We start from the raw sequence: 136,834 nt of genomic DNA, 5'->3' as shown, positions 1-136,834 counted from the left end.
ATCCTAGAGATGGTCCATTGGCAAGTTACTGCTGGTCTTAAGGAAAATCTTGCACTTTCTCCGAGTAGGTACAAGCATCTGGAGGAACATTAGGACTTCTTAGGAGAACTTATTTAACAGCATCCTGGATCACTCACATCATTCAAATCTCAGAAGAAAAAAAAAAGCTTTTTTAGTGTACTCAGCCCATAATATTACCCTTAGCCCCTAATACTACCCCTAAAAAAAGAAAGAAGAAAAACTCAAAGCCAAGATGAGTTCCAACGCCAGCTTTGCCATAACCAAGTGCAAGTTGGGGCTGGTTACTTAAATTTGGGGAATTTAATTTTCTCCTGAATAGGCTGGGCTAAAATATTTCTGGAATTTGAAGACTTTTTTCATTGACCTAACATTTTTGTCACCTTCAACTTCCTTAGTTCTTACCTTCAGATTTGTAGCTCATGCTCCTCATTAAGCTCCTTCCTCCCAGACCAAGTGTAACTTGCTAAGGCCTCTTCCTCTGTCTCTGCTTTTGCTAGAAAATGGATTGCCAACGTTGCATCTTTTGCACAAAATTAGAGATATTGAGACTTGCTGAAAGAGATGGGAATACCAGACCACCTGACCTGCCTCTTGAGAAACCTGTATGCAGGTCAGGAAGCAACAGTCAGAACTGTACATGGAGCAACAGACTGGTTCCAAATAGGAAAAGGAGTGCATCAAAGCTGTATATTGTCACCTTGCTTATTTAACTTATATGCAGAGTACATCATGAGGAACGCAGGCTGAAAGAAGCACAAGCTGGAATCAAGATTGCTGGGAGAAATATCAATAATCTCAGATATGCAGATGACACTACCCTTATGGCAGAAAGTGAAGAGGAACTCAAAAGCCTTTTGATGAAAATGAAAGAGGAGAGTGAAAAGGTTGGCTTGAAGCTCAACATTCAGAAAACAAAGATCATGGCATCTGGTCCCATCACTTCATGGGAAATAGATGGGAAAACCGTGGAAACAGTGTCAGACTTTATTTTTTTGGGCTCCAAAATCACTGCAGATGCTGATTGCAGCCATGAAATTAAAAGACGCTTACTCCTTGGAAGGAAAGTTATGACCAACCTTGATAATATTTTAAAAAGCAGAGACATTACTTTGCCAACAAAAGTCCACCTAGTCAAGGCTATGGTTTTTCCCGTGGTCATGTATGCATGTGAGAGTTGGACTGTGAAGAAAGCTGATCGCCGAAGAATTGATGCTTTTGAACTGTGGTGTTGGAGAAGACTCTTGAGAGTCCCTTGGACTGCAAGGAGATCCAACCAGTCCATTCTAAAGGAGATCAGTCCTGGGTGTTCATTGGAAGGACTGATGCTAAAGCTGAAACTGCAATACTTTGGCCACCTCATGCGACGAGTTGACTCACTGGAAAAGACTCTGATGCTGGGAAAGGTTGAGGGCGGGAGGAGAAGGGGACGACCGAGAGTGAGATGGCTGGATGGCATCACCGACTCTGTGGGCATGAGTTTGAGTGAACTCCGGGAGTTGGTGATGGACAGGGAGGCCTGGCGTGCTGTGATTCATGGGGTCGCGGAGAGTCGGACACGACTGAGCGACTGAACTGAACTGAACTGAAGTGGCACTGTTCAGAGTCGGGGGACCAGACGCAAGATAAAGATGGAAATGTTGGCTGGACGAGATGTTCCAGCATTCATCAGATAAGACAACTTGGGATTTCGAATTTAAACTTATTCTACATTATGGAATGGTATACTTTTCTATCTCTTTGACCCTTTATATCTAAACCTTGCTCAAGATTTATGGGTTTTTTTTGGGGGGGTGGGAATGTTGGTTATGATCACTCAACAATTTTATTGAAATAGAAAAGAAGAATCTGAGTACTTGGTCATAGTAGGGGCTCAGCAAGTGATTAATCAGATGACTTAAAGAAAGTAATTTGTTCTTAAATCTGTAACACAGGGCTTTCTTTTTATTCATGCAAGTCTGTCAAAGGTTCTTGAATCCAAGTTGCATCTGAATAGGGTCCCCACTACTTCCACATGTTATAAAGACAGAATTTTCAAGATAACAACGTGTGCCCAATTTTAGAACAATCACATCTCCACGTGGGCCTCAGGGTTCTTCAGTCTCCAGGGTCTAAGGACCTTCTTGGTGGGATCATTATTATGCCTGATGACCTCATTGTTGGTTTTCAAACACTGGAATTCTCTGGCCACAGCTCTTGTCCCAAGCCAGTGGTTTTGAATTGGGAAGAAAGCAGACTGTTGACTAGCACTGTACAGGAAGCACCATGGTGTTCTCAGCACTCTCCCTAACAGTCTAGCTGCTTTTCCTCTGGACACTGCCCCCAGGCAACAGAACACAACCCCTTCTCGTCCAAGAACGGAGCAGAGTGCAAAACAGGAAGATCTCACAGAGAAGTTCTTTCAGTAGTAAGTGATGATTGACGGACATGGCACAGAGCATCTAGGGTGGGAAACGAGGCTCCTCTAGTGGTTAATTTCCTAGCAGTTCTGCAATTGAACTGGTGCAAAGGCAGAACCTAGGAATAAAAACTCTCATGTGAGACTGTCAGCAACTTGGTCCTCACTATCAAGGGACACTCAGTATCAGCAAAATCGGGAGGATTAAGGAATATCTGAAATCTGAACTCATCCACCATGGAGAAAATTTTGTTTAAAACCATACTTATTTACAATTTTCAACAGTTCCTTTCGAGAGGTTGTTGCTGGCATCAGAACTTCTTACATAAAATTATGTTAACTTTAACTTCATGGTACAATGTGTACTCTTCATCCAATAGCATAGGTTCAGACATTCTCTTTTTATTCATTCAATAAGCAACGTTTGTACCTCTACTCCTCGTTAGGTCTGCTGCAGGTGCTGGGATGTATCAGAGGAAAAAACATAGTCCCTGATCTCCTGGATCTTACATTCTGGTAGAGGAAGAAATAATACATGAGTCAGATGGTGGTACTCCCAAAGAGGATTATAAAATGGGGCAAGAGTCATGGACTGTGTGGCTGAAGTAGGGTTGGGATTTAATTAGGAGATCAAAAGACATTTATGTCCAAAACAAAGCGAGGGATCTGGCCTGGTGGTTTTTTGGGGAAATAGCTTTTTCAGGTATCTGGACTAGCAGGAGCAAAGCCTGAAGGTGGATGCAGTGAGTGAGATGGAGAAGGGCTGAAACGGAGGTCAGAAGGGGAGTAGGGACCAGAACACATAGGACCTCAATGGCCACGGCAAGATCTTTGGATTTTATTCTTGAGATGGGAGTCAGTGGAAGATTTTGAACTGGGGAGTGATATGCACTGTGAAAGTCACTCAGTCGTGTCTGACTCTTTGCAACCCCACAGACTATACAGTCCATGGAATTCTTCAGACCAGAATACTGGAGTGGTAGCCGTTCCCTTCTCCAGGGGATCTTCCCAACTCAGGGATCGAACTCAGGTCTCCCACATTGCAGGTGGATTCTTTACCAGCTGAGCCACCAGGGACTGTGTTTTAAGTTTTTCAAGGCTCACTCTGATCATTGTATTGAGATTAAATTGTAAGGAAGCAAGAGAAAAAGCAGGGCGAGCAGGTAAGAGGCTGCTGCCGTGATCCTGGCAAGAGATGATGATGACTTAGGACTGATGGTGGGAAGTGTTGAGTTGTTAATATACAGGGTAACCAAAAAGTCTGGAATCATAAAAAGATTATTTTATTGTGTATTAGAACACGGCACTGATAAACCATTTATTACCTATGGAGCACACATAACCCAGTATCAGTAGCCACTCTGTGTCACAGGTGTCCTCATGGATATCACAGGCTGTATGAGAGACAAAGAGAGGCGTCAGTGGTGATCCCAAGGTTCCTGGCCTGAGAAACTAGAAGCAAGGATGTGTCATTCACTGAGACAGCAGAGACTGTGGCTGAGAAGGTCTGGAAGACCAGATGAGGAGTTTGCTTTTAAATGTATTAAATTTGAGATGTCTGAGACATACCAGTGGGAGTGTCAAGGGAGTTAGGTACCTGAGTCTGGAGGTTGACACAGGTTAGGGGTGATGATGAAATCTTGACAGTTATTGAGAGAGAGAAGGGTGTTGAAAACCATGATACTGGATAAAACCATCCCGGAAATGAACACAGACAGAGAACTGACCCCTCCAAAGTTGAGAGGTCAGAGAGATGAGAGGAAACCAGCCAAGGAGATGAGAAGGAGAAGTAATGTCTTGGAAGCCAAGTGAAGAAAGTTTTGTTCACTTTATAAAACTCTGAGTTCAGAAAATAAATTAAACCCACACCTAGTTATTGGGGTAAAATGATGTCTGTGTTCTTAATGCTACAGTATTGCAACTAAATTATGGTGCCCCCAAATGGAGGAAAGCAGACATCTCTTTGCACAAGTCACTTTCAGTTCAGTTCAGTTCAGTCGCTCAGTCGTGTCCGACTCTTTGCAACCCCATGAATCGCAGCACGCCAGGCCTCCCTGTCCATCACCACCTCGCGGAGTCCACCCAAACTGATGTCCGTTGAGTCAGTGATGCCATCCAACCATCTCTTCCTCTGTTGTCCCCTTCTCCTCCTGCCTTCAATCTTTCCCAGCATCAGGGTCTTTTCAAATGAGTCAGCTCTTTGCATCAGGTGGCCAAAGTATTTGAGTTTCAGCTTCAGCATCAGTCCCTCCAATGAACACCCAGGACTGATGTCCTTTAGGATGGACTGATTGGATCTCCTTGCAGTCCAAGGGACTCTCAAGAGTCTTCTCCAACACCACAGTTCAAAAGCATCAGTTCTTCCACGTTCAGGTTTCTTTATAGTCCAACTCTCACATCCATACATGACCACGGGAAAAACCATAGTCACTTTAGCAGAGTTAATCCCATAGGGGGTAGCATGTGAGCCTTTTGCCTGTCTGATCCACTCAGTGACTGCTACCAGCCCCTCCACCTGCAATGGGACTGTTGTCTTTGAGTTTGCGCCATTCTCTTTTTTCCATCTGCCTATTCAATCACCCAGAGAAGGCAATGCCACCCCACTCCAGTACTCTTGCCTAGAAAATCCCATGGATGGAGGAGCCTGGTAGGCTACAGTCCGTGGGGTCGCTAAGGGTCGGACACGACTGAGCGACTTCACCTTCACTTTTCACTTTCACACATTAGAGAAGGAAATGGCAACCCAATCCAGTGTTCTTGCCTGGAGAATCCCAGGGACAGGGGAGCCTGGTGGGCTTCCGTCTAAGGGGTCACACAGAGTCGGACACAACTGAAGTGACTTAGCAGCAGCATCATTCAATCACCACCTATGTACATACTGAATACTCTCAAGTTCATGAGCCCTGCCCAGAATGCTCTCCCTTTGTCCCAATTTTTTCTACTCACCTGTCTCTTGGGCATCTTCACCTGGTCACACCAGACACCTCACCTCACATTCAAAATGTCCAAAATAGAATTTATCACCTTTCCTGCCAAATCTGCTCCTCAGACTGGGTTCCTGTCTTAGTGAAACTAGCTACCACCATTCACAGAGTCACCCCAAAAAGAAACTTGAGTGTCACTGTAGACTCCCAGATATATCTGGAACCAAGTCCAACAGCTTTTATGCTGTAATCTCATACACAAACATCTCTGTGTCAAAGGAGAATGAGTGGAGTGGATTATGTGCCACGCCCATGGCTTCTGCTTTGGTTATGACTTTCATCACTTTATGTTTTAAGATTTTTTTTAATGTGAACCATTTTTAAAATCTTAATTGAATTTGTTACAGTATTGTTTCCATTTTTATGTTTAGGTTTCAGGGACTTGAGCTCCCCAGCCTGGCACCGAGCCTGCACTCCCTGAATTAAAAGGTGAAGTCCTAACCACTGGACTGTCAGGGAAGGCACCTTCATCACTTACTGCCAGAACTACTATAAAATTCTGTTCTTTTTCCAGTCCCTCTGTTCTGCTTCCAGTCTAATTTTCTGAACACACTCAGAGATTCGTTCTGAAAGAAGAAAATGAATAGGTTTAAAATTAAAAAATTGAGATCTCTGACCAAAATCACTGCGGATGCTGATTGCAGCCATGAAATTAAAAGACACCTTCTCCTTGGAAGGAAAGTTATGACCAACCTTGATAGTATATTAAAAAGCAGAGACATTACTTTGCCAACAAAGGTCCGTCTAGTTAAGGCTATGGTTTTTCCCGTGGTCATGTATGGATGTGAGAGTTGGACTGTGAAGAAAGCTGATCGCCGAAGAATTGATGCTTTTGAACTGTGGTGTTGGAGAAGACTCTTGAGAGTCCCTTGGACTGCAAGGAGATCCAACCAGTCCATTCTAAAGGAGATCAATCCTGGGTGTTCATTGGAAGGACTGATGCTAAAGCTGAAACTGCAATACTTTGGCCACCTCATGCGACGAGTTGACTCACTGGAAAAGACTCTGATGCTGGGAAAGGTTGGGGGAGGGAGGAGAAGGGGATGACAGAGAATGAGATGGCTGGATGGCATCACTGACTCTGTGGACATGAGTTTGAGTGAACTCCGGGAGTTAGTGATGGACAGGGAGGCCTGGCGAGCTGTGATTCATGGGGTCGCGGAGAGTCAGACACGACTGAGCGACTGAACTGAACTGACCTTCTCAAAATACGAAAGTTAAACTCATGACTGAGAAGGTCAATGGAGCTCAACATTAAGAACAAAAGATTGATTCTCAGCATAGGGGAAAAAGCATAGACGTGTATACAGGAGATTTGGGTTCAAGTTCCAGTTAAATCCTTGTTAGCTGAATATTTCTGGACAATGCATATAACTTATTTGTTCCTGCAAACTCAACGCAGTTTTAACTCCTCCAGAAAGCCTTTCCTAACCATGTGGTTTAGACAAATTCTTTTTATACTCTCAGATCAATCTATGTTTGCCTTTATCATAGTAATTTATCATAATTACTGATTTATTCCTGTCTCCCTTATTAGACTGTAACTTTCTTGTATTCCCATGGCTCATCATAGTGGCTGGCTCTAATGGAGAATGAATGCATGTTCCTCAAATTTAGCATTCTTTTCTATAAAATGGGATAATATCACCTACATTTCAGACTTCCTTTAAAATTTACATAAAATATGCATATGAAAATCTTCATAAACTATAACTCAATGTAAAAAAAAAAAGCACTTTTGGTTTATTTCTCACTATTTTATAAAGTCCAACACCTTATCATGGCCTTCAAGGTCCTGAACCACCCATTTCCAGACCATCTTTTCAACTTCCCTCTACCTTCTGCTCTCATTACTCTATATTCAGTTCAGTTCAGTTCAGTTCAGTTGCTCAGTCGTATCCGACTCTCCGTGACCCCATGAATCACAGCACGCCAGGCCTCCCTGTCCATCACCAACTCCCGGAGTTCACTCAAACTCATGTCCACAGAGCCGGTGATGCCATCCAGCCATCTCTCTCTCGGTCGTCCCCTTCTCCTCCCACCCCAACCTTTCCCAGCATCAGAGTCTTTTCCAGTGAGTCAACTCGTCGCATGAGGTGGCCAAAGTATTGCAGCTTCAGCTTTAGCATCAGCCCTTCCAATGAACACCCAGGATTGATCTCCCCTAGAATGGACTGGTTGGATCTCCTTGCAGTCCAAGGGACTCTCAAGAGTCTTCTCCAACACCACAGTTCAAAAGCATCAATTCTTTGGCGATCAGCTTTCTTCACAGTCCAACTCTCACATCCATACATGACCACGGGAAAAACCATAGCCTTGACTAGACGGACCTTGGTTGGCAAAGTAATGTCTCTGCTTTTCAATATATTATCAAGGTTGGTCATAACTTTCCTTCCAAGGAGTAAGCGTCTTTTAATTTCATGGCTGCAATCAGCATCTGCAGTGATTTTGGAGCCCAAAAAAATAAAGTCTGACACTGTTTCCACTGTTTTTCCATCTATTTCCCATGAAGTGATGGGACCAGATGCCATGATCTTTGTTTTCTGAATGTTGAGCTTCAAGCCAACCTTTTCACTCTCCTCTTTCACTTTCATCAAGAGGCTTTTGAGTTCCTCTTCACTTTCTGTCATAAGGGTAGTGTCATCTGCATATCTGAGATTATTGATATTTCTCCCAGCAATCTTGATGCCAGCTTGTGCTTCTTCCAGCCCAGCGTTCCTCATGATGTACTCTGCATATAAGTTAAATAAGCAAGGTGACAATATACAGCCTTGACGTACACCTTTTCCTATTTGGAACCAGTCTGTTATTCTATGTACAGTTCTGACTGTTGCTTCCTGACCTGCATACAGGTTTCTCAAGAGGCAGGTCAGGTGGTCTGGGATTCCCATCTCTTTCAGAATGTTCCACAGTTTATTGTGATCCACACAGTCAAAGGCTTTGGCATAGTCAATGAAGCAGAAATAGATGTTTTTCTGGAACTCTCTTGCTTTCTCCATGATCCAGAGGATGTTGGCAATTTGATCTCTGGTGCCTCTGCCTTTTCTAAAACCTGCTTGAACATCTGGGAGTTCACGGTTCACATATTGCTGAAGCCTGGCTTGGAGAATTTTGAGCATGACTTTACTAGCGTGTGAGACGAGTGCAATTGTGTGGTAGTTTGAGCATTCTTTGGCATTGCCTTTCTTTGGGATTGGAATGAAGACTGACCTTTTCCATTCCTGTGGCCACTGCTGAGTTTTCCAAATTTGCTGACATATTGAGTGCAGCACTTTCACAGCATCATCTTTCAAGATTTGAAATAGCTCAACTGGAATTCCATCACCTCCACTAGCTTTGTTCGTAGTGATGCTTTCTAAGGCCCACTTGACTTCACATTCCAAGATGTTTGGCTCTAGGTCAGTGATCACGTTATCGTGACTATCTTGGTTATGAAGATCTTTTTTGTACAGTTCTTCTGTGTATCTTCTGCTTCTGTTAGGTCCATACCATTTCTGTCCTTTATCGAGCCTATCTTTGCATGAACTGTTCCCTTGTACAGCCAGCTAAATTGGTTATAATGCATCAATTTCTTTCATATTTCTTATCATTTTATATTATACTTACCAGTATCAACAATGTAGGCTGTTATTATAGTAATTATGACTGAAACAGTAGGAACTAAAAACAAAGGTAACTTTCATTTACTAAGCATTTTCCTATTCTCTACATGTGTTTTCTTCCATTCTAGTCAGTATTCCACACAGCCACCACGGTTCTTTAAAACATAGGTTTGATTACATTTCCAGTGCCTACTGTTACTACCTGGTAGCACAGACAAAGCACTTCACGATCTGACTGTCCTCTGCCACTTCACCTCCCTCTGCTGTTTCACTAAAAGTCTTTGCGACTGCCATGGTTAACTACAGAGCTTGCAGTTTTACCAGGATTATAGGCTCTCTCAGCTGTCAAGCCTTTACACATGAAGTGTCCTTTGCCTTTAATGGCTTCCTCTGTCTATCCAGTGAACTCCTGTCATCCTTGAAGAATCAGTTCAGATATAAATTCCTCTCTGAAACTTGTCCTCAACTACTCCTTGATAGAATCAGATGGTCTCTCCTCTCTCACTATGCTATACATACCTTGTCACAATCTTCTGTGATGGTGCCTGTCACCTCCACTAACCTGTCAACTTAATCGAACTCGATCCTATCTGAGTCCTGCTGCTTTAGGTGCTTAGTGAAAGTCAGTTGACTATCTCAACGACTAGCCATCAGTGGTTCCCAAGGCCCTCACTGGAAGCACTCAGTCATTTCCCATCACTTTTCATTTCTAGAGACAACTACTAGAGATTACATTCTTTGTCCTTCAGATCAACTGGAAACTGTTTCCAGTCAGTTAAAATTAGACCAATAACACGGATTGTAAAATTTATTCTTTCATTGAAGGATTAGGCAGTGCCACAGCCCAACTGATCACAAAAGGAAGACATCTGCCTTCATGCCGCTGGATAGCCACAAGAAGGGGTTGTTTTAACCCGAGGCGTCTCCCTTCCTCGACGTCCCGGGAGTAGTGGGCATCAGCCGTAGGAAAGGCCGGAAGTGAAGGGCCGGAAGTGAGGAAGCGGAAGTGGGGGAGGGCGTGAACTCTCTGGCCTGGTTGGAGGAGGCGGATCAGCTTGCGGGGCCGGCCTTGTGTTTGGGAGGGAAAAGGCCCAGATGCCAGGCGGCTGGACATTCCCCTCAGGTAGTAGCCTCTCTTTTGGTGGTGAGGGTGGGGGTGGAGGGAGCCTGGAGGGGCCTGGAGGGGTGCTCTCCGACTGCCCGTACCATGCGGGTCCCTACGCCTTGTCAGGACAGGCAGGAAGAGGACAAGGCCGGCAGGTCTTCCTGAGGGAAGGTCACTGTTATGTGACGGCGTTACATCACTCCCTCCTTCTAGAAGCTTCTCCAATATCCAGCCTCCCACTCCCACTACATTGCACACTCTCTGAGGGCAGTCACTAGTCTGAGTCGTCTGTGTGACCCAGTGCCCGCCACACGGCCTGCATGGAACACAGTGGTCGTTCTGAATCCATTGTTGAATGAATTAAGTGATGCCAGGGAATGACCCTGGATACAGGAAGCTGATTCTCCCTCTGCTCTTTACCTTCAGTTCTTTGCGGAGCATGTTATGCTTTTCCCACCACCCATTATGTGGCGATTTTTTTCCCGCTTATGCTGCAGATGGAGAAACTGAGGCTCAGAGAAACCTTAATAGGAAATGGCAGACTAGGACCTCAAATTCATGCCTCTGGAGTCCTAATTGAAGTAATGAAGTGAGGTACTGAATGTCTAGTTGTGAGCACGTTGTGAGCCTACAGCGGAGAGTAGCACTTACACAGTACTTCCCTGATGGGACTCAGTGGTTAAGGATCCACCTGCTGTGCAGGAGATTCATTCCCTGGGCGGGGAACATCCCCTGGAGAAGGAAATGGCAATCCTCTCCAGTTTTATTGCCTGGGCAATCCCGTGGACAGAAGAAGCCTGTGAGCTATAGTCCATGGGGTCAGAAAGAGTAGGACACGACTTAGTGAGTAAACAACAGCCGCATGCCATTTACACCAGAGGGTGGAAACTGTGTCTTGTGCTCCTGTTTCTCTGTTTCTTAGAAATGGAGCCTATCACATGGTAAACTCTGGGAAATAATAGTTGAATGATTTAGTGAACACAAAGGCAGGACTCAAGTTAGTTTCTCTGCCTCTTGCAATGTGCTTTCCATCAAAACTGCTGCTGCTGCTGCTAAGTCACTTCAGTTGTGTCCGACTCTGTGCGACCCCATAGACGGAAGCCCACCAGGCTCCCCCGTCCCTGGGATTCTCCTGGCAAGAACACTGGAGTGGGTAGCCATTTCCTTCTCCATCAAAACAGCAACACCTGCTAATGCCCTGGTGATCTCTGTAATCCTTCTTCCAAAACAATCTTGGCCAGAGTTTATTTTCTCCTGAGTTGATCTCATGTCTACAGGCAGAATCCGTATAAACAGAAGAGCTGTTCTGTCTTCATAGCACTACCCTGAATGTGTCTTTCCAAAGATGCCTCTTGGTACTCAGCCTCTTAGATGCTGTTGTCGTTATTGTCCTAAATCTTTGGATAAAGTCAGTGTAGCTCCTCAATCTCTTATTCTCAGTTCTGACATCCAAGAAGTTTTGAAAACCACTTTTTTCCCCCCTAACTTGTCTAGCTACAAGATTTGAACTGAAACAGTCATTTGTCTTTACTTATTACAGATATTTGCAAATTTTTATTGCAGTCATGTTGATGTGTTTAATTGTTCAGACCTCTTTACTTACCCCAGACCTTTCTGTGGATATCATGTAATGTATAGTGTAGGCATGGCATTACTTTTCAAAAGTTTTTCTCGCCCACACCCCCAATTAAGTTTGAAGTCCGTAACTTATTTGGCCTCAAAAGATTCAGATAAGAGATTATAGACCTGTAGTTTAATGTCACTTGGCAACTTAAATAGTCTCCTGTTATTCAGGTAAAGTTGGGGGAGAAAACAGCCTTCAGAGTTGAGTAAGTGGGTAAATGGAGTAAGAAAATTAAGAGATGTTTTATATCTCATTATTTGTTTATCTTGGAAGCGTTGAAGGGAGAAAACTCCTTAACTAACTGATGTTTTTAAATGTATGCAGCATGTTATATCTTCCACAAAGCTATATAAAGATAAGTACTCAAGAAATACTTGTTGATTGATTTGAAAATGTTTGCTTAAAACTCTAAAGTTAAAACTAGATATCAACTCTAGTTTTAATTCTAGGTTCATAAGCAAACATTAGAACTTTACTTGACAATTGCAAGGGTTGGATTGTATTTTTAAATGTCATATTTATAACTCAAAGCTGTAGAATCAATTCATGTTTATTCCAAAGCAAAATCAGTCCACCACTTGGTCATTCATGCAACATATGTAATGCCTGCTAGGTTCCTGTTTATGCAGTAGAGTTTACTGATAGATAAGATGATCGTGGTTGCTGCTCTCAACGAGTTTCTAGTCTGGTGGTAGAGAAAGCCGAAGAGAAAATGACCAACACATAATTAAACATCCTGATAAGTGTCATGAAGGAAATAAACTGGATCTGAAAAGAGCATGATGGGAGGACCTGAGTAGTAAGTGTGGTGGGTGAAGGCCTCTCAGGAAAAAACCCAAATTTACAACATGAAATATCTTACTTCCCTCCATTTCTATATATTATAAGGACTTGGATAGCCAGACAGCCAAAATTCAGGTGTGAACATTTATCCTCTTGGGCACTACTTTCATCTCATGTCATATCACTATATTTACAATCTCAAACTTTTGAAGGACTGAGTAAACTGAGCGTTTGCATATAACCACGTGTCTAAAACACATAATATGTGTGGGGGCGGGAGGAGAAGGGGACGACAGAGAATGAGATGGCTGGATGGCATCACCGACTCAATGGACATGAGTTTGAGTGAACTCCGGGAGTTGGTGATGGACATGGAGGCCTGGCGTGCTGTGATTCATTGGGTCACAAAGAGTCTGACACGACTGAGTGACTGAACTGAACTGAACTGAATTTACAATGAACACAAATGAATTTCTTGTTAGCTTGAGAAGATTTCAAGATTTCAAGTAGTAGAATGGTGCGTTATGTATTCTGTGCTCATGTCACAATGTACTGTATGTTAGTAAATAATACTAATTCACTTATCCAAACATTTTTCTTTAGTTTTTTGAATGGTTAAGAATATATTTAATTTTGGTAAGTCCAGCACATCCCATTGTAAACTACTCTATTGGATGGAAGGCTATTATGTAGATAATTTTCTGTGACAGAAACTTCATTTAAGAAAACATTTTTTAAATTTAAAAATTCAGGTTAAGAATAGAGGAAAACCTAGATATTACAATTTTGTCCGACCAAAATATACATAGGTAGCTATTTGGAAAAGAAAAAAGTTTTAACAACTGTGTTCAATTCTAGCAAGTTATTCTAACAAGGCTTTTTTTTTTTTTAATAGACTTGTGAAGAAACAAATCAATATTTGTTGCTCCAAGCCAATGTCACAGTACATCGCTGCATTGAGTGAGCTTGGTAGAGGGCAAAAAAGGACAATAGAAAAAGAAAACCCTCATGATTGAAATTTTTAATAGCTTATTGAAACACATTATAAGTCGAGTTTTCACTGTAGGAGTGAGTCAGATAAAAATGTCTGTATTCAAAGTGCAAACAGGAGAGAAAATCAGAAAATTGTAAAAACACACAAGTTCTCTTTTTCTGTCTAGGGTTGATGATGGTCTCTTTAGGAGAAATCTTAATTAAACAGATACATTTTCTTTCTTGTTTATATGAGAATGTGTTGCAGTTTTACCAAAACCAAAAATGATTACTTATTCCCTGCTCTTATTTTTTTTAAAAGTGATAGTTTATTTAGGTTGCTTCTGAAAATTATGTCTTCCTTAAATACATATAGAGAAATTAATCAAGGCTGAGCTAAAAATTGAGGTCAAGGAAGAGAAACAAAGCTAAAAATAGCGAGCACATTTGTTATGGATTTTTAGCATTTTTCTTTAGTATGTGTGCAGTGTTGCTAGTAAAATCTGATTATAGATTGTTGAGCACTCATTGGGTCTGGATGCTCATCAGGGAATATTTTTCTAAAGCTAAGTAAAGAAAGTATTTAACCTTTCCTTCGACTTACCAGCCTTACCAGGACTAAAATACTGGTTTAGGGTGCCATGGGTTACATGTGGAGTCTACTGAGGACAATTTCTTAATAGTTGATAATCCTCCCTTCTTTTAGATTAACAAGAAAACAGACCATATTTAGATTTGATTCTAATGACTTGTAAGTTCTGAAAAGGATGCAACCAAAGGTCAGTTGATGATTGTGAGACTCAGCTTTCACTTGATTAGTCTCAGGACATAGCATATTTATATGTGACAACAAATCTTGAGATGTCACAGTGCAAGTTCCCTTTTCTTGTCCACCATTAATTTGTCCACTGTCCTTGTAATGCTTTATAATAATTTTATTTCTGGCCAAAGATGTTCAGGGATTTTTTTTTTTTTAATTTTTGAATGTGCTGGGTCTCTGTTGCTACATGGGCTTTCTCTAGTTTTGGTGAGTGGGGGCTATTCTCTAGTTGTGGTGCCTGCGCGTCTCATTGCAGTGGCTTCTCTTGTTGTGGAGCACGGGCTCTAGAGCATGCAGTCTTTAGTCAGTAGTTGTGATTCATGGGCTTACTTGCCTTTCGGAATGTGGAATCTTCCCAGACCAAGGATCGAATCCATGTCCCCATTGGCAGGCAAATTCTTAACTGCTGGACCACCAGGGAAGTCGCAGTGATACTTTCAATGGAAACTTTTAGGTCTCAAAAGACCACTTATGTTTCTTTAAATAACAAAGGCTAATCCCTTGTGAGATATTTTCCCGTATTGATCCTAGGAACATTTATTTATATGATCCCCTCAATTCTGACTGATGTATGTGAGGTGCTGATTTGGAAACTACAGCTAGATTTTTCAGACTGAATTGCTCTTCTGGAGACATTTTAAAAATATTTAACTTATTTTTTGTGTGTATTCCTTTGCAGAAAATTGATACCTTGTCAAGATGGAGATTAGTCATTTGTATTTGGGAGCAGCAGACTTGGGGACCAACTACCTCTCAAGGGTTCTATAAACCAATGACATAAACACCTATTCCATTGCTTTCATCTGCCATCTCACCTTCAAATTTGTCTTACCTATGGCATTCAGGAGGCAAGTGAAAAACTTCGTGAAAAATTACTCAGATGCTGAAATAAAAGTCAGGGAAGCAACTTCTAATGACCCTTGGGGTCCTTCCAGTTCTCTAATGTTAGATATCAGTGACCTGACTTTCAACACAATTTCTCTCTCTGAAATTATGAACATGCTATGGCGGAGACTCAACGACCACGGGAAGAACTGGCGCCATGTGTATAAATCCCTTACCCTAATGGATTATCTTATCAAGAATGGATCAAAGAAAGTTATTCAGCATTGCAGAGAGGGGTACTGTAACCTTCAAACGCTAAAAGATTTTCAGCACATAGATGAAGCTGGAAAAGATCAAGGTACCAGATGAAGAAGTTTATACAGTATGCTAGTAAAGAGAGTGTGGGAGGGGGTTATTTTAAAGCAGAAGCTGGGGAAAAGTAGTTCTTAAATGTACTAGCTACCTTTCCTTTGGCACAGTTTGGGTTTCCTGTTTAATCCTTTGTGTTGACTCTTCAGTGCCTTTGAAAACAATGTCTATATATTTTTCAAAATGATGTGTGAAACTAACACAGTTAGGTGCCTGATAAAAGGACACCTTGTAGACAATGAACATAAAAGAGAGATCATGTAGTGTTCGTCTTTCTCAACCTGACTTTTTTCACTTAGCATAATGCCCTCAAGGTCCATTCATGTTGTCACGCAAGGCAAGATTTCATTCTTTTGGACCTTGAGGGCATTATGCAAAGTGAAATAAGTCAGACAGAGAAAGACAAATATTGTATGATTTCTCTTACATGTGTAGTTAAAAAATAGAAAAGTTTATAGGTACAGAGAACAGATTAGCAGTTGTCAGAGGCAGAGGGAGGGAAGAAAATGTGTGAACTATTTTTGTTTTAGTCTACTAAATAAATTGATTTGAAAACTAAAGTGAAAAAACCAAAACAAGTACACCAAAAAGTTAAAAAGTGGAACTTGAGTTCCTGCTTAATTTACCTATGACAAAATAGCAATGAATAATTTTCCAGAGCAAGCGTCATGATTGAAGTCAAGGAACTATGTCCTTGGAGTAAATGTGTTATTTTAGGAAGTTAATCCAAACTATTACCCCGGTACCATTTTATAAAGATACAGGATATCATATTAAGATCTCTTTCATGAGTTAAAAGCTCAGAGTCTGTTATCAAATGGGGTTTTCTTTCAACCTGGGGTTGAATCCTGGCTTTGCTGCTGCCTAACTGTATATGCTAAGGTAATTTATCAGATTACCTGAGGCCTCAGCTTAGAGCTTTGTGCATTGGGATAATAACAACGTCTGTCTCATAGGATGGTTGTGAGGAGTGTAAATTTGTTTGCCTATTTCTCCCCAAAGGATATCAGCTCCATGAGGGCAGGGACTTTGTCTACCTTGCCCATTGCTGGTTCTCAGCAGAAGAGGCGCCATCAACATTTGTTGAGAGAGATAATAAATGGAAGAAAGAATATGCAATTGTCCCAATTTTGTTTAAAAAATTATGTTTATGTATATGAGATTTATTATATAAGAGTTTAACAAGTGGTCCTGGTAGGACTAGAGATGATTTTTTTTTTCAATTTTGCTGTCATGTTTTTTTGTTTGTTTTGGCTGCCCTGCACGGCCTGTGGGATCTTAGTTCTCATACTAAGGATCAATCCTGCACCTCCTGCAATGGAAGCTCGGAGCCTTAACTACTGGAGTGCCAGGGAAGTCCCTAGAGATGATTTTTATTTGGTTTTACATAAATTTGTATATTTTAAAACACAGTTTATAATTAGACCAAATAAAAGTAACATGGCCATGTGGAAAAAAAAAGAGCAAAGTGAATAAACTAGGAGGCATGACAACTTTATATAATAATGTCACTGTAATTTGTAACTATAATTAGACTGGAATTTAGTCATAAGTGTGATAAACTGTTTCCAAAGACTATGGACTCTTCATAAACTATGATGGGAATAGTTTTATGAATACAGAAATTTAGGTCATGAAGTAATATTGTCGGGGGTGGAAGAGAAGTAGGGAAAGGCTGCATAGGATATTGTACTGGGATGATTCAGTAGTGCCTGATATTGTTCTACAGTGGTAAAGAATCAGCACTTCCTCCCATCTAAAGTCAAATTATAATTTGTTAAAGTGAATAGCCTTATGAATCATGAGAAGAGGATAAAGTTCAGTGCAGTCTCTGTTAAGTATACCTTTTAAAAATAGAGTCTTTTTTAGAGTAGTTTTAGGGTTACAGAAGGCAATGGCAAGCCACTCCAGTACTATTGCCTAGAAAATCCCATGGATGGAGGAGCCTGGTAGGCTGCAGTCCGTGGGGTCGCTAAGGGTCGGACACGACTGAGCGACTTCATTTTCACTTTTCACTTTCACACATTGGAGAAGGAAATGGCAACCCACTCCAGTGTTCTTGCCTGGAGAATCCCAGGGACGGGGGAGCCTGGTGGGCTTCCGTCTATGAGGTCACACAGAGTCAGACATGACTGAAGTGACTTAGCAGCAGCCGCAGGGTTACAGAAAAATGATGCAACAAGTAGAGTCCCCGCACACCCTTCCCCACCCACACATGGTTTCTCCTGTTGACATCTTGCATTAGTGTTGTACATTTGTTACAATTAAACCAGTATTGATACATTGATATTAACTATGTTCGCGCTTTGTGTTCCGCAGTTCTATGGGTTTTGAAAAATGCATAATGTCATGTATCTACCATTCCAGTATTGTGCAGAATAGTTTCACTGCCTTCAAAGTGCCCTGTGTTCCACCTATCCATCCTTTCTCCCCTGCCTTGAGCCCTTGGCAGTCACTGGTCTTTTTATTGTTTCTGTAGTTTTGTTTTTTCCAGACTGTCATATAGTTGGAATCATTCCATACATAGCTTTTTCAGAATTTTTTTTTCTCTTAGCCATATGCTTTAAAGATTCTTCTATATCTTGTATAGCTTGAGAGCTGATTTCTTTTTTTTTAACTTTAAAAAACAGATTTATTGAGACAATTCATACATCATACAGTACATCCATTTAGAGGTCACAATCCTATGACTTTTGGTGTATAATTAATTTTTAAAATTGCGATAAATGTAACATAAAATTTGCCATTTTAAGTGTATGATTCAGTGGCATTCATTACATTCACACTGTGGCCCAACCATCACCACTGCCTGTTTCCAAACTTTTCATCACCCCAAACAGGAACTCTGTAACCATTCAGCAGCACTTCCCTTGCTAACCTGTAATCTGCTTCCTATCTCTATAGTTTTGCTTGTATTGGGTGCCTCATAAAGTGGAATCACGTAGTACTTGTTTTTTTGTGTGTCTGGCTTATGTCACTCACTCAAGTTCAGCCATGTTAGCGGATGTAGCAGAACTTTATTCTTATTATACTGAATTACTTGGCCACCTCATGTGAAGAGTTGACTCACTGGAAAAGACTCTGATGCTGGGAAGGATTGGGGGCAGGAGGAGAAGGGGATGACAGAGAATGAGATGGTTGGATGGCATCACCGACTCGATGGACATGAGTTTGAGTGAACTCCGGGAGTTGATGATAGACAGGGAGGCCTGGCGTGCTGTGATTCATGGGGTCGCAAAGAGTCGGGCACGCCTGTCGACTGAACTGAACTGAACTGAACTACATTTTATCTGGTCATGCTTGTTAATGGGTTCTTGGTTGTTTTCACCTTTTGGCTATTGTGAATAAAGCTACAGTGAACTCTAGTGTACAAGTTATCAGAGTCTTGCTTTCAGTTTCTTTCTTTCAGAAAGTATACTTAGGAGTGGAATTGCTGGGTCATGTGGTAGGTCAATATTTAGCTTTTTGAGGAACCACTTAGATTCCCACCAGCAGTGTATTAATAGGAGGATTGCTATTAACATCCTTGGTAATCCTGTTATTGTTTTATCTTTTTTATTATAGCCATTCTGCTGGATGTGAAGCAGTATTAATATCTTACTGTAGTTTTAATTTACAGTTTCCTGAAGACTAATGATGTTGAGCTTCTTCTCATGTCTTTGTTGGTCCATTTATATGTCTTCTTTAGAGAAATGTCTATCCAAATTCTTTGCCTATTAAAAAAATTTTTTTTTTGAGTTTTTAAAGAGTTCTTTATATATTTTGGATATAAGACCTTTATCCAGATAGGTGATTTGCAAGTATATTCTCCTATATAGGTTGTTTTTTTCCTTTCTTGATTAAATTTTGAAGAAGTCCATCTTATCTGTTTTTCCTTTGGTTGCTTGTACTTTGTGTCATAAGTAAGAACTCATTGCCTAGTCTAAAGTTGCAAAGATTTACACCTGTGTTTTCTTATAAGAGTTTTGTAGTTTTAGCTATTACATTTATCTTGGGTCCACTTTGAATTAGTTTTTCTATATAGTGGGAGGTAGAGATCCAAACTCATTCTTTTATACCCAGTTGTCCCACTACTATTTGGTGAAAAGAGTATTCTTTCCTCATTGAATTATATTGACATGCTTACAGAAATCAATCAAACATAGATATATGGGTTTATTTCTGTATTCTTAATTCTGTTCCATTGATCTATGCATCTGTTCTTATACCTGTGTCACACTGTTTTGATTATTGTAGCTTTGTAGTAAGTTTTGAAATAAAGGAATATGACTTTATTTCCATCTCCAACTTTGTTCTTTTCTGGTATTATTATGGCTGTTCTGGGTTCCTTACATATCCATAATATGACTTTATTTCCAACTCCAACTTTGTTCTTTTGTGGTATTGTTATGGTTGTTCTGGGTTCCTTGCATTTCCATATCCTTGAATCATATTGACATGCTTACAGGAATCAATCAAACATAGATATATGGGTTTATTTCTGTACTCTTAATTCTGTTCCATTGATCTATGCATCTATTCTTATACCTGTGCCACACTGTTTTGATTATTGTAGCTTTGTAGTAAGTTTTGAAATAAAGGAATATGACTTTATTTCCAACTCCAACTTTGTTCTTTTCTGGTATTATTATGGCTGTTCTGGGTTCCTTGCATATCCATAATATGACTTTATTTCCAACTCCAACTTTGTTCTTTTCTGGTATTGTTATGGCTGTTCTGGGTTCCTTGCATTTCCATATCAAGTTTAGCATCAGCTTGTCAATTTCTTCAAAAAAGACATCTAGAATTTTGTTTGACATTATGTTGAGTCTGAAGATCAATTTCAGGAATATTGCCATATAAATAATATTATTTGCTTAAATTCATAAACATAAGAAATCTTTCCTTTTATTAGGTCTTCTTTCATTTCTTTCAAACATGTTTTGTAGTATTCATTGTACAAGTTTCATTTCTTAAGATTTATTTCTAATTTTTTTTTTGGTACTACTATAAATGAAATGATGGGTACTTCCGTGGAGGTCCAGTGGTTAAGACTCCACACTTCTACTTCAGTAAGCATGGGAACTAAGATCTTGCACAGACCGAAAAAAAACCAAACACAAACATTGTTTTCTTAATTTCATTGTCAGATTTTTCATTGCTAATGTGTAGAAATTCAGCTGGTCATCTGATTTTTGTATATTAATCTTGTATTTTATTACTCTGCTATAATATTTTCTGTAATAACTATCAGCTATAATACTTTTGGGGTGTTTTGGTCTTTTTTTTAATATAGATTTCTTTGAATTTCCTACATACAAGATTATGTCATCTGCAAATAGAGATAATTTTACTTCTTCCTTTCCCCTCTGGATGCCTCTTATTTCTTTTTCTCTCTTAGTTGATCTGTCTAAAACCTCCTGTACAATGATGAATAGAAATGGTGAGAACAGACATTCTTGTCTTGTTTCTGATCTTAAGAGCTTTCAGTCTTTCACCATTAAGTATGATGTTCCATCCATCATGTGCTCAGTCGTGTCTGACTCTTTTTTCGATCCCATGGACTGTAGCCCATGAGGCTCCTCTGTCCATGGGATTTTCCAGGCAGAATACTGGAGGGGATTTCATTTCCTCCTCCAGGGGGTCTTCCCAACCCAGGGATTGAAACTGAATCTCCTGCATTGCAGGCAGATTCTTTCCCACTGAGCCATTGGGGAAGCCCCGAGTATGATATTAGGGATGGGTTTTTCATAGATACTCTTTATAAGGTTGCTGGAGTTCTCTCCTGTTCCTAGTCTGTTGAGTGACTTTCTCAGGATAAGGTGTTGACTTTCGTCAGATGCCGTTTCTGCATCAATTGATGTTATGTGTTTTTCCCTGTTTCCCTTGCATTTTTAGCAGAAATCCCACTTGGTCATGCAATGGCAAGCCACTCCAGTACTCTTGTCTAGAAAATCCCATGGATGGAGGAGCCTGGTAGGCTGCAGTCCGTGGGATCGCTAAGGGTCGGACACGACTGAGCGACTTCACTTTCACTTTTCACTTTCACACATTGGAGAAGGAAATGGCAACCCACTCCAGTGTTCTTGCCTGGAGAATCCCAGTGACGGGGGAGCCTGGTGGGCTTCTGTCTAAGGGGTCACACAGAGTCGGACACAACTGAAGTGACTCAGCAGCAGCAGCAGCACTTGGTCATGATGTATGTCCTCTTTTTTTAAGTGCTTATTTTAGGTCAGGTCGAGGGTTGATGATAAAACTGGAGAATATCTTCTTGGGTTTTGAGCATGCTGTACTACTTAATCCAGAAAGTACAAAGGCATCAGCTTCTATTAGGGTTAAATTTATTATTAAAATTAAATATTAATTAATATCTTGCAAGCCCAAGAGTTAAGTTTATTTTTTTCTATAAGGAGATGATTCAGAACTACAGACATTAACTCTTTCTTTTTTTTTAATTTTAAATTTATTTTTTAATTGAAGGATAATTGTTTTACAGAATTGTGTTAGTTTCTGCCAAACATCAACATGAATCAACCATAGGTATATATATGTCCCCTCCCTCTTGAACCTCCCACCCACCTCTCTCCCCATCCCACCCCTCTAGGTTGTTAGAGCCCTGGTTTGAGTTCCCTGAGTCACACAGCAAATTGGTTCTCTATTTTACATATGGTAATATAAGTTTCCATGTTTAGTTCAGTTCAGTACAGTTCAGTCGCTCAGTCATGTCCTACTCTTTGCGACCCCATGGACTGCAGCATACCAGGCCTCCCTGTCCATCACCAACTCCTGGATCTTTCTCAAATTCATGTCTATCGAGTCAGTGATGCTATCCAACCATTTCATCCTCTGACATCCCCTTCTCCTCCTGCTTTCAGTCTTTTCCTGCATCCGGGTCTTTTCCAGTGAGTCAGTTCTTCTCATCAGGTGGCCAAAATATTGGAGTTTCAGCTTCAACATCAGTCCTTCCAATGAATATTCAGGGTTGATTTCCTTTAGGACTGACTGGTTTGATCTCTGCAGTCCAAGGGACTCTGAAGAGTCTTCTCCAACACCATAGTTCAAAACCATCAATTCTTCTGTGCTCAGCTTTCTTATTAGTCCAGCTCTCACATCCATGCATGACTACTGAAAAGCCATAACTGTTACTCTCTGCATATATCCCACCCTCCTCCTTCCTTCTTTCCTACCCCCATGTCCATAAGTCTGTTTTCTATGTTTGTGTCTGCAGTGAAAGTGAAAGTCCCTCAGTCATGTCCGACTCTTTGTGACCCCATGGAATAGTCCGTGGAATTATCCAGGCCAGAATACTGGAGTGAGTAGACATTCTCTTCTCCAGGGGATTGTCCCAACCCAGGGATCGAACCTAGGTCTCCCATATTTCAGGTGGATTCTTTACCAGCTGAGCCACCAAGGAAGCCCAAGAATCCTGGAGTGGGTAGCCTATTCCTTCTCCAGCGTATCTTCCGAACCCAGGAATCGAACTGGGGTCTCCTGCATTGCAGGCTGATTCTTTACCAGTTGAGCTACCAGAGAAGCCCTGCTGCCCTGCAAATGATTTCATCAGTACCGTCTTTCTCGGTTCCATATATATGCGTTGCGTGTGTGCTAAATTGCTTCAGTCGTGTCCAACTCTTTGCGACCCTACAGAAAGGTTTCTCTGTCCATTGGATTATCCAGGCAAGAATACTGGAGTGGATTGCCATTCCCTTCTCCAGGGGAGCTTCCTGACCCAGGGGTCGAACTTTTATGTCTTTTATGTCTGCTACATCGGCAGGCGGGTTCTTTACCACTAGCGCCACCTGGAGTATATGATATTTATTTTTCCCCAAGAGTTAGGTTTTAAAAAGGCATAATTTTTTGGATAATGGTAAATGGGGTATAATCATTTTTGTACTTCACAAAACGGCTATGTTGTTACTGTATTTACCACTATGATAATATCTTTTTAAATGGAAAAAGAGGGTCAGCCATTACTTTAAAGAGTCTATGAGCTATTTTGAGAGGTAAAGTAGATAAGCATGCAATTAGCAATATACAGAAAGATCTATTTATTCATTTATGCCCTTTATGTGTACAAAGTATCAAATGTACGATTATGTTTGAATACACTGTCTTTCAGATTACCTAACGTTTGAGTTTAGTATTAAAGAAATACAACTGTGCTGTGTTGGACTTTATAAATACTTGCTTTGTTAGCATCAAGGAAAAAAAAAAAGGCAAGTTAGAACTGAATTGTCAGCAGAAGCATACTGTAGTTGACCCTTAAACAACTTGGGGGTTAGGGCGCTGACACTGTCTCCCTCCAATGAACAGTGAAAAATCTGCACATAACTTTATAGCCTATTTTAAGTTTCACATTCTCAGGTTCACCCAGCAATGGATTGTGTAGTATCATAGTACATATTTCTCGGAAAAAAAAAAATCTACATTTAAGTGAATGCACACAGTTCAAATCCATGTTGTTCAAGGATCAACTGCATATTCATTTGTTGACTATGGAAGGCATATTAGTTATCGATTGATAACTAGTGCACACTACTAATTTAATGAATATTAATGAAAAACTATTGCATTGGGGAAAATATTACTTATTTTATGTTTTATACACTTCTCTTTTTGTGTTTGTTCTCTAGTGAGTGTAACATATTAGAATAGTAGCTCTTGAGATAATTCATACATAAATAAATGTATACATATATTTAGGGGATGGATACATGTGTAAAACTTTGTTATTGACAAGATGTGCTGTTGAAATAGTTCAAAATGACTGGTTCTCATGATAATGTCAGGACCGTTAATGTGTTCCCAATCTACCTTTCTACTCATTTCTTTAATTTTCAATCTAGTGCACTGTATCGCCAGGCAATCCTGATATATTATTTGCTTATACACCTCTACTTGTACTTAAGATGTTTCTTCTTCCCTCTTATATTCTTTCCTTGATATCTGCTCTTTGAAATCCTATTTAGTCTTCAGATCCTAGCTCAGAAGCGTCTTCCTTTGTACCCCCCAACTCTCTTCCTTTCTTCACTGGGCAGAAATAATTGCTACAGCAGTTTATGCATAATATCAGAGTGGTATTTTTTATAGTGTATCTTATCTACTATGTATATCTGTCCTTATCTAAATTCTGAGGGTATATACCATATGTTAAATGATTAGTAAATTTTTATTGAATGAAAGTCATAAAATTAGCAGGAGACTTGAAGAAAGGAATGTGATCCTTAAAAAACTGCTTGGTAAGAATGATTTTGTTCAACCAGAGAAGAAAAAAAGCAGAGTGAAATCTGTAGGGAGAAATTAATCAAGGAGAAATTGTAGTGACCCAAGTAATCTACAGTTGGATCATACCCTAGATACAGGTTATCAAGAAGAGAACAGAGAAAAGATAAAAGTAGAAGATATTATAGAAGAAAGTCTTTTTTTTCCCTCCATGGTCCTTTTTCTTTTGGAGGCTAATTGCTTTAATATATTGGTTGGTTTTGCCATACATTGACATGAATCCGCCCTGGGTGTACATGTGTTCCCCTTCTTGAACCCCCCTCCCACCTCCCTCCTCCCCATATCCTCCCTTCAGGTCATCCCCGTGCACCAGCCCCGAGCATCCTGTATCACGCGTCGAACCTGGACTGGTGATTCGTTTCACATATAATATACATACTTCAATGCCATTCTCCCAAATCATCCCACCTTCACCCTCTCCCACAGAGTCCCAAAGACTGTTCTATACACCTATGTCTCTTTTGCTGTCTCGTATACAGGGTTAAGGTTACCATCTTTCTAAATTCCATATGTATGAGTTAGTATACTGTATTGATGTTTTTCTTTCTTTCTGTCTTACTTCACTCTGTATGCTGCTGCTAAGTCACTTCAGTCGTGTCCGACTCTGTGCGACCCCATAGACGGAAGCCCACCAGGCTCCCCCGTCCCTGGGATTCTCCAGGCAAGAACACTGGAGTGGGTTGCCATTTCCTTCTCCAATATGTGAAAGTGAAAAGTGAAAGTGAAGTCGCTCAGTCATGTCTGACTTGTAGCGACCCCATGGACTGCAGCCTACCAGGCTCCTCCATCCATGGGATTTTCTAGACAAGAGTACTGGAGTGGCTTGCCATTGCCTAGGCTCAAATTTCATCCCCCTCATTAGAACTGATTCAAATGCATTCTTTTTGATGGCTGAAAAATACTCCATTGTGTATATGTAGCAAAGCTTTCTTATCCATTCGTCTGCAGGTGGACATCTAGGTTGCTTCCATGTCCTCGCCATTATAAACAGTGCTGCAATGAACATTGGAGTACATGTATTTCTTTCAATTCTGGTTTCCTCGGTGTGTACGCCCAGGAGTGTGATTGCTGGATCATATGGCAGTTCTATTCCTCCATGGTCTTTATACTTGCTGTTCCCTTTGCCTGGAGTCCTCAGATACCTGCAGCGCTTTCTGCATCCTTCAGATCTCTGCTCAAAAAGTCATCTTATTAGTGCAGGCTTCTGTGCTGTGCTGTGCTGAGTCGCTCAGTCGTGTCTAACTCTTTGTGACCCCCATGGACTGTAGCCCACCAGGCACCTCTTGCCAGTATTCTCCAGGCAAGAATACTGATGTGGGTTGCCATACCCTCCTCCAGGGGATCTTCCTAACCTAGGGATTGAACCCAGGTCTCCTGCATTGTGGGCAGATTCTTTACCATTTGAGCCACCAGAGAAACCCAAGAATACTGGGGTGGGTAGCCTATCCTTCATCCAGGGGATCTTCACAACCCAGGAATCAAACCGGGGTCTCCTGCATTGCAGGTGGATTCTTTACCAGCTGAGCTACTAGGGAAGCCCATGCAGACTTCTAGATCTACCCTATTTACAAAAAAGCAGGCCTGCCCACTCTTTTCACTGATATGTTTTGCACCTTCTGTTTTTTCTTCATGATATTTCTTATCAGATGTTGGTATGTTTTATCTTATTATTTATGATATATCTTCTCCTACTAGAAAGTCAGTTTCATAAGGACAGGAACATTCTGTGTCTGTTTTGTCCAGGCTTCATCTCCAATGTTACAGCAGTGCTATCACAAAGAACATGCTCAATAGTTAATAATAGTGATACTACTGGGGGGAAAAAGTTGAGAAAACAGGTCAGAAAAGGTGGGAAATGAGAGAAACTTATTTGCAAATAGTATATTAACATTTTCAAATAATGTTCTCAATATGGTTTTCTTCCACCTCCAGACAGCTTTTCAGGTGAAGTAAATTTAAAGCAATGAATCAAATTGTTTGTCTCAAAACATTTAAAATAAATACATGACTTTTAAAATCTGTGCCTCAGGATTCAACAAACTCTTGGAAAGCGTTTTCTGCCCCTTGCTGGTTGTGGAAGCATTTTCCCTGCAAAAAGTTTTGAGATGCTTGAAGAAGTGTCAGTCAGTTGGCGAGAGGTCAGGTGAATATGGAGGATGAGGCAAAACTTTGTAGCCCAATTCATTCAACTTTTGAAGCATTGTTTGTGTGATGTGTGGTCGGGTGTTGTCGTGGAGAAGTGGACCCATTCTACTGACCAGTGCTGGCTGCAGGCATCGGAGTCTGCAGTGTATCTCATCGATTTATGAGCATGCTTCTCAGAGGTAATGGTTTCACTGGGATTCGGAAAGCTGTAGTGGATCAGACTGGCAGCACACCACCAAACAGTGACCTTGGCCTTTTTTTGGTGCAAATTTGGCTTTGGAAAGTGCTTTAGAGCTTCTTCTTGGTCCAGTCACTGAGCTGGTCGTTGCCGATTGTTGGATAAAATCCACTTTTCATTGAATGCTACAATCTGATTGGGAAATGGTTAGCTGTTGTTGCATAGAATAAAAGAAGATGCTTCAAAACGATTTTTTTTTCATTTTTGGTCAGCTCACGAGACACTCACTTATGGAGTTTTTTTCACCTTTCCAATTTGCCTCGAATTCCAAATGACTGTAGAATGGTCAGTGTTGAGTTCTTTGGCAGCTTCTCATGTAGTTGTAAGAGGATCAGGTTTGATGATTGCTCTCAGTTCATTGTTGTCAACTTCTGATGGCCAGCTACCACACACATCTTCAAGGCTCTCGTCTCCTTTGCAAAACTTTTCAAATCACCACTGTACTGTATGTTCATTAGCAGTTCCTGGTCCAAATGCGTTGCTCATGTTGCAGGTTGTCTCTTCTGCTTTACGACCCATTTTGAACTCGAATAAAAAAATTGCTCAAATTTGCTTTTTGTCTAACATCATTTTCATTGTCTAAAATATGTATAAAATACAGAGCAAGTAATAAGCAACATCAGCCAAAAATCATAAAACAAGAAATGCACATTAAAATACTGTAAACATAACCACATTTATTTAAGAATGTATTCCAATATCAGTAAATTTCAACAATGCAAAACCGCAATTACTTTTGCACCAACCTAATAGTTCACATGGCTAGTTAGTGACAGATTACAGAAAGTAAGTCTCATAAGGACAGGAACATTCTGTGTCTGTTTTGTTTACAATCTAGGTGTTTTGGTTTCAGAATCATTGTTTTAAAAAAAAAAAATTTCTTTCCTTATTTTTAGTGTGTTGGGTCTTAATTGTGGTTCTTGGGATCTTCGTTGCAGCATGTGGGCTCCAGTAATTGTGGCATGCGGGCTCAGTTGCCCCACGGCACGTGGGATCATAGTTCCCTGACCAGGGATCAAACCCACATACCCTGCATTGGAAGACAGATCCTTAACCACTGAGCCACCAGGGAAGTTCCCCAAACTTGAATTTCTTAAGAGCGGCAATAGTGTTCCTAGTACTTGGTACTATGCCTGGGTGTAGGGTCACCCAATAGGTATTTGGTGAATGGATGATTAATACCTTGATATATTTATACTCTCAGCAAATTTACAGCAATTGACTTTCTTTTAGGAATATCAGTTCAGTTCAGTTCAGTCGCTCAGTCGTGTCCGACTCTCCGCGACCCCATGAATCACAGCACGCCAGGCCTCCCTGTCCATCACCGACTCCCGGAGTTCACTCAAACTCATGTCCACAGAGTCGGTGATGCCATCCAGCCATCTCATTCTCCGTCGTCCCCTTCTCCTCCCGCCCCCAACCTTTCCCAGCATCAGAGTCTTTTCCAGTGAGTCAACTCGTTGCATGAGGTGGCCAAAGTATTGCAGTTTCAGCTTTAGCATCAGTCCCTCCAATGAACATCCAGGATTGATCTCCCTTAGAATGGACTGGTTGGATCTCCTTGCAGTATAAGGGACTCTCAAGAGTCTTCTCCAACACCACAGTTCAAAAGCATCGATTCTTCGGCGATCAGCCTTCTTCACAGTCCAACTCTCACAAACATAAAAGTGATAACTGACTCCTTTAATAACAATATTTTTCATTTATTTACTATAAATTATTTTTAAAGTATATTTTTAATGCTAACTGCTTTATTGAGATATAATTTATGTACTTTAAAACACGTAGATCTTAAGTATACAGTTTGGCAAATGTTGATAAACATAACAATCACCCACTCAAAGAACATTTCCATCATCCCAGAAAGTTCCTTTATTACCCTTTCCAGTCAAGCCTCCCTTTTTCCTAGAGGCAATGTCTATTTGATTTCTTTCACCGTATAAATTGGGCTTCCCTGTGACTCAGTGAGTAAAGTCTGGGGGAAGCCTGGCATGTTGCAGTCCATGGGGTTGTAAAGAGTTGGACACGACTGAGCGACTGAACAACATTTGCCATGAAGTGATGGGACTGGATACCATGATCTTAGTTTTTTGAATGTTGAGGTTCAAGCCAGCTTTTTCACTCTCCTCTTTCACCTTCATCAAGAGGCTCTTCAGTTCCTCTTCGATTTCTGCCATTTGGGTGGTGTCATCTGCATATCTGAGGTTTCTGATATTTCTCTGAGCAATCTTGAGTCCAGCTTGTGAAACATACAAACGTTTCTTAAGTTTCTTTTAAGAGAACAAGGATAGTTTTGGCCTTCGTGGATATTGTACTCTAATGGAGGAAAAAGACATTTATCACACAGACAGTTACAAACCGTGGAAGCCTCTGAAGTCTTGGTGCTGTGAGTGTGTGAAAGTGAAAGTGAGTGAAGTCGCTCAGTCGTTTCCGACTCTGAGACCCCATGGACTGCAGCCTACCAGGCTCCTCCATCCATGGAATTTTCCAGGCAAGAGTACTGGAGTGGGTTGCCATTGCCTTCTCCAGTGAGTGTGTGAAGGTAGGGCCTAATGTGACCAGTGAGACCCTGAGGTACATGCAGGGTGAGGCAGAAAGGGGTTGTTATCTCTCAGTAGGAGGCTTTCCTGGAGAAGCAAAATCTGGGCTGTTCCCTCTGCCAGGAGCTCTCCCCGTGCAGGTCTGCGCAGCTGGCTTTTTCTTGCTGTTTAAGCCTCAACTGATAACGTAACTTCCTCGGTAAGACTTTCCTTGACCGCACCCTGAATTGATGTTAGCACATCTCTTTTCTTCATTTCCTGTAAAACATGAATTTTTATCTGAAATTATCTTCATAAGGGACCTTGTCCGTCTTTTCCTCACCGGTGCCCCCACTACTTAGAGTATTTCCTGAAACTTAAAGTATACAGGAAACGGTTAAACGACTGCGTAAATTAACATCCTTGAGAATTACTTGTTGCATGGTTGATCTAGAGATTTGCATGTTCTCATCCTTTGAGTTTGGGAGGATTGTTCATACTGGCTTTTTCCTCATTCATTTTTCTATCGTGTTGATCCTCCTCTCACTCCACTGTCTTTTTTTAAATTTTTTTTCTTCTAGTTTTATTGAGATGTATTTGACATGTGGGACTTCCAAGGTGGCACTCGTGGTAAATAAGTAGCCTGCCAGTAGCACTGTTTAAGATACACAGCATACTTACATACATCATTAAATGATTACCACAAGTTTAGTGAACGTCCATCATTTCGTATGGGTACAAAATTTAAGAATTTTTTTTAAACTTTTCATTTTGTATTGGGGTAAAGCCAATTATCAATGCTTTGATAGTTTCAGATGAACAGTGAAGGGACTCAGCCATACGTATACATGTATCTATTCTCTGGCAAACCCTCCTCCCATCCAGGCTGCCACATACCATTGAGCAGAGTTCCATGTGCTATACAGTAGGTCCTTGTTGGCAATCCATTTTAAATGTTACAGTGTGTACATGTCCATCCCAAACTCCCTAACTATCCCTGCCCCCATCCTTTCCCCTACCCCAGCCCAGCAACCATAATTTTCTTCTCTTAAGTCTGTAGGTCTCTGTTTCATAAGCTCATTTGTATCATTTCTCTTTAGATTCCACATGTAAGGGATGCCATATGGTGTTTCTCCTTCTCTGTCTGACTGACTCCACTCAGTATGACAATCTCTAGGTCCATCAGTGTTGCTGCAAATGGCATTATTTCACTCATTTGAATCCACTGTGTCTTTCTAATGGGGGTTGCTAATGGTAGCATCCTACTCTCTGGCCAGTGACTGGTAGGTGACTTTCAAGCTGGGCTGCTCAGTGTCATTCTCCTGCTGCTGCTGCTGCTGCTAAGTCACTGCAGTCGTGTCCGACTCTGTGTAACCCCATAGAGAGAAGCCCACCAGGCTCCCCCGTCCCTGGGATTCTCCAGGCAAGAACACTGGAGTGGGTTGCCATTTCCTTCTCCAATGTGTGAAAGTGAAAAGTGAAAGTGAAGTCGCTCAGTCGTGTCCGACCCTTAGCGACCCCATGGACTGCAGCCTACCAGGCTCCTCCATCCATGGGATTTTCTAGGCAAGAGTACTGGAGTGGCTTGCCATTGCCTTCTCCGGTCATTCTCCTAGAATTTTCAAATTTGAATAAATGAAGAAGGAGGCTCCTCAGGTGACACAGTCTGAGGTGTGAATGTGGAGCTGCCTGTGGCCTTTTCCACATCCAGATTGCAGAGGCGGGCCTGCGAGGAGAGAAGGCGCCACACGGAGGGAAGCAGGGGTGGCTGGTGAGGCTCCAGCAGCTTCCAGTCTCTGCTTCATTTGTGTCTGCAGCCCAGTTGCAACCCCTGACTTTCCCGCAAGCAGCTCAAATTGAGGTTCTGTCACTAATGACCAGAAGGTTCCCAATGAGATGGGATATAGCTTTGTTTTTGTTTTAACCTTCACCTCAACTAACAAGCTTTCCTTCTTGATGTGTCTTATGTAGTATCTGGCTGTTGATCTGTTGTGTAGTTTAATTTCCTATTTCAGAGAATCTGTTTTCTCTCTCCTTCCCTCTCCTCTCTTTGTCTGTCTGTCTCCCTCTGCTTCCCTCCTTCTGTCTCCCCTCTTCAGTCCCCTTCACTATTCTCTTTTCAAACACAAAGCAGTTGCTGCCTATTTTTAGTACTATTCTATTTTAGTTTGTTGTTCAGTTGCTAAGTCCTGTCTGACTCTTTTGCGACCCCATGGGCTATAGCCCTCCAGGCTCCTCTGTCCATGGGATTTCCCAGGCAAGAATACTGGAATGGGTTGCCATTTCCTTCTCCAGGGGATCTTCCCAATCCAGGGATCGAACCCATGTCTCCTGCATTGGCACACAGATTCTTTACCACTGAGCCACCAGGGAAGCCGGTTATAGTTTAGTACTGTGTACTCATCCTTTTCGGAAGTGTATTGGTAAGAAGTAAGTAGATGCCATCTTATTACTATTGTTATTATTTACCTCATCATCGAAGCAGGTTTATTGGGTTCTTGAATCTTTTCACTTTCAACTCTGATCCTTTAAAACATCCAGGTTCCTACTCTCCGGTATCTTAGGGATGATGGGAGGTGGCTAGGGCAGTGGGCACCCTTGAATGGGAAGTTCACTTCGGGATGATTTCTCCCCAATTTTCTGTGAATTGCTGTGGCCTCACTGTCCTGACGCTGCAGACTGCTCTCAGGAAGGAGCCCTGAGGCTGTGGGGAGAAGCCCCTCATCCTTGTGTTTGACATCCTGCTCAAGGTGCCTGCTTCTCCCTTTGAACTATTGCAACTGTCCTCAAAGCCACCCGTCCATGCAGACTCTGAGTAGAATGTTCCACATCTGCCCCATAAGTTCTAGTTCTAACCTTTTCCAATTAGGAAGGTCAAATTATTTCAGGCCAAATAACTTTCTCAGGCAGCTAAGTTGTAAATTGGCAACCAGTATTTTTCATCTGTCTGGCTTCATTTGCACTGCATCAAGAAGAAAAAGGAGACTTTTTGGTAATTTTCTCCTTTATTGCTTCATTCACTCAGTAAATATTCATTAAGTATTTACTATGGGCTTCCCTGATAGCTCAGTTGGTGACGAATCCGCCTGCAATGCAGGAGACCCCAGTTCTATTTCTGGGCTGGGAAGATCTGCACCCAGTGCAGTATTCTTTGGCTTCCCTTGTGGCTCAGCTGGTAAAGAATCCGCCTGCAATGCAGGAGACCTTGGTTCAGTCCCTGGGTTGGGAAGATCCCCTGGAGAAGGGAACGGCTACCCACTCCAGTATTGTGGCCTGCAGAATTCCATGGACTGTATAGTCTATGGGTTGCAAATAGTCAGACACGACTAAGGGACTTTCACTTTCACTTACTGTGTGCCAATCATTCTTCTAGACACTAAAGAGTCTCTGCCCTCATGGAGCTTGTATTCTAGGTGAGAAACCAATAAACAAGGAAACAGACGCCTATATAGTACAGTATTAGGTAGTGCTTAATGCCAATTTGAAAAATGAAATAAATAATGTAGTGCTTTCAAAAGAAAAATCCAGTAGCATATTTAAGATGAAAAATGTAATGCCAGTGTATGATGTGATTTCATCAAATGCTTACTTCTTAAATTGTAAGAATAGGAGTATAGTCATTGACAATTCTAATGAAATTTGGATTTCCCTCTACATTTGCTAAAGGTTTTTACACTTCGCTTATTTTTTTCTTAGAATAAATTATTTTTAATTTTTTTATTTTTTCAAAAACAATTTTAGGAATCTTTACTTAAAAACAACCTTATCTTAAAATGGAGTAACTTTGGTTTTACGAGCAGCAAGCAAAGTACAGAAGCAAAAATGCATTACAGGAGCATTAAGTTCTACATTAGGTCACAGCGTCTAATCTGAAATCACACCCATAATATCATTTTTCAGGATATCTGGGAAATAGTTATTTCCCAGGATGTCTGACATAGCTACTCTATTTTGACTTTTAATTGAAAAAAAAAATTTTTTTAATAGCCAAAGCAGATTTCACCATTAATGACATCAGTGTTTTTCTAGGTATGAGAAGATGCAAGAATTGGAACTCATAAAACCTTTTTCTGAAAAGATCTAACTATCTGAAGGCCTGTTCTGCCAGTTTTGTTTTTTTTCAGAGCACAGAGTGCCTCATTCCTGATTTTCACCCTGAACTTCTTTCATGGGGTGTTGAAGGTCATCAGCTTGCAATGGTCATGATGTAATCTTTGTAGAGGCAGCTGGCAAGTACCAACTTCCAGTCAGCAGGGTCCCTTCATAGCCACATATCTGACCATGTGACACCATTTCATGGCCACTGTGTCCTGTGGTGCTAGGAAGGCTCATTCCCAGGTCTAGGGAAGTGATGGGCCACTCAGTGTGCTAAAATTGGACCAGGCCTTCCAAGTAACAAAAGTCTGTGGACCACTGTCTTACTAGCCTCCTGGTCCAGGAAAATATTTCCTCTTGTTGCTTTTTCCCATATCCAGAGTCACATTATTACAATTATTGATCTCATATGGAACTGTCAGTTCAGCATTATATCACAGGCTCAGTGAAACAAGTGACATAGAAAATAATATAGCCATAGAAGGCAATGGCAAGCCACTCCAGTACTCTTGCCTAGAAAATCCCACGGATGGAGGAGCCTGGTAGGCTGCAGTCCATGGGGTCGCTATGGGTCGGACACGACTGAGCAACTTCACTTTCACTTTTCACTTTCACACATTGGAGAAGGAAATGGCAACCCACTCCAGTGTTCTTGCCTGGAGAATCCCAGGGACGGGGGAGCCTGGTGGGCTTCCGTCTATGGGGTCACACAGAGTCGGACACGACTGAAGTGACTTAGCAGCAGCAGCAGCAGCAGTTATTAGTAAAATAAGAATTATAAGTCAAGAACTTTCATTAGATAAAGCCTGGTATACCCCAAGTCCCCTGACTTCATTCATTAAATGATTATAGTCTGGTGTTAATCTCCTGGTTGTACATTATGGAGCATCCGAACTTTATCTGAAGATTGGTTACTGAGATAAGCCTTAGAAACTAACTTAGAGTGTCCTTTTTAATAACTTAATTAAATCTTTTAGCAGTATCACATAACAAGGAACTGTCTCAGCAGTGAGTCTTAGTAAACACTAGACATTAACAAAACTAGAAACTTAATTTAACAATTTACAAAACTTAATATTCTGTGATTTTTCATTATGGAGGCCCTGTAGCCAGGGAGGCTTTAACCCATCAAATAAAAAATGAGGTTTGTCAGGGAGCTGGGAAAAGCCAAGCAGCCATCTTGGATTTCCCATAGCCCTGACTCTGATTTCCAGCTATTGTTTTTAATTTTCCAGTTTAGAAGCAGACTGTTGCCATGGGTTAAGGACATTAGGATGGCACAAGTCTAACAGAGTTTTTGTATAAGCAGAATGAGCTTTTACATGTCTACAAACCCGACAATTGGATTAATTTCTAAAACTAGCATAGGATCAGGCCTATGGTAGAAAAGCATTTGATTTATACGCAGAGGGCTAAGAAGTCAAGAAAACATTATAAATGATCATACGAATCAGGTCCAGCATCTTGGGCAAGCTGTCTACCTCTGATGTTGTCATCTTCTCATCCTGGTGTAGTGTAGTTTCTTCTGAAAAAAGTCCTTCTATCCAGGTTGGAGACAGTCCTTTAAATTATGTCCTTTTTTTTTTTTTTTTTAGTCCTGGTTGCAGGTCACGAGGCATCTGATCTTCATCCAAAGATAGATCACTGAGAAAAGCTTCAGAAACAAACTTAGGGTGTTCTTTAAGAATTCAATTAAATTTTACATTAATATCACATAACAGCAAGGAACTATCCAAGAAATGAGTCTTACTACCTCCATTGGTAGACCGCCATTAACAAACTGGGATTTAACATTTATTGAAACATCCTTTTCTCCCTAAAATCATCATCATTTTTACCAAATATAACCAAATTAAGACTTGTTTAAAAAATAGATCTGTTCTCAATAAACTTGATTATTTATATAACCATAGACCCTTTTTTTTTTGCTGAGACTTTTATGGAGTCTCAAACTTAACTTTATTTTTTTAATTTTTTTTTTATTGGAGGCTAATTATTTACAATATTATATTGGTTGGTTTTGCCATACATTGACATGAATCTGCCCCGGGGGTACATGAGTTCCCCCTCCTGAACCCCCCTCCCACCTCCCTCTTCCCTTTATCCTCCCTCTGGGTCATCCCCACATACCAGCCCTGAACACCCTGTAACATGCATCAACCCTGAACTGGTGATTCATTTCACATATGACAACATACATGTTTCAATGCCATTCTCCCAAATGATCCCACCTCACCCTCTCCCACAGAGTCCCAAAGACTGTTCTATACATCTGTGTCTCTATTGCTGTCTCGTATACAGGATTATCATTTGCATCTTTCTAAATTCCATATATATGCATTAGTATACTGTATTGGTGTTTTTCTTTCTGGCTTACTTCACTCTGTATAATAGGCTCCAGTTTCATCCACCTCATTAGAACTGATTCAAATGCATTCTTTTTAATGGCTGTATATGTACCACAGCTTTCTTATCCATTCGTCTGCAGATGGACATCTAGGTTGTTTCCATGTCCTGGCTATTATAAACAGTGCTGCAATGAACATTGGAGTACATGTGTCTCTTTCAATTCTGGTTTCCTTGGTGTGTACGCCCAGGAGTGCGATTGCTGGATCATATGGCAGTTCTATTTCCAGTTTTTTGAGGAATCTCCACACTGTTCTCCATAGTGGCTGTACTAGTTTGCATTCCCACCAACAGTGTAAGAGGGTTCCCTTCTCTCCACACCCTCTCCAGCATTTATTGCATGTAGACTTTTGGATAGCAGCCATTCTGACTGGTGTGAAATGGTATCTCATTGTGGTTTTGATTTGCATTTCTCTGATGATGAGGGATGTTGAGCATTTTTTCATGTTTGTTAGCCATCTTTATGTCTTCTTTGGAGAAATGTCTGTTTAGTTCTTTGGCCCATTTTTTGATTGGGTCATTTATTTTTCTGGAATTGAGCTGCAGAAGCTGCTTATATATTTTGGAGATTAATCCTTTATCAGTTGCTTCATTTGCTATTATTTTCTCCCATTCTGAAGGCTGTCTTTTCACCTTACTTATAGTTTCCTTTGCTGTGCAGAAGCTTTTGATTTTAATTAGGTCCCATTTGTTTATTTTTGCTTTTATTTCCAATATTCTGGGAGGTGGGTCTTGGAGGATCCTGCTGTGATTTATGTCAGAGAGTGTTTTGCCTACGTTGTCCTCTAGGAGTTTTATAGAATCTTGTCTTACATTTAGTTCTCTAATCCATTTTGAGTTTATTTTGGTGTATGGTGTTATGAAGTGTTCTAGTTTCATTCTTTTACAAGTAGCTGACCAGTTTTCCCAGCACCACTTGTTAAAGAGACTGTCTTTTCTCCATTTTTATATTCTTGCCTCCTTTGTCAAAGATAAGGTGTCCATAGGTGAATGGATTTATCTCTGGGCTTTCTATTTTGTTCCATTGATCTATATTTCTGTCTTTATGCCAGTACCATACTGTCTTGATGACTGTGGCTTTGTAGTAGAGCCTGAAATCCGGCAGGTTAATTCCCCCAGTTCCATTCTTCTTCCTCAAGATTGCTTTGGCTATTCGAGGTTTTTTGCATTTCCATACAAATTGTGAGATTATATGTTCTAGTTCTGTGAAAAATACAGTTGGTAGCTTGATAGGGATTTCATTGAATGTATAAATTACATTCGGTAGTATACTCATTTTCACAATATTTATTCTTCCAATCCGCGAACACGGTATATTTCTCCATCTATTAGTGTCCTCTTTGATTACTTTCACTAGTGTTTTATAGTTTTCTATGTACAAGTCTTTTGTTTCCTTAGGTAGATATATTCATAAGTATTTAATTCTTTTCGTTGCAACAGTGAATGGAATAGTTTTCTTAATTTCTCTTTCTATTTTCTCATTATTAGTGTATAGGAATGCAAGGGATTTCTGTGTGTTGATTTTATATCCTGTAACTTTACTGTAATCATTGATTAGCTCTAGTAGTTTTCTGGTAGAGTCTTTAGGGTTTTCTGTGTAGAGGATCATGTCTTCAGCGAACAGTGAAAGTTTTACTTCTTCATTTCCAATTTGTATTCCTTTTATGTCTTTTTCTGCTCTGATTGCTGTAGCCAAAACTTCCAGAACTATGTTGAATAGTAGTGGTGAAAGTGGGCACCCTTATCTTGTTCCTGACTTTAAGGGAAATGCTTTCAGTTTTTCGCCATTGAGGATAATGTTTGCTGTAGGTTTGTCATATATAGCTTTTATTATGTTGAGGTATGTCCCTTCTATTCCCACTTTCTGGAGGGTTTTTATCATAAATGGATGTTGAATTTTGTCGAAGGCTTTCTCTGCATCTATTGAGATAATCATATGATTTTTATTTTTCAGTTTGTTAATGTGGTATATTACATTGGTTGATTTGCGGATATTGAAGAATCCTTGCATTCCTGGGATAAAGCCCACTTGGTCATGATGTATGATCTTCTTAATGTGTTGTTGGATTCTGATTGCTAGAATTTTGTTAAGGATTTTTGCATCTATGTTCATCAGTGATATTGGCCTGTAGTTTTCTTTTTTTGTGGGGTCTTTACCAGGTTTTGGGATTAGGGTGATGGTGGCCTCATAGAATGAGTTTGGAAGTTTCCCTTACTCAGCAGTTTTCTGGAAGAGTTTGAGTAGAATAGGTGTTAGCTCTTCTCTAAATTTTTGGTAGAATTCAGCTGTGAAGCCGTCTGGACCTGGTCTTGCTGGAAGATTTCTGATTACAACCTCTAGTTCCGTGCTTGTGATGGGTCTGTTCAGATTTTCTATTTCTTCCTGGTTCAGTTTTGGAAAGTTGTACTTTTCTAGGAATTTGTCCATTTCTTCCAGGTTATTTTTATTGCCATATAATTGCTGATAGTATTCTCTAATAATCCTTTGTATTTCTGTGTTGTTGGTTGTGATCTCTCCATTTTCATTTCTAATTTTATTGATTTGGTTCTTCTCCCTTTGTTTCTTGATGAATCTGGCTAGTGGTTTGTCATTTGTATTTACCTTCTCAAAGAACTTTTGGCTTTGTTGATTTTTCCTATGGTCTCTTTTGTTTCTTTTGCATTTATCTCTGCCCTAATTTTTACGATTTCTTTCCTTCTACTGACCCTGGGGTTCTTCATTTCTTCCTTTTCTAGTTGCTTTAGATGTAGAGTTAGGTTATTTAGTTGACTTTTTTCTTGTTTCTTGAGGTGTGCCTGTATTGCTATAAACTTCCCCCTTAGCACTGCTTTTATAGTGTCCCAGAGGTTTTGGGTTGTTGTGTTTTCATTCATTTCTATGCATATTTTGATTTCTCTTTTGATTTCTTCTATGATTTGTTCATTATTCAGCAGCGTGTTGTTCAGCCTCCATATGTTGGCATTTTTAATAGTTTTTCTCCCGTAATTGAGATCTAATCTTACTCCATTGTGGTCAGAAAAGATGCTTGGAATGATTTCACTTTTTTTGAATTTACCAAGGCTAGATTTATGGCCAAGGATGTGCTCTACCCTGGAAAAGGTTCCATGTGCACTTGAGAAAAAGGTGAAATTCATTGTTTTGGGGTGAAATGTCCTATAGATATCTATTAGGTCTAACTGGTCTATTCTATCATTTAAAGTTTGTGTTTCCTTGTTAATTTTCTGTTTAGTTGATCTATCCATAGATGTAAGTGGGGTATTAAAATCTCCTACTATTATTGCATTGTTGTTAATTTCCCCTTTCATACTTGTTAGTAATTGTCTTACATATTGCAGTGCTCCTATGTTGGGTGCATAAATATTTATAATTCTTATATCTTCTTCTTGAATTAATCCTTTGATCATTATGTAGTTTCCTTCTTTGTCTCTTTTCACAGCCTTTGTTTTAAAGTCTATTTTATCTGATATGAGTATTGCTACTCCTGCTTTCTTTTGGTCTCTATTTGCATGGAATATCTTTTTCCAGCCCTTCACTTTCAGCCTGTATGTGTCCCTCGTTTTGAGGTGGGTCCCTTGTAGACAACATATATGGGGGTCTTGTTTTTGTATCCATTCAGCCAGCCTTTGTCTTTCGGTTGGGGCATTCAACCCATTTACGTTTAAGGTAATTATTGATAAGTATGATCCCGTAGCCATTTTCTTTATTGCTTTGGGTTCGAGTTTATACACCCTTTCTGTGTTTCCTGTCTAGAGAAGATCCTTTAGCATTTGTTGGAGAGCTGGTTTGGTGATGCTGAATTCTCTCAGCTTTTGCTTGTCTGTAAAGCTTTTGATTTCTCCTTCATATTTGAATGAGATCCTTGCTGGGTACAGTAATCTGGGGTGTAGGTTATTTTCTTTCATCACTTTAAGTATGTCTTGCCATTCCCTCCTGGCCTGAAGAGTTTCTGTTGAAAGATCAGCTATTATCCTTATAGGAATCCCCTTGTGTGTTATTTGCTGTTTTTCCCTTGCTGCTTTTAATATTTGTTCTTTGTGTTTGATCTTTGTTAATTTGATTAATATGTGTCTTGGAGTATTTCGTCTTGGGTTTATCCTGTTGGGGACTCTCTGGGTTTCTTGGACTTGGGTGATTATTTCTTTCCCCATTTTAGGGAAGTTTTCAACTATTATCTCCTCAGGTATTCTCTCATGGTCTTTCTTTTTGTCTTCTTCTTCTGGGACTCCTATGATTCGAATGTTGGAGCGTTTAACATTGTCCCAGAGGTCTCTAATATTGTCCTCATTTCTTTTAATTCGTTTTTCTTTTTTCCTCTCTGTTTCATTTATTTCTACAATTCTATCTTCTAGCTCACTTATCCTGTCTTCTGTCTCTGTTATTCTACTGTTTGTTCCATCCAGAGTGTTTCTGATCTCATCTATTGCATTATTCATTGTATATTGACTCTTTTTTATTTCCTCTAAGTCCTTATTAAACCTTTCTTCCATCTTCTCAATCCTTTTCTCCAGGTTATTTATCTGTAACTCCATTTTGCTTTCAAGATTTTGAATCATTTTCACCACCAAAATTCGAAATTCTTTATCAGGTAGATTCCTTATATCTTCCTTTTTTGTTTGTGTTGGTGGGCATTTATCTTGTTCCTTTACTTGTAGGGTATTTCTCTGCCTCTTCATCTTGCTTCTATTGCTTTGCTTGGGGTGGCCTTTCCCTCTTCTGGCAGTTTGTGGAGTTCTCTTTATTATGTAGTTTCCTCGCTATGTGTGGGGTTGGACGGGTGACTTGTCAAGGTTCCCTGGTTAGGGAAGCTTGTGTCGGTGTTCTGGTGGGTGGAGCTGGATTTCTTCTCTCTGGAGTGCAATGAAGTGTCCAGTAATGAGTTATGAGATGTCAGTGGGTTTGGAGTGACTTTAGGCAGCCTGTATATTGAAGCTCAGGGCTATTTTCCTGTGTTGCTGGAGAATTTGCGTGGTATGTCTTGCTCTGGAACTTGTTGACCCTTGGGTGGTGCTTGGTTTTAGTGTAGGTATGGAGACGTTTAATGAGCTCCTATCGATTAATGTTCCCTGGAGTTAGGAGTTCTCTGGTGTTCTCAGGATTCGGGCTTAAGCCTCTTGCCTCTGGTTTTTGGTCTTATTCTTGGAGTAGCCTCTAGACTACTCTGTCATTTCCAAGGTGGTTCCTTCTGTTTTAGCTTCTGTTTGCTGGTCTCTTCAGTGTCTAATTTCCGCCCTGACACTAGGGTGCGGGGTGGACACTTTTTAAAGGCTCAGTTGTTCAGTCCTGTTCTGGGAAGGGAGGAACGCTGCAGACAAATATCTCTGGCGTCTGTGGGTAGTGCTCGCAGCGTCTCGGCCACACTGGGTTTGCCCCCGCTCACAGCACGTGTGCTGTCCCAGTCTACACTGCACAGGCTCTAGGTTGCTCTGCTGGGAACTATCTGAGGCTGGTGCTGGGTTGTATGCACTTCCCAGGTCTGAGAGGCTCAAGTTCAGGTTCTCGGGTACTCTACCAAAGGCACAGACTTGGCTGGGCCTGCGTTTTGTGCCTTCCCCAGTCCAAAGGCGACCAGCTCAGGTGACCAGGTGTTTGGCGAGCACGATCGCTGCGACTTATCGCCTCCCCAGTCCCTGCCACTCGGTTTTCTGGGTGTACAACCGGCGCACCTTCTCAGGCGGATATCGACCGGCCCCGAGCCCAAGAAGTCTTGATTAGCAACGAAGCCTGACTGCAGTTTGGTATCGGATGCCTTTCTGAGGACGCGATTGCCCACTGTGGCTCTGGCTGCCCTCCCTTGCCTGTCTCGGCGGGGGATGGGGGATGGGCCGACTGCAGCCGGCTCGCTCTGCTCAGTCCTTTGTTCTGTGAGCGGGGCTGGCGGAGTCTTAAGTTAGGGCTTTCCGCCTTCTAGTGGGAAGCTATCCCAGTCTGCTTTGCTATCCCCAGTTCTCTCAGATTGCCCTCGCGGCATTCAAGCCCAGTCCTCTCTCTAAGCAGTTCAGCCGGCTCCTCCCTGCCCAGCCCCCGCTTGCTAATTGTGTATGCAGGCGTCTGCGCTGCTTCTCCACTGGGAGTTACCATTTGGCTGGTAATCTGTGGGTTTGAAAAAAATCTTTAAAAAAAAAAGGGTTATATGGCCCTCTGAGGTTCCAAGGCTCGCCACAGATTTGCCAGTGAGAGTGTTTCCTGGCGTTTGGAAACTTCTCTCTTTTTAAAGCCTCCCTTCCCCGGGACGGAGCTCCGTCCTTACTTCTTTTGTCTCTCTTTTTATCTTTTATGTTTTTTCCTACCTCCTTTCGAAGACAATGGGCTGCTTTTCTGGGTGCCTGATGTCCTCTGCCAGCATTCAGAAGTTGTTTTGTGGACTTTACTCCGCCTTCAGATGTTCTTTTGATGAATTTGTGGGGGAGAGAGTGGTCTCACCGTACTATTCCTCCGCCATCTTGTTCCTTCCCCCTAGAATAAAATTTTATGGTAGCCTTAATTAAAATTTTATAAGCCAATTAATGTATTTTTCAGGTTATTATATCCGGGAGAAGTCAAAACAAGTTATAACGTTGCTGATGGACGAACAGTTGCTGCATAGAGAGAGGGAAGTAGCGTGTCGGACTAGACGGCGTACCTCCTACTCTATGACATTTCCTAAAAGATTACCTGGTACGGGTAACTCACCAACAGCGTGTGCTTCTGCCCCCACACCAGAAATTCCTGTTGCAAAGAAGAATAAGCTGCTTAAGGTTGCACGGCTACATAATAAAAGTGCGTATAATGGGCATTGGCCTAAAGTGCAATAGATATCGTTTCAGTTAAAAAGTAGAAAACACTGGGTTCTAGTATTGAAGTATTAATGCTATATTAGTAGTACTGTTACTACATTAGACCTCATTCTGTAGACAACAGTGATGAAGGCTACTGTTCAGCAGAAAATTTTATGACTATTTCTGAATGCAGTTATCTGGGATTCAAATAAAATGTTTTTGAGCTCTAAAGGTATTAAACTAGTATTACCCTATTTGGCATCCTGATTGAGTTTTAAGATATTAATCATAACTGGAGATGAAGGAGAACTATGTTCGGAGACTAAGGGTCTGGGTGTGCACACATTTGCATTCTTTGATCCTCCAAATCAAGACATTGACATTAAAAAATGTGCCTCCAAATTCCGAGAATGCTCTAAAACTCTTCTAGGAAAGTTCCTTGTGTTATATAACCCTTTCCTTTACCTAAAACTTTAAATCTGGACCACTGAAAAGTAGTCCTTCTTAGAAAAGAAAGCACTTATTTATAATGTTTTAATAGAAATCAGAAAGAAAAGGCAGTTATCTTTTCTACTGAATTTGCGGAAACATAAAGGGAAATCCCATGGACAGATGAGCCTGGCAGGCCACAGTCCACGTGGTCAAAAAGACTCGAACACAACTCAGCAACTAAACAACAAAGGAATGTCATTTTGCTCTAGCTTCTCCAGTATACACCCTGTTAATAAATTGTGTGTAAAGAATGGACAGTTTGAAGAAGCAAAAATATTAGTGAAATGTCTTAGGTAACTGGCCCTTGAAAGCAGCTACACTTTATGCCATAGTGAGGGGCATAGTAGGAGTAACATATACATACGTTATGTTACATATATATATATATATATATATATATATGTATGTCACATATCTTACACATATATGTGATATACATATAGGAGCACATAGTTGAAAGCATTTTCAAAGCCTGCCTCTCGGCTTTATCATGTAATCGTATTAAGCCAGATATTGAAATAGAGACATTCTAGGTGTCAGTTAAATATTGAAAATTTAAAATTTTAATATTAATGCCAATACAAAACAATCCTGCTAAAAATCGTTAAAGTATAATACTATTCTGACAAGTCAAGAGTTCTCAGATGTTCACTCCATGTGTGCTGGTGTGGACTGGGCAGTTGAAAGATAGTAAAAGAGGTGGGCATTGTAATTATAATAGTATGAATAAATACCAACCAAATACTTCTAAAAAGTAGTGGAACCTCTTTCTTTGGGGACCTAGTCCTTTGACATAAATCTTGAAAGAGCCAGAGACACATTCTGAAATTTTCTCATAGAAGCCTTAAATTCAAACTGATACCTAAAATGAAGTAACAGAGTAAAATAACCAATTGTGACTCACCTAGAGTTTCTGCATCCCTTTTGCTACTTCTCTGTTAGCATTTTTGTTCTTCCTTCTTCCATTTGCTTTCCTCTTCCTTTCTTTCATTATAAATATATTTATTAAATTTATAATTTGAAATTTGGATATCTAGCAGAAATTTGGTGGAGAAGGCAATGGCACCCCACTCCAGTACTCTTGCCTGGAAAATCCCATGGATGACGGAGCCTGGTAGGCTGCAGTCCATGGGGTCGCGAAGAGTCGGACACGACTGAGCGACTTCACTTTCACTTTTCACTTTCATGGATTGGAGAAGGAAATGGCAACCCACTCCAGTGTTCTTGCCTGGAGAATCCCAGGGACGGGGCAGCCTGGTGGGCTGCCGTCTATGGGGTCGCACAGAGTCGGACATGACTGAAGCAACTTAGCAGCAGCCGCAGCAGCAGCATCAGAAATTTGGAATGATAGCGAATAAAACAAAGCCCCTCTCATCATGGAGCAAATATTCTAGTGACAGAAATAAATATTAAACACACATAAATAAAACAGATTGTAAATACTGTGTCAGATAGTGTCAAGTCCTATAAAGCAAATGAAAGCAGTGACAGGGCAGAGAGGGACAGGAATGGCTTTATTTTAGGTCAGGTAGTGAGGGAGGTTCTTTTGGAGGAGGCAGAGATTTAAACAGAGACTTGAAGGAAGTGAGGGAACTGTCCAGGTATATCTGGGATCTTTGGGCAGAGGAAACAGTGGTGCAAATGCTCTGAGATGGGAGAAAGCTTGGCATCCTTCACCCTCAACTTAGGAGATGAATCCCTAAATTGCTGCAGAAGTAGCTCAACTCTGAGCCATTTTTGTGATTCATATAAGAAAATCTAGCTTATTGCCTTACAGTCACTGCTTTTTTTAAACCCAAAATGATATTTCCCAGCTTTATGATAGCTTATTATTCAACTAGACTGAGCTCTGAATACCTTTTGACTATTTAAAAAAATCAATCTACCTGCAAATGAAGAAGTTTTGCTACAATTCATTTGTTTCATACCACAAACATGTATTGAGTACCTGTGTACTATGTGCCAGACACTGTTGGCTAGGCCTGGTAAACAAATTGGGTGTATTTCTGCTCTCACAGAGGTTATATCCAGTGATGGACTTTCAGTCCGTTTCAAAAAAAAGATGTTCAAAAAGAGTTTTGGTGGATGACAGCATCACTGAAGTGCATTTGTAGTGAAGATTTAAAGTGAATAATGAATTTTTAGATATAAAAGCTATAGTAAGTTTGTTAAAAAATATGTTACATGATTTTAAAATTTCATTTACCATCACTGTGTATCGTATACATACAAAGGGGCTATATAGAAGTGTGTGTTTGTGTTCAAAAAAGAGAAATTGGATTAAGTAAGCTTAGCAATACTAACCATATCCATGTAGGCATTTGAATCTGAAACTGTATTTTAAAAGAAGAAAAAAACCTGGTAATTTGACTGGGTCTGGGGAAGATAAGAAAGTTTATTAGGAGGCATTATTAATGGGACAGGGAAAACAGCAAATGATAACTTGGAGATGTGTGGATCAGTGAAAATTAGGGGCACCGACGAATGACAGTATTAGGGCCACAAAACTGACAGTGGTATAGACATAGGAAGAACTTCTCTCTTCTGAAAATAATCCAGAACTAGGTATTCTAGGACCAGTATGGCTCTTCATGATGTCAGGGCTCTTTCTGTCTTGTTGCTCCACCAAACTCACCATGTAACTTCCACTTTATGATCCAAGATGGCTGCTTGCCTCCAGCCATTACATCTGCCTTCTAGCCAGTAGGAAGGAGGAAGGTTGAAAATATGAATGCCCTTTCCCTTTAAGGACATTTATGGAAATTGCCTGTAACGTTTTGGCTTACGTACTCTTATCGTTTAGTACTTAGGTACATGGACGCTCCTAGCTTCAAGAAAGGCTGAGAAATGTAGTCTATATAATAGCCATGTGCCCAGATGAAAGAAAATCTATTGTTAAGGAAGAAGGAGAGAATAAATATAGGGGACAACAAATAGTCCCTACCATAGTGGGAAAGAATGCAAGAAATGAATTAATCATGGTAATACATGGTTGTCAGATTAAATGGAGTAGAAAATATAAATTTTAATAAGCAGATAGTTGAGAGTACTCCCTACAGTTTATAAATACAGTTTATGAGCAGTATTTGGAAATTTCAGTTTGATACAACTAGCAACTAGGATCCATCGTAGGTCTTGGAGAACAGAAGGGATGTTCAGCTTAGTCACAGAACTTAGCTTTCTTATTACTGAAAACAGCTGTTGGTGGAAGATAATTCTTATTGCTTTGTATAGCAATGAAGGAGCTACAAATTGGAGGGAAGCTTTCTAGGAGACAGTTGTTTCAATCTAGGACCCGCTCAAGGGTTATTGAAATGAGGAAAAGGTAATGTTTAAAGATAGACTATAGAGAGGGAATGGATACACAGATGATATATTGGAGAAGAAAGACAGAAATCGAAAATGACTCTAACATTCGCGTCAGAGAAAATGAAGGCAAGTTATAGCTTCATAAGGGTAAATTTCCATCAGAAGGAATTTAAAGATGCTTCGGAATTATTTAGTTATAATGAAATGTAAAATTGAATGCACTGCTAGAAATCTGATACCCTGGCTTTAGGATCCTGAGCTGAAACAGCTGTGCCTCACTTCTTTGTGGTGAAAAAAAAAGATACTTTAGAGAAGGTGTTATACACACATCACTGCTTCTACTCCTTTTTTTCTATTTCTGGATGTTTTCCTCATGTTTTAATTCTGGTGGATAGCTTGGGTATTTTTTGTTTAGATGATTTTGTTGTTTGAAGGAAGAGATGAGCTGAAGGATAAATGCTGCTTGATGGCAAGACAGACAGCTATATAAAGCACAGTGATAACTCAGCTTTTCTGAGCTGTAAGCATCAGAGTTAGGGCCTTTCCTTAGAGGTAATAATTATAAGAACTATCACCAGCAACATTGCTCACAACTAGACCAGCAAAGCATTACCTCTGTGGATCATCCAGTCTTCTGTAAAGAGCTCTTTAGTGGTACTATTCTTTGCAGTGGAACTTTACCTGTATCAGAGAAGGATTACTCTGGCCTGTGTTAAATGTAATAACATTTTACATCATGGAAATAGTTCCCTAAAATTGCATATGATTCTTATTGAACCAAAAGTTAGAATTCAAAGCAGTTGTCATACTTTAATAAGCAAAAACACCCATGTTGGACTTCCCTGCTGGCACAATGGAATGGAATCTGCCTGCCAATGCAAGGGACATGGGTTTGATCCCTGGTTTGGGAAGATTCCACGTGTTGCAACTAAGCCTGTGCACCATAACCATTGAGCCTGTGCTCTAGAGCCTGTGAACCACAAGTCCTGAGCTTGTACACCACAGTTACTAAAGCCTGTGTGCCTAGAGCCCGTGCTCCACAGCAGGAGAAATCACTGCAATGAGAAGCCCACGCACCACAACTAGAAAGTGGCCCCAACTCGCTGCAACTAGAGAAAGCCTGTGCAAAGCTGTGGAGACCCACCACAAAAATAAATAAAAAATACATAAATTAAACAGGAAAACCACTAGCATTTTCCCACAGTGAACTTTATATTTATGGAGAGTTGATGGAGAGCCATACTTGGTGGCTTTATCACATACAGTCTCAATGGCAGAGTGTGTGGTTCAAGTGTGGTTGCTACTAAGACATTTACACTGATGAATGTTTGAGCAGTGTTTTTTTTTTAATTTAAAAATAAATATACAAAAAAGAAACAAACAGCAGCTTATACCTCTACCACCCTAAACCAACCACTATTAACATCTTAGAATATTTGCTTCTAGTCCGATTATTTTTCTTCTTTTGTTTCAGAAAAATCACCTTATTCTTGTAAAAAAAAAATAGGCCCATTGTAAAGAATCAATCACTTCCAATCCAATCACTCAGAAATAGTCATAATTAATATCAGATGAATGTAAACTCTAGACATCTTGCTATCCATCCATCCATACAAATACGTGTGAAGATGAATAACTAGAGAGAAATTGTTTTTATAAAAATGGAATTGTGCTAGTGCTAAGTTTCACTGACAATATTTCAGGTCTACTTCTGGTAATAACACTTACAAGGAGCTCCAAGAAACTCATTTATTGCACAATAATTAAAGACTAGAAATGATATACTGAGACATTTCTGGACTCACCAGAGGTATGGGAAGTCTCCAAGGATCTTCTAAAAATTTAAATTAATTAAATAATGAAATATATATATATATATTTTTTTTTTTTATTGAAAGTCTAAGAAAATGGTAAGTATCAGTTGTCTCCAAATTGCACAAATTTAGTAGAGGGTTTCTAAAGCCTGGTACTATTGGCATTTTAAGCTAGATAATGCTTTGATGTGGGGACCGCCCTGTGCAATGTAGGTTGTTGAGCCTTATCTCCTGCCTATACCCACTAGATGCTATTATCTCACACCCCTTCCTTTTGTGAGAACCAGAAATGTCTGCAGATATGGTCAGATGTCTCTTGGGGACAAAAATTGCCCCAAGTTGAGAATCAGTGATTGAGTACATTTAAAATCAAAGTCCCAAAAGGATTTTAAACATGGAGTTTGATCGGCCAATTCCAAAAGTCATCTGAAAGGAGCAGAAGGTCAGGCGCATCCAAAATGTTCCCGAAGAAGAAGAAGGTGGAGAGCTTGCCTTTCTAGATCGTAAGAACAAAGAGCTCTGATCATGGCAGTGTGGTAGTGACGCTGGGTTAGGTGCATGGCCAATGGAGCAGACGATAGAGCCCTGAAAACAAACCTGTACAACTGTGTTATCTTAGTGTATGACAGAGATGGTGTTTCACATTGGTGAGGGGGGAGGATGAACTGCTTAACAATACCAGGAAATTCATTTATCCATGTTGGAAAAACTGAAATTAGGTCTCTGTCTCATATTGTGCCCAAGAATGTGTGTGTATGTTAGTCACTCAGTCCTGTCTGACTGTATGCAACCCCATGGACTATAACTCACCAGGCTCCTTTGTTCATGAAATTCTCCAGGCAAGAATACTGGAGTGGGTTTCCTTTCCCTTCTTCAGGGGATCTTCCCGAATCCAGGGATTGAACCCAGGTCTCTCACATTTTGGGCAGATTCTTTACCATCTGAACCACCAGGGAAGCCCACACAAGAATGTATCCTGGAGGAATTAAGGACTTAAAAGTGAAAAAGCAAAACTTCAGAATGTTTAGAAGAAAATATAGAGTATCTTTTCCACATTGGAATAAGGGAAGGATTTCTTAAACCAAAAAAAAAAAAAAAAAAAGAGCAAACTATTAAATACTATTTTTGAAATTATTTGTAAATTTGACTACTGTGGTAGGCATAATTCTGTGAATAGACCTCAATGACCCTTGCCTTTATTGAATCCCCTCTTTTGAAAATGAGGATAACCTGTGAATTAATGGTGAATTATCACTCCCATGATTACATTACATTTTATGTCAAAACAGGGAGTATTCAGGTGGGCTTAATCTAATCACACAAACCCCTTATAAGCAGAATTTTCTCTAACTCAGTGATCCCCTACCTCTTTGGCACCAGGGCAAATACAGTTTTCCATGGGGAGGGGATGGTTCAGGCAGTAATGCGAGTGATGGAGGGCAATGGGGAGTGGCAGCTAAAGCGTCACTAGCTTACTCACCTCCTGCTGTGCACCCTGGTTCCTAACAGAGCAGGGGTTGGGGCACCCTGCTCTTGCTGATGTTAGAGGAAGTCGGATAGGTTCTAAGAGTGAGAAGGATTTGATATACCGTTTCTGGCTTGAAGATGCGCGCGCTCAGCCACTCAGTCGTGTCCGACTCTTTGTGACTCCCCTGGACTGTAGCCTGCCAGACTCCTCTGTCCATGATATTTCCCAGGCAAGAATATGTAGTGGGTTGCTATTTCATACTTCAGTGGATCTTCCCTATCTGGGGATTGAACCTACATCTCCTGCATTGGCAGGTAGATGCTTTACCACTGCACCACATGGGAAGTTTGAAGATGTAGTGATAAGCAGTGTAGGTGGCTTCTAGAAACTGTCCCTCTGAAGCATTTGTTGTGAGTGAATATAGTAGTAAAGTGAAATCACAGAGGTGGTGTCTGTAGTGGATGCTGTGGTGTTTCCCAGATTCCCACTTCAAAATCAAGGCACTTGTTTCCTCAGCTGCTGGGAGAGCTGGCACTCAAGGGGTCTTGGCTGATTTCTCTTCAAACTCCCAACAACTGAAGAAAACCTCTTTGCCTAAAGTCTTTCCCCGTTCCCGAGAGAACCTACTTTCAGTGACTTGTGGATGTGGGCCAGCTACCTTGCTTCAAGGCAGGACAACTGTGAAGAGCTGTTCCAGCCCCGGAGCTCCCAGGAGGACTGGCCAAGACCTCTGTTGCAAATGCATGGCGGTTCAGTTTTTCCCTTGGCCCAGGCCTGCCTCTCTCCCTACTCTAAATGTGGTTTCTGAGAGTGCTTCCTAATGAGTCCCTCTCATACAAATCTGAGTCACAAAGTCTGTTTCCTGGGGAACACAACCTACAGCAGTGACTTTGCCTCGAGACTTAGGATATAGGACAATGATATGTACATAAATGAAGAGAGAATTATAAAGCAATATGTTAAAAATTGGTGACTCTGGATGAGAATTCTTTGTACTATTCTTGCATCTTTTCTATCAGTCTGTTCCATGATATTAAAATTGTTATTAAGGTTTCAAACTCATGATACTCTTAATCACCATGAGACTTTGAAACCTTATCAGTTCTTCATTTTCTGATTGATGCACTTGTTCATTTTTAAAAGTTAATTTTGGGGGCTTTCCTGGTGGTCCAGTGGTTAAGAATCTGCCTTGCAATGCAAAGGACACAGGTTCAATCCCTGGTCCAGGAAGATCCCACATGCCAAGGAGTAACTTAGCCCATGTGCCACAACAACTGAGCCTCCGCACTGCAACTACTGAAGCCTTCACACCTACAGCCTGTGCTCTGCAACAAGAGAAGCCACTGCAATGAGAAGCCAGAGTGCTGCATCCAAGAGTAGCCCTCGCTCACCACAACTAGAGAAAGCTCGTGAGCAGCAACAAAAACCCACCACAGCCAAAAATGCTAATAATAATTACATACATATTTTTTAAAGTTTATTTTGTTAGGTAAGTGACTTCAGTTCAGTTCAGTCGCTCAGTCGTGTCCGACTCTTTGCGACCCCATGAATCACAGCACGCCAGGCCTCCCTGTCCATCACCGACTCCCGGAGTTCACTCAAACTCATGCCCACAGAGTCGGTGATGCCATCCAGCCATCTCATTCTCGGTCGTCCCCTTCTCCTCCTGCCCCCAATCCTTCCCAGCATCAGAGTCTTTTCCAGTGAGTCAACTCGTTGCATGAGGTGGCCAAAGTATTGCAGTTTCAGCTTTAGCATCAGTCCTTCCAATGAACACCCAGGATTGATCTCCTTTAGAATGGACTGGTTGGATCTCCTTGCAGTCCAAGGGACTCTCAAGAGTCTTCTCCAGCACCACAGTTCAAAAGCATCAATTCTTCGGCGATCAGCTTTCTTCACAGTCCAACTCTCACATCCATACATGACCACGGGAAAAACCATAGCCTTGACTAGATGGACCTTGGTTGGCAAAGTAATGTCTCTGCTTTTTAATATACTATCTAGGTTGGTCATAACTTTCCTTCCAAGGAGTAAGCGTCTTTTAATTTCATGGCTGCAATCAGCATCCCCAGTGATTTTGAAGCCCAAAAAAATAAAGTCTGACACTTTCCACTGTTTCCCCATCTATTTCCCATGAAGTGATGGGGCCAGATGCCATGATCTTTGTTTTCTGAATGTTGAGCTTCAAGCCAACCTTTTCACTCTCCTCTTTCACTTTCATCAAGAGGCTTTTGAGTTCTTCTTCACTTTCTGCCATAAGGGTGGTGTCATCTGCATATCTGAGGTTATCGATATTTCTCCCAGCAATCTTGATGCCAGCTTGTGCTTCTTCCAGCCCAGCGTTCCTCATGATGTACTCTGCATATAAGTTAAATAAGCAAGGTGACAATATACAGCCTTGACGTACTCCTTTTCCTATTAGGAACCAGTCTGTTGTTCCATGTACAGTTCTGACTGTTGCTTCCTGACCTGCATACAGGTTTCTCAAGAGGCAGGTCAGGTGGTCTGGGATTCCCATCTCTTTCAGAATGTTCCACAGTTTATTGTGATCCACACAGTCAAAGGCTTTGGCATAGTCAATGAAGCAGAAATAGATGTTTTTCTGGAACTCTCTTGCTTTCTCCATGATCCAGAGGATGTTGGCAATTTGATCTCTGGTGCCTCTGCCTTTTCTAAAACCTGCTTGAACATCTGGGAGTTCACGGTTCACATATTGCTGAAGCCTGGCTTGGAGAATTTTGAGCATGACTTTACCAGCGTGTGAGATGAGTGCAATTGTGTGGTAGTTTGAGCATTCTTTGGCATTGCCTTTCTTTGGGATTGCAATGAAGACTGACCTTTTCCAGTCCTGTGGCCACTGCTGAGTTTTCCAAATTTGCTGGCATATTGAGTGCAGCACTTTCACAGCATCATCTTTTAGGATTTGAAATAGCTCAACTGGAATTCCATCACCTCCACTAGCTTTGTTCGTAGTAATGCTTTCTAAGGCCCACTTGACTTCACATTCCAAGATGTCTGGCTCTAGGTCAGTGATCACGTTATCGTGATTATCTTGGTCGTGAAAGTCTTTTTTGTACAGTTCTTCTGTGTATTCTTGCCACCTCCTCTTAACATCTTCTGCTTCTGTTAGGTCCATACCATTTCTGTCCTTTATCGAGCCCATCTTTGCATGAAATGTTCCCTTGGTATCTCTAATTTTCTTGAAGAGATTTCTAGTCTTTCCTATTCTGTTGTTTTCCTCTATTTCTTTGCATTGATCGCTGAGGAAGGCTTTCTTATCTCTCCTTGCTATTCTTTGGAACTCTGCATTCAGATGCTTATATCTTTCCTTTTCTCCTTTGCTTTTCACTTCTCTTCTTTTCACAACTATTTGTAAGGCCTCCTCAGCCAGCCATTTTGCTTTTTTGCATTTATTTTCCATGGGGATGGTCTTGGTCCCTGTCTCCTGTACAATGTCACGAACCTCCATCCAGAGTTCATCAGGCACTCTATCTATCAGATCTAGTCCCTTAAATCTATTTCTCACTTCCACTGTATAATCATAAGGGATTTGATTTAGGTCATATCTGAATGATGTAGTGGTTTTCCCTACTTTCTTCTATTTAAGTCTGAATTTGGCAATAAGGAGTTCATGATCTGAGCCACAGTCAGCTCCCGGTCTTGTTTTTGCTAACTGTATAGAGCTTCTCCATCTTTGACTGCAAAGAATATAATCAATCTGATTTTGGTGTTGACCATCTGGTGATGTCTATGTGTAGAGTCTTCTCTTGTGTTGTTGGAAGAGGGTGTTTGCTATGACCAGTGCATTCTCTTGGCAAAACTCTATTAGCCTTTGCCCTGCTTCATTCCGTGCTCCAAGGCCAAATTTGTCTGTTATTCACTTCAGTATACTTGCCTTGAGAACCCCTTGAACAGTATCAAAGGGTAAGTGACTTAATTTACTTCAATTACACCTGAAAGGACACTATTAATACATAGCCAAAATGTCTGTTAGATGCTAAATAATACATAGAACAATTTGCGCACTCATGGAGCGTTTCAACTCCAAAATGCGCAGTGGCATTGTTAATGTCTGGTAGTTTGAACGTCAGTTTGATATCTTATCTGAGAAGTATCACAAGCTTCCCCAGTTCTGCTTTGTGGTATTATCTGAGTGATACAGGCTCAGTGAGATCTGTAACTTCTCTCTAGATCGTTTCTGCCAAGTACCTACAGCCTTGGTATCTAAGTGCTCATCTTTGAATGACTCAATAGCATCACTTCCTGCAGCAACTTCACATTTTCCTTTGAGGTTTCTCATTCACATACTAGTCCTCCTTGGCTGTGACTTCACAGTCTCAATTGATAAATAGCTTGTGATATACAAGGTACTTCATTTCCACTAAGGAGCTAAATGTGTGTTGTGTGTTCTCCCCCTCTACTTGATTGTGAAAACCCAGAAAGCAATGTTGTGTAGTCACCTAATTTAATTAAACACACTTCACTGGCAATGTTGTGCTGATACTAAAAAAAAAAAAAATGTCTAAATGGATTTCTGTAGACTCACTATATTCTGCCTGCCTTCTTGCCCCGTAAGATTATCTCATATACATGCAAGGAGTGTGTCAAGGCTGTATTGTGTCATGCTGCTTATTTAACTTATATGCAGAGTACATCATTTGAAATACTGGGCGGGAAGACACACAAACTGAAATCAAAATTGCAAGGAGAAAATATCAACAACCTCAGATATGCAAATGATATCACTCTAATGGCAGAAAGTGAAGAGGGACTAAAGAGCCTCTGGATGAAAGTGAAGAAGGAGAGTGAACAAGCTGGCTTAAAACTCAACGTTCAAAAAACGAAGATCGTAGCATATGATCTCATCACTTCATGGGAAATAGAGGGGAAAAAGTGGAAACAGTGACAGATTTTATTTTCTTGGGCTCCAAAACCACTGTGGATGGTGACTGCAGTCATAAAATTAAAAGATGCTTGCTCCTTGGAAGAAAACTTAAGACAAACCTAGACAGCATATTAAAAAGCAGAGACATCCCTTTGCTGACAAAGTTTGTATAGTCAAAGCTATGGTTTTTAAAGTAGTCATGTACAGATGTGAGAGCTGGACCATAAAGAAGGCAGAGTGCCACCAAAGAATCGATGCTTTCGAATTGTGGTAATGGAGAAGACTCTTGAGAGTCCCTTGAACTGCTTGCTAGGAGACCAAAGGAAATCAACCCTGAATATTCACTGGAAGGACTGATGTTGAAACTAAACCTCCAATAATTTGGCCACCTGATACGAAGAACCAACTCATTGGAAAAGACCCTGATGCTGGGATAGACTGAGGGCAGGAGGAGAAGGGAGCGACATCAGATGAGATGGTTGGACATCACTGACTCAATGGACATGAGTTTGAGCAAACTCCAGTAGACAGTGAAGGACAGGGAAGCCTGGCGTGCTACAGTCCGTGGGATTGCAGAGTTGGTCACAAATGAACAACTGAACTACAACAACTTCTGGGATGTCTAAAACTTAAATCCGTATCATTTCAAGGATAAGTTGCTGAATGCTTGAAGAGTGATGATATAGTTCTTCATGAAATCACTTGAAATTATGTAGATGATCTAAACCTCAAATTACTGCTGTTTGCCAGGTTTAGTTATAGAATCTCCAAGTCCAAAGTAAGCTCATTTTAATTATTAATTTTTGGCTAAAGTTATAAGAAAATGAAAAGTTAGAGCCATAAATGCAAATTTTGTGTTCTTCAGCATCTTTGACTTATACCGTACTTGCTCCTTTTGCCTATGTAGTTCCTCCTGCTTGGAATCATTTCTCCTCTGTATTTGTCAGAATCCTAGCTGCCCTTCAAAGACCTGTTCAAATTTTCCTTCCAGTTCGAGGTTCTTTCTGATTACTCTGGGGCACACTGATTATTTTTTTCCTTAGAATATCTATTCATTGTTGTTGTCGTTCAGCCCCTAAGTCATGTCTGACTGTGATCTCATGAACTGCAGCACGCCAGACTTCCCTGTCCTTCACTTTCTCCCTGAGTTTGCTCAAAGTAATGTCCACTGAGTCAGTGATACCATCCAGCTAACTCATCTTCTGTTGTTCCCTTCTCCTCTTGCCCTCAATCATTCCCAGCATCAGGGTCTTTTCCAATGAAAGTTATTTTAAGAAAGTTTGGCCTGTAATTGTTTTCCTCTAATTATTTCCTATGAGTCTGTATTTTAGACTTACCTCACTAGTCAGTCTATAAACATTTTGAAGGCAAAAATCAGGCTATTTTTCTTGTATAACTCTTAAAGTGATTTTGAAAAATTATGTACCACCTTAAACATTTTTAATTGACATGTGAAATTTTGTCTTAAGTATAGTAAATGCAAAGGATATAATTCAAAGTATTGACTTAAAAGAAAAGAAAACAATCAAAAGTATTTCATGAGTTTTTTTAAGAGCATCTTATGCGAAGAGTTGACTCACTGGAAAAGACTCTGATGCTGGGAGGGATTGGGGACAGGAGGAGAAGGGGACGACAGAGAATGAGATGACTGGATGGCATCACCGACTCAATGGACATGAGTTTGAGTGAACTCCGGGAGTTGGTGATGGACAGGGAGGCCTGGCCTGTGATTCATGGGGTCACAAAGAGTCGGACATGACTGAGTGACTGAACTGAACTGAATTGAACTGAAAGGAATATAGATACTATTGTGATTGATATCTGTAATCATTCATTTAAAAAATGCACGATCTTCTTTAATTGTTAGAAATTTTGTATCATTCTCTTTTCTCCTTGAAGTCATATTTCTATTTCACATCTCACAGAATTTTTCCTAACAGAAAGTATGCTTATGCTTGAAAGTCTTCTCTGCATGAAATATGTATATAAATTGCAATTATTTTTCTAAATTGTCTGCGACCAGAGGCTTTAAGTAGAAAAATATTCCCTTTAGATTGACTTATCATTGTAATTATTTTTAGTACACAATCAATCAAAACCACATAAATGTATTATACATTTTTATAAATACTTATTAAACATAAAGAATAGAATTTTATTGGAAGGACATGTTTTTTATGAACTACATGGAACTGTTCATTTACCCACTTGTGAATATTACTTATTGCTTGAAATAAATAAGGTTCAACGTAAATTCTGTTTCTGTTTTACATTTTTATAGATGTAAATGCTGAGAAGACTTGTTCACATAAAATTGTTGGTGGGAATAGAAGGTGTTTTATTATAGCAGTGTCAATCAATTCTACGATTTCTTTCCAAGTAATATGCCCAGAATTATACAGTGATTTATTATAAAAATGTTTTCCATCACTTGTCAACTGTTAAAGTGATTAGGTCTTTCTTCATTGTTGAAAGCAAAGGATTGGAAACAGCCTACTTAGGAAAAGACTTGTTAAACAGTCACTGGGAGCAATTTATGTTCTCAATTTCTGGGAATAATACCAAAAAACTTTTGCTAAAATGTATCAAATGGCTATTAATTATACTGGTTACACATTAAGTTAACCCAATATACTCAGAATGTGTGGGAAAAATAAAAACACTAATTGCAGTGTACCTGTCAACACAAACGTTTTTGAGAAATGATTCTTTTGTGTGTCATATGCTTTAAACTAGTTTTCATCAAGTCTTCAGAACTGCAGGTTTGTTTCATTCAATTACTGGAAAATATTTATCATATTTACCTAGTTTAGAAAGCTGGTCCTCATTGTCAAAACAACCAGTCAAATCAGATTTAAACTTCCTTTCAGAAAAACATTTTACTGTATTTATTTAAATATACATGGAAACAGCCATCACTCTTCATGTATTAACATGCTCAAAGCTAAGGCACAAAGGCTTGCCCAAGTGTGTTGCACTGGTGCAACTTCCCTTAGGGCTTCCCTCATAGCTCAGTCCTGCAATGCAGGAGATCCAGGTTTGATCCCTGGGTCAGGAAGATCCTCTGGAGAAGGAAATGGGAAACCACTACAGTATTCTTGCCTGGAGAATCCTATGGCCAGAGGAGGCTCCAGTCCATGGGGTCACACGAGTCGGACACGGCTTAGTGACTAAACCACCACCATCACAAAGGCTTGCCCTGAGTGTGTTGCACTGGTGGAATAAGGCACTTCGATCCCCGATGCTTTCCTTGCTCTTCTCTTCTCGGACTCTTCCCGAGGAATGACGCATTCTTTGACAGTACCAGGGGGATGGGAAGCACAAGGACACTGTCCTGCTTCTCCATATTGTGATATATCTGAGTACCACACATCCTGGTGTGGCCCAAAGGGCCTGTTACTTACGTCATGCTTTCTGAAAGAAAGAAATGTGTGTAAGACAGGACAAACTTTGAAGCTGTACTTTGGGTTTTTCATGCCTTGAATAAAAGAAGCTTCCCCACACCAATCTTTTTTACTGTTGTTTGGTGCCTCAGAGATTCTTATGCTTGTAGCTGAAGGGAAGATGCTCCTAATTAGATGGGTAAAGAAAGTGTCTTTCTTTGTAAAGTAGGAGAAAATTGATTATGAAAGGAGGAGGAAAAGAACTAGCCAGATGCTTCTACATAGTTGCATTCTCAGGCAGGTCAGTTTTGGTAAGAATATATACAGAACTTGTGGATCTGGAAGTTACATCGTTTAAAGCTGCCTATGCCCATCTAACCCTTGGGAAGTCTTTAAATACCCCCAGAAGTGTGTATACTACTTTGAAGATAGATTTCTTAGACTTTTTGTGGTGCCCAATAACATGCTGGAATATAGTGGATTCTAATACTTTCATTTACATAGTAATTAACATAGGAAGGAAAGTGATATTGACTACAAAAATCATTAAATTCAGCAAATATATGTAAACAAAAATAGCTTATCTTCATTGGCATATTTTTCTTTAAATTTTTCAAATCAAAAATTTGTTTTAAGTTTCTTTTTCTCAAATAATCTATATATTTCTGATTACTTTAGCCTAAAACACATGAAATTCACACCACAGTAATAAAGTTCTTTTAAATATTAAAATAATTATAGATGTCACTCCTGTTTTGCTAGAATTTCATCTGAGTAATTTTCACATTTTCAAACTCTATTTTCTACATTATACCTTATTTAAAAAAATATGATTCAAATAATGAAACTGTAAAATAGAATCATTGATGAGAGAAAGGGCTAGAATTGAAGTTGTATGTTTAAAATCTGTCCAAACTTGTCAGTTATGATAAAGGGATATATTAAATGATTAACACTCATTGGTTACCACTGGCACATAATGTTTTGTAGACAAAATGGATCGTCAGAAGTAATTAACTGAAAAACTGTGAGCTCATGTGAAAACATGACTACTTTTTTGTCAAAGTAAAATCTTGGCTTTATGTTGTTGACAGAAAACACTTCCAAGGCAGGACAGAGACAAGAACCGTGTCAAGACATTGAGGTGCCGAGTGGAGCTGTCCTGTCCCAGGAGACACTACCCATCAAGGTTAATGCTTGGAAGACAGAGGTGAGTCATCACAGTAGTTTCCTATTGCTGCTCTAACAAATTTCTAGAAGCTCAGAGCCTTAAATCAGCACAAAAGTAGCATTTGACAGTCCTGTAGGTTAGAAGTCTGAGCCAGGGATCACTGGCCTAGAATCAAGGTGTCTACATGGCTGCATTTCTTTCTGGAGCCCTGAAGGGAAATTTTGTTTTCTTTCTTTTTCGAGCTTCATGGAAGAGAAACTATCTTCTTTTAATTTTGCTTTTGGTACCTTCTGTTATTCAAAATTTTATTAACAAAGTTTTCCTTTATACTTTGTGTCTTAAAAAAATATTAAGAAATTTTTACCCTAATATAAGAAAAGTCTATTATTTTTTCTTCTAAATGTTCAAATATTTATGCCCTCTGTGAAAGTGAAAGTTGCTCAGTTGTGTCTGACTCTTTGTGACTCCCATGGACTATATAGTCCATGGAATTTTCTAGGCCAGAATACTGGAGTGGGTAGCCTTTCCCTTCCCCAGGGGATCTTCCCAACCTAGGGATCGAATCCAGGTCTCCTGCCTTGCAGGCGGATTCTTTACCAGGTGAGCCACAAGGGAAGCACTTTATGCCCTCTAGAATTTTACTATATAGTGTTAAGATAAGGGTCTTGTTTTATTTACACCCCCTGTGGGTAAGCAAGGGCTTCCCAGGTGGCTCTCTGGTAAAGAATCCGCCTGCCAATGCAGGAGACACAGGTTTGATCCCTGGGTCAGGAAGATCCTCTGGAGGTAGAAATGGCAATCCACTTCAGTATTCTTGCCTGGAAAATCCCATCGACAGAGGAGGTTGGTAGGCTACAGTCCATGGGGCTGCAAAAAGTCAGACATGACTAAGCGACAGAGCATGCACTCATGGATAAGCAATATGTAATTTATCAAACAGTCCATCTTCCTCTATTCATGTAAACATTTTTTGTTGTGAAATAATCATAGACTTATAGGATGTTGCAGAAATAGTACAGAGGCCCAGGTACACTTCACCCAGCTTTCCAGCAACAGTTTTAAATTTTAATGAAGTCCAGGTTATCAATTTTTAATTTACGGATCATGCTTTTGGTATTGTATCTTAGAACTCTTTGTCTATCCCAAGATCATGCAGGTTTTCTCCTATGTTTTCTTCTAAAAGCTTTATGGTTTCATGTTTTACATTTAGATCTCTGATCTATTTTGATTTAATTTTTGTGTAAGGTATAAAGTATAGTTGAGATTTTTTTTAAAAAAACTCTTTTTCTCTACCGATATCCAATTGTTTCAACACCAGTGTTGAAAAGACTGAAATTTTACTCTAAGTGTTTAGGTGTAGATTTTCTTCATCTCTCTTCTTCGTCACCCTGCTAGACTCTCCAGTGGACGGCCTCTCACCTCTATTTAATTCTGAGACAGTTATCGCTGGTTCAAATATTTCCTATTGTTTATTTTTATTTTTCTCTCTTTCTTGAGCTCTTCTTATCTGAATATTAGTAATTCTATTTCTACCTTCATATCTCTTCAGTTTTCTTTATAGACTCTATTTAATGTTTTCTTTTTTCTTCATCTAGAGTTTCTCAATCTGATCTTCCAGTTTGATGTTTGTTCTCGGCGAATCCATTCCACTGTTTATCCTGACTGTGTTCTCTGTTTCCACGTTCTGTTTTTACATTTGATATTTAATGTTTCTATTTCATTCTTTTTATTGCGTCTGTTCCTGTTGCATATTGCTTATCCCTTTCCTTATTTATTTTAGTTTGTATATTAAGTTCTTGGTCCATCTTTTCTAATATCTATACTTGACAAAACCTGTAATTCAGGTTTTTTTTAAATAGTTCTGGTCCTCAAATGACTGTTTACCCCCTCGAGATTATGGCTGCTTTGTCTAGGACTGCTAGAGGTCAGACCTTAGTCCATGTCAGCTCTGTCAGCTTAAGTGAGAGCTAGGAGAAGTGGACTGCAGGGTGGAGAGCACGTCGTTCCCCTCCAGTCTCCCTCCAAGAATACCAGAGTTAATCATTGCTCATTTTGAAGATCAGTGCCTCGGATTAGGTCTTTATCCTTAGCACCCCAAGAAGCAGCTTGAGAGGGAGGCACTCCTTCAGTGGTAAGCCACCTGCCCCAGGGGTTTGGAAGAGGAAGGGTGAAGAAGTGTCTTCTCAAGCCTGCCTGCTCAGTCCCACTGATTGTTCTCACCTGCTCAGGGCTTCTGCGCGCACTCCCTTCAGAGGACAGCCCCTTTCTTTCTCTCATGTCAGAGATACTCCAGATCCAGTCTCCAGACCAAGGGATACTGTGGCTTAGTTGCTGATGAAGTTTACTCTGTGTCCTCTCAAACCCACTTGTACAGTACTTTGAGAAGCCAGAGTCCAAGGCCATGACTGATGCCATATTAATTATTTCAGGTTCCTTTGTAAGTAGGGGAGCCCAATGTCCAGGCATCATTTCAAGCAGTCAGCCCACGTTCAGCACTCCTATCCTCGGTGATCATTTTAAATCTGTGTTTACCCCTCTGGAACTGACCTTCTGGTTTTCTCTCTCTCTCTCTCTCTTTTTTTGCACTCAAAGATCCACAGCTTCAGCCTCCTCACTGTCACGTGTTTGCATTCATGCTCTCCTCTGTGAAGATGGTCATCTTGTCGTTTAGCATGATGGTGCCTTTAATTCTCACACTTTTCTCTTTTCTGTTTCATTGCTAAGTGTTTGGAGAACACATATCCCTGCAGTATGAGCAAGTAGAACCATTTTGACTGGAAATCTGTTTCACTCAAGACCCTATGAAATTATCTCATTCATTCGTTTTTCTGCTTTATGTGTTTCTCCTATTAGAAAGAAAGCTCCATTTCTAGAGCTTTGGAGACTTTTCTAGTCTGTTTATTACTGAATCTTCAGTTGCCCAGTTTGTGTTAATGAAAAGTGAAATGAATGAATGAGGAGACACTCAGTGTTAGTGCCCTGCCCCTCTTTTCCTGTGATAGAGGCTTGTTCGGCCTCCTGCTCTGAGGGCTTCATTCAGGGTTTTGCCGGAGGTCTTATGAGGGGGCTTGGAACTATTTCCTAGTCTTCTGTTCCCAGCCTTTCCCCCCTAGCCACTAGGTATTGGATTTACCTGATTTTCTAGTAGCTTAGAAAAGTGCATACGATTAAAATTTCACTGTATCTTAATTGCAAAAGAGCCCACAGATTGAAAATCTGTTATTTTCAAAGTTATGAGGTTAAGTCAAAATGATTTTATAATTTGTGATCAGTTTATTTGCTACTGCTGGCTTTTAAGGGAGAGAATAGACTTGAATAATCTTATATGCTATAGAGTCTCACAAAGACATAAAATGTCACCTACTGGGTTTTTTTTTTAATATCAGTCTTTAAATTCTCATCATTATTGTTTTTTCTTTAGAGGAATCCACTGTAATTGATTTACATCATTTCACATCTTATATCCATGAGCAGAAAATGGTGCCCATCTCTTGAAGTTTAAAGCTAGATTTTCCTTTTTCAAAGCATGACTATGTCAGAACAGTCTTCCATCATCCCATTGACAAACATTGCTGTTATTACTGTCAAGAATACTTGATGCAATCCAACATGTCCTCTTCAGTAATCTTCTCTTGTAGCAGAAGACAAAATCTACCAAGATGAATAGTAAATCTAATTGTTGTTGCCAAATGTACTGCATCTACATTAAAATTCTCATGTTCTTAATACAGAATGAGAAAGAAATGATATTGTTGATTGCTTTGGCAGAATGAGGGGTACTTAAAAAATCTTTTAAAAACTTTTAATAGCAACTTCTTTAACTATTCTCTTTCTACAAATGCAAAAATGATCTAAAAGCAGTAAGTAAAATTCTGAACAGAATAGGGCTTTCAAAACCGAATAGTACTTTTGCCTCTGATACATTCAAACTAGGGAAAGCCTTTAAATTTATGACACTTAGACATGGATGAGTTCTGTCTCTGCATACTGTCCAGAATTTTTATTATTAAATTTGCTAATTAGTAAGGTTATTTGTAGCTTTTCACCAACTCAAAAGACCTTCCTCTTTTCCTACTTGAGAAGATCCAACAATGAGGTTATGATTTTTTTGGGTCTCAGTTGTTTCCATAGCAACAGTTAGGGATGCTATAAATTGGTTCACACAAAATTAAAGCTGACCAAAGCCTTCAGTGTAGTTCTGAGTTACTAAATCACTAGTGACAGAAGATAAATGTTTATTTCTTACTGCCTCTGTTTATTATTAAGTGAAGAGTAAACAATTTTTATTCTTGGGCCTGTTAGCATATCATTTATGATATTTGCAAAAATTTGAACATATCAAAGCTGTTAGAGAAATGAACATTATACTTATTCTAATTATGTTAATTCATCCTCCTTTTACCTCTTTTTTGCATTTTGCTTTGTGCTTAAAAGTCATTTGTTTCCATTTTTATATTTTTATTCTTTTTAAATTAGAAAATACTTAGAAAAGTTTAAGCAATATAAAAGGGTAAGAACTTATTTATCTTATGTTGTATTCTTGATGTAGAAATTAATCTTAATTTATTTAACCCATCCCTGTTGGTAATCATTTTGGGATTTTTTAATTTTTTGTCTATTAAAAGCAGTGTTGCAATAACAACCTTGTACGTACATTTTTATGATGCTGTCCCAAAAGTGAAATTGCTGAAAGATTATATTTACTTTTAGTTTTGGAAAGTACTGCCAAACTGTCCTCCCAAAAGTTGTACCACTTTATATCCACCAAAAGTGTATCCCCTCATCTTTGTATATACCGAGTATTATCAAATTTCTACATCTTTGTCAGTCTAAGAGGTAGAAAAATTTTGTTTAAACTTGTTTTATCTTAATTGTAAGTTTGAACAACTTACCACATGTTTACTGGGCTTTGTGTTTCTTTTTATTTATTTATTAATTCATGTCTTTTGCCCATTTTTCCACTTGGTTCCTATCTTTTCCTTTATAAGTTACTAGAGCTATTTGTTAAATATTTAGCCCATTATCTGGTCCTTTATCTAATCATTTTTAGTTTTCACTTGATTTTTTAAATTTTATTTATTTTTAATTGGAGGGTAATTGCTTTACAATGTTGTGTTGGCTTCTGCCATACATCAACATGAACCAGCCATAGGTAATACACATGTTCCCTACCTCTTGAACCTCCCTCCCACCTCCCACCCCATCCTACCCCTCTACGTTGTCACAGAGTACTGGATTTGAGCTCCCTGCATCATACAGCAAATTCCCACCAGCTCTCTATTTTACATATGGTAAAATATGGACCGTAAAGAAAGCTGAGCACCAATGAATTGATGCTTTTGAACTGTGATGTTGGAGAAGACTCTTTAAGAGTCCCTTGGACTGCAGGGAGATCCAACTAGTCCATCCTAAAGGAAATCAGTCCTGAATATGTTGGAAGGACTGATGCTGAAGTTGAAACACCAATACTTTGGCCACCTGATGTGAAGCACTGACTCCTTGGAAAAGACCCTGATGCTGGGAATGATGAAGGCAGGAGAAGAAGGGGACAACAGAGGATGAGATGGTTGGATGGCATCACCAACTCAATGGACATGAGTTTGAGTAAGCTCTGGGAGTTGGTGATGGACAGGGAGGCCTGGTGTGCTGCAGTCTACGGGGTCGCAGAGAGTCGGACACGACGGAGTGACTGAACTGAACTGGATGTATGTTTCAGTGCTTCTCTCCCAGTTCATCCCAACCTCTTCTTCTCATTGTGTCCACAAATTTGTTCACTATGCCTACATTTCCACTGCTGCCCTGCATATAGATTCATCAGTACCATTTTTCTAGATTCCATATATATGCGTTAATATACAATATTTGTTTTTTTCTTTCTGTCTTATTTCACTTTGTATAATAGGCTGTACGTTCATCCACCTCATTAGAACTGACTCAAAATGCATTCTTTCTTATGGCTGAGTAATATTTCATTGTATATATGTACAATTTCTTTATCCATTTATCTGTCAATGGAAATCTAGGCTGCTACCATGTTCTAGCTATTGTAAATAGTGCTGTGATGAGCATTGGGATATAAGTGTCTTTTTCAATTATTTTTTCCTCAGGGTATATGCCCAGTAGTGGAACTGCTGGGTCATATGGTAGTTTTATTCCTAGTTTTTTAAGGAATCTCCATACTGTTCTCCATAGTGGCTGTATCAGTTTACATTCCCACCAACAGAGCAAGAGGTTCCCTTTTCTCCACACCCGCTCCAGCATTTATTGTTTGTAGATTTTTTGATAATGACCCCTCTGACTGGTGTGAGGTGATACCTCCTTGTAGTTTTGATTTGCTTTTGTCTAATAATGAGTGATGTTGAGCATCTTTTCATGTGTTTATTGGCCATCTGTATATCTTCTTTGGAGAAATGTCTGTTTAGGTCTTTGCCCCTTTTTTCACTGGGCTGTTTGTTTTCCTAATGTTGAGCTGTATGAGCTGCTTATATTAATGTATTCTGTAGGTTAATCCTTTGTCGTTCATTTGATTTTTTACTTTATGGTTTTTTTTGCCTTTGTAAAAGAAAAACACATTATCCACCGCCCCCCACCACCCACCCCGCCCGTGTTTCGTCTTTACTGTCATACTGCTACCACATTCCACTTCTCACATCAGAGACATGGGTTTTCTATACTTCAGGCAATTCTCTGACACCAGCTGGATGTCCTAAAATTTAATTTATTTCTGATGCTTTCTCCTGGAGACAGCATCAGATCCCACAGGCTAAGGGCTCACTCAGTCCACAGCACTTCCTTCTCCCCACCTCTGCTTCAGATACCAATTGCAGGTCCCAGGTTGTCACCTATACTTTTGGCTGACCGCTATAAATCCATGTCCCAGTGACCCCTTCCTGAGGTTCGATCATTTGCTAAAACAGCTTTTAGCAGTATTTGCTTACATAGTCAGGGAAACAGTTACATTTACTGGTTTATTATATAATAAAGAATATATAAAGAACACAAATGAACAGGCAGATGAAGAAATATGTAAGCCTAGATTGAAAAATGCACCCAAAACCATTTTGTGTGCAGGAGCTTCTGTAGCCACGAAATTGGGTGTACCAACCTCCCAGCATGCAGTTGTGTTCACCAACCCAGAAGTTCTTTGTACTATGTACCTAAGATTTTTAAGTGGAGGTTTCATCATATAAGCATGATTGATCATTAATTGAATCTCCAACCCACCTCCCTTCTTGGAAGGTTAGGGCTGAAAATTTCAAGTTTCTTTTTTTTTTTTTTTTTTGAAAATTTCAAGTTTCTAACCATGGCTTGAGCTTTCTCATGGCCAGTACCCATCTTGAAGCCACGAGGAACCCACCAAGAGTCACTTCATTAGAACAAAGGATACTCCTATCACCCAGGAAATTCCGAGGTTTTGGGAGCTCTGTGCCAGGAACTATGGTTGGTGGTGGTGGTGGTGGTTGTTTAGTTGCTAAGTCATGTTTGACTCTGTGACCCCACAGACTATAGAGATATACAGGGAAATCTCTGTAACTTTCTCTCAACTTTGCTAAGAACCTAAAACTGATCTAAAAAATAGTCTCTTGAAATAAAAAGCTGGGGTGACATTTTATAAATTCTTAGACTAGAGAAAGTATTTCTAGAAATAACTTCATATCTAGATGCCATTAAATAGAGGAGAATTTGACTACATTAAAATGGGACTTCTATAAGACTGTGATATTGTGATCATAGTAAGAAATACACATTTGGTCTTTGTCTGTGGGTCGTGAACTTCCCAGGTGGTACACTGGTAAAGAATCCACGTGCCAGTGCAGATTTAGAGATGTGTTTGATCCTTGGCTCAGGAAGATCCTTTGGAGAAGGAAATAGCAACCCACTGCAGTATTCTTGCCTGGGAAATCCTATGAACTGCACCATGGCAGGCTCCTCTGTCTTCCACTATCTCTGAGTTTGCTCAAATTCATGTCCATGGAGTTGGCGATACTACCTAACCATCTCATCCTCTTTCACCCCCTTCTCTTGCCTTCAATCTTTCCCAGCATCAGGGTCTTTTCCAATGTCAGCTCTTTGCATCAGGTGGCCAAAGTACTGGAGCCTCAGCTTCAGCATCAATCCTTCCAATGAATATTCAGGACTGATTTCCTTTAGGATTGACAGCTTTGATCTCTTTTCTGTCCAAGGGACTCTAAAGAGTCTTCTCTAGCATCACAGTTCAAAAGTGTCAATTCTTGTGTGCTAAGCCTTCTTTATGGTCCAACTCTCACATCCATACTTGACTACTGGAAAAACTGTAGCTTCGACTATGCAGACCTTTGTTGGCTAAGTGATGTCTCTGCTTTTTAATACTGTGTCCGGGTTTGTCACAACTTCCCTTCCAAGGAGCAAGTGTCTTTTAATTTCACGGCTGCAGTCACCATCCACAGTGATTTTGGAGCCCAAGAAAATAAAATCTGTCACTGCTTTCACTTTTTCCTCTTCTATTTGCCATGAGGTGATGGGAACAGATGCCATGATTTTTGTTCTTTAATGTTGAGTTTCAAGCCAGCTTTTTCACTGTCCTCTTTCATCCTCATCAGGAGTGTCTTTAGTTCCTCTTCACTTTCTGCCTTTCAGTTCCGTTCAGTTCAGTCGCTCAGTCGTGTCCGACTCTCCGCGACCCCATGAATCACAGCACGCCAGGCCTCCCTGTCCATCACCAACTCCCGGAGTACACTCAAACTCATGTCCACAGAGTCGGTGATGCCATCCAGCCATCTCACTCTCGGTCGTCCCCTTCTCCTCCCGCCCCCAACCTTTCCCAGCATCAGAGTCTTTTCCAGTGAGTCAACTCGTCACATGAGGTGGCCAAAGTATTGCAGCTTCAGCTTTAGCATCAGTCCCTCCAATGAACATCCAGGATTGATCTCCTCTAGAATGGACTGGTTGGATCTCCTTGCAGTATAAGGGACTCTCAAGAGTCTTCTCCAACACCACAGTTCAAAAGCATCGATTCTTCGGCGATCAGCTTTCTTCACAGTCCAACTCTCACATCCATACATGACCACGGGAAAAACCATTGCCTTGACTAGACGGACCTTGGTTGGCAAAGTAATGTCTCTGCTTTTTAATATACTATCAAGGTTGGTCATAACTTTCCTTCCAAGGAGTAAACGTCTTTTAATTTCTGCCTTTAGAGTGATATTATCTGCATATCTGAGGTTGATTCCAGCTTATGATTCATCCAGTTTGGCATTTTGCATGATGTACCCTGAAGGCTGTTGAGAGTCCTTTGGACTGCAGGGAGATCAAACCAGTCAGTCCTAAAGGAAATCAACCCTGAATATTCATTGGAAGGACTGATGCTGAAGCTGAAGCTCCAATACTTTGGCCACTTGATATGAACATCTGACTCACTGGAAAAGACACTGATGCTGGAAAAGACTGAGGACAGGAGGAGAAGGGAGTGACAGAAGATGAGATGGTTAGATGACATCGCCAACTCCATGGACATGAATCTGAGCAAACTGGGGGAGACAGTGAAGGACAGGGGAGCCTGGCATGCTGCAGTCCATGGGGTCGCAAAGAGTTAGACATGATTTATCAACCGAACTCTCCATTAGAAAATAAATAAGCAGGGTGACAATATACAGCCTTGACCTACTCCTTTCCCAATTTTGAACTAGTTAGCTGTTCCATGTCCGGTTCTAACTGTTGCTTCTTGACCTGCATTCAGGTTTATGAGGAGACAATTATGATGGTCTGGTATTCCCATCTCAAAAAATTTCAACAGTTTGTTGTGATCCACATAGTCATAGGCTTTAGTGTAATCAATGAAGTAGAAGTAGATGATGTTTTTGGAATTCCCTTGCTTTCTCTATGATCCAGTGAATGTTGGCAATTTGATCACTGGTTCCTTTCCTCTTGGAAACACACGTTGTACATTTGGAAGTTCTGCTGAAGCCTAGCTCAAAGGATTTCAAGCATAGCCGTGCTGGCATGAAAGATGAACACAATTGTATGGTAGTTTGAACATTCTTTAGCATTGCCTTTCTTTGGGATTAGAGTGAAAACTGACCTTTTCCAGTCCTGTGGCTACTGCTGAGTTCTCCAAATTTGCTGGTATATTGATTGGAACACTTTAACAGCACTATCTTTTAGGATTTGAAATAGCTCAGCTGGAATTCCATCACTCCACTAGCTTTGATCCTTCCTAAGGCCCACTTGACTTCACACTCCCAGATGTCTGGCTCCAGGTGAGTGACCACACCATTGTGGTCATCCGGGTCATTAAGACCTTTTTGGTATAGTTCTTCGGTGTATTCTTGCCACATCTTCTTAATCTCTTTTGCTTCTGTTAGGTCCTTGCCATTTCTGTCCTCTATTGTGCCCATTCTTGCATGACATGTTCCCTTGACACCTCCAAATTTCTTAAAGAGATCTCTAGTCTTTCCCATTCTATTGTTTTCTTCTATTTCTTTGCATTGTTCATTGAAAAAGGCCTTCTAATCTCTCCTTTCTATTATCTGGAACTCTGTATCCAGTTGGGTATATCTTTCCCTTTCTCTCTTGCCTTTCGCTTCTCTTCCTCAGCTATTTGTAAAGCCTCCTCAGACAACCACTTTGCCTTTACTGCTTGGCAATAAAAAGGAACAAGTTATTGATGCATGCAACAACTTGGATGACTCTCTGGGAATTATGCCAGGTGAAAAAAACCAATCTCCAAAGGTTACATCCTGTATGATTCCATTTATAAAACATTCTTCAAATGTCAAAATTACAGAAATGAAGAACACACTAGTAGTTGTTGGGAGCAGGGCATGGTAATAAAAAAAAGCATCAGGAAGGAGACTTATGGTGATGGAAATGTTGTATATTTTGACCATAACAATGTCAGTATCCTGAATATGATTTTGTTCTATAATTTCACACAGTGTTACTTATAGGGGAAACTGTATAAAGGACACACAGATCTGTGTTATTTCTTACAACTGAACGTGAATCTACAATGATTTCAGAATATTGATGAATTATAAAAAGTGGCAGATCACCTGGAAAATGGTTTGACAGTTTCTAAAGATGTTAAAAATAAATCTATTCTATGACCGAGCCATTCTCTTCCTGAGTAGATATCCAGGAGTAATGAATACAGTTGTCCACAAAAAGATTTGTGCAAGAATGTTCATAGAGCTTTATTCATAATAGCTGAAATGTGGAAACAACCAAAATGTCCATGTTCGGGAGAACAGATAAACAAATTGTGGTATTTTCATACAGTGGAATACTTCTTACAAAAAAAAGTACCAATACACCCAAAACATGAATGAATCTCACAAATACTATGTTAAGCAGTGGGAATCAGATACAAAAGAATACATAACGTATGGCTACATTTATATGAAGTTCAAGAACAGGCAAACATTGATGGTGATAGAAGGTATAATACTCTTTACTGGTGGTGAGAGGATGGTATCAATTGGAAAGGAGCTTGAGGGAACTTTCTGGAGTGAAGGAAATGTGGTTACATAAGTATACACATAAGTATATACATTTTGGAGAAGGCAATGGCAACCCACTCCAGTACTCTTGCCTGGAAAATCCTATGGACGGAGGAGCCTGGTAGGCTGCAGTCCATGGGGTTGTGAAGAGTCAGACATGACTGAGCGACTTCACTTCACAAGTATACACATAATATTAAAAGTTATTGAACTTTACACTTAAGGTTTTGCATTTTACTATTTGTTAATTATGCCTCAGTAATTACTGAAAAAAACATTTTCCCCTATTTATGGGGGAAGAAAGACAAGTCATCCAATCCCACTGTGAAGACTTTGGATCCTTCTCCAGACAAGCTGTAGAAAAACCTATTTATGACAGTTATGTTAAATTGAAAGTCTGAACAGTTTATCATTATTGATGACATTGAGTTATTGTGAAGTTCTTCAGTTCAGTTCAGTTGCTCAGCCGTATTTAACTCTTTGCAACCCCATGGACTGCAACACATCAGGCCTCCCTGTCCATCACCAACTCCCGGAGTTTATTCAAACTCATGTCCATTGAGTTGGTGATGCCATCCAACCATTTGATCCTTTGTCATGCCCTTCTCCTCCTGCCTTCAATCTTTCCCAGCATCAGGGTCTTTTCAAATGAGTCAGTTCTTCACATCAGGTGGTCAAAGTATTGGAATTTCAGCTTCAACATCAGTCCTTCCAATGAATATTCAGGACTGATTTCCTTTAGGACAACTGGTTGGATCTCCTTGCAGTCCAAGGGACTCTCAAGAGTCTTCTCCAACACCACGGTTCAAAAGCATCAATTCGTCTGTGCTCAGTTTTCTTTATAGTCCAGCTCTCACATCCATACATGTCTACTGGAAAAACCATAGCTTTAACTAGATGGACGTTTGTTGGCAAAGTAATGTCTCTGCTTTTTAATATGCTGTCTAGGTTGGTCATAGCTTTTCTTCTAAGGAGCAAGCGTCTTTTAATTTCATGGCTGCAGTCACCATCTGCAGTGATTTTGGAGCCCCCCCAAAATAAAGTCTCTCACTGTTTCTACTGTTTCCCCACCTATTTACCTTGAAGTGATGGGACCAGATGCTATGATCTTAGTTTTCTGAATGTTGAGTTTTAAGCCAGCTTTTTCACTCTCCTCTTCCACTTTCATCAAGAGGCCCTTTAGTCCTTTGCTTTCTGCCATAAGGGTGGTGTCATCTGCATATCTGAGGTTATTAACATTTCTGCCTGCAGTCTTGATTCCAGCTTGTGCTTCATCCAGCCCAGTGTTTCTCATGATGTACTCTGCATATAAGTTAAATAAGCAGGGTGACAATATACAGCCTTGACGTACTCCTTTCCCGATTTGGAATCAGTCTGTTGTTCCATGTCCAGTTCTAACTGTTGCTTCCTGACCTGCATACAGATTTCTCAGGAGGCAGGTCAGGTGGTCTGGTATTCCCATCTCTCTCAGAATTTTCCACAGTTTGTTGTGATCCACACAGTCAAAGGCTTTGGCATAGTCAATAAAGCAGAAGTAGATGTTTTTCTGGGACTCTCTTGCTTTTTCAGTGATCCAGTGGATGTTGGCAATTTGATCTCTGGTTCCTCTGCCTTTTTTAAATCCAGCTTGAACACCTGAAAGTTCATGGTTCATATACTGCTGAAGCCTGACTTGGAGAATTTTGAGCATTACTTTACTAGCATGTGAGATGAGTGCAATTGTGCAGTAGCTTTGCATTGAGCATTCTTTGCCATTGCCTTTCTTAGAGATTGGAATGAAAACTGACCTTTTCCAGTCCTGTGGCCACTGCTGAATTTTCCAAATTTGCTGACATATTGAGTGCAGCACTTTCACAGCATTATCTTTTATAGGTGTAAACACAATTATTATTGTTAGAGTTCTTATCATTTGAGATACATATTAAAATAAGTGCTATATAAGATTTGCTTCAAAATAAAATAGATGGGAAGTGGTAAAGATACAAATGAAGCAAGACTGGTTGAGTTGATTGTTATTTAACCTACTCGACTGGATTATTGTCTGCTTTCTTTACTCCATGATAAAAAGTTTAAAATTTTAAATATGGATAAAAGACACACACAGGTAGCTTTGTTACTACCAATAAAACAGAATGGGCCTCTGAGATAGTAAGTTCTAAGGATGCTCAAGAAGTGGTAGGGGAAGTTAATGCTGTCAAAGAAATCATTGCTTATCTGCACTAGGTATTTTTAGCAAAGAGTGACTTTTTTTTATACTTAGAAGGTATAGATTGTTTTTTTACTTATTTATTTATATTAATTGGAGTATAGTTGATTTAAAATATTTTGTTAATTTTGGATGTACAGCATAGCAATTCAGTATTTTTACAGATACACTGCATTAAAAGTTATTACAAGATAATGGCTATAATTCCCTGTGCTATTACAATATATCCTTGTTGCTTGTCTGTTTTATACATGGTGGTTGGTATCTCTTAATCCCATACTCCTAATATGCCCCTCCACCTTGCCTCTTCTCTTGGTAACCATTAGTTGTTTTTCATATATGTGAGTTTGTTTTGCATATACATTTATTTGCATTATTTTTATATTTCACATGTAAGTGATGTCGAACAATATTTCTCTTTCTCTGTCTGACATTTCACTAAGCAAAAATATCCCTACTCATTTTTTTCTGTTTTTTTTAAATAGAACCCTCTTTGGTCCTCCCTTATGCATACAGACTGTCGTTTGACCAAAGGTTGGCAAAAACCACAAGCCCTGGGCCAATTCTGGCTTGTAACCTGTTTTTGTAAATAAAGTTTTATTGGACCACAGCCAAAATCACTTGTTTATGTATTGCCTGTGGCTGCTTTCTTACTATAGTAGAGCCAAGTTGGTTGCAACAGAAATCCTATGACTTATAAAGACTAAAATACTGACTCTCTGGCTCTTTACAGAGAAGTTTACAAACCCCTACCTTATACAATCAAGATGTTCCTTCAAACATGCTGTTCTCTTCCTAAGAAACATTCTTCCCCTGAGATACCTGAAAAGTGCAATTCTTAATACCATATGCTCCCTTGAGAAATTATTTTTAAGTTTTAATAGGTTCGCAAGATATAATAGTCCTTAGATTGCCGGGAGAAATATCAATAACCTCAGATATGCAGATGACACCACCCTTATGGCAGAAAGTGAAGAGGAACTCAAAAGCCTCTTGATGAAAGTGAAAGAGGAGAGTGAAAAGGTTGGCTTGAAGCTCAGCAGGCAGAAAACGAATATCATGGCATCTGGTCCCATCACTTCATGGGAAATAGATGGGGAAACAGTGGAAACCGTGTCAGACTTTAATTTTTTGGGCTCCAAAATCACTGCGGATGCTGATTGCAGCCATGAAATTAAAAGACGCTTACTCCTTGGAAGGAAAGTTATGACCAGCCTAGATAGCATATTAAAAAGCAGAGACATTACTTTGCCAACCAAGGTCCGTCTAGTCAAGGCTATGGTTTTTCCTGTGGTCATGTATGGATGTGAGAGTTGGACTGTGAAGAAAGCTGAGCGCTGAAGAATTGATGCTTTTGAACTGTGGTGCTGGAGAAGACTCTTGAGAGTCCCTTGGACTGCAAGGAGATCCAGCCAGTCCATTCTGGAGGAGATCAGTCCTGGGTGTTCATTGGAAGGACTTATGCTAAAGCTGAAACTCCAATACTTTGGCCACCTCATGCGACAAGTTGACTCACTGGAAAAGACTCTGATGCTGGGAGCGATTGGGGGTGGGAGGAGACAGGGACGACAGAGAATGAGATGGCTGGATGGCATCACCCACTCGATGGACATGAGTTTGAGTGAACTCCGGGAGTTGGTGATGGACAGGGAGGCCTTTCGTGTTGTGGTTCATGGGGTCGCTAAGAGTCGGACATGACTGAGCGACTGAACTGAACTGAACTGAATATTCTCTTGGTCCATCCACATTGCTGCAGGGAAAGGGGATGCTTAAGGGTAGAAAACTACACAGCACTCAGTGGACACCCAAGTGTAGATAACTTCTGTGCTAATTTTTTCAATCCAAGTGTATGATGATGTTAGCACAAATAGACACAGTGTGTCTCCATAAATTGTCCATTTGCTGTAACAAATTGAAGCAGTGGGATTAATTTTTTTTCTACTTTCATGTGCTTTTTTGCTTTCCATAAGGACCTGATGTTATTTTGTGAGGATGATCCAAAGCCAGTTTTGCCGATAATTCCTACTTCCATTACCTCATCAACGGCGTGGTTGTCAGAAGGGCAAACAGATGTCTATAATCTCTGGGATACAGGTAAATTAAAGAATAAAAATTGTACTCAGAAACGTGAATAAGAAACACTGGACAGGTATTGTTTTTCATCCGATTTTATTTTGTGAAATATAGCAACAGTGGCTTTAACTTTGGTCCTGAAGGAAAAGATTAACATGGATAAATTCAACCCACACAGGGTCCAAGAATCTTGTTTAACTACTTGTTTCAGTGTTTTTATCTATTTTGCTTTATTCGTTTTCATTGTTTCATTTCAAAAATTATTAACTACAAATGTTAAATCTTTTATATTCGTAAATATTTTTTCTTTAAAGCAGAAAGTTCGTTTTAGCTCATTTTCTTGTTTGTATTAATATTCCCTTTGATGAAGAGCTTATAATTTTCAGAAGCAAGCATTAGATGAAAATGTGAGAAAGTATGAAGCATGGTGTACCACAGATTGGTTAATCATCTCTTGAGTAATTAATACTAGAGAATGGCACAGCATACTACTGGCCTCCAATAAATTACACTATTGAATTCCAGCCAGGCTCTACTGCTACTTAAGATCTGATTGTTCCTCTGTCGAGCCACTCCAGCCTATCTGTTCTCCATGAACTCAGTTTCCAATACATTCTTCCCTTGATTTTCTCAGAAAAAAAGGATAGAAGATCTGCGAAGATGAACAAAATGTTCTGAGTAGTTTTTATCCACTCATCTATCTTTGCTTTTATTTTCATCCAAGCATCCTTTTCATTTTCACAGAGTTGGCCCCTTACATTCTGAGTTTCATCTTCTCCCTCATCTTTGGACCATGCACCTTAGTTTCCCATTATATAGAGTCCCAATAACCAAAATATTAAAACTGAAGTTTATTAGTATAGTTTTACTGTAAAAGTTCACTTGTATATAGTTTTCTTATAAAGCCAGTTCTGTGACTGATGAGGATATTTTAATCAACCCAGAAACAAGAAATTGTGGGTTATGGTGATATTTGTAGTATAAGGTTGGCGTTATTCACATAAATAATTGATTATAAGTGGTAACAATTTTTTAGACAGCTTTCTTTTATTCTTAGAATACACTTTATGTAAATTGATCCAGATCCAGATATTTGAAAGAAAAAGTAAGGAAAATGTTTTTGTGTCTTAATATCCCCTAACGTTTCCATACCCTAATATTTTTAATAGACTTTTTTAAGAGCAGTTTTGGGTTCACAGCAAAATTGAGGGAAGGTACCAAGATTTCCCCATATACCCTTCTTCCCCAAAGAAGCGCAACATTCTGCACTATCAGCATCCCACACCAGAGTGGTACGTTTGTTGCAAACAGTGAACCTACAGTAACACTTCTTTTTAATCATCCAAAGACCATACTTTTTGTTGGCGTTCACTCTCCGTGGTGCACAGAGTTTTGACAGATGTATACGACATGTAGCCACCATTATAGCATCGTGCAGAGTACATCTCTGCCCTAAAAATCATGCTCTGTCTGTTCCTTCCTCCCTCCTAACCCCTGAAAACCACTGACATTTTAAATATCTTCAGAGTTTTGCCTTTTTCCAGAAAGTCATAAAGTTAGAATCATGTAGTGTGTAACCTTTTCAGATGGCTTATTTCACTTAGTAATGTTCATTTAAGGTTCCTCCATGTCTTTTCATGGCTTAATAGTACATTTTTTTTATTAGTGCTGAGTAAGATATACGAGGGAATTTACCCATTCACCTACTGAAGAACATCTTGATTGTGTCCAAGTTTTGGCAATTTTAGCTAAAGCTGCTGTAAATACTCCTGTGCAGGTTTCTGTGTGACGGGCTTCTCTCTGCCAGCATTTTAATACAAGGGAGTTGAGTATAAATGAGCATCAGAAGCAACCCTTAAGAGCAAAAAGTCACAAAGCATGTCGCTTGAGAGATGATTCTACCCTTTTACTTGTTTAGGACTCATCTTAATTGGAGGAGCTTTTCCGAGTGTTTTAAAAGATTTTTTTTTATGTGAGCCATCTTTAAAATCTTTATTGAATTTCTGTTTTGAGTCTTTTCTCCAGTCTTCCCTTCATACTGATCTCAGAAATAGCTTGCAAATGCAGATCTTAGCATTTCATTTTTTTCCAGCTTAAAACCTTTCAACAGTTCTCTACTGCCAGTAAGTCTGTTTTTTGGTTTTTTTTTTACTGTCATGTAAGACTTTTCATAGTCTGGTTCCAGCCAACCTTTATGGCCTCATCACCAATACTGCCAGTATTCACAATACTTTGTGACATTCTATTACTTTCTCCTTAGAATGTCTTTGTTCCAGTTACTTCAGCTGTGTAACACATTGCTCTAAAACTTTTGTGGCATAAAATAGCCATTCATTCTGCTCACCGATTCTCTGGGTCGGGAATTAGGACAGGGCACAGTGGGGGCGACTTGTCTCTTCTCCATGATGTACGTCTGGGCCTCAGGTCGAGAACACAAAGGCTGGGGACAGGAATCATCTGATGACTCATCCACTTAGTGTCTGATAGTTGATGCTTGCTGTGTCAGCTGGGAGCCTCACTTTCTCTCCACATGAGTCTCCTTATGTGGTTTCTCCCCATAGGCTAGTTTGGGCATCCCTGTAGCATGGTGGCTGGGTTCCAAGGTTCAACATCCTGTGAAGGAAACAACCAAGCAGAAGCTGAATAATTTCAAAAGCCATGCTAGGATACTTCCCCACCCCCATTCAGTTTATCAAGGCATTTGAAATGTCTTGCTAAAGTTCAAGGGGAGGGTACGAAGATTCATACCTCTCAATGGACAAGTGTCAATGTCATATTGAAAAAAAAAGCACATGGAGTGGGAAGTGTATTAGCACAGTCGTCTTTGGAGTATACAGTCTGCCACAATTCTCCACCAAATAATGAATGCTTAACAAAATCCTATTCAAACAGCAAGGCCTGGCTCGTTTGGCAGAAACAAACACATTTCTGTAAAGCATTTATCTTGCAATTAAAAAATAAATTAATTAAAAAAACCCAGCAAGACCCAGCTCAGATGTCACTATTGCTATAAAATCTTTCTGCACGCTAGTTTCTCCTTTCAGTGTGTTCCCACAGGACTTTGCCCATACCCCCAAAACAGAATTTATATGGACAGAGGAACCTTGTGGGCTACAGTCCATGGGGTCGCAAGAGTCAGACATGACTGAGTGACTTTCACATCATAATTATTTATTTAATAAGTTTTATTTTTATATTACATAAATGATAAGTGAATATATTCTGATTTTTAAAATTCAAACCATGTAGATAGAACTAAACTCTCCCTTCCATGTTTTGGCTATTGTAAACAGTGTTGCAGTGAACATTGGGGTGCATGTATCCTTTCGGACCATGTTTTTCTCCAGGTATATCCCCAGGAGTAGGATTGCAGGGTCATATGGTAGCTCTATTTTTAGTTTTTTAAGGAACCTCTGCACTGTTCTCCATAGTGGCTATACCAGTTTTACATTCCCACCAACAGTGTAGGAGGGTTCCCTTCGCTCCACATCCTCTCCAGCATACATTGTTTGTGGATCTTTTGTTTATTCTTTTATTTATTTTTGTTTGTGGATTTTTTGATGATAGTCATTTTGACTGGTGTGAGGTGATACTCGTAGTTTTGATTTGCATTTCTCTAATAATTGGGAATATTGAACATCTTTTCTTGTGCCTCTCAGGCCATGTGTATGTCTTCTTTGAAGAAATATCTATGTAGGTATTCTGCTCATTTTTTGATTGAGTTCTTTGTTTTGATGATGTTATGCCTCATGAACTATAAATTTCGGAGATTAATCCTGTCAATCACATCATTGCAAATATTTTCTTCCAATCTATGGATTGTATTTTCATTTTATTTATTGTTTCCTTTACTGTGCAAAAACTTTTGAGTTTAAGTAGGTCCCATTTTTTTGTTTTATCTTCATTGTTCTTGGAGTCAGAGCAAAACAGATACTGCTGCGATTTATGTCAAAGAGTGTTCTGCCTACGTTTTCCTCTCGGAGTTTTCTTGTGTCCCACTTTAATCCATTTTGAGTTTATTTTTGTGTGTGGTGTTAAAAAATGATCTAAATACATTTTTTTTTACATGTAGCTGTCCAGTTTTCCTAGCCCTATTTTTGTTGAACAGACTGTCTTCCCAACACTATGTAGTCTTGCTTCTTTTGTCATAAGTTAATTGACCGTAAGTGCCTGGGTTTATTTCTGGGCTTTCTATCCTTTCCATTGATCTGTATGCCTGTTTTTGGGTCAGTACTACACTGTTTTGATGACTATAGCTTTGTAATATACTCTGCAGTCAGGCAGTAGGATTCCTGCAGCTCCCTTCATCTTTCCTAAGATTGGTTACTCAGAGTCTTTTGTGTTTTCAAAAAACAAACAGAAAAATTTTGCTCTAGTTCTGTGAAAAGTGCCATCAGCAATTTGATAAGGATTGCATTGAATCTGTAGATTTCTTTGGGTAGTATGGTCATTTTAACTATTGATTCTTCCAATCCAAGAACACAGTATATCTTTCCATTTGTTTGTGTCATCTTCAGTTTCTTTCATCAGTGTCTTATAGTTTTTGGAGTACAGGTCTTTTGCCTCCTTAGGTAGAGTTATTCCTAGGTATTTTGTTCTTTTTGATGCAATGGTAAATGAGATTGTTTGCTTAATTTCTCTTTCTGATATTTTAGAAAGTGTACAATTAGCGTATGTTGCTAGTATATAGAAATGCAACAGATTTCTGTATATTAATTTTGTATCCTGCAATTTTATCAAATTCATTAATGAGCCCTGGTAATTTTCTGGTAGCAGAAGTTCTTAATTTTAATGAGGTAGAATTTCATTCTTTACGATTTGTACTTTTTTGTATCTTGTGATCTAAAAAAAATTCTTTCTTGTCTCAAGACCATAAAGGTTAAGATGTTTATAATTTTGCTTTCCACAATTAAGCTCTTAATGCGGCTGGGATTGGATTTTGTGTATGGTTGAAGCAGGAGTCCATTTTTACTTCTAAATGGATTACCAGCTGTCCCAGCATCAATTATTGAAATGTCTGTCCTTTCCCTGATGAACTGAAGTACCATCTATAGCCTAAAGCAAGTTTACACATATGCATGGATTTTTATTTCTCAACTGTCTGTTCCACAAGTTCTGTTCTATTTCACAAGTCATTTGGCTATCCCAGAACCAACAACTACTTTTGATTACTCTACCTTTGTAATAATTCTTGATGACTTTTCCTTTATCAGGAAGTCATTGTTTCTTTTCCTTTTTTCTAATTTTTTGACCCTTTGCTTGCTTTCCCGCATAAAAGCTTGTCATATTCCTTGAAAAAACCTCTTCAGTTCAGTTCAGTCGCTCAGTCGTGTCCGACTCTCCGCGACCCCATGAATCACAGCACGCCAGGCCTCCCTGTCCATCACCAACTCCCGGAGTACACTCAAACTCATGTCCACAGAGTCGGTGATGCCATCCAGCCATCTCATTCTCCGTCGTCCCCTTCTCCTCCCGCCCCCAACCTTTCCCAGCATCAGAGTCTTTTCCAGTTAGAGTTTTTTATTGGATTGCCAATCTTTAAATCAATTTGGAGACGTGACCTCTTTACAATATCAAATTATTCTGTTTATTTAAGTCTTCTTCACTGAGTTGGCTTCCTTGATAGCTCAGTTGGTAGAGAATCTGCCTGCAATGCAGGAGACTCTGGTTTGATTCTTAGGTCAGGAAGATCCCCTGGAGAAGGGATACGCTACCCACTCCAGTATTCCTGGGCTTCCCTTGTGGCTTAGCTGGTAAAGAATCCTCCTGCAATGCAGGAGAACTGGATTTGATCCCTGGGTTGGAAAGATCCCCTGGAGAAGGGAAAAGCTACCCACTCCAGTATTCTGGCCTGGAGAATTCCATGGACTGTATAGTCCACGGGGTCACAAAGAGTCAGACACGACTGAGCAACTTTCACTTTACTGTGTTATATTTTATAGCTTTTCCCCATACAAGTCTTATGTATCTTTTGTTAGATTTAGTCCTGTGTACTTATTTATTTTTTGTTGCTACTGTAAAAGATATAATTTTATAAATTGCATACAGTTTGTTGATGATGAAAATGAATAGAACTAATATTTGTATATTGATTTTATAGCCAGTAACCTTGCTCAACTAATTCTTACCAATTTTCCTGTAGATTCTTCTCGGTTTATTGTGTTGAAAATCATCACTTGTGAATGATGGCAGATTTATTTCACACTTGTAAACTGTACCTTGTATTTCATTTTCTTACCTCACCTTGCTAGGCAGAACCATTCTATTCAGTACTGAATAGAAACTGTGATTGTGGTCTTCCTAGATTCAGTCTGTATCTTAAAGAAAATTATTTCAACATTTTGCCATTAAGATGAGTTTACTATATGTCTTTTGCAGATCTCTATTCCTAATTTGTCAACAGTTTTATTATCAATATGTGTTGCTGCTGCTGCTGCTGCTAAGTCACTTCAGTCGTGTCCAACTCTGTGTGACCCCATAGACGGCAGCCCATCAGGCTCCCCCGTCCCTGGGATTCTCCAGGCAAGAACACTGGAGTGGGTTGCCATTTCCTTCTCCAATGTGTGAAAGTGAAAAGGGAAAGTGAAGTCATGCCTGACTTGTAGCGACCCCATGGACTGCAGCCTACCAGGCTCCTCCGTCCATGGGATTTTCTAGGCAAGAGTACTGGAGTGGCTTGCCATTGCAATTTTTAGTATCTATATTGATGGTTATAGGTTTTTCTCCCTTAAGCTGTTAATTTGGTAAGTTAGCTGATTTCCAAATGTTGAAACAACCTTGAATTTCTGTAATACACTCAATTTGGTGGTGATATATTATCTTTTATATATCTTGCTGGGTTTGGTTTGCTAATGTTTTATTTAGGAGTTTTGCATTTGTATCCATGAGTGAAATTAACCAAGACTGTCTTTTCTCATATTTTCTTTGTTATGTTTTGATACTGAGATGTTGCCAGACTCATAAAAAGATTTGGAAAGTATTTGCTCTTTGTTTATATGCTGGAATAACTTGTGTAGGGTTGTTTGTGAGATGATATGAAAGTAGATAAAGTATTCTGTACCTTCAATAATGGTGCTAGCAGAAGGACTGCAGGCAGGGAAGGCAAATGGCTACCCAGAATACATCTGTCTCCTCATGAAGGCAAAGCACTGCCCCCTTTATAATGAGTAGGGCCAATATAATCAACCTGACACCAGGTAATTGGCTGCTTTTCCTGGAAAATGGTGCCATGCTAGGGATATATCATTAACTTCTACTCTTAACAGGTTGGGCATTCAGCAACTATGGTAGCCAGGTCGCCTTGGTGCCAGAAAGCTCATGTTGTTGAACCCATGCGTAGTCTCCACCCCTACCACACGGCCAAAGTCCACTGCATGGCCACTAGAGTGACTAAGGAAAAAGGATGGTTGATGTCCATTAAACAGTGTCTTGCCCATCTGAGTTTTGAGAGCCTCTTCTGCAGTGAATGTCCTCTGGCAGGCACTTCTGTGGGACATGAATGTCTTCACACGGTGTGCACATACACCCTGAAGACACGCGTTGGTCTCTAATCTTCCAATCTTTTTCTTTCCAGGTCCCTGATAGCCCCCATCGACCATGAATTGCTTCTTGCCTTCCATGTGAAGTGTGCGTCTATTTGCAATTTTGTCTTCTGGAGGATGTTCCTGCTCTTTCAGGGCACTTGTGAGTGAGGCTTTGATTTAGCAGTAAACTGCTGCTGGCTACTCCTGGCATTCCTGAGATTCATCTGTAAACCAGACCTATACTCTTCTCTCTTTGGCAGTTCCACGTGGTCAGAGGTGGAAGTCGAGGTGGGGAGTAGTAAATAAGGGAGCAGATTTCGTGGAGTCTGAGCCATTTGTTTGTATAGTTTCCACAGGCCTTCTGGCTCGGTTTGGACTCATCTATTCCATTTGATGTTACAATAGAATGCTGTTGTGCATGTCCCAATTCTTTGTCCTCTAGACCAGATAACACCCGTTACATGATGGGCACATAGTTGTTTGGTGTCCTGAAGTGTAGGTAAAAGAAGACATGGCTTTACTCCTGAGTCCTAGAGGTCAGCTTTGCGATTTTCCTATTGGGGCTCACGAGATGCTTTGCTTATCATCTTTCTCTGCATCAGGCACTTGCATTGGTTCAAGGATATATGGTCCAGCTGTCTGAGAAGCTTATGCAGTGGCCTTGGCCTGTGGCAGAGCCTTTTCTTGCTTTGATCCTTACTAAAAAATGGCAGTAAATGGTCAGAGCAGCACACCCAAATGTGGTATATATTGCCTCTGAAATTCCAAGACACCTGTTTTACTGTGATTTATTTCTTTGTGTTGGATAATTCAAGGGGCAGCAACTTACCTCTCACTGCTTTTTTTTCTCCAGCTGCATCTGGGGTTGCAGCATGTGGGCTCTTAGTGGGATCTAGTTCCCTGAGCAGAGATGGAACCTGGGTCCCCTGCATTGGGAGCACGGAGTCTTAATCACTGGGCCACCAGGGAAGTCCCAACGACTTGTCTCTCACTTTAGAGAGGATATGTTAAGATGAAACAGACCACTGAATACTCTAAAAACTCCACAAATGTTGCAACCCTAGAGCATTCTGAGGATTTATCTCCTACGTCTGCATGCATGAAGTGCTAAGAGGGCTTGTTTCTTCCTGCTTATTAAGTCCAGTTAGCATTGTATCATCAACGTAAAGGACCAGTGTGATGTTCTGTGGGGTATCAAGGAAATCCAGGTCTGTCTGGTCTCTGATGAAAGAGATTGAAGCAAGACAGTAAAGGTATACTCTGTCTCTGCCACATGAAGACCAATTCTCATTATTAATAGAGGTTTTGAAAGAAACATTTCTAGGCCAATAACTGGACGTAAGATTCAAGGGGCTGTGTTGACTTGCTTTAGGAAAGATACCACAGCTGGGATTACAAATATAATTGGCATCACAACTTGATTATATTTGCAATAATCTCTAGTCATTCTCTACAAACCATCTGGCTTTTCACCACCCCTATAACTTTTAAGTCTTTGATGGTAGCGCTAATGTCTGCTGTTTCCCAAAAAATATTTTTTGGAGTGAGGAGGTATAATTAATTATTGAGGTTTCTGTGTGGCCCATCTAACTGTGATAGCCTGAACTCCACGGGCTGTGAAACTAAAGTGGGGATTCTGCCAGTTACTAAGTGTATCTATTCCCATTATATATTCTGAGAGCATGGAAATACTGGAGGTAGGGCTGAGGTTTTACGGGACCCGTTGTGAGCTGGAGCCTAGGTGGAGACTTCATGTGTCAGCTCATTTCCATAAATCCCTACTTAGTAGAGCATAATGGCATTGTTGGATCTCCAGAGATTAGTGTCAGTTAAAAGCCAGTATCTAACAAGACTGGGGAGTTCTGTGTGTTTCCCTTTCCAAGGAGAGTCACTATTGTGACTCTAAGGAAGGTTTAGGAGATTTACCATATATACCTGAGGTGGGCGTTTCGGGATTCTTTCTCAAGGGGATGTGACCTTCCCCTCAAGCAGGAGATTCTGGCTTTGTGAAGTGGCTTCAGTTTAGGAATTGAGTAAAAGGCCATGACTTCTCCCGTAATGACACTAACTAGGTTTTCCATCTATATATGTAGAGCAGCGTCTGCAATGTGGGAGACCTCTATTCGATCCCTGGATTGGGAAGATCTCCTGGAGAAGAGAAAGGCTACCCACTCCAGTATTCTGGCCTGGAGAATTCCATGGACTATATAATTCTTGGAGTCGCACAGGGTTGGACACGACCGAGTGACTTTCACTTTCACTTTTTTCACTTTTTCATGTAGAGCAGCACTTCGTAGGCTGCCCACCTATTTTCTATTCATCCTGTCATTCATTAACCATTACTATGTATCCCTGAAAGTAAAAACAAACATACAAACAAAAATCCTGATATTGTTGCATCCCTGTGGCTTGCTGAGGTTCTTGTGCCTTGCTTGTCTCTAAGATTAAGATGTTACCACTCCAGGATGCCGTTATCCCCACTGCGATCAGGGAACCCAGTCCCACTGCATCCCTACGGTCATCTCTAGCCCGCAGGTGACAACCACTACAAGCTCTGCAGTGATGCTGGTGTGCCGTCACAATAGTTTCTAGTGGGTTGGTGAAGAGGTTTATTCCAGGGCAGTTAGAAGGAGTCTGAGCACACTGCACGTAATAGATCCCTTCCAACAGTCCCATCTCCTGGAGCCTTTAAGCTTCCTTTCACAGCCTGCCAGGGGAGTGCGTTTCTTCTGAAGGCCACTTCTGAGCCCCACACACATAGTGTTCTGACTCTTTCTCTGGCTCTTGGTGTCACTTTTTTCAGGTCCTGCTGGAATGTTACAGCCTAGGGAGGCTTTCCTGAACACAGTATTAAAAACTAACACTTCACCACCTCCACTGGTACACCCTCTCCCTGTTTCCTGCTTTATTTTCCTGGAAACACTTAGCATCATCCGATGCGCTATATCGCTTGTGTGTCTCTTTGATTTTGTAAGAGAATCATTTGATTCGGGGGTTTTGCGGACCACCCCAGGGTATGGTGACTCTGCTGTAACTGTGAACTCTGCTCTTCGCCACTTCCAGGTGTTTATGACGCTGTTCAGGCCGTTGCTTATGGGTTAGGTGCATTGCATTCATGGTTTCCATTTTGAGGGCGGTTGCTCCATGCTTTCACATTTCCCTGAAAGTGTCTTTCTGTCAATCATCAGAGTATTGCAAAGTATGGTTTTAATTGGAGAAATGACTACAGAAATTTGAGTGGTTATCAACATAGTAACTGTATATTATATGGTTGGTGAGAAAATTCAGTTAAAACCTTTTTTGAAATTTAAGTGTTCCCACCTTATTAACTTCAAAAATCTGGAAAACATGATTCGTGCATGAAAAATTGACATGAATGGAACTGTGAAAGGTTCTTACTAAAATGAATAGGGCAAAGCCACAATCATCTGCAGAAGTCAATTAAATAATTAAAAGACTAGAAAGATGGTGCTGGGGTGGGGTGCCATTGCCTTCTCTGAGAAAGATGGAGACATCTTTAAACTATATTTAAAGATGTCACCTTTTATTTGTCATGCACTGGCCGACTCTTTTCATCATTGCAATGATTAAAAGAAACACTGACTTTTGAATTATTTATGCACGTTAGATCAAGAGCCATCCCACCTAAATCTTTTTCTACATTACTAACAAGTGCATGTATTATAAAAATATCATATAACTCTCTGAGATTTCAAATTAGGAGAAACAGTCTTAATATAAACTAAGGTGACAGGTTCTTTATCAAATGACTGTGACACCTGCGGTGTATACGTCCCAATTTGACTTTATTTGAGTGAAACAGATGGCTATGTATCTGTTTCCAAGTGAGTGAGTTATGCATCCTACAGCTATTTACTGAATACCTACTGTGTGTCAGGCCCTGTGCCAACTGCTGGATATGTGATGATGACAAGATCCCTGAGTTTATGTAGCTTCCAGTCCAGGGTCTAATCAGGACTGATCAGGTCTGATCAGACAGATGAGGAAAGTGTCAGGATAAAGGGTGGGCAGGGAAGCACACGAGAGGGCACCTGACTGACTTCAGATGTTAGGGGAGACTTTCTAGAGAAAACGGTGTTCAGGAACCTGAATAGGTAATGACTAAACTGTCAGTCCTGGTGTCATGTGTGTGTACTGGGTATACTTTTATGCACTTTAATTCATTTGCTCTTCAAAACCGTCTTATGAGATAAATGAAGAAAATCTACACAGAATTTTTGAATAACTTGCCCAAGGTCACAGAGCTCGGAAATGGCAAAGTCAGGATTTAGACCAAAATAGTCTGATCCCCGAGCCTATGCTGATGTGTTTCAAACCTTTTAACTGTGATCTGCAGTCCAAAATTCCTTTTGTGTAATCACCCAGTACACACAAATACTCACCAGAAACAGTAGTATTGCAATAGTTATTGGAAATGTGCTCTGATCCGTTCTATTTTATTCTAGACAATTTTTTTTTAATATTGGATGTGACCTACAAAATCGATCTCATAATCTACTAACAGATCACAACCTACAGTTTGAAAAACACTTCACTACACTGTTTTGCCTATTACACAGAGTCAGCCAAACCAAGTGAGGGAAGAAGGCAGAATATCTGAGGCTGAGTGAATGGTGTGGGAGAGGACAAGGGGGCAGGGAAGAGGAAGTCGTAATGGGATTGGTGATCCTCCCCAGAGGCTGCACACAGCTCCCCCGTCCTCCCACCAGTTGCACACACAGTAAGCGGTCAGCAGTCTGTTACCCGAAAGGAGGCCTCGCAGAACCCAGCTCTCCCGGTGCCCTGACCTCAGACTTCAGCCTCTAGAACTGTGAGCCTCTGTTGTTTCTAAGCTGCCCAATCTGTGGTACTATGTTATCACAGTGCTAATGGACTAAGGCGAGCATGTGCTGTTGGAGTTTCAGTTGTGTCTGGATAATGATGGGGAGCCTTTGAAGTGATTTAAGCAAGGACATGAGATAACCAGATCTTCCTTGCTTTTAGGAAGATGACTGTGGATGTGGTAAGAAAAGATTGGAGGAGAGCAAGTTAGGAAGAGCGGTCAGGGGTCAAAACAGAACTGGAGACTAAGAACATTTCTAAAATGCAGCTCTGATCCGGTCAGAATTCTGAGAAGCTCCCCTTAGGATAAAGTCTAACACCTTAGCCTGGTGTTGAACTCCTTCCTCGTTGGCCTCTGCTTTCCTCTGCAGCTTACCTTTGACCTTCTTCTTCTCCATCACATGCAGTGGTCTAGCAGTGGATGCTGAGCAACTTGCCAAAATGCCATGTTCTCTCACACTTTGAATATGCCCCTTACTCTGTTCTCCATTCCTATTCATTTGAATCTTTAGGGTTCAACTAAATGTTGCTTCTTTCAGGAAGCCTTTCCTGACATGCTGGAAACAGGGTTGTTGCTCTTCCTCTGGGCTCTCCAGTCCCGTCACTTCATGGCAAATAGATGGGGGAAAATGGAAACAGTGGCAGATTTTATTTTCTTGGGATCCAAAATCACTGTGTACAGTAACTGCAGCTGCAAAATTAAAAGACATTTGCTCCTTGGGGTCGCGCAGTCAGACATGACTGAGCGACTTCACTTTCACTTTTCATTTTCATGCACTGGAGAAGGAAATGGCAACCCACTCCAATATTCTTGCCTGGAGAATCCCAGGGACGGGAGTCTGGTGGGCTGCCATCTATGAGGTGGCACAGAGTCGGACACGACTGACATGACTTAGCAGCAGCAGCTCCTTGGAAGAAAAGCTATGACAAACCTAGACAGCACATTAAAAATCAGAGACATCACTTTGCCAACAAAGGCCCATCTAGTCAAAGCTGTGGTTCTTTCAGTACAGATATGGAACTTTTTCATAACTTTAACATGTACGGATGTGAGAGTTAAGGCTGAGCACCGAAGAATTGATGCTTTCGAAATGTGGTGCTGGAGAAGACTCTTGAGAGTCCCTTGGACAGCAAGAAGATCCAACCAGCCAATCCTAAAGGAAATCAACTCTTAATATTCATTGGAAGGCCTGATGCTGAGGCTGAAGTCCCAATACTTTGGCCACTTGATACGAAGAGCCAACTTATTGGAAAAGACCCCAATTCTCAGAAAGATTGAGGGCAAGAGAAGAAGGAGCTGACAGAATATGAGATGGTTGGATGGCATCACCAAGTCAATGGACATGAATTTGAGCAAACTCCAGGAGATAGTGAAGGACAGGGAAGCCTGGTGTGCTGCAGGTCATGGGGTTGCAAAGAGTCAGACATGACTTAGCAACTGAACAACTGCTGCTGCTGCTGCTGCTGCGTCACTTCAGTCGTGTCCGACTCTGTGTGACCCCATAGACAGAAGCCCACCAGGCTCCCCCGTCCCCGGGATTCTCCAGGCAAGAACACTGGAGTGGGTTGCCAATATAAACCAAGGGGAAATGCATTATGGAGAGAAGCAAAAGCAAAAGGACCAATGATGAGGCTCTGGAGACCATCCAGATGACCTGGGCTGAGGCAGGGCAGTGGCTGTGGGGAAAAGTGGGCAAATTTGACATACAGTTTGGAGTTCAACCCTGAGGATCTCCTGATGGTCAGTTGTCAGCATGAGGAAAGGGATGGAAACAAAGATGATTCCTAGTTTCCTGCCTTTGTGAAGAGAATGTGTGACGGTGCCATTTACTGAGAAGGGGAGGATAGGAGAGAACAGGTTTGGGGAAATAGTAAGAGTTGCATTGTGGAGTTCTGTATTTGTTCTGGAAATATTGAGTATCAGTACACTAGAATAACTGAATTCCACCTAAGAATTATTTTTCCTATTTCTTTAATCAGTCTTTCCTTGAGACACCTAGTTAAAGATTCTATGTGTGCTTTCTGGATAGTGGTTATGTCTACAGTGCATTTCAGAGATCTGAGAATTTTATTACTATTTTAAAAAGAATGGCACATCTTGAATGTAGGTCATCAAACATGCCCAATCCCTTAATAAAACTCAGAGAGAAATCTAGTAGTTAATCATTTTGCCGTTCTTGTTGATCACAGTCCAGCATATCCAGCATGTTCAAGCTACAGCTTCATTTCCCTGAAGTTAGCAGTTTTAACAAAATGGAAATAGTGGAGCTTGATTTTCCCTCTTCATGTTACTATCAATACTGTCTGTATACAGGGCATGTCTTGGGAGGGAGCTAATGCCATATGCCATGAGTCTCCACACACACCCCCACCTCTGGAGAAGCAGTGAAGAGACTGCTATTCAGTCACCCCAGTCCCAGTGAGAGGGGCTCTCAGATATATTCCCTGGAGTTGGGGAACTGGTGCCTGACTCATACCTGGAATTTTAGCCAGGATCTGACTTTGGCCTGGAGAGAGAGACACTGACCAGTCACATTGGCAGTAAAGCCACTGAGGCCTGGTGAGTTGGTTTTGGCCTGTGCCCCAGAGTTGATCAGAGCAGGGGACTGCCCAGAGGTGGGTTTGGCAGTACGGAGAGCCATCATGGTCATCTTGGGTCCTATCCATTAGGGCTGCCTGGAGGGCAGAGAGACCTCAGCAGAAAGAGCAGTGACCACCAACAGTATGTGACCACAGCAGGGACCAGTGAGGAAGAGACAGACCCTTGTTCCTTACCTGTCCTTCACCCGCTCCTGTGAGCTCGTAAGAAGGAGCTTTGTTCCTTTAAGTCTACCTCCAGAAGACAGAGGGAAAGAAAAGTAAAAGAGCAGCCAGAGCAAAAGCCAGGTGGGACAGCCCCTGGTGTGTGGGGGAACCTTTGAGGTATTTGAGAATGCCTGAGTCGCCGTGGGGCAGGCAGCTGGAGCCTGGAAGGAGAGCTGAAGCTCTGGATACCTGGACGAAGCGCCTCTCACTCCTCGCGTCCGTACTGCCTCTGTCTCTGATCTCTGTGCTGTGCGTTTGAATCTTTGTACCTGTCTTCCAGTTTCCAGTTTTCTCTTCAACTGGAGTTAATCTGCTGCTTAAATCAACCAATTACATTTAAATTTTCAGTTATTTTATTTTTCATTTTTAGAGGAGGGCATGCAACCCACTCCAGTTTTCTTGCCTGGAGAATCCCATGGACAGAGGAGCCTGGTGGGCTACAGTCCATAGGGTCACAAGGAGTCTGACACAATTGAGTGACTCAGCACAGCACAGAAGTCTATTTGGATCTTTGTCAGATCTGCTTGGTTTTATTTATTTATTTACTTTTAGCCATGTCCTGTGACATGTGGGATGGGGGATCTTAGTTCCTTACCAAGGGATTGAACCTAGCCCCCTGCATTAGAAGCGCAGAATCTTAACCACTGGACCAACAAGAAAGTCCTTTGTTTCTATTGCTATAATTTCTTATTTCTTGCTCATGTTTTCAAGTTTTTATTTCTTTATAGAAGTTAAATATATCTGTGGTCATTTTATGTTCTGTATTTTATAATTCCAATGAATTAACAATGTCTGAAGGTTTTTCTGGTCTAATTCTGCTGACTTTTGTATTTTCAAGCACAATATACAGTACATGATCCATCCTCAATATATCCATTGCAAAAATGAATGAATGAAAACATGTGAAATAAAAACAGCAAAGGAAACAATAGATAAATTATAATACAGTGTTGTAAATAATATTATTAAAATGTAAGCTGTGGAGGAAACAGGTGAAGGAGATTAAGAGGTGCAAACCTCCAGTTATAAGTAAGCTATGGGAGTGTAGCATACAACATAAGGAATAATGTCAATAATATTGTCATAACTTTATATGGAGACAGATGGTTACGAGACTGGTCAATGGTGATCATTTCATAATGTATGCCAGCGTCAAAGCGCTATGTAGTACACGCGAAGCTCACATAATATTGCACATCGATTATATTTCAATTAAAATGCATATGTATAAGCAGAAAGCTGTAAGAACAAGGACCATCCCCCTCTGCCAAAGGAAGAGAAGCAGTACCTAGCATCTTAGGTATTCTGTAAGGTATTTTCCAAAGGGACATATATAATTTGTGAAGTTTTAATAAATGAGAGGTTTTCATGTGTGCTTATTTTGAGTAACTCATGCTCCATGAGAAATAGCAGTTGCTTTTGAATTCACAATTTAAATTATATTTAAATTTTTGTTGCAGTATTTCGGACTTAGGCATGATTTTTACTCAGTGTTAAGGTAAAAAATAGTTTTATCACTGGTCTGTACATCTATGGGGAAAATGTTTGACAACTGTAATTCTTCAACGTCATCTTTCCACAGCACACCAGCTCCCGTGTTCTCAAATACCAGAACCAGTGCTCACAAAGTCTTACGTTATGCTTTGTGGTCTGCGAATGCAGAAATTTCTGGGGGGAAGGGGGAGTACCTGGTGTGTTCAGGTCCCCATCTGCTTCCAGACAGGGCCACGGCAGCCAGTCCTTCATAATGCCACTTGTTTAGACTGTCCCGGATACCGGTACAGTTTACCACATTTGTTTACTGTGGGCCAGGTACCATTTCAAACACTGTGTATGTTTAAGTCACGTCAGAATTAGACTCCTGACCCAGTTCTGCTTAATATTTTACTCTCCTGGAGTCACATGCAGGGTTTTATTGTGATTATAAGGATTGGTTGGATGGTCACAAACACTTGCGCCTTCAGGCCCCTGCCCATTGCAGTCAGCCTGGAGTATGCTCTGTAGCACATGGAGACCTTGGCCTGCCAGAGACTGGATCCACTTAAATTCCAGCCTAAAAGACGGAAAACGTCAGTATAGGTAATGATCACCAGCTTCCCGAAGATATTTAGAGCTTCAGTTTTGATCATGATAATCTGTTGGTGAAGTCATAACTATGGTGTAAAATTTAATAATAAGCATCCAGTACCTATTTTATTGGGTTGGCCAAAAAGTTTATTCAGGCTTTTCCATGATACGTTACAGGAAAACCCTAACATACTTTCTGACCAACCCAAGGTAATCCAGTCATTGTGATGCATTTTCTTTTTGGGGGTGGAATTAGCCACTGTTTGTTGCTGTGACCATCCTGCCTCTTCTCCTGGTGCTTTTATCAGTGACAGTACACACCGGCTTTTAAGACCGCTGTCCCTGTCCCCTTGCCAGAGGTGCTAATTTATCTGGTCTTGATGTAACCTGACCCAGGGGAGTTTTAAAAGCTCCTCTGGTGGTACAATCAACTTAGTAAAGTGTTGGGCAGGGTTTACTCAAGTTGATCATACAGTAGTCTGGTTCTGTGAGGTCACGACAAACACTGACACCTTCCCTCCTGAATTCCTGCTCCTGGGAAATGGACTCAGGTTCCCATGATCTCTGGTCACAACATCACCGCCAGCCGATCAACACATAACCTTGTTTTATGTGTGTTCCTGCCTCAAGACACTTTATTTTATACAGTTGCTTCATTAGCATTGAACTCACCACTCACAGCACAACATTACAATCCATTTTCATGGCCTGAAAGTCTTCAGCTGTCCCACTTGATGATTTTTAAAGAAAATCACCTTTAAATGTGTCCATATCTCTATTTTTCTATGCAAAGCTAAGCCATTACCTCAAATATATATCAGAAGAAGTATTAAATATACTTGGCATATTTCATAACTATAATTCCAAATATATTTCCTTATTTTAATATTTCGAGATATATATACTACAGTTAAGTATGATGATATATGATAAAAAATTCTCAGAATCTACAACTGTGTGTATATGAATCTGCCCCCCCCACACACGTACATACACACACTTAACATAGATCGTAGGAAGAGTATAGCTGTGCTGCCTTATAATGATTATTTGGGGCTTTATGTAAATATTGTAAGGTAAATATATTAAGATTTTCATGTCAAACATGTTATTTAAGTTTCACATTAAATATCCATTTCAAATTAATAGCTTGTCTACTTTAAACAAATATATTAATGAGCAATTCAAATCACCCCTCTGTGTTAATAATTTATAACTGTGGCCTCTTAGCAAAATAGCCTTATTATCTTCAGGTCCTATTTTCTCTGATTAACATAATTACTAGAGTAGAAGCTCCTTTAGTTACACAATTTTAAACTACAGGAGGACGTGGTATGGCATCCATCTTTTGTCATGCTTGCCAGCTCTCTGCTTTGTAGCTGTAATTAGATACCGTGTATCCAACCAACAGGAGAATTGATCACAGCAATAGCACTGCTGGAATATAGCACCCATTATTAGATCCACAGTATAATAGAATATAAAATAATTTGCAATGATTATAGTACCTGAAACAAGGCAGTGGAATTATTGAAAATTGTAAAAGAGCTACCAGTATGGGAATGTTCCTGTCTGTAGGCAAAGTTTCTCAACTCAGAATTAAATCTGATGTTCTCTTTTAAAAATGATTTCATCATTGTCTCTGAACCAGCAAAAACATTTTCCAGTACCTTTGGCAGTGTAGCTATTTCTCTTTTGTCCTTAGTCTCAAAGCATGGAGTTGTGTTGTTGCCTGTCTTTTTTTTTCCCCTTGCTTCAGACATTTTGGTGCTAGTCTGTATTTAAATTTGCTGTTTGATGTCCTACATAGGGAATCAGCTTCTTCCTAAAGATAACTATCAGGAATATCCAAACCAGTTTTAATATGACTGACATTTCAAGGTCCTATTTTGCATTAATCAAATATTTTAGCAGGTGTAAAGCACTGCTACAATAAAGAAACTGAGTACAATCTCATAATTTAATTGTAGACTTCCCATCCAGGAGTTTGCTGGATAGATACTTGAGAATAAAGCTTTTTGACATTCAGGTTTAAATGGAAAGAAAATGAGAAACCAGATAAAGCAAGCCAACCAAATTAATTCACTCTGTATTCCTCTCTGCCTTTCAGTGGAACTCACGGAAATTCTCTCCCAGAGAAATTCAGGAATCCCGCATGAAACAATCCCTTTAGCGTTTTAGTGTTTACATAATATCCACTTTTGTGCTTTGTGCTCAAGCATAAAAAGACAAACCTTTTGCTGTTCTCCATCAAACCCCCACAGGTTCTCCTGGGCTTCTGAAAATTTTCCATAAATGCTATTCTTTCTTCATATGAATCGAAGAAAAAATCTGCCCCATGCACGCCCCTTCCTGGGAGAAGACAAACAGGCACAGATACATAGGCCAACTGTGTACTTAACTCCGTCCCCCTCTGTAGGGTCCCACATCCCTACAGGCAGCCCCAGGGACAAATGTCCTGATCCCAAAGCTCCAGTCATTTCAGTTATGTACCATTACAACAGTGGTTGGTCAAGAAGTACTTGGTGCAGCTGGTTCTCTTTATTCCTTCTCATATCCCTCTAATAAAAAGAGCATTGACTTAGAAATCAGGAATTTGGGGTTCTGGTCCTACTTCTGCCCTTGAATCATTTTGTGAGCCTGACAAGTCACCTGACCTCTGGAAATCTCAGGTTCTCCTGTGCATCACAAAAGGACTGAATTAGAATGTCCTCTAAGACATCTCTTGTCCTCCACTCATGTTTCTTTTAACAACTGGATCGTCCAAATGAAGAGTCCTTGAACAAACATTTATCAAGTGAGTGTTAGGTACTCTGCCAGTCACTTATGGATTGAGCAAGTTGAACACGATATGTGCCATGAGTGGGTGCCTAAACTCTAGGGGGTGCCAGAGCTGTCAACAAGCTCTAACAAGGTGTCAACAACAAGATTTGTTCATTGCTGACATCAGAGCTTAGTGCCTGCCGCATACTGATACTTAATAAATATCTGTCACATGAATGAATAATATTTGAAATATGATGTGTGTGCATGCTTAGTCGTGTCCAACTCTTCACGACTCCATGGGCTGTAAATATTTGAAATGATAAGTGAAAACAAGAATATTCCCATTGTATCTTGCAGAACAAAGGAAAGAGGACTTCATTTTAACTTGGAGGGTATATAAAGGATTTCACCAAGGAGGCAGTATTTGAATTGAGTTTAGAAGAGTAGAAAGGTTTTTGATAGAGAGGAAGGGTAAGGATGAGGATGTTCTAGACTGAAGGAAGAGCACAGAGAGACATGAAACCAGAGACGCGAAAGTGTATGTCCACCTAATGGCCGTCAGCCTGGAAGCTGGAATCAGGTATAAAGAGGGAGGAGCATTTCAGGCAGAAGGAACAGCATGGGCAAAGACTTGGTACCGAAAGAAACATGGTGAATGTGAAGAGCTGGGAGAGGTTAGGCAGAATCGTACAGTTTTAGTATGCTGCAGTCCACGGAGTCGCAAAGACTTAGACACGACTTGGCAAAATGAGACAAGAGAGGTGAATGGGGACTGATTTATAAAGAGCCTTGTAAACCCTGTTAAGTAGTTTGAAGATGTACTGGAAAGAAGTGACATGAGCAGGTTTTCAGTTTGGAATGGCCACTCTGGCTGTACCGTGCAGAATGAACTGAGGGAACAGGCGGGGAGACCTCTTAGAGGCGGTAGTAGCAACTGCGCTCCAAATTAACCTGCATGCCTGGGAAGTTGCTGGTCATATTAATAGAGGTAAAACAAGCACCCAAGGGTGAGGAGGCTGGAGGGTAGTAAGACCGCCCTGTACAGAGAGATGGGTATGTACTGGGGGCTAGAACTCAGCAGAAGTCAGAGCTGAGGATTAAAATGTGTGAATTACTTGCATACAGGTGATGGATCTCATCCTCCTTTAAGAGCAGTAATAAGTGACATTGCCCTGGGATATGGTAGAGGCAGAAGAGAAAGGGGCCAAGGATAGACTTTCTATATTTTAGAGGAAACAGAGCCAGGGAAGAATATTGAAAAGATTGCTTAGTGAGATGAAGGAATGGCAGCAGAGTTCTCTTGAAGCATCCACAGAGGAATGAGTTTCAAGGAGTGTCTTAAGAGTTCAGTTTCTTTCTTTCTTTAGATTTAGATGGAGTACTATTATGAATATAGTCATCAGAAAGTCACTGTCATGCTGAATTATCTTAGTTTACATGTTGCTAAATTTCAAGATGATTTCATTACTTATAGAAAGATTTTTCTCCTAAGAAAAATGAAAGTCAATGGAAAAATATTTGACTAAAATTCACTTCTTAGTCATGCTTTTATGTAAATATGGTGATGCACACATGCACTGTGGGATACCATTGATCTCATATTCTACTAAGAATATATTAATCTTTTAAACAGAAACTTTATCCTCTAGATATAACATGATCATATGAAAACCTGGAATATTTTAGATGTTATTTTTATCTACCAATTTTCTGTTTCCTCTAATCACTATTAAGTGATTAAATTGAATATAGTTCTATATATATATATAATATAGTTAAACTATATTCAATTTAAAAAACAAAGCCATTACCTTTTTCATCATTGTGCTTCAGTTTGGCCTTCCACTCAACAAGCATTTATCAAACACATCCTATGGGAATGGCACTGTTGGGTGCTGGGGTTCAAAGGAAACTCCTAGTGAGGTCTCCTCAATGAACCTGTTTTCAGGGAGGCAGCCAGACTTGTATTAATAGTTAACGAGATGACGTGTTACAACTGCTCACCGGGGCTCCTAACAAGATACCGTAAGATAAACAATAGTAGGATAGAGCGAGGAAAGATGAGATCAGGGCAAGCTTTGTAGAGAAGGTGAGAGTTAAACTGAGTTTTTAAGTATGAAAATGTCCGGAGATGAGAGGGCTGGGGGGTAAAACGGAATTCCTGGTAGAGGTAATGATTTAGGTTTCTTGAACTGTCTGATTCTGTGGTGAACTAGCAGCACTTTTGCCCAGGTTAGCCTCCAACTGTGGATGAAATGGGAAAGAAGGTTAGAGTCAAAGAAAATTTGCATTTCATTATAATAACTCATAGCCTGAAAGTGATAACAATGAGCATCTCACTGCTCACTGTGAGGTACATTGTGATGAACATTGTGACGTGTAAACACTTCACAGCAACTTGCACAATTCCCATAGCCTCCTTTCTTTGGGGGAGCTCAAATGAGACAATCTTCCTTTTGCCCTCTCTCAGTTTTCTTTCTTTCCATATACTATTTCAGATGAAACTATTCAAGAACAAATCCGTAGCACTGAAAGTGTTGATAACAATTTACATCTAGAAACTTGGACCAGGCTCATAATTCATATTCAATAGATAAATTTCAATTCCCCTCCATTCTCTCAATCCCTTTGATTTGTAGTAAATATTACTTGTCTGTTATATTCCAGGTACTTTTCCCATTATATCTGAGGTACTTTGATGATATAACAAATAAAAAGGACAAAGGTCCCTGACCCAGTGGAACGTACGTTTTAATAATCATCACGACGGTTCTGGAAAAATTGGTTCTTTGCTCCCACCGAGTTACTATTAAAATCAGGTTGCTATCTAAGAGAGTGATTTTCTTTCATGGGCCTTGGATAGACACTGGGGTGAGAAGACATTTTTTATTTTGGGGCAAAAAGACTTTTTTGTAGCTGGGGGTTCTGTGAGGATAGACCAGTATGAGGTGGCATGTTTTCTCTAGTTTATCTTGTAAGAGATGAAAGTTTGAAGGAACTAAAAATAGAGTGGTTTCAGAGATGGATAAGTGGGTGAAGGGAGAAATATTTAAAGACAAGTTATTTGAAGCTTGCCTGGCCTTGGCTTCAGTGAGGAGAGAGAGAGAAGATAGCCACAGAATGCCTAGTCATCACTTAAGTTTGGGTACACTTTAAACAGACAGAATAGAACCAGTGAAAAGGCGGAACTGACTAAACAGCAGGGCATTCTGTTATGGCATAAAATATCCAGTTATTCAAAGTGCAATGAATTTGACATAGAGTACTTTCCATTTTATTATTTTTATAGCTCTTTCATTTGTTATTTTACAGATGCTGTGCCTGTTCCCTCCGAAAAAAGCCCATCTCTGCAGACAAATGTGAGTCTGGACAAGAACTCGGGCAGTACCATTACAAAGACCATCACAGGAAACCCTTTGCAAATGCCTTTAGAAAAGCAACCAGCTGCAAAAAGCTGTGACACGTTGACGACTTTGCCAGCACATTGGCCATCTAGTCAAGAAGAGTTCATTGGCCCTCATTTAAGGACATCAGAGTCAGATTCTACTTTCCGTAACCAGGCCTCTGTGGAGACACTGTATGTCTCTCCCTCATTCACAACATTTGACCCAATGAAAGAGACTGTAATCAGTAAGGATCATCAGAAAGCAACACAGTGCGGCCTGGTTCCGATGGAGGATGAAAACCTCAAGACCTTAGCCACATGGGGTGAGTCTACAAGAAACCCCTCTTTTGAAGTACTCTTCTTTTACTTTGCTTTCTGTCTCCTGGTTTGTTGCCTTCTCTTATTCTCCACCCATTGGTATGAAAAGAGGTACTTCTGAGTTGGGAAAGTGCCCCTTTTAAAAAGGGCCAATAGCCAGATCATCATCATGGTTACATGTGCTTGAGTGAAGTCCACATTCTGAGCAATTTTGATACAGAACAAATTGGAAAGAACTAGCATTAAATAAGAGCTTCCTGTCAAACATTTAGGTTACTTATTTAAAATTATATGAGAGAGAGTGATTAGTGTGTATATTGGTGTGTATGCATACACATACATCCATATGGGTATGTATGTGTGTGTTTTCCCTTTTTTAAAAGAGCTGTGTACTGATTACAAAAAAAGGAGTGGGGGCGGGGAGTAGAGAATTTCTTCCCTCTTCTATCTTACAAAACATTGAGAGGGTTGCAGTATTGTTTAGACTGGTTGATAAAGGATAGAGCCAGTTGAGATCCCAGGTCACTGGCCATCAGTTGTTAAATCCTACAGTTTATAATTTCTACTTTCTTCTGTAGAGTTAATTAGTAAAAGAATAACCCATTTGCTGGTGCATACCCCTGGTGGCTCAAATGGTAAAGAACCTGACTACAGTGACAGAGACCAGTTTCAGTCCCTGGGTTGGGAAGATTCCCTGGAGACCAGAATGGCTACCCCCATTTCAGTATTCTTACGTGGAGAATTCCATGGACAGAGAAGCCTGGCCAGCTACAGTCCACAGGGTCTCAAAGAGTAGGACATGACTTAGCAACTAACACTTTGACTTTTTTTCATTTCAAAGACCAAGTGGTTTATTGATTCTCATGTGTAATAATAATGCTTACTAACTCATAAATCGGAGAAGGCAATGGCAAGCCACTCCAGTACTCTTGCCTAGAAAATCCCATGGATGGAGGAGTCTGGTAGGCTGTAGTCCATGGGGTCGCTAAGGGTCGGACACGACTGAGCGACTTCACTTTCACTTTTTACTTTCACACATTGGATAAGGAAATGGCAACCCACTCCAGTGTTCTTGCCTGGAGAATCCCAGGGACGGGGGAGCCTGGTAGGCTTCCGTCTATGGGGTCACACAGAGTCGGACACGACTGAAGTGACTTAGCAGCAGCAGCAGCAGCAACTCATAAATATAATTTTTAAAATATGAACTTTAAAAATATAAATCCTTTAAACTGCCTCAAATTCAGGTCAGAAGTACAATATAAATACAAACAATGGAAGCAAAATTGTTTGAGGTTAAAGAAACTTACCTTAATGCTAGTAAGGTCAGTACTAGTAAGAGATTCTTCTTACTGCTCATCCCAGAATTTTTTTTTAATTGAGTACCTAAAAATAAAACTAATTCTTATTTTTGTCACAAAATTAACTTTTCTGCTGAGACTACTGACGGAGAAACCAATTAGTACTGGTTATAATAGCCAGTGCATGTTATGATTAGCTCATATGCATGCTGTCCCCTGGGAAGCTGTTACTTCGGTTCATTTCTTCCACAAATACCACAAAAAGAAAATTGAGAATACTTTTGGTCATAGCTTGTATATCAAGTATATTTAATTATGAAAAATTACAAGAAGTTCCTCTAAAACCAGTTAGCAAGGAAGACTTTTGCTCCTACTTATAAAGAAGTAGATAGCATTAGTCTAATCCTCCACCAATAATATTGGTTAAAGCTGGAAAACTATTAGAAATCATTATAAAACAACCAAGGTAGAAAACACCTGATGGTCAGGCTCCTAGGGGAAAGGATTGTGATTCTGTGATGCAATAAGTAATGTATACTTGGTCTTCACCCCTGGTTCCTAGCACGGAGCTTCTGAAACCGTTGTCATTTTGCTGAGTGATAGGAGAGAAAGAGGCATTTTCTGTTATTCATCATAAACACTTTCAACTCCATCCCCAACCTCTGGGGAGAGGAGAAGGAATGGCCAATGATTTGATCAATCAAAAGCCAATGGGGACTTCCCTGGTGGTCCAAAGGATAAGACTCCATGCTCAGGGAACTATTAATAAGATCCCACATATCCCAACTGAGCCCACATGTGCGGCTACTGAGCCCACATGCTCTGGAAGCCTACACCACAGTTCCGTTCCGTTCCGTTCCGTCGCTCAGTCGTGTCCGACTCTTTGCGACCCCGTGGACTGTAGCCTACCAGGCTTCTCCGTCCATGGGATTCTCCAGGCAAGAATACTGGAGTGGGTTACCGTTTCCTTCTCCAGGGGATCTTCCCGACCCAGGGATCGAACCCGGGTCTCCCGCATTGGAGGCAGATGCTTTAACCTCTGAGCCACCAGGGAAGCCCTTAGAGAAGCCCAAATGCTCCAACGAAGACCCAGAGCAGACAAAACAAATAATAAATGCTTTTCAAAAAAGAGCAAGCAGGTGACAGTGATGGATAGTTAAAAAAAAAATCAGGGGCCAATAATTTGATCAATCATGCCTATGTAATGGAACCTCTGTAAAAACCCTAGACCATGAAATTGAGAGGGCTTCCAGGTTGGTGAGCACATGAAGGTTCTGGGAGAACAACCGCCCGGAGAAGGCACGGCAGCTCTGTGTCCCTTCCCCATACCTTGCCCCGTGCATTTCTTCCATTTGGTTGTTCCTTTATAATAAACCCAACATAGTAAGTAAAGCAAGGTCCTGAGTTTTGTGAGCCATTCCAGCAAATTATCAAACCCAAAGAGGGGACCATGGGATTCTTCAGTGTATAGCCAGCAGATCAGAAATAGAGGAGGCCTGGACCTGCAGTTGGCATCTGAGGAGTGTCTCAGTTTTCTCCCCCTTGCCTGTTTGCCTGTTAGCAGAGCCAGGGTGATAGAAGCCAAGGAAACACGAGAGGTGTTTGCCTGTTAGCAGAGCAGGATGATAGAAGCCAAGGAAACACAAGAAGCCTGGGCTTTCTGCTATCTCACTGAGCTTGGGAGGTAGGGTTGGAGTTTGGGGCTTCCAAGGTGTCAGGGACTTAAGAGGCCAATATTTTTCAGAGGGGAGGAATCACAGAGAAAAAGCCCACAAGTCTTTGTGTACTTTCTTACTGTTACTTTTGCCTGCTGCTAAACGGCTCAGGTTTTGGATAACATGCCTAGAGACTAAATGGGAAGAAGCCAACAAGCTAACAAGAAATTCTGATAGTCTTGCGGTGCTGAGGAGACGGAGGTTGGAGTTTAGGATATGCAGAATTGTAGGGTCTCTGATAAATACGCCATCCTTTCAGCTGTTCTGTTCTGTTCAGTCGCTCAGTCGTGTCTGACTCTTTGCAACCCCGTGGACTGTAGCCTACCAGGCTTCTCCATCCATGGGATTCTCCAGGCAAGAATACTGGAGTGGGTTACCATTTCCTTCTCCAGGGGATCTTCCCGACCCAGGGATCGAACCCAGGTCTCCCGCTTTGGAGGCAGACGCGTTAACCTCTGAGCTGGCCCTCTAAAAGGTTATACCCTGTGCATCAGAGGTACATTCTAGGAGTAAGGACAGCCTGGAAATAGAACAGCCCTCCCAAATGCTGAAACCCAGCTTCAACTAGAGCAAAGTATCTAAAGACACTGAAACCCTTTCTTGAGTGGTGCTACAATTTTTCATGCATAAGGTTTGGCATTCGCCAAAAAATTACCAGGCATACCATGAAATGAACAAATGACCAGAAATACAGGATAAAATAAACAATAGAAACAGACTCATAAATAATCTAGATACTGAAGTTATAAGATACATACTTTAAAATAATTATGATTAATATATGTAAAAAAAAAAAACAAGATGGAGGAATTTCATCAGAATAGAATACTGCTACCTATACAAAGGAATCAAGCGAATTCCTGAATTCCAAAGCAGAAAAATAATTAGCTGAAATTAAGACCTTGAGGATACTATTCAGTTCATAAAGGTTGAGGTGTCAAAAGAGAGAGCTCAGTACTGACAACAAAGTTGAAAAGTTATAAGGGAAACCCTGAAAGGGAGGGAGACTCAGAAGGAGTCTCATATTCCATTTATAAACTCTGCCCAAATTCTTGACCAATTCAGTTCAGTTCAGTTCAGTTGCTCAGTCGTGTCCGACTCTCCGCGACCCCATGAATCACAGCACACCAGGCCTCCCTGTCCATCACCAACTCCTGGAGTACACTCAAACTCATGTCCACAGAGTCGGTGATGCCATCCAGCCATCTCATTCTCTGTCGTCCCCTTCTCCTCCCGCCCCCAACCTTTCCCAGCATCACAGTCTTTTCCAGTGAGTCAACTCGTCGCATGAGGTGGCCAAAGTATTGGAGTTTCAGCTTTAGCATAAGTCCCTCCAATGAACATCCAGGGTTGATCTCCTTTAGAATGGACTGGTTGGATCTCCTTGCAGTCCAAGGGACTCTCAAGAGTCTTCTCCAACACCACAGTTCAAAAGCATCGATTCTTCGGCCATCAGCCTTCTTCACAGTCCAACTCTCACATCCATACATGACCACGGGAAAAACCATTGCCTTGACTAGACGGACCTTGGTTGGCAAAGTAATGTCTCTGCTTTTTAATATACTATCAAGGTTGGTCATAACTTTCCTTCCAAGGAGTAAGCGTCTTTTAATTTCATGGCTGCAATCAGCATCTGCAGTGATTTTGGAGCCCAAAAAAATAAAGTCTGACACTGTTTCCACTGTTTTTCCATCTATTTCCCATGAAGTGATGGGACCAGATGCCATGATCTTTGTTTTCTGAATGTTGAGCTTCAAGCCAACCTTTTCACTCTCCTCTTTCACTTTCATCAAGAGGCTTTTGAGTTCCTCTTCACTTTCTGCCATAAGGGTAGTGTCATCTGCATATCTGAGGTTATTGATATTTCTCCCAGCAATCTTGATGCCAGCTTGTGCTTCTTCCAGCCCAGCGTTCCTCATGATGTACTCTGCATATAAGTTAAATAAGCAAGGTGACAATATACAACCTTGACGTACACCTTGACCAATAAGACACACATTACTGGAGCTGACCTCTGCTGCCTGGGCCTCACCTATCTGCAGCTTTGCCCCTTGCCCTCCACAGTCAAGACTGGCCCCCATGGCAGGCCTACCCTGTGCCCTGCTGGGTGCCCGATGGCTTTGGCATGGGGTCCGCACTGTCCTCCCGCCGAATGAAGAGGGTGGAGCAGTTATTCTGCCTGGAGTAAATGGTCCCAAGTAGAGCTGTGTTAACTCCTGACCCTGCTACAGCCCCACTTTCAAAATTGGGTCCTCGCTTCAACACAGTAAAAACCATGGTGAGACTCTTCCACACCCCTGGTTCCATTCTCACAGTCTGGAACGGGCCCTGACCTAGAGGCTCCTGTGGGGGAAGGCTCCTCCTGGCACCTGGGTGTTCCTGAAGGCCCCTGTGGTCCATGGAGCCGATCCCTGGTAAGTTGGTCCATTTGGGCAGCACTTGATGACCCAGCCTTGAAAGATGCTCTTGTCCAGCTCCATGGTGGCCTGGGCCGAGCTCTATGCAGGCATAGCCCTTGAGGGTGTCCAGAGAACTTGCCACCCAGGATGGGGACCCGGTAGATCTCACCACAGTGATTGAAGCCATAATATATGTCTAGGGGAAGACCCCAGTGAATTGTGGCGGGGTCGGGGGGAAGATAGCACTAGAAATTATAAGAAATTATAAATACGTGGATAAATAGAAAATACCATATATTTTATTTTAAATTCTAGTGTTAAAAGTGTCGTTGTTGTTCAGTTGCTAAGCTGTGTCTGACTCTATAAGTCACCATGGACTGCAGCATGTCAGGTTTCCCTGTCTTTCACTGCCTCCTGGAATTTGCTCAGATTTACATCCATTGAGTCAGTGATGCTATCTAACCATCTCATCGTCTACTGCCCCCTTCTCCTTTTACCTTCAATCTTTCCCAGCATCAGAGTCTTTTCCAATGAGTTGACTGAAGGAAAAGATTTGAGGTGAGTGATACAGACAAGAGCTGGTGAGCAAGGTAGGAGGAAAGGTCCTGAGACGGAGGGTGATATGGGGAAGACAGACTAGAATCCAGACCAGAAAGAGAGTCACCTCGTGCTGAGAACCCATAAGGAAGGAGGAAAAAGGGTGTACCAGATGTGAGGGAAGGGTCTTATTGTTCTTAATAATTGAATGTCCTGAACATTCATGGGCCGCACTCTATATGTCATGGCCTCCGTATCTTACTGTCTGGGGTCACCTACCAAGCCTGAGGGTTTGGAGTGGTTTCATTTTTTCCATGAAGAAACTGGAAAAAATTTAGAACAGCCACTGCAGAGAATGGAAGAAGGAGCTGCTGAGACTCTGAGAAGATGGAGGAGCAGTAATTTGTAGTGGTCCAGTTTTTCAGGTCTGGGCTTTTTTTTTTTTTTTTCCTGTGATGAGCATCCTGGGGATAGAAATGAAAAAGGCAGATATTTAAATTGAAATAGGCCTACGACAGGGATTGACCAACTTTCAGCCTGGACCGAATCTTGCCCACTGCCTGTTTTTGTAAATAAAGTTTTATTGGAAAACAACCATACTACTTGGCTTGCATATTGTCTTTGGCTGCTTTTGTGCCACATCAGCAGAGCTGAGTAGTTCAAACAGAGACCATATGAACCCCAAATCCTAAAAGATATCCTATCTTGTCCTTTATATCAAAGTTTTGCTGACTCCTGAGTTAGGAATTAGTAGCAGGGAGACCTCTCTGATGGTCTAGTGGTTAAGACTTCACTGTGGGAGAGGAGGGGCACAGGTTTGATTCCCTGGTTGGGGAACTAGGATCCTGCATGCCGCCCAGCGAGGCCAAAGTAAGAAATTAGTAGCAAGTAAGGCAGAAGACATTCAGCAAGAGAGTAGCCAGAAAATGGCTAAAGTGATGGATCCTGGGATTCTAGCCTGGTTTAAGAAAGAAGCCAGAACCAAGAGGACACTGATAGAGAAAATAGAAGGATCATTGCATCTATGGTCTCAGTGCATCAATGAGGCCAAAGTGTAGATGTATTAAAAGGAATGTAAAAGGAATCTATAGCGCTGGAAGTAACTGAGAAGGAAAAGTAATCTTGGAAAACAAGGTTTCAAAGTAGGGCAGTTGTGAGTGATGACATCCTAGGGAATACTCAGAAGAACGGCTGACGGTCATTGTGGTTGAGGAATTCAGGAAATGATGAGACTAAATGGATGCTAGTCTCCATGGATACTGGGTGGTGGAGGATAACAGAGAGAGTACCTTTTTCCTGGTTTTCATTTAAGTGTTTGTTTATAGGAAGGGTCCAGGTCCAATGTCATAAAACTCTTTGGAGATAATGGGCTGGACAAATTTAAAAAATACTTGCATATTTTAGCGGTTCTCAAATACCAGGGAGACTCTCTAAGGCAGCCAGCAAATACACTTTAAAATCTTTACTGAATGAGAGGCATGAATTTGCTGCAGCAACCTCCTTTGACCTTTTGATGCTCAATACCTCTGTTCTGAGAACAGCCCGTTCCTTCTGCTCCTCTGCTTATTTGTCTGAAGCTCAAACTGTTGTTTTAGGTCATTAGTTTGTCACGCGCACTAAAAAGGAAGAAGGAGCAAGTACATACTTAGAAGCCAATTTGGTGGCAGGCAGCTTGCCTTATAGTCTCATAAGCCACAGTCAGGGTGAGTGTATTAGACACACTTTATTTTACTTTCTAATTTTGGGGAGGAAAAAATTATCTGTCCTTTGTCTTGTTGCGATAGTGGTGACCATGCTCACTGGCTTCCTCCTTTCTGTCTCATTTGGTTCCTGTTTTTTTTTTTACCTCTGGATTTCAGCAGTAGTTGTTCTTTGCAGCTGTTTTTCAGTTCACCTTTGCTAAAAGACTCATTTACAATGCCTTTTTCTTTTTGCCTATAAAAGCCTTTGGCATTAGAACAATTAACAGTGTCCCTGAAGCAATGGGGGAAATGATAGAAAGCAGTTCTGCAGACCATCCCAGCTAACTCTGGTGAGCTAGTGGTCAGAGTGGTCCAGAAGCACCATGTGGAGTACAGCGTTGATGGGAGAAGGAGGCTTATCACCCTCCAGGGAAGTCACAGCCAGGATGCTCCCTGCTCCCCAGATAAGGCCCCAACGACCCTTCCAGCTATGCAGCTCCTGCCTGCTCTTATGCAGACAGAAAGACACACTGATTTGATTTTTTTAATTTAATGAACCACATTTATACTTCATAAGCAAGTGAGAAAACTCATCTTTAATCCAGTAATCCAATTTTCCCAATAAAAATCCAGCAGAAGTGATTCATAACCACTTATAATAAGGGGCAGACTTACTAGCATTTCTATCTAGTCGTGTGTTACTCCTAAATCTAGTTCTCTTATGTATCTTATTTATAATAATGATACTAAAAATAAATTTTCAAATATGGCAGCTTTTAAAAATTGAGATCTACTTCCTGTACCATAGAATGCACCCTTTGAAAATGGACAATTTAGTGGGTTTTCAGTGTATTCTCAGAGTTGCACAGTCAACACTACTAATGCCAGAGCATTCCCATTAACCTCAAAAGTTCTGTACACACAAGCAGTCACTCTCTGCCCGCTTTTCTGGACATTTCATGTGATGGAGTCATGCAGCATGTGGCCTTTTGTGATTAATTTCTTTCACTGAACATCATGTTTTCTAGGTTTATCCACAATGTAGCGTAAATCAGTAAGTCATTCCTTTTTATGGCTGGATAATATTCCAATGTATAGATAAACACATTTTCTTTGTCCTAATCGGTTCACAGATGTTTGGGTTGTTTCCACTTTTTGGCAGTTATGAATAATTCTGTTACAAAGAATTTTGTAAATGTTTCATTTTTTAGCCATAGAACAAAATCAGGATAGTATAATTCCTTTGTGTAGGTAACTTGACAGCCATTCTGTATTAGTGAGGAAAACTGAAAGAGATGAATTGGAGAATGAGAAAAAGGAAAAAATCCCTCTCTTGTACAGTGAACTTTTTACCGAAGACCAGCTGCTAGCAGAAAAATTTACATTTACTGCTAAAGATGACTTTTAAATATTTCCAGAAGGGTATTTGTTATCTTATTTTTTTCAACCCAGTACTTCCAAATGCTTTTTAAGTTTAAAATTGTAGTATAATAACTAACAGTGTGTGCATGCTAAGTTGCAGGAATCATGTCCGACTGTTTCTGACCCTAATTAACAGATCCAGTGTTATTTGCGAGCATAAAAAATTAGAAATAACACATCAGCATTTGGAAAAATTTTGTCAGTGCTATCTTCAAGTGAGTCTGGCATTCGTTAGCATGCCTGTATCACACAATGATACTTTTAAATTCAACCATTTGCTGCAGCTGATTTGCAGTAGTTGCTGCATTTCATCTCTGGGGGGTCGACTGTATGAAGAGGATGCTTGTTAACAACTTCCGCAGTGAGCCAGAGAAGGGTCACTAAACAGGGAGGGAGGTGCGCCCTGAGGCGCAGTGTGCAGTGGCTGGTACAGCTGCAGTATGTTTGGAAACAAAAGTAAATTGGTGTGCAGCAATTAGAGATGAAGTGGGTTCTTATGAGCAAAAGCATCAAGCAGCCTACGAATCAAAGCTGCAGAATTATAAACAGTGAGAAGCTGTTTACTCAGCAGTTGTAGCTACATAGCAGGAGAAAGGTGGGCAGACAGCAAAAAGCAGTGATTCTCTGACCAGAGCACTCAGCAGAAACACCTGCAGGTTTGTTCAAACCCAGTTTTCTGAGCCCCAACCCCCTGTGTCTGATTCAGCTGGTCTGGGGTGGGGCCCTAGAACTTCATTTTAACAAATTCCCAGGTGATGCTGCTGCTGGTTCAGGAATCGCACTTTAAGAAACACTGGCATTAAACTGTGGGCTTCCCTGGTGGCTCAGCTGGTAAAGAATCTACCTGCAGTGTGGGAGACCTAGGTTCGATCCCTGGGTTGGGAAGATCACCTGGAGAAGGGAAAGGCTACCCACTCCAGTATTCGGGCCTGGAGAATTCCATGGACTGGGTAGTTCATGGGGTCCCAAGAGTCAGACACAACTGAGCGACTTTCAGTTTCAGCATATAACTGAAGCCAGGTATCCATCATGTCACACGTGTGTGCCTACCATAACTGTGTCATCTTTAAATATATTTGTCGTTGTTCAGTTGCTAAGTCATGTCCAACTTTTTGCAACCCCGTGGACTGCAGCACACCAGGCCTCCCTGTCCCTCACCATCTCCTGGAATTCACCCAAGTTCATGCCCATCAGGTCAGTGATGCCATCCAACCATCTCATCCTCTGCTGCCCTCTTCTCCTGCCCTCAATCTTTCCCACCATCAGGGTCTATTCCAATAAGTCAGCTCTTCACATCAGGTGGCAAAAATATTGGAGCTTCAGCATCAGCCCTTCCGATGATTCACAGTTGATTTCCGTTAGGATTGACTGGTTTGATCTCCGTGCTGCCCCAGGGACTCTCAAGAGTTTTCTCCAAACCACAATTCAAAAGCTTTAGCATTCAGCCTTCTTTATGATCTAGCTCTCACATCCATACATGGCTACTGGAGAGACCATAGCTTTGACTATGTGAACCTTTGTTGGCAAAGTGATGTCTTTGCTTTCTCATACTCTGTCTAGGTTTGTCATAGCCTTCCTTCCAAAAAGGAAGTGTCTTCTAATTTCATGGCTGCAGTCACCATTCACAGTGATTTTGAAGCCCAGGAAAAGAAAATCTGTATCATCTCAATTCCAAAGAAGGGCAATGCTAAAGAATGTTCAAACTACCAGACACTTGTGCTCATTTCCCATGCTAGTAAGGTTATGCTCAAAATCCTTCAAGCTAGGCTTCAGCAGTACTTGAATCAAGAACTTCAAGATGTACAAGCTGGGTTTAGAACAGGCAGAGGAACCAGAGATCTTTAAATACATAAGGTAACATTATACTAACATTTGACTGAAATATTATTTTCCTTCTGGCCTTCTTAAATCTTCCTTATGAAATCATTCTTTCTGACCAGAGTGAACTATTTCTAGAATAGTTTCTTAGTACTCTAACATATGTGGTTTAGGTCCTAGAATCTTAGAATCTCACCAAGGATATATAGTTCTGTCAGCTGATGCCTTGATCTTGCCTGAAATGTTCCTGCCAAATGGTCGCTAAGGCTGTGCATGAGCTCCGTAAGTGTTAAGAACCTCACCGCTTCCCAAAGCAGTGCATGTCATGTGTGGGAAACCACAACTATTTAAACGTTTTCTTTTTTCAACTGGACTGAAATCTCTTTTCTTGTTACTTTCTCCTGTTAACCTCAGTTCCAACTTGTCCACAATATGAGAAATGGAAGATAAATATTACTAAGATTTAGTTTTCAAATAACTAAATATAGCCTCCTACCCTTTGTCTTCCTATCTGTTTTGGGGTAAAGATTTGCATATCCATCAGCCCTTCTACATCCCTCACCATCCTGGTTGCCTGCCTTCTCAACTTTATATCTAGAATTTAACATAATTCTCTAATAGAGTAAAAATAATTCTAATATACTAGAATGGTGTGGATGTAGAGCTTAGTGGATTAGATTATATGCTTTAACATCAGAGACTTGAATTTGAGTCTCATCTCTACCCCTTTTTAGCCCTGTGATCTTGGAAAAGTTTCTTTGCTTCTTTGAGATGCCTTTGCCTCATGCTTTAAATGGGATTATGAAGCCTATTCCACAGGTTGTTATTGGAGTGTGGTGTTAAATAAAGAGAATTCGAAAATAGCTATTTGAAAAGCAATTTAAACCCTTAGACTTTTCCTCCTTGTCAAACAGATGAACAGTTGCCCCAAATATTCAACCAACTCTCACAACCTCTGGCAGAAGTCTAGAGATGTGTTTTCTGGAGAAGGTACATGGAGGGTCTCTGAAGTAAGATGCTAGCCACTGGAGAACATGTTACTCTAGCCTGAGAATAGACCAAGAAAGAGAAGGATCCAGGATATATTGATGGAAAATAGGAGGGTGGCAAAGAGACGTGTCCAATGACAGCTGTGAGTACGGCCCAGAGAGTTGCAGAGTGACTCAGGACACGCATATATAGAGGCTTCCGTCATTGGCAGGATGGTTACCACATATCCTCTTTTTAATCCAAGGATAGAATGTTGGATAAGCCTGACCTGGATTCTTAAGTGTGCTTGTCCTGTCTTGACCGTTTGTTAATGAAGTTCCTTCTTTCCTTTTTGTGTCCTGCTGCTGCACCAGCTGAGAATACTCATTTCACCCCCTTAAAGTTTTGTGATTGGAATTCTTTCCTGAGAATTGGAGCTAGGCACCAGGTGGCTTTGAAGCCAAAAATAGAAGCTGTCTGCCCTGGCCACATTTTTAGACAAGAGGTCCAATTTAGTTTAGAATGACATGAATATGTAAAATAAATAAAATAAGAAAGAAAGATAAGTCTTGTGTGCTAAGTGGTAAGCATTAATCTTCTTCTTCTATGACTTATAGTGAATAAGTTTTTGTTTTTTTAATTATTTTATTCTCAAATTATTCTCATGTTATTTTATTTACTTTTAGTTTTTGGCCATGGCTTGCGGCATGTGGGATCTTAGTTCCCAGAACAGGGGTCAAACCCATGCCCACTTGCACTGGAAGCACAGCCTTAATCACTGGACTGCCAGGGAATTGCCAATAAAAAAATTTTTTTTTAAGTAGTAAGTCCAAAGTTAATTTCAAAGACTTTGGCACTGGAATTTGACAACTTTTATCGCCTTTTAAGGCATGCGTGCTCAGTCACATCAGTCGTGTCTGACTCTTTGCAACCCCATGGACTGTAACCACCAGACTCTGTGTCCATGGAATTTTCCAGGCAAGAATACTGGAGTGGTTTGCCATTTCCCAACCCGGGGATTGAACCCATGGCTCCTGCGTTGGCAGGCAGATTACCACTGAGCCATCCGGGAAGCCCACCTAAGGCATAAATAAATAAAAATAGACATTCCAAGGAGACAAGAAAATAATCTATGTCCGATAAAGTTTGGAAAACACTTGAATAAATTACAGGTGGCCCTTGAATACCTGGGTTCAAACTGCGTGAGTCTACTTACACACGACTTTTCTCAGTAAATACATGGTCCAGTGCTGAACAGTCTGAGGTTGATCAAGTCTGCTGACTTGGAACTGCAGATATGGCGGGCCAGCTGTAAAGTTGTGTGGGGGTCTTTGAATGTGGGGTGGGCCAGCACCCCAACCCCCATGTTGTTCAAGGGTCAACTATACTGTCGATTTCTCAGAACCTTGAATATGCTAACGGATATTATTAATCTCCTAATGGGAGGCACAGTGTGCAACTGGCCAATCTTATTTGACTTTGAAACCCAGTTCTCACAAAACATCTTTTTACATCTTAGGGGACACAGTGTTCTCCACAATGGTTTGGGAAATAATGAGTTAGAATAAAGTGTGAAAGAAGAGATTTAATATGATTTTTGCCTGAAGGGAAGTTAAAAACGTTATCAAATCTTTAATTTTATGGAAAATGGGCTTAGAATGCTTTTCATTTTATTTGTAGTTTCTTGGTGGAAAAAAAAAATTACATACAAGTGCTAAAGTGAACTGGATCTCGGATGGGTTGGATTCAGCCTTGGCTCTATTTGACTATTGAGAGAAAAAGATTAGTTTTTTAACTCTGAGGTACTTGTGGTTGGTTGTTCATTTGCCATAATATTTTCTGTTAAAAAAAAAATGAAGAAATCTCAGTTACAGGTTTCTTAGACTTTCTGCTTTAAATGTCAACTTAAAATTCTGGCAGTGAGTAGAAGAGGGTGTAATTATTCTACTTTTCTGCTCTCTGATAAGTGTAGTGTAAAAATATATTGGGCAAAATTTGAGAGTCCAGATGAATATTGATATTTCTATTTACGTTCCTTTTCTATGGTATTATTGATGTATCACACATCTTTAGATTTTCTCTTATTTCCTGCTTTGGTTTAATTTGGGCCGATGGTGACTCTTTAACATATAAAACTCTAAGTAGTTTATGCTGAGACCAGATAGAATCTGACATTGTAAAATTATTTAAGCTATTACTCTTATTTGATGTTGCCTAATCTTTGTCTTTCATTTATACATTTTAGTTTCAACTGCCTCTGAAGGAACATTCTCCTTTTCTACTTTATCTGTGTCATCCCCTGATTCAGCCTCTCCAGAGAAGTCTGTTCATCCCTTACCCCCAGTTTTGGCCGGACCTTCCTTTTGGAATTTGTCCCATCGACAACCTTCTTCTGCCTCTGTTAAAAATATAGATAAGACAGCCAGGATTCATCACCCTTTTGCTCCTAGGAGTCCCTTGTCCTCTGATGAAAACGACAATGACCACCTCAACCTACTGGAAATTCTTCCAGACAACTCTGGTTCTGCCAAAAAGAAGACGAGTTCTGTTTCCAGCAGTAATTGGGTAGCATTTTCCACTCAAAATGTAGACCATTTCACCTCTGTGTCCTGTACTAGTTCTCAGGCAACCAAAGACCTGTCTAGGGAGCCTGAAGCAGACAATTCCACTAATGTTCTTCTAGAGGAGGTAAAAAATGCCATAGTCACATTGCATGAAGACCTGAGCATGGTGATACGAGAACTTAATGTCATCAGTAGCCGTCTGGTGAGCATGAGTGGGTCCAGTCCACAAATAAGCACGTCTCTGCAGTTCCCCCAGTATTCTGAGGTGGGCTCAGATCAAATCTGATTATCTCAGCAGCTGTTTTTGATAGAATCCAAAACGTTTTATAGATTCTCATTGCTGTGCAAAAATAGAATGATAGTGTGATTTTTCTTTGTCAGGTTTATTAAGCAAGTATATGTCAAACCAATAAATTCGTTTGGGGGGTTTATTTTTTAAAGAGAAAAAGAATCACCTTTAATAATATTTTCAGGTTTAAATATTAGTTCATTTGAAACTGAAGAGAATTTTATTCCTCCATCCTCTGTACTTTACCTCAAAATAACATTGAGCAGTAGTGAAAGTTGTGGTGATACTTCAAACAGCAGATGACTATTCCAGAGTTCCTGGATAAACTGGCAGTAAGAAGCCTCTCATTTTCATTGTTAACAAGCCTTTGCCTTGTCTTAGGAGAACTGAGTCTGGGGTATATGTTTCACATCTTTTCATGTCACCTTTCATGTTCTGCAAAAAAGGGCCAAAAATCTTTCCCTTCTTGTGGATGCCACAGTTGGTTGAGAGTTGAGATAAGCAGGACATGAAACAGGTGGGGTTTTGTTGGTTTTGTTGTTGTTAAGGTATATGCAAAGTGAATTTAAATGTGTACCTTTTTCTTGTATTTTGGAAAATAAAAATTTGGTGTTTTTAGTCTTTCATGTATCTTTTTAATTCTTTAAGACAGCTTTTTAACTAGAACTGTCTCAATTATTTATGGGGGAAATGATCTGGTTTGGGGATTACAGACCAGTGATTCTCAATCCTGCTGCAGATTAGAGTCATCAGAGAAGCTTTTGTTTTGTTTCATATTTATTTGAAAGAACAATGTAAAGGGCTCCATGTACCCATTGTCCAGTCTCAACAGTTACTAACCAAAGGCTAAAATAATCTCTGATAATTTTGAAGAAATATGAGACATTTAGAAAAGTATTCTAATGCTCTGGGTGCCGGCCCCAAATCAAAACTGATTTTCATCATGCAAACTGGGTTAAGAACTAGAGGGCACTGTTAGTGCAGGAATATGGGATGAGGAAATAAGCCAATCAGAAGGCTGTTGAGGTTATCCGGACAAGAGCTGGCTATGGCTCAAGCCAGGGTCAGCACAGCAAAGGTAAATGAGAAGTGATTCATTTAGGGATTGCTGATGGGTTGGATAAAATATGTGAAAGAGAAGAGTCAAGGATGAACCCAAAGGTATTGGACTGAGCAACTAAAATTCAAGATGAAGTTTCCATCAACTAAGATGAGGAAGGTTGCAGATAGAAAAATAATTTAGGGACTTCCCTGGCAATCCAGTTGTTCAGACTCCGCCCTTCCACTACAGAGGGTATGGATGGGTTCACTGTCTGATCAGGGAACTAAGACCCCACATGCTGTGCGTTGTGGCCAAAAAATAAAGGTCTGTCTAGTCAAGGCTATGGTTTTTCCAATAGTCATGTATGGGTGTGAGAGTTGGACTATAAAGAAAGCTGAGCGCCGAACAATTGATGCTTTTGAACTGTGGTGTTGGAGAAGACTCTTGAGAGTCCCTTGGACAGCAAGGAGATCCAGCCAGTCCATCCTAAAGGAAATGAGTCCTTGGTATTCATTGGAAGGACTGATGTTGAAGCTAAAACTCCAATACTTTGGCCACCTGATGCAAAGAGCTGATTCACTTGAAAAGACCGTGATGCTGGGAAAGATCGAAGACGGGAGGAGGAGTTGACAGAGAATGAGATGTTTGGATGGCATCACTGACTCAGTGGACATGAGTTTGAGTAAACTCCGGGAGTTGGTGATGGACAGGGAGGCCTGGCGTGCTGCAGTCCATGGGGTTGCAAAAAGTCGGACATGACTGAGTGACTGAACTGAACTGAATTAATTTTTTAAAAACTTAAGGCATACATTATTTTTAAATTTCAGATGTCTATTAGATAACCAAGTAGAGATATCAAGTAAACAATTGGATATAAGAGTGAGTTTGAGAGAGATCTAGATTGAAATGGAGGCTAGTAAATGATTTTTATTTAAAGTTATGAGACTAGATGAAATTACCAGAGGAGTCAGTGTGATAGTGGAAAGAAGTTGAAGGCCTGAATCCTGGGGCATTCTAACATAAGATCAGGAAGAAGTTGGGAAACTAAGGAAGGAAGTTGAGAAAGAGGCTCCACTGAGGTAGGAACAAAACAATATTGTCTGTGGCATTTGGAATCCAAAAGAGTTTTTCTCTTCTTGGCCCTTTTCTATATATATTACAGAAGCATCTTGTCAAGTTCTTTCCAAAGCCCTAATCAGTTTTGAATAAAGTTGCATTAACTCTATTAATCAATTTGGGGAAACTTTTACAAATTTAATCTTCTACTCTATGAACATGGGCTATCTCTAAAACCTCTGTCCATATAGATGCTCTCTTTGTGTTTTTCAATAAGCTCATTATTTCCCCCCAAGAAGGCTTCTATTTCTTTTTTAAAGACTTAATTCTCTGTTCTTGATATTTTTATGCTATTTAAGTGCTACTGTTTTACCAGTTTTATTTTTAATTTTAGAAGAGTTCATAGAAATGTTCAGTGTACGGTTGCACACTGCACATCCATACAGCCTTTATTCAGATTCGCCAGTTACTAACATGCTGCTATGTTTGCCTTACCTCCCTCTCTTGCTAAACACATCTATGTCTATATGCACATTATATAGATAAACACACACGCATTTTGCTGAGTTATCTGAAAATAAATTTCAGATACCCTGATACTTCACAGCAGAATATCTCAGCATACTTATTGAATGAATCAGGGTAATTATTTCCCAACCTACCTTCAAGTTAACGAATTCTCTCTTCAGCTATATATAATTTGTTGTTAAATCTTCATTTGGTTTTTAATTCAGCTACTGTATTTTCCATTTCTATAATTCTACTTGGTTCTTGTAATATTGGCTATATTGTTTTTCATGGACCTCTGTTTCTTACAGATAGTTTCAAGCATATCTTTGTTAGTAGAAATGGTAAGTAAACTATATAAAATTCTTACTGGTAAAATAATAGGTAAACTAAAGAGTGTTCTTGCTAGCAAACTATTAAGAATGGTCTAATACATGCATAAGGCTATAAATTTTCCTTTGCATAACTGAAATCCACAAATTTTTAAAAATTGAGATATAATTTCAGTTCAGCTCAGTCTCTCAGTCATGTCCAACTCTTTGTGACCCCATGGACTGCAGCACGCTAGGCTTCCCTGTCCATCACCAACTCCCGGAGCTTGCTTAAACTCACGTCTATGGAGTTGGTGATGCCATCCAACCATCTCATCCTCTGTCGTCCCCTTCTCCTCCTACCTTCAATCTTTCCCAGCATCAGGGTCTTTTCAAATGAGTCAGTTCTTCGAATCAGGTGGCCAAAGTATTGGAGCTTCAGCTTCACCATTAGCCCTTTCAATGAATATTCATAGTGGTTAGGTAAATCATGACCTTTGCTTGAAGTTTTCTAGAATAATCAGGTTAATCTCAGACTTAAATTCCTCATAAGAGATCGTTTATTTCAAATTCATTCTCATTGCATAGCCATTTGGTTCCACTTCACCATAAGGAGTATCTCTTGTTAAATGCCCCACCTTATGTGAAGTAATTTGTTCCCATCACCTTTCAAGGCCACCAAAATGAAAATTGGAATTTGTTGAACTCAACACGTGCCCTTAGGGAAAAGTGGCTTCTGTGATCATTTGTCTATCAGGTCTCTCTTTTTCAATGCCATAAGACTCTATACCAGGCCCTGAGGATACAGTGCTGAACAAAATCAGATATAACTTGTTTTCTAACAGCTTGAGTTCTAGAATTCTGCAGAACTTTGACAAATTAAGTTGTTTTTTAAAATGTGAGAGGCTAATAGTTCTGGGAAATAATATATAGGATTTGATTGGTGAAAGACTTCTTCAAGGAAATAACTTCTGAGCTGAAATACAAGTTCCAGGATTATTGAAATAAATGCCACTAATGACATGTTGGGAAATCAAACTTCTTTCTGAAATAAAGCAGAGCACAAAATAAGTATGAAATCATAAGACACCTTCTATTGGCTTTCTTCATCATCTGGGAAAATCCACCAATGGATTCTTAAGGGATAGAAAAATGGAATATCTGCGTTTTGTTAACAGCTATAAAATTTCTTAGTTGTACATGGCCAAGAGTTGAGAAGAAAAAGCTTCCAGAGATACAGCATTCTTCCCTCCCCACCCCCATCACCGAAAAGTGCTGTATCAGACATCTTGAAATTTACTCAGAGAATTCCCCCACAAATAAGTGAGGGAATGAAAACTATCCCCTTGAGAAACTACCTTGCTTACTATGTACTTAATACATGCACATAGTAACTTCAGACTTTAACCAGGTTTTACATAGCTCATATATTTTAATTCAACCATTTGTTAATTAGTATAATTAACAAGCACTTATTTCAGTTTCTATTTAGCCAACTCCATTAAACAAATAGAATAAACTTGGCTTAAATTAGGAGTGGGTATGTTCTGATTGACTTTGTAATTATCTCAGATTAAAAATACTTCATTAGATGTTATTCTTTTAAGCATTTTACTCGGAACTTGACGATCTTATTATAAGACAATTATAAAAATATTTTACAGTTTACTTGCTGTCAAGTTACTCATGTGTTCATTCTTTAAATATTTATTAAGCACCCTTTATAAGTAGGCAGTTTCCTAGACATTGGAGATACAGTGGTGAACAAAATGGATGCAGTCTTGTCTTCAGAGGCACGATTTGGTAGAGTCACAGACAGATCGGTGGGTAATTAGAGTGTAATGTGTAAGTCCTATGAATTTGGGAGGCAAAGGATGGTGTGGAGAGCCTGGTAAAGAACCACAACCAGCTCCAATCTGGGGTCAGGGAACGCCTCCCAGCGGAAATAAAATCCAAACTGAGTCCTAAAGGATAAGCAGAATTTAGTCAAGCAAAGGGAGTTAGGGCAGAGAGAATTTCCTAGGCAGAGAGAGCAGCAGAACAAGAGTCTGAGAGCCAGAACAAGAGTCTGAGAATAGCATTATGAACTGGTGGGTCAAAAATGTCAAAAAGTCTATAAACAATAAATGCTGGAGAGGATGCGGAGAAAAGGGAGCCCTCTTACAGTGTTGGTGGGAATGCAAACTAGTACAACCACTATGAAGACCAGTGTGGAGATTTCTTAAAAAACTGGAAATAGAACTGCCATATGACCCAGCAATCCCACTGCTGGGCATACACACCGAGGAAACCAGAATTGAAAGAGACACGTGTATCCCAGTGTTCATCACAGCACTGTTTACAATAGCCAGGACATGGAGGCAACCTAGATGTCCATCGGCAGATGAATGGATAAGAAAGCTGTGGTGCATATACACAATGGAATATTACTCAGCTATTAAAAAGAATGTATTTGAATCAATCATAATGAGGTAGGTGAAACTGGATCCTATTATACAGAGTGAAGTAAGTCAGAAAGAAAACCACCAATAGAGTATATTAACGCATATATATGGAATTTAGAAAGATGGTAATGAGATATGTGAGATAGCAAAAGAGACACAGATGTAAAGAACAGAGTTTTGGACTCTGTGGGAGAAGGCGAGGGTGGGATGATTTGAGAGAATAGCATTGAAACATGTATATTATCATATGTGAAATAGATTACCAGTCCAGGTTCGATTCATGAGATAGGGTGCTCAGGGCTGGTGCACTGGGATGACCCTGAGGGATGGGATGGGGAGGGAGGTGGGAGAAGGGTTCAGGATGGGGAACATACATATACCCATGGCTGATTCATGTCAATGTATGGCAAAACCACGACAATATTGTAAAGTAATTAGCTTCCAATTAAATAAATTTAAAAAATAAAGTAAATAGGAATTTTTTAAAAATGTGAGCACTTTAGTTTCCTTTTATGCGTCTATAATAGGTGATGAGAGGTAGCATTTAGGGCTTCCCAGGTGGCTCAGCTTGTAAAGAAGCCGCCTGCTAATGCAGGAGATGCAAAAGATGCAGGTTCGATCCCTGGGCGGGGAAGACCCCCTGGAGAAGGAAATGGCAATCCACTGCAGTATCTTGCCTGGAAAATCCCATGGGCAGAGGAGCCTGGTGGGCTACGGTCCATGGGGGTCAGGAGGAGTTGGACATGACCCAGCACACACACACACACATAGGTAACATTTATAGGCTGAGTAACGGAAAAGGACCAAGTGACAAGGCAATGGATCATATTGAAAATAAAGCATCACAAATGTGAGGGGTAAAGGTTTTCCAAAATCCACTCACAAAGTGATAAAAATAGGCTTTAAAAGGGGGTTTGGAATGGGACTTCCCTGGCAATCCAGTGGTTAAGACTTCACTTCCAATTCAGGGAGTGCAAGTTCAATCCCTAGTGGGGGAGCTAAGATCCCACGTGTCTTGAAGCAAAAAAACCAAAGCATAAAGCAGAAGCGATATTATAACAACTTTGATAATGACTTTTTAAAAAATGGTCCACATCAAAGAAAACTCTTTAAGAGTGGGGGAGGGGGCTTGGAGATCTTGGTGACTCATCTTCCCACCAAATGAGTTTGCTGTGACAGTGACTTGTTCCTGGTTGCTCAAGGAGTCCCTTCTTTCCCGTGTCTTCATTTTACAGAGAAAGGGAATAGAGAACAACTTGGCAAATAGTTATGTACTCAGCATCCTGGGGACTGTTTTTCTAAGTTTCACTTTACTTTTAATAGAATGGATTCTGAGATGTGATTTTTAAAAGGGGGTGGAGTTTAGTTATGTGGAGTTGAGAGATTTTTATTTCTTGCAGAACACCAAGTCGTTTGGGGAGGCCAACCATATTATTGTTATGCTAGAATATATTGCCACCTTTTATCAGCAGGCAGGCTCAGAAAAGAGTCATTTGGCTCAGAAGAAGCTAGGTTCTGAAGATGATTGTGTTTGGTAATTTCAAATTCTGTTTTCTCACGGATGGTGCAGAAAGTTCTTAAAGATACGGTAATTATTGCAGAATGATAGCTTCAGGCATTCAAAGCTATTCAAACAGTAAAATTCCATTATAAAGGATCACAATATGTGTGTTCAGTTGTGCTGCAATTGAGAACTTGTCCCTATAGTGTTGCTGCATCGTTCTTAACACTGAAGAACACCAAAGCAAAATGCAATAGTTGTAGGACTTGATGATGGCTGAAAACTGGGAGATGCAAAATAAGAAATGAATCAGGACGAGATCCAGCGTTCTGGGATGTGTGTGTGTGTGTGTGTGTGTATCGACATCAGCAATAAGAATAGCTGACGTTTCACTGTCTGCTAACAATGTTCTAAGCACGTTTTCATTTTCTCAACAACCACACCAAGAAGGTATTGCCACGTTTCATATGAGAAAACAGAGGCTGAGAAAAGCTGAGTTTGCTTGTTCAGGGTCACATGGATAGTTGTAAGGATCAAAGCCAGACCAGGAACCCTGGTCCGTCTGGGTGTAGAGGTTGTGCTCGTAATCACTGGCTTCACTGCCTCACAATTCAGGGTGAGGGTAACAAGGTGGGTTTTGGTGTCCTTGACTGGGATGACAAATGAGGAAGATGGGTGGGGCTAGCCTGTCTGCCCCAGGTTTGGGGAGGAGCTGGAGCTCCTGCCTCCACAGCAGCTGTCCCCTTCTCACTCTGCCCTCCAGTTGGTCACCCCCAACTTCTAGAGCCGCTTGGCTGAAGCATCCACCCCAGACCTTTTGGATCTTTCTTTTGTTGGTATCCCTTTTCTGAAAAGCTATCTGCCTCCACACACACTCCCCAGCCATTCCCTGCCCTCTTACATGTCTAGACCCAAATTAGTAAAAGCTAGAGAAAGCTAGAATATCATAAGAGCTGGTCTGGAGGTGAAGAGACTGTCCCAATTTCTTTTTCCCACATAATTAAACCTGGGAAATGTCATGTGGCTACACACACAGGATTTTAATTGGGGACTGCTTTCACTGGTTCACCCCAGCAGCAGAGAATTTTCATTTCTCTCTTTCTTTTTTTTTTGCTGAGCCACATGGCATGTGGGATCTTAGTTCCCTGACCAGGAACTGAACCCATGCCCCGGGCAATGGAAGCATGGGGTCTTAACCACCGACCGCCAGGGAAGTCTGAGAATCTTCGTTTCTTTAATGGATCTCTGCCTCTGGGGTGTATAATGGGCAATGGAAAACCGCAGACAGCAGCCCAGAAACAGCCACAGGAGCTACAGAAAAACCAGCTCTGACTTCAGGTTAATATGCTCATCCTGCATTTTTTAATGGGGAACACTTTCTCCATGGTGACCCTTGGTGGTTGGTTTCGTGATCTCTGGGCTAATGGTGTGATATTTGCTTTACGTCCACACTCGCTGTGTTAGTCCTGGGGAGCTGCTTCTATTAACCCTCAAACAGTCTGTTCCACCTGTATTTCCCCCACGCGCCCCCACCCCCATAAAAACCAAAAACAGAGAAAGGACCGAGCAGAAACAGCAACAAGTTAGATGAAGCCGAAAGTGAGAATAAACACACAGCTTGAAAAGCACAAATTCCAAAGATAAAGAGAACTAGCAAGAAAGAGGCAAACAAACACGGACCCCGGGGATGCAGGGGCCCAGCGGGCACAGCGCCCTGTCCCTTTCACAGGGCAGATGGCAGTTGATACAGACCCGCTGTGGACACTGTCAGCTGGCGGCTGCAGAGCCTTTGGACAAGAGACCAGAAGGGACTTAATGGAAAAGCTGATTTGAGCCTGAAAAAGGCCGTGGTCGGGGAGGGAGGTCGGTCTGTGACGGGAGGCGGGGAGGCAGGGCCTGGCCCCAGTGGGACCGAGGCAGCACTGGCAGTCACACGTCCACCTCGTGGGGACCATGAGAGAAGACACAGGAAGCCCAGAGCCAAGACTGCCTACATTCCCGACACAAGGGCCCTTCCAGAAGATGCCGCCACCTTTCAAGATCTACATACGCTCCCCCCAAATAATCAGGGGCCTCTGGAGGCCTGAAAGCCCATGGAGAGGACAGCTTTCCTGCCTTCTCCCCTAAAATTGCAATGGGGATTGGGCTGGCTGCCTTCCAGAAGCTCGATCCTGTGCAAGCCCGGCCCTGGGGGCCATCTTGTCTGTGGCTGGACAGGTCCGGGGCCAGCTTAGTCACTTGCTGCTGAGAACCACCGCGGAGCGTGGTCCTGCCACGGTGGCCTCTAATCGTCACTGCTCTACTGAAGGGAAGGTGCCTTCACCAGCTGTGGTTCCCAGTGGGGACAGTAATGGCGAGCAACTTAGGAACGAAAGGTCCAAACGCTCCTCTACCTGCCGTGTAGGTTGGGGGTGACCAACAAGCCTCTTCCTGAAGCCTGTAGATTTCCTCAGTAAAAAAAAAAGGCAAAAACACTATTTATTTATTTTTGGCTGCACTGCCTCTTCGTGCTACACACAGGCTTTCTCTAAGTGCAGTGAGCAGGGGCTACTCTCTAGTTGTGGTGCTCGGGCACCTCACCGCAGTGGCTCCACTTCTTGCGGAGCACGGGCTCTAGGCACACGGGCTTCAGAAGTTGTGGCTCCTGGGCTCTAGAGCACAGGTTCCATAGTTGTGGCACACGGGCTTAGTTACCCCAAGGTGAGACCTTCCTGGACCAGGGATCTAATCCATGTCCCCTGCATTGGCAGGAGGATTCTTAGTCACTGTACTACCAGGGAAGTCCTAGATTTTAAAGCATCTTAGGAAGCTGCAGGAGGAAAAACAACACAAGCGATTGCTGTGCTTACCGGGTATTCATCTCAGAAGGTTTTCACTGCTCAGTCTATTCAAATCCCCTTCGCCTTGGGCTTCCTAACATTTGTGGGGCGCCTTACCATTTGCAAAGCACTTGAATACGTCTGTCTTTAGTCCCTGGGTCAGTGTGATCCCCTGGAGAAGAGAATGGCCACCCACTCTGGTATTCTTGCCTGGAAAATTCCATGCACGGAGGAACTCAGCCGGCTACAGTACCTGGGGTCACAAAGAGTCAGACATGACTGAGTGACTAACACTTTAGTCTCATGACTCTATGGAAAGTGAGACGGATGAGGGATTGGAGCCTCAGAGAGGCTGAGTCTGTGGCTCAAGGTCACACAGCGCTGAGCAGCCGGCAGGACGCCTCCCCCAGGTTCCGATGCTGGAGGCATCCTGTCCCACCAGCTGTGCCGCCTCCAGCCCCTCTCCCAGCACAGCCATGCGTCAGCATTCTAATCAGCTGACAAAAACTCGATATGGAGCCTCTGCCCTTAAAATTGTCTTTTATATTCTTAATCTTGTAGATTAGCTTTGTTTAAGCCATTAGCATATTTCATCATCTCTAATATATGGAAATTAGTGTTTTCATTTGGCTCATTAATCGCCACTTCTTCCCCTGAAAGCCAGCGTTACTGGAAACAATATTACACAAAGACCAGAACACCTCACATTCTTGAGATGAGCTGGGCGGGTTGGCAGGGGCTGGGGGGTGCAGCTAGCGATGATTATCCACTCTGATTCTGCCTCCACGCCTAAATGACAGTCTTTAAAGGGGTGAATTTCAATGACTAATCTGCTGAGGCCTGGCTCTGCTGTTTAGCATGAGAACATAGCTGTATTCACCAGCTTTTCAGCCCATCTCTATTACCACATGGAAAAATACAGTAAATAGAGATGCTTGGATATTAACAAGCAGTTGATTATTAAAATTCTGAATTTTAAAGAATTTTAAAAATAATCAAGGGGGTGGGACAGGGTTGGGAATGAGCGTGTGTCTTTCTGTGATTTCTCTCTTCTGTGTCAGCAGCTGGCCTGTGCAGACCCCCTGCCCCACAACCAACCCTCTAATCTACATGGAGCGTTCACGTGCCCCTTGGGAGACGTGATGGGAAACATGATAGAGGCCTCCAATGAGGTTAAGCCAGTTTCACTGAGGAAGTGCCCTGTTCAAGCTGGGGCCCAAACTCAGTGCTCCCACAGAGAGGAGAAGCTGATCCATCATTGTCATCCCTGTATTAGTGTCCTAGGGCTGCTTGGCCGCATGCTTGGTAGCTTAAAATAACAGTAATTTAAGAACTTCCCTGTTGATCTGGGGGCTTCCCAGGTGGCGCCATGGTAAAGAATCCACCTGCAATGCAGGAGACCTAGATTCGATCCCCGGGTTGGGAAGATCCCCTTGAGAAAGGCATGGCAACCCACTCCAGTATTCTTGCCTGGAGAATCCCATGGACAGAGGAGTCTGGTGGGCTACAGTCCATGGGGTCTCAAAGAATCAGACACAACTGAACACACACTGGTGATCCGGCGGCTAAGACTCTGCTCCCAGTGCCAGGGGCCATGTTTCATCCCTGGTCAGGGAAGCAGAACCCACAGACCACAAGTAGGAGTTCACATGCTACAACAAAGAGTCTGCTGCAACTAAGACCTGCTACAGTCACATTAATTACTTGAATTTTCTTAAAGTAATTTATCATCTCACAATTCTAAAAGCCAGGAGTCTGAGATCAAGGTGTGATCTGAAGGCTCATCTGCCTCAATTCAGCCCTGCTCCCAAGAGAACGCAGTGTAACTAGAGCCCAGCCCTCCTTGTGTTCCCCTTCAGCCATTCAGAGGCTGCACAGGGTCACGGAGGTAGCAACGTAAGAATCAGTTTGGGGAATCAGACTGCAAGAATTTGAGTCCAGGCTCTGCCTGTTCTGAGCTCTGCAGCCCTGGGTCTGCTACTCAAGTTTCCTGAGCCTCTGCTTCTTCACCTGTTCAGTTCAGTTCAGTTGCTCAGTTGTGTTCGACTCTTTGCAACCCCATGGACGGCAACACGCCAGGCTTCCCTGTCCATCACCAACTCCTGGAGCTTCCTCAAACTCATGTCCATCAAGTGGGTGATGCCATCCAACCATCTCATCCTCTGTTGTCCCCTTCTCATCCCGCCTTCAATCTTTCCCAGCATCAGGGTCTTTTCTAACCAGTCAGTTCTTCGCATCAGGTGGCCAAAGTACTGGAGTTTCAGCTTCAACATCAGTCCTTCCAATGAATGTTCAGGACTAATTCCTTTAGGATTGACCTTTAGGATTTCCTTGCTGTCCAAGGAACTCTCAAGAGTCTTCTCCAACACCACAGTTCAAAAGCATCAATTCTGTGCTCAGCTTTCATTATAGTCCAACTCTCATATACATACATGACTACTGGAAAAACCATAGCTTTGACTAGATGGACCTTTGTTGGCAAAGTAATATCTCTGCTTTTTAATATGCTGTCTAGGTTGGTCATAGCTTTTCTTCCAAGGAGCAAGCGTCTTTTAATTTCATGGCTGCAATCAGCATCTGCAGTGATTTTGGAGTCCAGAAAAATAGTCTCTCTCTCTGTTTCCATTGTTTCCCCATCTTTTTGCCATGAAGTGATGGGACCGGATGCCATGATCTTAGTTTTCTGAATGTTGAGTTTTAATCTAACTTTTTCACTCTCCTCTTTCACTTTCATCAAGAGGCTCTTCAGTTCTTTGTTTTCTGCCATCAGGGTGTTGTCATCTGCATGTCTGAGGTTATTGATATTTCTCCCGGCAATCTAGATTCCGGCTTGTGCTTCCTCCAGCCTGGCATTTCTCATGATATATACTCTGCATATAAGTTAACTAAGCAGGGTGACAATATGCAGCCTTGACGGACTCCTTTCCCAGTTTGGAACCAGTCTGTTGTTCCATGTCCAGTTCTAACTGTTGCTTCCTGACCTGCATACAGGTTTCTCAGGAGGCAGGTCAGGTGGTCTGGTGGTCCCATCTCTTTCAGAATTTTCCACAGTTTGTTGTGATCCACACAGTCAGAGGCTCTGGTGTCGTCAATAAAGCAGAAGTAGGTGTTTCACTGCATATCATGAGTTATTAGCACTCATCTCACCTGGCTATTGTGAGAATTGAATGAAAACATGTCTACAAGACGCCTAGTACATAGTAGATGCTTGATTCATGGGGTCAGAGAGTCGGACATGACTGGGCGACTGAAGTGAACTGAATCAGTGTTAGCTCTCTTCTTCCATCTCCATGTTTCCCACATAACTTGCACAGTCCTTGGATTTGGGCAGTGACCTGACATTATTAAACAAACAATTCTGCAACAAATATGTGCTTCTCAAGCCGAACTTGTATTTCAATTAGTTGGCAAGGAGAAGCATTTTTCAGTGTCTGGGTTTTCAGAATCCACTAAGGGGTACCCAGCCAGCTGATGGGCTGCCTTCTTTGAAACGAACACAGGTCCAATGCCGGGCCTGGCAATGATTGACTGTCACAGTGTCTCTCCAGGTCCCATGTCGCGTGGGCCTTTATGTCTGCTGTACAGAAATCAATTGCCTTGTTCCCAGGAGCCTGCACACCCAGGAGCAGCATTCAGAAGAGAACAGCTGCCCTGGAACACGCATCTCTCTGCTCAGTGGCTCCAGATGACCCTGGTTCCCCCATCCCTGCCTCTGGCAGATGAGGCTGTAGCCTGCTGCAAAATGACACTCGTGGGAGGGCTGCCCCTTGCCGAGGTCACTGCCGTCTCAATTTCTGGAGGTTCAAAAATGGTGGCTTTATCAGCTTTTCCAGAAGTACTCAAGCCAGAGGAGACTGATTTGTAACAACTCAAAGCGAAAGAGACCCTTATGAGCTGGATCATTCTTTGGCCCCAGAATTCAAGTGTTCATTCGTTTGTTTACTCATTCATTCATTCAGCAAACGTCTGCGGAGGGCCAGGCCCTTTCCCGCATTAGCCGAATTCTTAATCCCAAGAGTTCTCATTATCCTTCCTCTCACAGGTGGGAAACTGAGGTTTGGAAAGAGGAAGTCATTTCCCCAGGTGCCTGCCCTCGTAATGAGTTCAGGATAGAGACAGGAAAGAACATGGGGGTCCAGAGAGAAAAGCAGTAGAGAGACGAGGCTGGAGAGGCAGATTGGGGCCTGATTATAAACCTGGGGAGACGGGGTGTCCATTCAGGAAACAATATACCAGCATCCCCGTGACCGTCAATGCAGAGATGAGAAATCGTGTGGGGTCAGAACGCTTGCCTGTGGGTGCCTCTGTGGCCCAGCATCTTCCCATCTCTTCTTCAGGATATCTCTAGCTAACCACACCTGCGCCCTCCTCCAGAAAGTGTTTCCTTATCAACATTCTTATAGCCAGTGTACTAATCATGTCTTGCTCAGTTATGCTGTGGTCACAGACAACCCAGATGCTCCGTGGCTTACGAATACCACAGCATATTTCTCTCTCAAGCTAAACCCTTGGTCAGCCAAGGCTCTTATCCACAGCATCTTCTTTCTGGGATCCAGAATGAAGGAACAGCCCCTCCCTGGGATGTGTTCTCGTGACAGGGGCAAAAGAAGAAGGGTGGAACCACACAAAGAAACAGGTTAGTTACCTGTGTGGTCTGTTGTTGTTATTCATTGCTATTCAGCCGCTAACTCTTGTCTGACTCTTTGCAGTCCCATGAACTGTAGCATGCCAGGCTTCCCTGTCCTTCACTATCTCCTGGAGTTTGCTCAAACTCGTGTCCATTGAGTTACCGATGCCATCCAACCATCTCATCCTCTGCCGCCCTCTTCTCCTCCTGCCGTAAGTCTTTCCCAACATCAGGGTCTTTCTCAATGAGTCGACTCTTCACATCAGGTGGCCAAATATTGGAACTTCAGCTTTAGCATCAGTCCTGTGAATATACAGGGTTAATTTCCTTTAGGATTGTCTGGTTTGATCTCCTTGCTGTCCAAAGGGCTCTCAAGAGTCTTCTCCAGCACCACAGTTCGAAAGCATCAATTTTTCAGTGCTCAGCCTTCTTTATGGTCCAACTCTCACATCTATACATGACTACTGGAAAAGTCATAGCTTTGACTATATGGAACTTTGTTGGCAAAATGACGTCTCTGCTTTTTTAATACTGTGTCTAGGTTTGTCATAGCTTTTCTTCCAAGGAGCAAGTGTCTTTTAATTTCACAGCTGCAGTCACAGTCCACAGAGATTTTGGATCCAAGGAAAATAAAATTTGCCACTGTTTCCACTTTTTCCCCATCTATTTGCCATGAAGTGATGTGACCATCTGAACAAGTTATTTACTATGTTCTCATTTACACTATGGAAATAATATTAATTCTCTCTCAACAAGGCTCCTATAAAGATTAAATGAAATACAGTACAATTGATGGAAGCATGGTGTACTGTCATTTTACTTGCAACTTTGTAGTGCCAAGCACAGTGCCTGACACAAAGAGACAGCTCAAGAGTTCTATGTGGAACTTTATTCATCAGTCAATATTTACCGAGCACCTTCTGTCTGTCAGGCACTATTCTAGGAGAGATCTTAGGATCTAGAGGAGAATGAGACAGGCAAGATTCCTGTTGTCATGGACCTGACAGCCCAATTAGTGAGCACAGACAGTAAAGAACTAAGTCAGAATTCCAGAGAGTGGTAAGAGTTGTAAAGAAAATAAAGCAGAATGGATAAAAACAGGTCAGAAAATGAATGGCACTCATCGAGAAAGACCCCTCCCAAGAGATAATGGGTCTCTTTGAGCTGAGACCCATTTAATGAAAAAGAGCCACTCATGAAAAAAAAATCAAGGAACCAGCATCCTGAACAGGAGGAGAGCACGGACAAAGGCCCCGAGGCAGAGATGAGCTTGACTGTTTAAGGAACACAAAGAAGCTCTATCAAGCCAGCGAATCCTGAGTGCAGGGGGCACCCATTCCGAAGGCAGCCAGGAAGAGGCAGGGACCTCCGCCCCTCTTCTCGTGTCCTTCGAGGGTCGCCAGAACCTCGCCCAGTGCCTGGGGCACAGCCAGAGTCTAGGAAGCATCTCTTCAAGAAAGAGTAACAAGCAAGACGGATCAACAGCCCCACAGAGGCAGGGCTCCTCCCCTGGAGGGGCTGCGGACGCTCTGCCTGTTCCTTCCTTTTGATTCTCCTCCTTGGTTCCTCACTGGCCCCTAGAAGCTTCTGTCAGTGCAGAATCACCACATGACATGTTACAATTTTCAAAATTATAGCTCTCTGATGACCTAGAGATGCACTTCATTCTCATAAATAAGCTCTCCCCAAACCACAGTGTGGGATGGGCGGGAACGAATCCCATCCACGGTGACTGCTGTCAGCTCTGCCCCCAAACCACGGCAGCTGCCGACCTTGGCCTGGATTTCTGGGTGGTTTTTGCCTGGGGGACCTGACTCTTGCTCCCCACAAACAGTGGAGTCACATAGTATGCACGTCTAACTCCACCTCCAGACTTCAGCTTACAGAAAAGAAGGCGCCAGTAACAAGTAACACAGTGAACTCGGGCCTCAGAATGAGCCGGGATAGGAAAGGAGACTCAGCCGTGTCCTGAGTGCTCCAGTGCTCTCGCGGTGAGAGCATCTTTCCTTCCATGGTCCTGGAGATCTTAGTGCTAAAAGATCTGGGAGATCTGAAGGTACCTGGCTCCTATAAAGCGATTGCACTCGGCGCCAGCATGAAGGACACCTGGGCCGAGCCGGCCAGCAGGCCTCACGGGGAGGCCTAACCAGGAGTCCCAGCGGGGAGTGGGGTGGGGTGTCACCATCCAAGCAATTCCACTGTCTCTGCTCACTTCAGAGTGAAGCCTGGAGCTGCTTGTGCAGGGATGGCTCTGGAGGAGGCCTGTGTGCTGGGTTGGGCATCAGAAGACCAGACTCTGGCCCCATCTGTCCCCTGAGCGGGGTGACCTGCTCCCCAAGTGTAAGACAAAGGCCTTGGGGTGGATGGTCTCAGCACATCCCCACCCTGACTCTGACATTGCGCGTGATCCTGAAGGGGGCGCCACTGTGGGTCTATATATGGAGCATTGAAGGAGTTCTTCTGGGGAGAGATAGTGGGCAGAAGCCACACCTGGGTCCAGGCAGTCGTGGAGAGGACACCCACTGGACCTTCCCAAGCCTGACTGGAGGCTTCGCTTCCACCAGGGAAGGATCAGTCCATCGAGGAACCCCTTCCAGAGGGGCCATGCCTTGGGAACCAGGCTAATGGGGGCCATCAGCCGACCTCCTGGTCTAGGGCATCTCCTTAGTCAGGGGCCTCTTTAGCATCAGGCGTCCCGGAGACAGCAAAGGGACGCGCTGAGGCGAACAATCGGGGAAAAGCAGAACCAGGCCCCGACCTAATCAGAAAGTGTCTCACACGGCCCCTCCCGTCAGAGGTCTCAGGGCGAGCAGGTACTGGGAGCAGGCAGGGGCATTGAGGCAGGCCCGAGAGATGGAGAGGCTTCAAGTCAGCCCAGCACCCCAAGTCCAGGTTGCCTACGGACGATGCAAAGAAGGCTGCAAAGGGGCAGGGAGTGACCAAGCAGGCGCCCCAGGATGGGGAGCTGAGGAGGCTGAGGAGGCTGAGCCCAGGCTGACCAAGAACCCGGCAGACAGGGGCCTGGGCCGGAACCAGGGTTTCCTGAGGGCCCGGCACATGCAGGGCTGTGGACAAGCCCGTGCCAGGGACAGAGCTCTGACGGGGATGAAACATCGATGTGAGGGCGATTCTTGGAGTCATGGACGCACACGGGGCAGCCTTTGAATGGAGCCACGGGCCAGGAGCCCGATGCAAACAGCCAAAAGCGATCATCAGGAATTCACCCTTTAACCTTCACATCTCTAAGGCTGGTGCAGCTTGGGTCCTGAGCGGGACGTATGTGGATCCTCTTTGCCCTTCACACCCCACACCTCCTCTGGGCTGTCCCTCTGCCAGAGGACCCAGCACCCCAGCTCTGTGAGCCCCGCCCAATCTCTCCCGAGCTCCAGAAAGGGGACTGAGGCCCTCCAGTACTGGGTGAGCCAGGGCCCCAAGTGGGACTGGGGGGCACATGGGGCTGGGAAGGCTTGGGCCAGAGCTGCAGTGGGAGAGGGGGGAAGAAGAGGTGGGAATTAGTCATAGTCAAACACTGAACTCTGCAAACCAGCTATTACCTTCCCCATGTTGTGGTGAGGAAATTAGGCTCAGAGAACTTAAGGAACTGCCCAAGAACACACAGCCAAGTACAAGTCAAAGGCTGGATTTGAACGCAGATCTGCTTGAGTCCAAAGAAGTGTTCTTACAACGCAAGACACTGCACTTCCCATCAGAGAAGTGCAAAGAAAAGAACCCAGAGCTAAGGGTATGTATGTGTAAGTGTTTCTGTGTGTGTGTGTCCAGGGCAGGGGTGGGGTGGTAGGGGGAGAGTGGAGATAAGAAGATGCCATCAGCTGGAAAGGAGAAAGGAAAAGAAACAACTTCAGAGGAAGAGAATAAAGAAACACAGTTGCCAGCATGAAACTCAAGGACAGACCTTTGGAAATTTTAGAAGTTGTCAGATCTTTCTTGACGAGTTTTTTCTATCCAACTGGTGGCATAACTTTGGGACAGCACCAGGGACAGCAAAATGGAGCCAATTAAATGATCCCCCCCTCCGCCGACCATTTTCCCAGAAACCTCTCCATCACCCCTGCAGGGCCCTGGGGCCCCAAGGAATGGCTTAAAAGGCACAGCGTTCAGTCACCTTGTAAAGACCCGTTGCTTTCCATCCGTAGCTGTGCATCACAATGTTTGCAGTCAAGCTCTGGGGCCCAAGTCTATTAAAATTCTGATGGTTCTGTGGCTTTGGGATTGGCTAATGATAGAAACTTCTGCAGAGGAAGAAAAACTCTAATGGCCGTCAGTATGGCAGAAGTCAAATGCAGCGAGCACAGTCACAGTGTGGGCTCCACTCAGAGCCTTCTGTCCTGACCGGAAGAGAGCGCCTCCCACCACTTTGGGTTCATGGTCATGGCTGATTCTTGGATATTGTGAAACACAGGTGTGTACTGTCTGCTTAGTCATGTCCAACTCTTTGCGACCCCATGGACTGTAGCACACCAGGCTCCTCTGTCCATGGGATTTTCCAGGCAAAAGTACTGCAGTGGGTTGCCATTTCCTCCTCTGAAAAGGCTTATTAATATCATTAATAACAACAATAATAATACATTAATAGCTTACATTTGTATTTCACATGAGGAATTTACATCTTCTGAGAATTTGATGTTTAACAAAGTATATCTCATATACTTCCTCTCTCCCTGGCAAATAACCTGGGAAGCAAGTGGGGAAAACACCATGGAATCAGATATACCTGGTCCCAACCTCCCTGCTGCAGGGCAAAACTGCACCTCCCACTCCCCTGGAGGTTAGGTGTGGCTGTGTCACTTAAAACCTGGCTGAAGCCTTTATGTTCTGAGTCAGCTGTTCCCTGCCACGCAGCAACACCGCAGTCCCCAGCCAGCAAGCGTTGGGTTGGTACAGGTGGAGGTAACCTCGCAGCGTCTCACCAAACTGATGCTGAAAACTTAGCCTCTGTGCACTGGTGCTGGATTGAAGCTCAGAGTTTTGGGTGAAGTAGAAAAGGATAGTGTTCTTGCCTGGAGAATCCCAGGGACGGGGGAGCCTGGTGGGCTGCCGTCTATGGAGTTGCACAGAGTCGGACACGACTGAAGCAACTTAGCAGCAGCAGCAGAAAAGGATAGCGTTATTGCTTTGCCAGGAGAAAGGGGACACAGCAGGCTCCTGCCTCTCAAAACGATGTATGCCAACCTGGGAGGATTGAGAGAGGAGCTTCCTAGCATGAGGGTGGGGTCTGCTGACCAGGATGAGGTTGTATACAGGGCCTGCACTCCTTTCATGGTCTTCTCTGGAATGAAGAATGCTAGCACCTCCCATCTGTTGGGGGTTTTAGTTCTGCAAAGAACTCCAAGATATTTTTATGTGTATCCCTTGAGGCAGAACCAGGACAGTACCCCAAGGCTGCAGCACTGTTTCCTGGCTGTTCCTTCCTTATTTTTGCATCGCCTCCCTTCCCTGATTAGTGCTTATTCAAATCTGCCCTTAGAACTCAGGGAAGAGTATGGAGTCAGAAGGCTATTCCCTAAAGATCAAGAAATGGGGTGACAGAAAAGCTTCTGTGTCCGGGGTCCTGCTTGGTTTCAGTACTGACTGGAGCAGAAATTAGACCCATCTCCAAAATAAGCACATGAAGACACGCTTCCCTAAGGCCTCCTAGATACCAACTGGCGATGGATCCTTGGTCTCCTGCTCCTTCTTGGCCATTAGGGAGGGCAAGCATTGAATCCAGCCTGAGTGTTAGAACAGATGACCTTGGGCAAGCTTAGCCTCTGTGGGTGCTGCTTTGCTCCTCTGGGAAACAGAAATGATGGAGGCAGGACGGTTGGGAGAACTTGATCAGACGCCATCACATGGAGGGCTTGGCTGTGAGTATCTCGCTCCCCACTCACCCAGTGAGTATCTCGCAGGCCCTCATGCACCTCGGGGAGTCTGAAGTTGACTCAGGGCTCCCCAGATGCCCTCCTCGAATGGCTGCCCCTTCCACCCTCAGTTGAGTAGAATTTTTATTCCCGTCTGGGCTTGGAATCCAGAAGCTGTCTCCTTTGTGTCCAGCTAGAACAGTTTTCATTTCAAAACGTATCGTTGTCTGGGAACAATGGCGTGAGGCAGAGCTGAGCCGCTCCTGAGAATAGAAGCAGTGGAAGGCATCTGAGAACAGTGGCACCTCTGAGCGGCGCCAGGTGTCGGCAGGAAGGACCCTGTAATTAATTTTAAAATTTGCTATTATCATGCGTTTAGGCAGTAGGCTGGCGTTTCACTTGGTTTTGACCTTTCAAAATGTTACAGGCAATATCAGTCTTTCTCCAGTGTTGAAGGACTCTGCCCCAGAGGCTATAAAAACCTCAGCTTCATGGACTGGCAGGCTTCCTTTTTAAAGTTTTCTCTCGTTTCCCTTTATTTTACTTGTCATCTACATAAAACAAATCGGACACACACACACCCTTTGTTTTCTGGAAATGAGGTGTGTGCGTCCATCCCTTCATTTCCATTCCCCAAGTGGCTGTCACACCTTTTTTTTTTTTTGGGTGATAGAATATAGATAACGTAAAACTTAGCATGTTAGCTGTTTTTAAGGGTCAAGTTCAGAGGCGTTAAGCACATTCACATGGTTGTTTAGCCATCACCACCATCCATCTCCTGAACTTTTTCATCTTTCCAAACTGAAATTCTGTGCCCATCAAACTCTAATTCCCCATCCTCCCTGCCCCAAGCCCCCAACACCCACCCTTCTACTTTCTGTCTCTATGAACTTGACTCCTCCAGGTACCACATATGAGTGGAATCATAAAAGATTTATCTTTTTATGACTGGCGTATTTCACTTAGCAGACTGTCTTCAAGGTTCATTCATGTCGTAGCATATGTCAGAATTTCCTCTCTTTTAAAGGCTAAATAACATTCCATTTATGGATAGACCACACATTTTTTAAATGGTGAAAGATCCTTGATGGTTAATAGTTATACCCTGTATCTCAGTGTGGAAAATGTTGTCTCCACACCTTATTTCATTTGATCCCCCAGCAGTGTTTGGAGATGGATGTGATTAGTCCTTCTCAGATGTGAGGACCCAAGTCTCAGAGAAGCTCAGGCACTGCCCCAGGCAGTTCACGAGTGGACGCCAGGGCCTTGGACCCACCTCCACCCACAACACCCTGGTCTCAAATGTTAGAAGCAGAACTTATTCTTTGTTTGGGCTGATGTTCACTTTCCCATTTTATTTCACTCCTCACATATACCCACGAACCAGATGTTCAAGCAGGGGTTCAGACAAGGTCGGGGCGGAAATGGAGTCTCATCTCAAAAAAACCTTTGAGAAAGAGGAAGGAAAAGAAAAACCCCACCCCAATCCCAGTACCCCAGCTGTGACCCGCCGAGTCTAACTTCTATTCTATTTATAGGAGAAGATTATGATGGTTGTGGGGGAACACAGCAGAAGGACACCTCTTATTTGCATTTAAAAACCACGCAGGTGAGCCCTGGTCAAGGCTGGAGCAAAACCACACAAGGCTGGGCCAGGGAAGCCAGGGAGGTGACAACAGCTGCTGTTGGCCGAGCCCCTGGGGCCACAGGTCCCCTGCAGGGGCCTTCCATCCCATGTCTGCCAACAACCCACAGCTGGAGCATCTGCCCCCGGGGTGGAGACGGTCGGCTACACAGGCAGGAAGCAACGCAGGTAAGGGTAGCCCCGAAGTCCACGTTCTTCTGCCTCATCCTTGGCTCCTCCTCTGCCAGGCTGAAGGAAGGAAGGCAAGACCACCCCAAAAGTGCAGCTTCAGGGTGGGGAACCCATGCCAGCCCCCAGCTGGGGGCTTCTTCCTCGGCTGCCAACGTGGCAGGGCCTGGAGACCCTCCTCAGAGACAAGACACCAAAGGTGGCACCCACCCCACCCCTCCCACTCCTCCCCGCCACCCCTCCACCTCCCCATCTCCCTCTACCCCTACCCCACCCTCTGCACCCTCTCTGGATCACCTTCAGGCCAGGAGGTATTGGTGGATCTCCTTACAGACGATATTTCTTCACTCACTTTCAATAAAGCGTGGACACTTCCTGAGTTGCTGCTGCTAAGTGCTGGGCTCAAGGCTAAGCCCCAAGGCCCCAAGAGGAAGATGACCTTGTCCGTGACCTTGAGGGCAGACAGCCTCCACCCCATCACCACACAATGAAGTGTTCTGAAGGCAGATGTGTGGTGCTGGGTCAGGGGCAAATTCTCCCAGAGAGGGGGGAGGCCTGGCACAGAAGAGATGTTATTGAGCCGGGTCTTCGGGGCTAAGCCCACCAAGTAGGAGACAGGAGTCCCTGCTCCACAAAGGGCACAGGCTCTGCAAAGTGAGCAGAACGTCCACGGAGAAAGGCTGGGTGGTGAATGACAGGAGATGGTCTGGGAAGCAGTGGGTGCACCGTCTGCAAGACCCTGAAGACAAGGAACCTGGGAGGTTCTTTGATCTTGAAGGCAGTGGGGAGCCGGGAGATGTCTGTTGCAGTGTGTGGGGGGGGCGTCAGGGGCCAGTTGGCGCCTGATGGACAGGCACAGGGGAACTGCGGGGAAGGAATGGGAACACTACCCACCTCCCCAGGGCAGACAGGGTGTGGGGACGGAAGATTGTCACATTACAGAGCCTTCTGAGGAGCAGATGTATCCTCGGAGGCTTCAGGCCCTCAGAGCAGCATGTCTGTTAATAGCTGCCGCGCATCAGGACTGATGAGCCTCCCACACCCAGCTCACTGAGGGCTGGCTGGCTACGCCTGTAAGATGCCACCCGCGACTGCACAGTGGGGAATCTGAGGCTTCAAATGAGGCAGAAAGGCCTGACTGGCTGGCCTAACCTTCCGAGGGAGCTTCAGGGTGTCATGAGGCCCGTGGGGCAATAACCCTCCCCCGACCAGCCTGTAGAGGAGCTGAAATGTCACTAGAGGCTCACTCCTCTAACATC

General features: G+C 41.6%; 1 protein-coding gene across 1 annotated transcript; it reads left to right on the top strand.

Annotated features, from left to right (window-relative positions):
- The first annotated feature begins 15,140 nt into the window (after positions 1–15,140).
- ENTHD1 (ENTH domain containing 1) lies at positions 15,141–114,101 on the top strand. The gene is made up of 6 exons (XM_055395397.2): positions 15,141–15,489; positions 42,682–42,921; positions 59,366–59,481; positions 75,096–75,219; positions 98,514–98,909; positions 112,990–114,101. Exons 1-6 carry the CDS (start codon positions 15,141–15,143, stop codon positions 113,592–113,594), a joined length of 1,830 nt encoding a protein of 609 aa, XP_055251372.1. The 3' UTR covers positions 113,595–114,101.
- The last annotated feature ends 22,733 nt before the right edge of the window (positions 114,102–136,834 follow it).

This window comes from Moschus berezovskii, chromosome 6 (assembly GCF_049115385.1).
Source record: "Moschus berezovskii isolate FMDL1 chromosome 6, NW_MosBer_1.0, whole genome shotgun sequence".
NCBI lineage: Eukaryota > Metazoa > Chordata > Mammalia > Artiodactyla > Moschidae > Moschus > Moschus berezovskii.
Note: the sequence above shows the minus strand (reverse complement) of the source record. Positions and strands in the feature narration are given on the sequence as shown.

Coding starts and splice junctions, on each gene's coding strand:
- ENTHD1 (XM_055395397.2), top strand. CDS start 15,141: ATGGCATTCAGGAGGCAAGTGAAAAACTTCGTGAAAAATTACTCAGAT. Junction 42,922..59,365: donor TGCACGGCTACATAATAAAA/GTGCGTATAATG, acceptor TGTTGTTGACAG/AAAACACTTCCAAGGCAGGA. Junction 59,482..75,095: donor TTAATGCTTGGAAGACAGAG/GTGAGTCATCAC, acceptor GCTTTCCATAAG/GACCTGATGTTATTTTGTGA.